At 44.0% G+C, this 144179-nt stretch overlaps 1 pseudogene; it reads right to left on the minus strand.

The window, feature by feature from the left end:
- Positions 1-36209: 36209 nt before the first annotated feature.
- LOC126959084 (ankyrin repeat and SOCS box protein 9-like) lies at positions 36210-37079 on the minus strand (annotated as a pseudogene).
- Between the last annotated feature and the right edge of the window lie 107100 nt (positions 37080-144179).

The following is a 144179-nucleotide window of genomic DNA, read 5'->3' on the forward strand; positions in this document are numbered from 1 at the left end:
AAAAAAATAGCAAACGCTCAAGGTCGCTCAAGGTGTTCAGAAAGAGTCTCTATTCTGTGCAACCAGATAGGATTCTTGTTCAAACAATGTAAATCTAATCTACGAGAATTTAGGAGAAAACAATAATTTAAACATCCTTTCTCGGCCGGGCATGGTGGCTCACACCTGCAATCCCAGCACTTTGGGAGGCCAAGGGGGCAGATCACTTGAGGTCAGGAGTTTGAGACCAGCCTGGGCAACATGATGAAACCCCATCTCTGCGAAAAATACAAAAATTAACTGGGTGTGGTGGCAGGCACCTATAATCCCAGCTACTTGGGAGACTGAGGCAGGAAAAGAGCTTGAACCTGGCCTGGGTGACAGAGTAAGACTCTGTTCCCCCTTCCAAAAAATAAATAAATAAATAAATAAAATCTTTTCGTGAAAACAAAAGCTTTGTTAAACAAATATCTGAAATTAAAACCAATGTTTGTAGTTTCTGAAATACGGTTTTGTTATCTTGATAAATTTCAGGTGAAGGCCGGGCACAGTGACTCATGGCTGTAATCCCAGCACTTTGGGAGGCTAAGGCAAGTGGATTATCTGAGGTCAGGAGTTTGAGACCAGCCTGGCCAACATAGTGAAACCCTGTCTCTACTAAAAGTACAAAAAATTAGGCTGGGCATGGTGGCTCATGCCTATAATCCCAGCACTTTGGGAGGCCAAGGTGGGTGGGTCGCCTGAGATCAGAAGTTCGAGACCAGCCTGGCCGACATGGCAAAACCCTGTCTCCACTACAAATACAAAATTAGCTGGGCATGGTGGCAGGTGCCTGTAATCCCAGCTACTCAGGAGGCTGAGGCAGAAGAATTGCTTGAACCAGGAGGCGGAGGTAGCATAATCCGTCTGAAAAAAAAAAAAATTAGCCAGGTGTTGTGGCATGTGCCTGTAATCCCAACTACAACTATTTGGAAGGCTGAAGCAGGAGAATTGCTTGAATCTGGGAGGTGGAGGTTGCAGTGAGCCGAGACCATGCCACTGCCCGCTAGCTGGGCAGAGTGAGACTCCATCTCAAAATAATAAATAAATAAATTTCATATGAAACAGAACCTTAACATCTTACTACTTTGCACTTGCATCAGTACTTACATCACTGGTGTTTAGAAAGACAGTATTTATTTGGACACTCATTTTGTTATATAAGCATTGATAGCAACAAAACTAACATTTTTTTCTTGTTCCTATGTTTTGCAAAACAGTTCTTAGTTTCACACAGCAGATAAGGTCTACCATATATAAGGTGCTGTGGATAATGCTCTGAAAAACCAATTACCCATATGAACTGAACTTTTTTGTATGCATTCTATATTTCTGGAGTCATTAAGGACAAAATGCATATGTATAAACTTAACTCACAGGCTTTTGCCAAGGCAATAGCTATAGGAAACCGAGTATTGTGTTGCTGGGCTTAGAAAAGGATACCTGAAAGTTTGGTGCTTCGGCATGCCAAGTACTTTGAACTGAAGGACAATGGAAGGGCCTCAGAAGCAAAGTTTCTCTCAGACCTTCTCTTGCCCTCCTGTCTTCCTCTCCCACTTCTCCCCTAAAACAGGCCATAGAAACTAGAATTCCTTTTCCCCACGGCAGGTCACAGAAGCTAGAAATACTACTCTAGGATTCTCCTGCCTCTCTATTTAGGAACTGGCCATAAACAAATTCTCTGACCTATCTTGTTTGATAGTAGTAGATCATAAGACCCTTGTTCCGCAGGGGGTCCTGCTGTATACCCAGGAGGAAAGAGTGCTGCACAGAGGCCAAGAAGAATCTGACCAGACAGGTCCTGGTTGGTTTCCCCTCCTCAGACTATCAGCACTAGCTCATGCCTGCTTTGGTATTTCTACACGGCTGTCCATTCTTCATGAACCCTAAGCATAAAAATGGATAGCTTTGCAGCCGGGCACGGTGGCTCACGCCTGTAATCCCAGCACTTTGGGAGGCCAAGGCGGGAGATCGAGACCATCCTGACTAACATGGTGAAACCCTGTCTCTACTAAAATACAAAAAAAAAAAAAAAAAAAAATAGCCAGGCGTGGTGGCATGCACCTGTAGTCCCAGCTACTCAGGAGGCTGAGGCAGGGGAATTGCTTGAACCTGGGAGGCAGAGGTTGCAGTGAGCCGAGATTGTGCTACTGCACTCCAGCCTGGCGACAGAGCAAGACTCCGTCTCAAAAAAATAAATAAATAAAAAATAAAGGATAGCTTTCCATGGGCCTTCGGGTCTTCATTTCTGAAGTCTCCCCTGTCATATAAAACTTTGATTAGATAAATTTGTTATGCTTTTCTCTTATTAACCTGTCTTTTGTCATAGGAGTGTTGCTGTGACCTTTACTATGGGTGAAGAAAGGTATCACATTTTTCTGCCCCTACACTTCCCACACTTAACTAAAATGCAACAAATGTTAGACACGATGTCCAAGGTGAAATTAAAGGATCGGCTAAAAGTGGTAATTTGGGAAGTCTGTTTAAGTGGGTAATTAGGGAATTCTGTTTAAGTTTGGTATTTGTTTTTTGTTTGTTTTGTTGTTGTTGTTGTTGTTTTTGTTGTTGTTGAGATAGGGTCTTGCTCTGTCACCCAGGCTGGAGTGCAGTGTCACAATCACAGTCCACTGCAGCCTCAACCTCTTGGGCTCAAGTTGTTCTCCTGCCTCAGCCTCCTTAGTAGCTAAGACTACAGGTACACACCACCATGCCTGGCTAATTTTTAATTTTTTTTTTTTTTTTTTTTTTGAGATGGCCTCTCAATCCGTCCCCCAGGCTGGAGTGCAGTGGAGCAATCTCAGCTCACTGCAAGCTCTGCCCCCAGGTTCACGTCATTCTCCTGCCTCAGCCTCCCGAGTAGCTGGGACTACAGGCGCCCGCCACCACACCTGGCTAATTTTTTGTATTTTTAGTACAGACGGGGTTTCACCGTGTTAGCCAGGATGGTCTCGATCTCCTGACCTCGTGATCCGCCCGCCTTGGCCTCCTAAAGTGCTAGGATTATAGGCATGAGCCACCGAGCCCAGCATTTTTTTAGTTTTTATAGAGACAGGGTCTCCCTATTTTGTCCTGGCTGGTCTCAAACTCCTAGGCTCAAATGATCTACTCACCACTGCCTCCCAAAGTGCTGGGATTATAGTCATGAGCCACTGCACCCAGCTAGTTTGGAATCTTAACCATTTGCTGAACTAGTTTATCCTTCCTTCCTCCTCCCCCACGACCCCAACCATGCCTCAGTTGTTTTTTGTTTTTTTGTGTTTTTTTTTTTTTTTTTTTTTTTTTTTTTTGAGACAGAGTCTTGCTCTGTCGCCCAGGCTGGAGTGCAGTGGCCGGGTCTCAGCTCACTGCAAGCTCCGCCTCCCGGGTTTACGCCATTCTCTTGCCTCAGCCTCCCAAGTAGCTGGGACTACAGGCACCTGCCACCTCGCCCGGCTAGTTTTTGTATTTTTTTTTTTTTAGTAGAGACGGGGTTTCACCGGGTTAGCCAGGATGGTCTCCATCTCCTGACCTCGTGATCCGCCCGTCTCGGCCTCCCAAAGTGCTGGGATTACAGGCTTGCGCCACCGCACCCGGCCTCATACCTCAGTTTTTTACCCTAAGAGTCAAAAATTCAAATATCTATAGAGGCCAGGAAGTTAACTTTAATGAGCAAAGAAGCTAGATTTGAGAAAAAAATAGAAACAGACACATTTTATGTGTCTAATAAACAGAGGCAACTCTTCATTTCTACTAAGAAATGGGCTCCCTCGGTTGGGTGCGGTGCCTTACGCCTGTAATCCCAACACTTTGGGAGGCCCAGGCGGTCGGATCACCTGAGGTTGGGAGTTTGATACCAGCCTGACCAACATGAAGAAACCCCATCTCTGCTAAAAATGCAAAATTAGCTGGGCCTGGTGGTGCGTGCCTGTAATATCCCAGCTACTCCGGAGGCTGAGACAGGAGAATCGCTTGAACTCAGGAGGCAGAGGTTGCAATGAGCCGAGATCACACCATTGCACTCCAGCCTGGGCTACAAGAGTGAAACTCTGTCTCAAAAAGAAAAACAAAGCTGGGGGGAGTCCCTCTCATTATTCTTGAAAGATGCTTTTGTCTTGTTTTCTCTCTTTTGGTACTTGGAAATACTTTACTCCAAGAAAAATATTAGTGTAGACTCAATATAAATGACACTTCATACTTAGTGTCAATGGGGAAGCAATAGGGAATGGCAAAGGCTATGGCAAAGTGGACGGCTCATGTACCATCTAAAGTAGCACCAGGCACCTACTGATAGGGTAGCCATATCTTGTTCTTTTCTTCTTTTTAGATGGAATCTCATTCTGTCACCCAGGCTGGAGTACAGTGGTGTAATCTTGGCTCACTGCAACCTCTGCCTCCTGGGTTCAAGCGGTTCTCCTGCCTCAGGCTCCCGAGTAGCTAGGATTACAGGTGTGCACCACCACACCTAGCTAATTTTTGTACTTTTAGTAGAGACAGGTTTCACCATGTTGGCCAGGCTGGTCTCGAACTCCTGACCTCAGGTGATCTGCCCGTCTTGGCCTTGCAAAGTGCTGGGATTACAGGCGTGAGCCACCGCGCCCAGCTGCCATATCTTGTTCTTTAAGATAAGCTGAAGTCTCTGATTTGTATGTATATTCAGATTTTAAAATGCAGCTTCAAATTTTACAAAACAAATGTCAAAAAGAGCCCAAGAAAATAGTTTCGTGGGCTTGACTCAACCTGTAGGTCACCAGTTTAAGATCTCAAATCTACTCATGTAGGCACCCTGCTGTGAAGTGCTGGGAACACAAAGATTAAAAAATCTTTAAATATAAAATAAGAAGTTTATGGACTAGAGAATTAAACATGACTACCCACACTTAACTATTTGTGTGCTCTAACAGGAGAAATTACCAAGTGGTCTGGGAGCCCAGGAGAGACCAAATCAGATGCAGGTGCATGAGCAGGAAGGTAGGGCAGGGAAGGATTCCAAAAGGAAAGGATAGTAGAACTGTCTTGCTGGTTAAGCCAAGCAAGCAGAAATGGTGAAGGAAGGTGGTCCAGGCTTGGTTATCAGCACAGGCTAAGATGTGGAGCCACAAGCAGCCTGAGTCTTTTGGAAAAGAAGCTAAGGTAGGATGCTAGAAGCAAAGGTGTCTTAAGCTCAGGAGGTCAGTGGAGAGAAGTCCTTGTGAGGCATCTCCAAGGTGCCTACATGAATAGAAGAGAGAAGACTGAGGAGTGAAGACAACTCAAAAGAACATCAAGGCCAGTTGCCTTGGTCTGCATTTCTTAGACACATTCTCGTGGTCTGGTGCAGCATACAAACTCACTTCAGCATCTACCAGAAATCAGGCTTAATTTCAAAGAAACCAGGAAGTAAAAATTTCCATCAAAATAGATGATTTAACCCTTAGCATTTGACAATACCTGTCTCCTGGCTTCCCACTATCTGATTCATTATTATGTCTGTGGAAAGGGTGGGCCAGCAAGGTGAAACTGAATGCAAGCTGACTCTTTGAGTGGAATGGCTGGTCTCTTAATCTTGACACAGATGCAGATCTAAAATATAAACCAATGCGTCCCTAGTACAGCAAGGGAAAAAGACTCCCCTTCCTCCCTTCCTTTCAGCATTTATTTGAGAAAACTCGTAGAGGAAAATTCTTTCTCTATCCCTTTGAGAGGTATGTAAATCTTTTTAAAAGCTAAATAAGCCTCTTGCCAGCTTTACAACCCAGAAATGTCTTACTCAATGACCTGGGAGCTGTCTCTTTGAAATGTAATCACCACAGAAGGCAGCGTCCCTACTTAACAGTTTCTGTGGGCGAGCAGGAGTCTTAACTACAGTAGGTGCCCTTACTTCAAGGTGCAAACCTAATTCCTGTTATAAAAATGTAAGTTTATTTTTCCTCCAAATAAAACGAAGTAGCTAACACAGATTACCAGCTACCAATTACCATGTGCATTTTGCATGAACTAGGTGTGACAAATGGTGCTGCCAAGTCCTCTTACTTGGAGACCAGTTAACTATTTAATCTTGAGAACATGTATGGTAATGGAGTGTATCTGCTTAGGTATGTAAAAAGGTGAAACTTCTTTCTGTCCTTTGCAGTCTCTTTAGCTGATGTCCTGTGATGCACATCACATTTTAGCTTAATGTTTATTCTATCATAGAACTGTTTTTTCTTCTGCTTTTGTGGGTAGGTTTTTTTTTCTTCTTCTTATAGGTTGGCAGGAAGTTTTAAATTATACTTCCCCAATCTCTGCCACCAAGGTTGGCTAGGGTTGGGGCTTTCAGCTCAGAGGGAAGCATCTAAATGGCTGGATGACTAATACCTGATTCAAATGTGAGAAGTCAGTTCACAACAAAGGGATGTACTTCAGGGAAAGAGGCTTTCACACTCCTCTCAAGTGCTGCACTTAGAAGACGTCGTGTACTCCCAGTAGTAGTATATTTACAGAGGCAGTATATAGCACAATGGCTGCCTTAGGGCAGGCTCTTATCAGACTGCCTGGGTTTGGATGTGGATTCCACCATGCACACTAGCTGCGGCACCTCAGGCAATTACTTAACCTCCCAGAGCCTTAGTTTCTGTGTCTGTAAAATGGGGGATAAAGTGAAGGTACCTATCTTATGGCAGTGCTCGGCAGAATAGATGTCAATTAGTATCTTTCTGATGTTAATTAGTATTATTTAGCAACTTTATTTGAAGGTTTGTTACAGGCAGAGCCCAGCCGTAAACTAACATTTCAAGAAAAAGAAAAATAGGGCCTGGCGCGGTGGCTCACGCCTGTAATCCCAGCACTTTGGGAGACCGAGGCGGGCGGATCGCCTGAGGTCAGGAGTTCGAGACCAGCCTGGCCAACATGGTGAAACCCCATCTCTACTAAATATACAAAAAAATTAGCCAGGTGTGGTGGCCGGCGCCTGTAGTCCCAGCTACTCGGGAGGCTGAGTCAGGAGAATCCACTGAATCCGGGAGACGGAGGTTGCAGTAAGCCCAGATCGCGCCACTGCACTCCAGCCTGGGCGACAGAGCGAGACTGTCTCAAAAACAAAACAAAAAAGAAAAGAAATATCAACAAGTATTTTTAAAAGGGTAGTGGATATGGCCTAGGGCATCATTACCCAAACTGTACTACACGTAATTACATGGTTCTATAGTTAACCGTCATCGCCTAGACTTCTTCCTGAGCTAGTTTAACAAGAAAAGCCAGAATTCTTATCAAAAGCAACAACTAATGCAAAAGCCCTGCCACAGAAAGGCTGAGACCGTGGCTTACACACCTGGAGGCACTCCCTTGATTTTTCTCATCCAGACAACATAACTGAACGGATTTTTGTAAGGTTATAACAGTAAATAAATATTGACATTGAACAGTCTGAAAGCCAGCCATATAACTTTTGCTTTCTGCTAAGCTCAATCGTGTACAACTGGCTTTGTTCCCGGCGCACTAAAACAGGATTCGGAGGCCATCTTGGAAACAAAAGGGCCCTGGGCGCCGGGGGGTGGAGGAGGCGGTATCCTGGCAACGGAGGCGCGCGCCCTGCCGCGCAGCCGCACTCTGCCGCGCCCAGTATCCCGCCGCGTCGGCGGGGCGGTGGAAAATTACTGCAGATTCCTCTTAAAGGCGCCCTAACATTTCCTGCCCCAAACCTGTGCGCTGGTCGGCCTGGGCTGCGGCTCCTGGGAAGCCAAAACGTGAAATGGGGTTGCCATCCTGTCTTCTTAGAGGAAATAAAATTCAGGTCGAAGACAGTTCCCAGGGTAGCAGTAGTCTCTAACTGGGCAAATAATGTCGGAGAATAGGCTTCCTCAAATTAAGGAAAAAAAAAAAACACACACAAAAACTAAAACCCTAAAATACTGACTCGGGCAAAAGAGAGCTACTCAATACGGGAACGGAACAAAAGAAATAACTTCACAAAGTCACACTAACTGTGTAACAGGTTTAAAAGATGAATGGGTCCTGAAGCAATGAAAACTCATTTTTGACAAATGGATGGACAAATTATAGCTTACTAAGAATGACCAGAAAACAGAAATAACTTATCTGAGAAGCTAAGCATGATCAGAAAACGTATCATCTCTTTATAAATCAGTTCTTACAGTAGAATAAATAATCCCTCTTCCTTAGTCCTCAAATAACTTGCGTTCAGATTAGTCACTTTTGTGATTTACAAGTCAAGCGGTAGTTTATTGCTGTCTCGCTTTTCCGACGGAAGAAATAAATAACAATGCCCTGGGTTTTTGCAACGTAAACATCCAGGATATATTCTACGGGACTCCATGGCTCTGAAATTAATCTTCTTACCAAGCAAAATTTACTGGGAGCCCTCCTTGAAATAACTGAATAAAAAGAAATATTGGTCTCCCGGAAGTAGAGTTCTTGACACATTAAATATCTCTTCAGTCCATTTCCAAAGATGAAAGATACAGCCCTTCACCGGGTGCCTTCTCTGATGGTTTGCTCGGTGGTAGATGTCTGTTTGCTGTAAACTGCTGTCAGGCATACCCGTGCACTCCTCCTGAACCCTGCTCTGATGGCTGGCATGACTGTGGCCATCAGGATGGCTTCTCATGAAATATAGAGGAGGTAGATGTTCCAGTCTTATCATGGCCTTGGCAAATTGATTTTTCGTTCCCGGATTGAACCATTTTCCCCATGCTTCTCAGCCATATTCAGCCACATTTATTGCACCTCCACCCCAACCTCCTTTTAACATATCCCTTTTTTCCCTAATGTAAATGCTCCTAAATTCCAGTCACCACTTCTTAGTAATTTCTGACGGACGTTTCATGTTTTTCAGAATGCGGAGCTGTGATATTTGAGTACTAAACAAATGTTTTGCATGAGTTTAGACACCTACAGACAGTGTTAGCTGATAATTTTCAAGTTTGGATGTTGAAGGGATGGCGACTTATCACAGGGAAAATTAATTGCGTGTAACGAAAATGTTGTCTTGTAGAACTGTCATCCACTTTGAAGCTTCAGGGGAATGCAATTTAATGTAATAGGAACTGTGCCTGTGAAACAAAAATATGTGCAGCTGCAGTTCGTGCCCACATTTTTGGTTTTGGTGCTCATTTACCAGTACTAAGAAACTGAAATCTGAAAATGCCTTCTTTCAGATCACCTGGTGGCTCTAACTTCTGCAAAAGTCGTGGAAAGCCTAGTGTATAATAATATGTAATGGCTGCCAAGCTAGGTCGGCGCAGAGGCCGGGTTGGATAGTATCACTCCCACCTTTCCTCTGCAGGGACGTGGCATTTTAAAGCCCAAACAGCTCTCCAGGGTTTCTAATGGCCTACAGCAGCCCCATCACCATACCTGGAGAGAATCTTCCTTTAACTAAGACGTACTGCAGAATAGAGACTTCAAGAAAATGCTGGTGGAAAGATACAGGGGGATTTGCCCTCTCAAATACAGTTCTGTTAAGTGGCTACACTCTAGTGTTTAAAATATAATAAAAGAGTTTTGAAGAAAGCAAAGTGTTTAAATATATGTAAAAGAGCAAGCAGAGTTGGAGGACTGGTTGTCTATTTAATAAAGATGATAAAATTGCATAGTTCATCTAAGGATTACAGGATCTGAGTGCAATAAGGCAGGGTTTGGAAATTTGGCCTTTGAGGTAAGGCTGCCAGATAAAATACATCAGTCAAATTTGAATTTTTGATAAACTGAATAATTTTTTTAATGTAAGTAGTATTTTTGAGACATACTATTTAAAAAGATAGTTTGTCGTTTGTGATTCAAATTTAACTGGGCAACTTGTGCTTTTATTTGCTAAATCTAGCAATCCTAGTTTAAGGGTCTGCACGCTTACAGAGGGAATATGTAATTAGGTTTCTACACCTGCATTAGAATGGCAAACACGAGAAAGCCTCCAGTTCAAGGTGCCAAGCCGACATGTGAATGTGACAAACACAGCATACAGGTGTGTTGCCCCTAATAAGTAACTTCAGGGATGGCCTTCAAGTGTAGCCCATCCAAATATTATGAGCACTTACTATTAACTTGTTCATTCATCCATTCATGCAACAATTATTTATTGAGTGCCTGCTATGTGCCAGGCATAATTTTTGGGAAGAGTAAGATAAACAAAGCAAAAATCCCTGTCTCTGAAGAGTCCTCATTTTTGTCTGGAGGACTAACATGTAAAATGATAATTGCCATAAAGGATAAGTGATCACACAGTTTGATTAGAGAGAGAGTAGAAACATCAAGTTAAGCTTATCTGAGATTGCTGAGGGGGCGGGGGACAGAGAAGCTTCAAAGAGGAAGTGACTTCCATGAGCTGGTCTCAAAGGAGTCTAAGCTGGCAGAGTTGGGAAGGACTTCAGTAAAGGGAATGGCATGAATAAAGGCTAGAAGTGGGTGAGGACATTGTGGATATTTAAAAAACAAAACAAGACAAAACCAACAAGCTACAAAAACATAGTGAAAAGTCAGCTGTAGCAGGAGCCACAGGAACGTTTGCTGGAGACGTCTGATAATATAGGCTAGGGTGAGATTGTAAAAGTGAGTCTGTAGAGCTCAAAGTCTGTGCACAAGCAGACTAGGATAAGGGTGGTGTGGTGAAAGAGATCAGTGATAGGAGACTTTTTCCATTAACTCTTTAAAAAATGTGTAGGGAGATTAAAGCTGACTTTAAAAAATGTGTATATGCACATGTGTATCACTTTGCAACAGAACCTAGGAACATAAAAATGAATACAGTATCAATCAATATCAATACCTTCTAGATATTCTTGGTTTTCCAACACATGGGATAAGTGCTGTAATATAATAGAAGTAAACACCGTGAAAAGTCTGGTAGTGTGAAAGGAGAAACTCCAGCCAGGCGCAAGGGCTCACGCCTGTAATCCCAGCACTTTGGGAGGCTGAGGCGGGTGGATCACGAGGTCAGGAAATCGAGACCATCCTGGCTAACATGGTGAAACCCCGTCTCTACTAAAAAAAAAAAAAATAGCAGGGCGTGGTGGCGGGCGCCTGTAGTCCCAGTTACTTGGGAGGCTGAAGCGGGAGAACGGCGTGAGCCTGGGGGGCGGAGGGTGCAGTGAGCCGAGATCGCGCCACTGCACTCCAGCCTGGGTGTCTGAGCAAGACTTTGCCTCAGAAAAAAAAAAGAAGAAGAAGAAAGGAGCAACTCCTGGAAGGAACAGAGAGGGCCAGCCAGAGTTTCCCAAAGGAAGAGATGCTAGATTTTTTTTAATTAAAAAATTTAACATTTATGCAAATCGTTATACATTTTCCCAACAATACAAAAGAGTATACAGTGAAAAGAAAATCTTTCCTCACCCAGACCCTTGACTGCCTATCAGAGACACCCTTCCCATTAATATAAACATCACTCCGGCCAGGCGTGGTGGCTCACGCCTGTAATCCCAGCACTTTGGGAGGCCGAAACGGGCAGATTACGAGGTAAGGCGATCGAGACCATCCTGGCTAACATGGTGAAACTCCGTCTCTACTAAAAATACAAAAAAAAAAAAAAAAAAAAAAAAAAAAAAAAATAGCAGGTGTGGTGGCGGGAGCCGGTAGTCCCAGCTACTTGGGAGGCTAGGCAGGAGAATGGCGTGAACCCGGGAGGTGGAGATTGCAGTGAGCTGAGGTCACGCCACTGCACTCCCAGCCTGGGCGACAGAGCGAGACTCCATCTCAAAGAAAAAATAAAGTAAAATAAAATAAAATCACTCCTTTCTCTCTTTTTTTTTTTTTTTTGAGACGGAGTCTGGCTCTGTCGTCCAGGCTGGAGTGCAGTGGCCGGATCTCAGCTCACTGCAAGCTCCGCCTCCTGGGTTTACGCCATTCTCCTGCCTCAGCCTCCCGAGTAGCTGGGACTACAGGCGCCCGCCACCTCGCCCGGCTAGTTTTTTGTATTTTTTAGTAGAGACGGGGTTTCACCGTGTCAGCCAGGATGGTCTCGATCTCCTGACCTCGTGATCCGCCCGTCTCGGCCTCCCAAAGTGCTGGGATTACAGGCTTGAGCCACCGCGCCCGGCCACCTTTCTCTTTTTTTTAGACAAATAGATGCTTTTTTTTTTTTTTTTTAAGATGGAGTTTCGCTCTTGTTGCCCAGGCTGGAGTGCAATGCCCTGATCTCGGCTCACTGCAACCTCTGCCTCCCAGGTTCAAGTGATTCTCCTGCCTCAGCGTCCCGAGTAGCTGGGATCACAGGCATGCGCAACCACACCCGACTAATTTTGTGTTTTTAGTAGTGACGGGGTTTCTCCATGTTGATCAGGCTGGTTTTGAGCTCCTGAACTCTGGTGATCCTCCCGCCTTGGCCTTCCAAACTTTTGGGATTACAGGTGTGAGCCACCACACTCGGCCTATTTTTTTTCCATTTAACAATGTATTTTAGAAATCAGTGCATATAGGCTGGGCGCAGTGGCTCACACCTATAATTCCAGCACTTTGGGAAGTCGAGGCGGGCAGATCACCTGAGGTCGGGAGTTCAAGACCAGCCTGGCCAACATGGCAAAACCCTGTCTCTACTTAAAATACAAAAATTAGCTGGGCATGGTGGAGACGAATCAGGAGGCAATTGGCCAAAGGAGAAGGAAGTACTGACGGTAGGCAGAAGGTGGATTAAGGAAGCAGAAGGATTGATAATTACCACCGTCTATTGAGAATTTATTATTTGTGCCAGGCATTTTACTAAGCACTACATACTGTCCAGCATTCATCCAATCCTTGGAACAAATAAAGAAATATTTGCAATTTACAAGGTAGGAAACTGAAGCTCAGAAATATTAACCTGTCCAATGTTACACAGTTTGGAAAGGACAGAAATGGACTCCAACTCTGGCTCCTCTGACTCCCAAGTCCCAGTTCTTTTTTCTTTTTTTTTTTAATTGAGATGGAGTCTCTGTCGTCCAGGCTAGAGTGCAGTGGCGTGATTTCGGCTCACTGCAACCTACACCTCCCGGGTTCAAGCGATTCTCCTGCCTCAGCCTCCTAAGTAGGTGGGACTACAGGCGTGTGCCACCACGCCTGGCTAATTTTGTGTATTTTTAGTACAGACGGGGTTTCACCATGTTAGCTAGGATGGTCTTCCTGACCTCCTGATCCGCCTGCCTCAGCCTCCCAAAGTGCTGGGATTACAGGCATAAACCACTGTGCCCGGCTCAAGTCCCAGTTATTAACCACAGTTCCACAGGGCCTTGGAAGAACCAGGAGCAAGGCCTTAGGGCTATTTGATATGGGGGAGGAAGAGAAATTGGGGGGAGACTAGTAGTGATACATAGGCCTAGAGCCCTAACCCTGCTGGAATGTGTCCATGAGAAAATACGGTTAAAAATATAGGGGGAGGCCAGGGTTGGTGGCTCATGCCTATAATGCCAGCACTTTGGGAGGCTAAGGTGGTCAGATCACTTAAGGTCAGGAGTTTGAGACCAGCCTGACTAACATGGTGAAACCCTGTCTCTACCAAAAAAATAGAAAAATTAGCCAGGCATGGTGGCGAGCACCTGCAGTCCTAGCTACTAGGGAGGCTGAGGCAGGAGAATCCCTTGAACCCTGGGAGGTGGAAGCTTCAGGGATCTGAGATTGTACACTCCAGCCTGGGCGACAGAGGGAGACTCCATCTCAAAACGAACAAAGGGGTGCGGGTGGTGGTCAGAACTGATCGCCCAAGGAAAGAGCACTGCATTCTCTGGGATTGTTTTTAAGATGATTATGTACTGGCTTCTAATTGATATTTTCCCATTATTCATGTTTTTTGTTTTTTTTTTTTTTTTGAGAAGGAGTTTCACTCTTGTTGCCCAGGCTGGAGTACAGTGGCCCGATCTCGGCTCACGGCAACCTCTGCCTCCTAGGTTCAAGTGATTCTCCTGCCTCAGCCTCCCGAGTAGCTGGGATTACAGGCATGTGCCACCACGCCCAGATAATTTTGTATTTTTAGTAGAGATGGGGTTTCTCCATGTTGGTCAGGCTGGTCCTGAACTCCCAACCTCAGGTGATCCGCCTGCCTCGGCCCCCCAAAGTGCTGGGATTACAGGCACAAGCCACCGCGCCTGGCCTCATGCCTTTGTTTTATTCCTTTTTACTATTCCGTGTTCTCTAAATCATTTTGAGAGAGCAAAGGAATGACTGTGGCAAGCACAGTATAATTTTGGAATAACAGACTACTGAAGGTCAGGTGTGGTGGCTCACACTTGTAAATACCAGCACTTTGGGAGGCTGAGGCGGGTGGATCACAAGGTCAGGAGTTCGAGACCAGCCTGGCCAAGATGGTGAAACCCCGACTCTACTAAAAATACAAAAAAAAAAAAAAAAAAAAAAAAAAAAAAAAAAAAAAAAAGTAAATACCAGCCGGGCGTGGTGGCGGCCCACCTGTAAACCCCGACTCCCAGCTACTCGGTAATCCCAGCTACTCGGGAGGCTGAGACAGGAGAATTGCTTGAACCTGGGAGGCAGAGGTTGCAGTGAGCCGTGATTGTGCCACTGCACTCTAGCCTGGGCAACAGAGCAAGACTCTATCTCAAAAAAAAAAAAAAAAAAAAAAAGACTATTGAACTTGCCAGTTTAGCAGCAAAGACTCTGGGGTCTACAGTCTAGGACATGAGACAACCTATAGATTGCCTCTTTCATTTCTGGCAGGACTGAGTAAAGAGGCAAATTTACAAGACGTTTTCCTTTCATTGCTAGGCAGTAACTGTACCTAAGTAAAAGGATATTTTCAAAGGCCCTTGAGATTAAAAAAAACTTTTTTTCTTCTTCTTCTCCCTGTCTTCTTCCTCAGTCATATCAGTAGCAGATATGAAATTTCAGCTTTAAGGAGACAGGCTTCTAAGAGCTATAGCTTCCGCAAGCTGTTCAAAGTCAAGTGTTCCGGCCGGGCGCGGTGGCTCAAGCCTGTAATCCCAGCACTTTGGGAGGCCGAGACGGGCGGATCACGAGGTCGGGAGATCGAGACCATCCTGGCTAACACGGTGAAACCCCGTCTCTACTAAAAAAAATACAAAAAACTAGCCGGGCGAGGTGGTGGGCGCCTGTAGTCCCAGCTACTCGGGAGGCTGAGGCAGGAGAATGGCATAAACCCGGGAGGCGGAGCTTGCAGTGAGCTTCGATCCGGCCACTGCACTCCAGCCTGGGCGACAGAGCGAGACTCCGTCTCAAAAAAAAAAAACAAAAAAAAAAAACAAAAAAAAAACAAAGTCAAGTGTTCCTTAAAACAATTGAAATGTAAAATATTCATCATTATCTGCTTTGGGTATCAGCTATGAAATATAAATGACAAAACAAAAATATCTAGAGCTGTTTTGAAAGGATCACCATGAATCTCTGGTAACAGATTTTAATCTCAGATGCACAGTGCTGGTTTAGCTAAAAAAAAAAAATCTCATGTTTATTGTTGTGGTTCTTTTTTTTTTTTTTTTTTTTTTTTTTTTTGAGACGGAGTCTCGCTCTGTCGCCCAGGCTGGAGTGCAGTGGCCGGATCTCAGCTCACTGCAAGCTCCGCCTCCCGGGTTCACGCCATTCTCCTGCCTCAGCCTCCCGAGTAGCTGGGACTACAGGCGCCCACAACCGCGCCCGGCTAATTTTTTTTGTATTTTTAGTAGAGACGGGGTTTCACCGTGGTCTCGATCTCCTGACCTTGTGATCCGCCCGCCTCGGCCTCCCAAAGTGCTGGGATTACAGGCGTGAGCCACCGCGCCCGGCCTATTGTTGTGGTTCTATAGAATCAGACTACTTAGTAACTTTGCAAAGGTTTACTTGGAGACTTTCAATTGACCTCAAATACTGTAGTCCAAGAGATCAAACTCTGCCCTAGGATATTGTCACTATAAGGAAGCCTATTACAGCATAATTACTGCCATCTAAGTTTTTTTTTTTTTTTTGAGATGGAGTTTCACTCTTGTTGCCCAGGCTGGAGTACAACGGCATGATCTTGGCTCACTGCAACCTCCACCTTCAGGGTTCAAGCGATTCTCCTGCCTCAGCCTCCTGAGTAGCTGGGATTACAGGTGCCCACCACCACGCCAGGCTAATTTTTGTATTTTTAGTAGAGATGGGGTTTTGCCATGTTGGCCAGGCTGGTCTCGAACTCCTGACCTCCAGTGATATACCCCGCTCACCCTCCTAAAGTGCTAGGATTACAGTGTGAGCCACTGCGCTCGGCCTACGATAGTTCTTAAAGCCCCATATCCTTTTAATATTCTTAGCAAAGTGTTCTTCATTCTACTGGAATGTATTTTATTGCAAGTATAGTAAGTAGAAGGACTTCATTTAAAGAGAAACTAGGGTTAAAAATATAGGAGGTGGGCAGGCGTGGTGGTTCATGCTTGTATCCCAGCACTTTGGGAGGCTGAGGCGGGTGGATCATGAGATCAGGAGTTCAAGATCAGCCTGATCAACATGGTGAAACACCGTCTCTACTAAAATTACAAAAATTAGCCGAGCGTGGTGGCACACGCCTGTAATTCCAGCTACTCAGGAGGCTGAGGCAGGAAAATCACTTGAACCCTGGAGGTGGAGGTTGCAGTGAGCTGAGATAGAGCCATTTCACTCCAGTTGGGCAACAAGATTGAAACATTGTCTCAGGGAGAAGAAAAAAAAAAAAGTGGGGCACCGTGGCTCACAGCTGTAATCACAGCACTGGCAAGGTGAGGTGGGAGGATCACCTGAGGTCAGGAGTTCGGGACCAGCCTGGCCAATGCGAAAAAACCCCTCTACTAAAAATATAAAAAATAGCCGCACATGTTGGCGCGCGCCTGCAATCCAGGTACTCTGGGGGCCGAGGCAGGAGAATCGCTTGAACCCAGGGGGGTGGAGGTGGCAGTGAGCCAAGACAGCACCATTGTACTCCAGCCTGGGCAACAAGAGTAAATCTCTGTCTCAAAACAAACAAACAAACAACAAAAGCAAACGTTCATTTACACTTAAATAATCTTAGGGCAAAGTTTATATCCTTGCTCCTCATCAGAAAGAAAATTTTAGCAATTTCCTTTGCATCACATCTCTACATAGAAATGAACTAGTTAAAAAGGAAAACAGGGCCGGGCGCGGTGGCCCACGCCTGTAATCCCAGCACTTTGGGAGGCCGAGATGGGTGGATCATGAGGTCAGGAGATTGAGACCATCCTGGCTAACACGGTGAAACCCTGTCTCTACTAAAAAAATACAAAAAATTAGCCGGGCGTGGCGGTGGGCGCCTGTAGTCCCAGCTACTCGGGAGGCTGAGGCAGGAGAATGGCGTGAACCCGGGAGATAGAGCTTGCAGTGAGCTGAGATTGCGCCACTGCACTCCAGCCTGGGGGAAGAGCCAGAGGCCCCATTTCAAAAATAAAAAACAAAAAAAAAGGAAAACAGGTTTCCGTAGTATTAGCAGGTTGACGGTGATGGAGTCCTTTTAAATATTTAACTTGAAGTTAATGTCCATGTCCGGTATTTATTGGACACACATGCATATAACATCGAGAATATACAATTTACAATTAAAAAAAAAAAAAAAAACAAAAAAAACCCAGTATCAATTTAGAAGAGTGAGGGCAATTAAAGTTGAGCTAGGATTTGAGCTAGGCTGGGGAGGCAATACAATTAACAAATTTGGTTTGGAGAGTTAAAATATGTATCAAACAACCAAATACAATCAAATACAATAAAAAAAGTATCAACAGATTCACTGTAAATCTTATTTTACAGAAACTTGTACAAAACTTTTTGTATTAAAATGTTCATGCCAGCATTATTTACAGAAGCAAAAAACGAGCTGCATACAGCATCTTGGGCCAGTAGTCCCAGCTACTTGGGAAGCTGAGGCTGGAGGATTGCTTCAGCCCAGGAGTTTTAGGCTGGAGTGCACTATGATCTCACCTGGGCAACGCCTTGACTCAAACAAAACAAAACTCAAAACCTATTTAACAAATCTGGTGTCCAATAGGAGAACTGTTAATGGTTAACTATGGCATACTCATCTGCTGGAATACTGTGCAGACTCAAAGTCATGAAGATTCTTATTGCCATAAAAAAGTACATTATATGTAAATACAAAATGTAGGTTATAAAACTATGTCTAGTATTATTTTAAGACAAATACAGATGTACAGACGATTAGCTTAATAGTGGTTATTTCTTGGTAGTCACATTTTGGGTGATTTTCTTTGTATTTTTCATGTTTTCTGTTGAGCACAATTTGCTTCAGTAATATAATAGTAATTTCTAAATGTTAAGTAAACAAGGTAACAAATTGTACACCCAGTATAATCCCCCCAAAACAAACTTAAGCCTAGCCTAAGAACAAGTAACTACATTATTAGAGTATGGGTTCTTTTAAATTTGTTCTCTCTCTCTTTTTTTTTTTAACTAAAGTTCTTAGAATAAGGTATTTTAAAATTTAAAATACATTTTCTCCTTTTTAACAGGAAGCCTGTGTTAATGAAAGTCCGGAGACAACTTAAGACCTGAGGCTCTACTCTAAAGCTTGTGTTCCGGTATGCCAGTGGCATTTGCTGAAAAAGTTGTCCGAGATTTTATCTGAACCGTACGTACAAAAGGAGACAAAAAAGGAGGTAGTCACTGCAAAATATATGGACACAAATGGGGCAGGGTCCTTTGGAAGAAATGCTATGTAGGAAAGCTGCATTCTTTTCTCAGACTGAGGGGAAGGAGGGTTCCTGACCTTTCTAGGTTAAAGGATTCTTTAGAAACTCTGTCCACCGCTTCTTTGCCAAACGATGTAAGAGTCTGAAGTGAAGCCTCAGAGGGCATGGATACACAAAGGAGTGGCTAAAGAAAAATTCTCTTAAATCTCTGATTGGGTCAAAAATCCACCCTTAAGCCTTATAATAGAAGACTTGACCACGCCCTCCGCCGCCCCCCTTCACATTATACTATCAATAGTAATACAGTTTTGATCACAGCACAAGTGTTAAAAATCCCTACCAGCCTGAAGAAACCATAAGGGATCTCTTCATAAAGAAAATAATGTCTTTTCCCCAGCTGTCACTGTCGTGTGCCCTCGATTGGAAGCCTTATTACATTCAGGCTTTTTTTTTTTTTTTTTTTTTTTTTTTTTACATTAACCTCCCAAACCTTTGGGAGGCAAGTATTATTGTTTTAAAAAAGGAAGAAAAAGGTCATATTTCAGAGACATGCCAATGGCCTCACAATTTACTTAGCGAGCATGAGAGAATCCGAATCCTAAATGTAAGATGACACATTTATAAATAAAACCAAGGACAAATGTCTCCTTTATTCTAAATATACCATCACACTCTGAGTAGCTGGGGTTAACTACTTTTACCCACACTGGCTCGTTTGCATCTCAAACTCACGTAAAATAAAAACAGTGGTGAGAAATGAAAACGGACTCTGGGGCAACTGCCCCGGCAGAGCGTGAAAGGCTTGGTCTTTCAGCACTAGATTCAACGACATGAAGGGGAAGCTGTGGGCCTTGAGCACTTGACCATTGTGCTTTATTTCTTGCATTTTATAATACACAGCGACCGATGTCTACATTTTTATTTCCTGAAAAGGTGTCCAAGGTGGCTGATATAAATTAACAGAATTTCAGACTTTACCACATATTCAAGGTCCTAGGGCAGCTCCCGTCTACGGTCAAAAACAAAACAACAACAACAAAATTCCAACATTTGAACGGGGCGGAGAAGCTACTTTAAAACCCAGATAGAGATTTTTCTCCTTCGTTTGGAGTAAGGTAGGAAGGGTTTGTTTTAATGCTTTGCACAAAGGCGGGAAACGGTCATCAAAGCTCTTGCAAAGGGAAGAGCCAATGCATTAATTCGATCCAAGAGGACTCGCCTCGTTGGATTTGCAGCAACCTAATCTCTCGCTCAGGAAGAAAACGCCCCGAGGAAGAGTTTTCTGTCCTCCTCGTTTGCAAGGAGCAGCAAACGCTGGGACAAAAGAAACGGGCGCCGACTGGGAAGCACGCTGGCAGCTTTGCGGGACTGCGCCGTGGGACCCCCCGCAGGGCCTGGGTCTATGAACTCCGACCAGGCGGAGGGCGCGTCCGCTTGGCGCAGTTGTCCCCGCGCGAGCCCATATTTAGTCGAACGGCCCAAGGCTAAGCAAAACCACTTAATTTATCTCTCCGGGTCCCTCGAACGCGGGCCTTTAAGGGGCTCGCAGCCTCAGGGACGTCAGGCTGACCCCGCCCCCGGCCGCCGCCATCTTGTTGTTTTCCCCGATCCTTCCTGATCGGCCACGTGGCACGGCGCTGCGGAAGCGAAGGCACCGCCCCAACTTCCGGCAGGGCTGGTTCCAGCCGCCCGCTGGACGCAGACGCGCGGCTGCCCCCTGGTGGATGGCCTCGGGGCTCCGGCCGCACCCTGCCCCGCCTTCCTCCGCCATTTCATTCCCTGCCCACAGCACGTCCGCTCTCCGCTGCCAGCCTTGGCGCAAAAGCGTGCTCCGAGGGCGGGGCCGCTCCGGGCACCACCTCTAGTGTGGGAGCGTTTTTAGTCTGGTTCATCGAGGGCTAGAGGGTCATCTACATCTTTACACACATTTAATTATTAATTTTGTATTTTGTCTTATATTTTTGAGACGGGCTTACTCAGTCCCCCAGACTGGAGTGCAGTAGCCGGACCACAGCTTTCTGCAGCCTCGAGATCCCATGCTCAAGGGTTCCGCCCGCCTCAGCCTCCCAACCTGCTGGGATTACAGGCGTGAGCCACCGCCCCGGAACAACTTAATTTAAAAAGAACGCCATACGGTTGTCTGGAGGTGTTTTGGTATGCGGTGCTTGGTGCTTCCAGACTTTCACACAGGAGGCCCCAACCTTGGTTTTCAGACCTCCCTTCTGCCCGGAGCCCCAAGCCAGGCCAGGCCAGGGCGTTTCCCAGGCAGCGCGGGGTGGTGCTGGGGGCGGGGAGGGGGGGGACGACGAGCGCGGGGAGGGCACGGTGCGACCAGGGGAGATGGGGAGGCGCATGGGGCCGCGGTGCAGGTCCAGGGACCTGGTCAGCACCCTTTGCTAGTACTATTTCTTGGTTTTCTGGACGTTCCTTTCCCCTTGGAGCTGCTCTTGTGTCTCCCATTTCATCTCCAAACCAATTCTGGTTTCTTGAACGTTTGCCTTGAGCAAGGCGTGGGTTATCTTAGGTAATCCTCGTAGCAGCCTTTGACATAGAAGCTGTTTCTACTCACGCAGACTTTGACATAGAAGCTGTTTCTACTCACACTGGTGCTCAGAGGGAGTAATTCGCTCATGGGGTAGAGCTTGGTTGGAATCAAGGGCACCTAAGTTTCTACTGTAGACATTGAGGTTCTCGGCCCTCCAACAGTAGCATCTCCAATGTCAGGGAGCTTGTTGGAAATGTCACTGTTAGGCGTCTATCCCGGACCTTCTAAATGGGAAACGCTGAGGACGGTGGTGGATGGGGCCCGACAGGCTGTGATTACCAGGCAGCAAGGTGATTCCGAGGCACCCTGAAAACGCTTTCCCTCATAGCCCTTTTCAGGGTGAAGAAAGGGAGACTTGCCCTTAATGAGTGCTGATTCCATGGCATTTTGCATAATTCTGTGATGTAATCCTCCCGACCACTCTTTTATAGAAGAAACCGTAGCTCAAACTTTTCATGAATTTAGAGTGCCAATATTTATGTAAAATGATGGTATGTGCCATTTGCTTGCACCGTGTATGCATAAAATATCTCTGGAAGAATATCAAGGTGTTAACACAGTTTTACCTCCAGCAAGAGGAGGATATAGGTTGCTAGGGTGACTGAGTTGGGAATTTTTTTTTTTTTGGTAAGATTTAGTAGTTTACCGCCTGGCGCGGTGGCTCACGCTTGGAATTCCAGCACTTTGGGAGGCCAAGGCAGGCGGATCACGAGATCAAGAGATCGAGACCATCCTGGCCAACATGGTGAACTCCTGTCTCTACTAAATATACAAAAATTAGCTGGGCGTGCTGGCACGTGCCTGTAGTCCCAGCAACTCAGGAGGCTGAGGCAGGAGAATCGCTTGAGCCTGGGAGGTGGACATTGCAGTGAGCCGGGATGGCACCACTGCACTCCCGCCTGGGAGACAGAGCGAGACTCTGTCTCAAAAAAAAAAAAAAAAGTAACTTATGAATTTGGACCATGTGAATCTATTACTTGTTCCAAGTAAAACTGAATAGTTGAAAAGTACGCTGAGGCTAAGGGTAGTCGCTCAGGCCTGTAATCCCAGCACTTTGAGAGGCGGAAGTGGGAGGATCGCTTGAGTTCAGGAGTTTGATCAAGACCAACCTGGGCAACGTAGATCCCTATCTCTATTTTTAAAATATACCCTAAAGTCCGGGTGTGGTGGCTCACGCCTGTAAGGGCTGGGCACTGTGGCTGCCAGCACTTTGGAAGGCCGAGGCAGGCGGATTGCCAGAGGGCAGGAGTTTGAGACCAGCCTGGCTAAGTGAAACCCCGTCTCTATTAAAAAGAGAAATAAATAAATAAATAAATAAATAAATAAATAAAATAAAAATTAGCCTTGCATGGTTGCGCACGCCTGTAGTCTCAGCTACTCGGGAGGCTGGGGCAGGAGAACCACTTGAAGGCGGCAGGCAGAGGTTGCAGTGAGTCGAGATTGCGCCACTGCAGTGCAGCCTGGGCAACAGAGGGAGACTCTGTCTCAAAAAAAAAAAAGTGTCTACTTACCTACCTATATAAATACACACTAAGAACAGTATTAGCACTAAAACCAGAATTTGAATTGAGGTCTGACTGGCTCCAGATTCCATATCCTCTGTTGATTACACGTGAAAACCTGTTTTAAACATAAAGTGCTCTGCTGGGCACGGTTGGTCACGCCTGTAATCCCAGCACTTTGGGAGGCAGAGGCCAGTAGATCACTTGAGGTCAGGAATTCAAGACCAGTTTGGTCAATGTGGTGAAGCCCCACCTTTACTAAAAATACAAAAACTAGCTGGGTGTGGTGGGCGCATGTAATCTCAGCTACTTGGGAGGCTGAGGCAGGAGAATCGCTTAAACCCAGGAGGCAGAGGTTGCAGTGAGCCGAGATAGTGCTACTGCACTGCAGCCTGGGCAACAGAGAGAGACTCTGCCTCAAAAAAAAAAAAAAAAAAAAAAAAAAGCTCTATAAATTTCGGGTGTTGTTATTTATTTATTTATTTATTTTTGAGACGGAGTCTTGCCCTGTCGCCCAGGCTGGAGTGCAGTGGCGCAATCTCGGCTCACTGCAAGCTCCGCCTCCCAGGTTCACACCATTCTCCCGCCTCAGCCTCCCGAGTAGCTGGGACTACAGGCGCCCGCCACCTCGCCCTGCTAGTTTTTTGTATTTTTTAGTAGAGACGGGGTTTCACCGTTTTAGCCAGGGTGGTCTCGATCTCCTGACCTCGTGATCCGCCCGTCTTGGCCTCCCAAAGTGCTGGGATTACAGGCTTGAGCCACCACGCCCGGCCGGGTGTTGTTATTGATAAAATAAAATATTAAATTATTTCTTAGGACCAGGCACCATGGGTCATGCTTGTAATCCCTGCACTTTGGGAGACCAAGGCAGGAGGATCACTTGAGCTCAGGAGTTCTGAGACCAGCCTGGGCAACATAGCAAGACCTCATCTCTAAAAAAAAATAAATAAATAAAATGAAATAAATTATTTCTTAGAAATATAGTTCCTGTTGTAGACCTTTGAACAATGACCGTGTCTAGTGGTCTCTGCATAGCACATGATGTATAAAATTTTTCTTATTTTCATTACTAACAACAGCTACAAAATAACTATAAAGTAGGTCATAAATGTATGTAAATATGTATACATAGTGCTTTTTATTTTTATGTGGAATCTAAATCTGAAATATGTGAACAGGGTTGGGAGAGTGGTCATTTATTCTGCCACTTTTTAAGGGATATTGCAAAGGCAATTCAGGCTTTGTGACTTTGGACAGGTAACCTCTCAGCACTTCAGTTTGCTCCTTTGTAAACCAGATTTTTAAAAAGTGCTTGCCCCAGGCTGGGCTCGGTGGCTCACGCCTGTAATCCCAGCGCTTTGGGAGGCTGAAGCAGGTGGATCGCCTGAGTCCAGCAGTTCGAGACCAGCCTGGGCAACAAGGTGAAACGCCCTCTCTACTAAAATTACAAAAATTAGCCGGGTGTGGTACATGTGCCTGTAAATCCCAGCTACCCTGGGGATGCTGAGGCAGGAGGATTGCTTGAGCCTGGCAGGTCGAAGCTGTAGTGAGTCCAGATGGTGCCATTGAATTCCAGCCCGGGCAACAGAGTGAGACTTAGTCTCGATAAATACATAAGTAAACAAATGAATAAACAAATACGTAAAGTACTTGCCTGTAGGCTTGTTGTAAGGTTGCATTGTGTCAAGGTGTATACCTTACTTGGAACATTGCTTGGCACAGTCATTGTTAGATAAATAAAAAATCAAAAGAGATGTAGAAATAGAAGTTTGATGAGAGTTCACAGGAAAAAAAATATATTTTTTTTTCTTGAGGCGGAGTCTTACTCTGACTCTCAGGCTGGAGTGCAGTGGCACTATCTTGGCTCACTGCAACCTCTGCCTCCTAGGTTCGAGCGATTCCAGAGGAGAAAGATGTTAATATTTGTTTTGTACCTAGAACCTCATTGCTGGATGGGATTGTAAAGATCTGTGACTATTTTACACATTTGTTCTTTTTTTTTTTTTTTCTGAGACAGAGTCTTGGTTTATTGCCCATGCTGAAGTGCAGTGGCGTGATGTCGGCTCACTGCAATTCCGCCTCCCGGGTTCAAGTGATTCTCCTGCCTCAGCCTCCTGAGTAGCTGGGATTACAGATGCATGCCACCACGCCTGGCTAATTTTTGTATTTGTATAGAGACAAGGTTTCACTATATTGGTTAGGCTGGTCTCGAACTCTGACCTCAGGTGATCTACCCGCCTCAGCCTCCCAAAGTACTGGGATTACAGGTGTGAGACACCGCATGTGGCCTCCCATTTGTTCTTAGCAGTTATATTTGGTCCCTGAAATTAGGAAACTGACTCTATTGTGATCTTTTAAGAGCTACATTGTCCAGCTCCTGGGCCTCTACATCCTCGTGGAGTGAAGACTGACAATTTTCACTTAGGTCTGTGGAGCTACAGTGGTGTGCTGGAGTCAGCTCCTCAGAATGATGATGCACATTTCTTTCCAACTTTGGTTCCAATGACATCATGTTGGTAGCTTGAAATTGGCCATAGCAGGGGTATTTACACCACAGGAATAGGTAAACACTACATATTAAGACTTTTCCTCTTGGAGATGCCTTGTTAAATGTTTACCAACACACCACTGCCTATTACAAAACAGCAAAAGCCCCTCTGAGAGAAGGCCGGAGAATGTACCCAGCTCCTGCCAGGTTGTCCAGTGTTTCCTTGTCCCTGGACTCAAGAGTCTCTCAGTGGCCTTTGCTGAGATATTTCAACACCCTAGTCCCTTAAACTGTAAACAAGGGAGAGTCATGAGTTATTCCTGGGTGAGTCAGTTCAATATTGCACAAGCATTTCTGGGGGTAGTAGAGGGGAGGCAAGAGGGAAACTGGACAGGCTGGGGAGCTATCTAACTGCCCAAGACACTTGAATCCTAAACAAACAGGAACTAAGTGGGAGTTGGGAGGGACATAGTCTCTTCTGATGGGAACTGTCTGTGACTCATTCTGTTTCAGGAGTCAGAAACTCCAAAACTTGTGGGGGTGGGGAGGGGCGAGCAGTGTGGTTTTTAGAGAGGTGTGGAGTTATTATAGGAGGGACTCAGTTAAAATTCCTTCTCCCTGGCTCAGTGTGGTGACTCATACCAGTAATTCCAGCACTTTGGAAGGCAGAGGCAGGAGGTTCACTTGAGCCTAGAAATTCAAGACCAGTCTGGGCAATGTAGCAAGACCCCAACTCTATAAAAAATAAAAATAATTAGCCAGACATAGTGGTGCATGCCTGTAGTCCCAGCTACTTGGGAAGCTTAAAAATCTAGCTCCATTTAACCTGATAGATTTGGGGATGTGTGTGGTGGGCTGAATAATGGTCTCCCAATGACATCCTAATACATGGAAACTGAATGTTACTTTATGTAGCAAAAACAAAAACCAAAACACAGGCAGGGCAAAGTGGCTTGGTAATCCCAGGCCACCTTGGGATTATCTCATGGTAATCTCAGTGAGACTCTGTCTCAAAACAAACAAACAAACAAACAAAATCCACCCCAACAATGAGGGCTTTGCAGGTGTGCAGCTGTGTAAGTTAAATATCTTACTTTAAAAAAAATTTCATTTTAGGCCAGGCGTGGTGGCTCATGCCTGTAATTCCAGCACTTTGGAAGGCTGAGGCGGGCGGATCACCTGAGGTTGGGAGTTCAAGACCAGCCTGACCGACATGGAGAAACCCTGTCTCTACTAAAAATATAAAAAATTACCTGGGTGTGGTGGTGCATGCCTGTAATCCCAGCTACTCGGGAGGCTGAGGCAGGAGAATCACTAGAACCCAGGAGGCGGAGGTTGCAGTGAGCCAGGATTGCGCCATTGCACTCCAGCCTGGGCAACAAGAGCGAAACTATGTCTCAAAAAAAAAAAAAAAAAAAAAAAAAAAAAAAAAAAACAAAAAACCATATATTATTTTATTTTGAGATGGAGTCTTGCTTTGTCACCTAGGCCGAAGTGCAGTGACATGATCTCGGCTCACTAAGCCCAGCTTAATTTAAGGATCTTGATGCCAGGCACAATGGCTCATGCCTGTAATCCCAGCACTTTGGGAGGCTGAGGCAGGTGGATCACTTGAAGTCAGGAGTTTGAGGCCAGCCTGGCCAATATGGTGAAACCCCATCTCTACTAAAAATTCAAAAATTAGCTGGGCATGGTGGCACATGCCTGTGGTCCCAGCTACTTAGGAGGCTGAGGCAGGAGAATCACTTGAGCCTGGGAGGTGGTGGATGCAGTGAGCCAAGATTGCGCTACTGCACTCCAGCCTGGGAAACGACCGAGATCCATCTCAAAAAAAAAAAAAAAAAAAGTATCTTGAGATGGGGAGATGATGATTTTGGATGATCAGGGTGGGCCTTAAGTGTTATCACATGTATCTTCATCAGAGGGAGACAGAGGAAGGCTTGTCTACATACTCCAGAGAATTTCTGCCACATAGACTGGAGTGAAGCATCATCCATGAAACAAGGAACTCCAAGACTGCCACCAACACCAGAAGAAAAAGGCATGGAACAGAGGGTCTCCTCTGGAGGCTTCAGAAAGGGCATGGCCCGGGCCAGGCATGGTGACGCCTGTCTGTAATCCCAGCACTCTGGGAGGCCAAGGTGGGCGGATGACTTTGAGCTCACGAGTTAGTTCACCATGGGCAACATGGTAAAACCATACCTCTACTAAAAATACAAAAAAAAAGTTGGGTGTGGTGGCACATGCCTGTAGTCCCAGCTATTCTGGAGGCTGAGGTGGGAGGATTGCTTGAGCCTGGGAGGAGGAGGTTGCAGTGAGCCGAGATTGCGCACTGCACTCTAGCCTGGGTGACAAAGCCAGACCCTGTCTTGGGGGGCGGGAAAAAAAAGGACAAAAAAATGAGAAAACCTAGACAGAAAAGATGGAACAGCTCTTTCAACCTTACAGAGCTGGTATAGAGAAGCAGGATTTGAACACTGATCGCTAAGTAGAGAGATGACCAGGTAACCCCAACTGATAGGATTAGTAAGGATGTTTTCTGGAAAAGAGATCCTTATAAGGCATTCAGAAGAGCAAATGGAGTTTCTGGGGGAAATGCTGGGAAGGGCATTCCAGGCAGTGAGCTACTGCATGAGAAAGGGCAAAAACATGTCTGTGGGAGACAGCTGAGTGCAGCGGGGTGTGGCCTGTTGTTTGGTGTGACTGGAAGACAGGGGAGAAGGGCCAGAGACAAGGCAGAAAAGGACAGTAGGGGCCTGTGCCCCCAAACCTGGGGCAGGGACTTCTCTCAGCCCAGGTGCTCCAGGGTGCCCTTCAGCAGCCTGGAAGAAGGAGCTAGGAAACCTTGGAGGCTTGGCCACAGCATTGCATGGTGATGGTGCCATTGAGTAGGACCTCTGTCTTTCTGAATTTATCTTCCCAGCATTCCTGTGGCTTTCACGCCTTGGAGTTGGTTTGTCTGCCAGAAGGGAAGTTCTTGCAGCTGTCGGCTGTTAAATCCAAGGAATTGGCTGGGTGTGGTGGCTCACACCTGTAATCCCAGCATTTTGGGAGGCCGAGGCAGGTGAATCATGAGGTCAGGAGATCAAGACCATTCTGGCCAACATGGTGAAACCCTGTCTCTACTAAAAATACAAAAATTAGCTGGGTGTGGCGGCGTGCATGCCTGTGGTCCCAGCTACTCAGGAGGCTGAGACAGGAGAATTGCTTGAATCCGAGAGGCGGAGGCTGCAGTGAGCCAAGATCGCACCACTGCACTCCAGCCTGGGTGACAAAGCAAGACTCTGTCTCAAAAAAAAAAGAAAAAGAAAAAGAAAAAAAAAAAAAAAAAATCCAAGGATTTGTGCGAAGCTTCCAATTAGTCATCAACCATTTTCAACATTTATAAGATGAAAAAATGTTTAGAAGCTTATATATTGCAGTAAACCTAGGGAGGAACTGGGTTTTAGTGCATCTTCTATCTTGGAGGGCAGTAGGGCAAAGGAACATATTATAAATGGGAACAGACTAAGGCATCATCCTCACTAAATGAACAACTGGAGCTGGGTGCGGTGGCTCATGCCTGTAATCCCAGCACTTTGGGAGGCTGAGGCAGGCAGATCACCTGAGGTCAGGAGTTTGAGACCATCCTGGCCAACATATGAAACCCTGTCTCTACTAAAAATACAAAAATTAGCTGGGCGTGGTGGCAGGCGCCTATGGTCCCAGCTAAGGAGGCTGAGGCAGGAGAATCACTTGAACTTGGGAGGCATAGGTTGCAGTGAGCCAAGATCATGCCACTGCAGTGTAGACTGGGTGACAGAAGGAGACTCTGTCTGTCTCAAAAATAAATAAATAAAATAAATGAAAAAACAGACAAAAAAACTGGATTGCTTGAGCCTGGGAGGTCCAGGCTGCAGTGAGCCATGATCACACCATTGCACCCAAGCCTGAGCAACAGAGACCCTGTCTCAAAACAAAAACACAAATAAAAACAAAAACAAAAATACCAAAATACAACAAAAACTTCCCCCAAAACCCAAAAAATGAAAAAACTTCTTGATATGCTGGGTGAGGTGTCTCACACCTGTAACCTCAACACTTTGGGAGGGTGAGACAGGAGGATCACTTGAACCCAGGGGTTTGAGACTAGCATGGGCAATGTAGCAATATCCCCTCTCTACCAAAAATGAAAAAAAAAAAATTAGTTGGGTATGGGGGTGCACACCTGTAGCCCCAGCTACTTGGGAGGCTGAGGAGGGAGGATCACTTGAGCCCAGGAGGTCAGGACTGCAGTGAGCCATGTTTGCACCACTGCACTCCAGCCTGGGTGACAGAGCAAGATGCTATCTAAAAAAAAACCCCAAACCATAAAACAAACACAAAAGTTTTAGTGATGAAAAATCCCAGGCGGGGTGCGGTGGCTCAAGCAGGTAATCCCAGCACTGTGGGAGGCCGAGGCGGGCGGATCACGAGGTCAGGAGATCGAGACCATCTTGGCCAACATGGTGAAACCCCGTCTGTACTAAAAATACAAAAATACAAAAAAAAAAAAAAAAAAAAAAAAAAAAAAATTAGACGGGCGTGGTGGTGGGCACCTGTAGTCTCAGCTACTCAGGAGACTGAGGCAGGAGAATGGCATGGACCTGGGAGACAGAGCTTGCAGTGAGCCGAGATTGTGCCACCGCACTCCAACCTGGGTGAAAGTACGAGACTCCGTCTAAGAAAAAAAAAAAAGAAGAGAAAGGAAAAGAAAAAACCCAAACCCTGAAATATACAGAAGTAGAAAATAATGTAATGAACCTCCATGTACCCATCACCCAACTTTAACAGTTCTCAACTAATGGCCAATCTTGCTTAATCTATATTCACACCTGCTACTGTCCTTACTAGGTATTTCTTTTTTTTTGTTTATTTGTTTTTTGAGATGGAGTTTCGCTCTTGTTGCTCAGGCTGGAGTGCAATGGCACGATCTTGGCTCACTGCAAACTGTGCCTCCCAGGTTCAAGCGATTCTCCTGCCTCAGCTTCCCAAGTAACTGGGATTGCAGGCATGTGCCACCATGCCTGGCTAATTTTGTATTTTTAGTAAAGGTGGGGTTTCTCCATGTTGTCAGGCTGGTCTCGATGTCCTGACCTCAGGTGATCCACCTGCTTTGGCCTCCCAATATGTTGGGATTACAGGCATGAGCCACTGCCCCTGGTCTGGTATTTCTATTTTTATATGCCCCAATTATTTTTTATTTAGAAAAATTTGAAGCCAGCTGGGCGCGGTGGCTCACGCCTGTAATCCCAGCACTTTGGGAGGCCGAGGCGGGCGGATCGTGAGGTCAGGAGATCGAAACCATCCTGGCTAACATGGTGAAATACTGTCTCTACTAAAAATACAAAAAATTAGCCGGTGTGGTGATGGGCTCCTGTGGTCCCAACTACTGGGGAGGCTGAGGCAAGACAATGGTGTGAACCCGGAAGATGGAGCTTGCACTGAGCGGAGATCGTGCCACCGCACTCCAGCCTGGGCAACACTGGGAGACTCCGTCGCAAAAAAAAAAAAAAAAAAAGAAAGAAAAATTTGAAGCCTATTAAAACATTACAAGAGTCTTGGGCTGGGTGCAGTGGCTCACGCCTGTAATCCCAGCACTTTGGGAGGCTGAGACGGGTGGATCATGAGGTCAGGAGTTCAAGACCAGCCTGGTCAAGATGTGGAAACCCTGTCTCTACTAAAAATACAAAAATTAGCTGGGCATGGTGGCACACACCTGTAATCCCAGCAACTTGGGAGGCCGAGGCAGGAGAATTGCTTGAACGAGAGATTGCGCCACTATACTCCAACCTGGGCAACAGAGCAAGACTCCGTCTCAAAAACAAAAACAAAAACAAAGCATTACAAGACTCTCATCTGAGGCTGGGCATGGTTTCTCATGCCTGTAATCCCAGCACTTTGGGAGGCTGAGGTGGGTGCATCACTTGACGTCAGGAGTTTGAGACCAGCCTAACCAACATGTTGAAACCTTGTCTATACCAAAAATACAAAGTTAGCTGGGCATGTGGGAGGCTGAGGCAGGAGAATTGCTTGAACCTGGCAGGCAGAGGTTGTGATGAGCCGAGATCATGCCATCGCACTCCAGCCTGGGTAACAAGAGCGAAACTCCTTCTCAAAAAAAAAAAAAAAAAAAAAAAAAAAAAAAAAAAAAAGAGTCTCATCTGAGAGGCAATTTTATATCGCATAGATTCACCGGTTGTTAACATTTTGCCACAATTGCTTATCTTTCCAACCTTTCTCTTTCTCTTTACTTACCAGGACTGTTAGCTGCAGAGAAGCCCTAGTTAGGGGAACTAGAGTTTAGAGAGGTAAATAATTGCCCCAGGCTCTCACAGTTTATATTGGAAGGAACCGGGTTATGAAGCCAAGCCTGTGTATGTCTACTATTAGTACCTCTCCTGACCATGCTTTGACTGTTGAAACAGGGATGGACAAGAGAAATCTCTCTCAAAGTTAAGAACCATGCTTCGGGTGAGTGTGGTGGTGGGCAGATCTCTTGTGTCCAGGAGTTCGAGATCAGCCTAGCAAACATGGTGATACTTCATCTCTTCCAAAAAATAATTTAAAAAGAAAATTAGCCCCATGCCTGTAGTCCTAGCTACTCACAAGGCTGAGGTGGGAGGATTGCTTGCGTTCAGGAGGTGGAGGTTTCAGTGAGCCATGATTGTGCCACGGCACTCCAGCTTGGGTGATAGAGAGAGACCCTGTCTCAAAAACAAAAAACAAAAAGACAAAGAAATCCCTCCACCTCCACTGCTGTGCTTTGGAACAGCTGACCTACCAAGCCAAGCACCCCTCCTCCTACAACATCTGTTTTTTTTGAGACAGAGTTTTGCTCTTATTGTCCAGGCTGGAGTGCAATGACGCGATCTTAGCTCACTGCAACCTCCGCCTCCCGGATTCAAGCGATTCTCCCGCCTCAGCCTCCCGAGTAGCTGGGATTACAGGCATGCGCCACTATGCCCAGCTAATTTTTTGTACTTTTAGTAGAGATGGAGTTTCTCCACGTTGGTCAGGCTGGTCCAGACCAACTTTCTCACTCTCCCTCCCTCTTTTTTTCTTTTTTTTTTTTTTTGTTGAAATGGAGTCTCATTATCTGGTCTGGAACTCAGGTGATCTGCCCACCTTAGCCTCCCAAAGTACTGGGATTACAGGTGTGAGCCACCGTGCCCGGCTTCCTCCTCCAACATCTAAGCTGAAGGCTGTATGTGTGATGAGGTGTCATAAACGCTGGCACTCAAGTGTTTGGGCCAGCCCAGTTAAACAACCCATACAGTGCTTGGGGACTTTTGAAAGGAGCTCATCCCCTTCTCTGAGAGGGAGTTTGGTAGTGAGAGCAATTTGTTGAGAAGAGAACTCAGGCATATGCTTCTTATAATCCTGTTATCGGTCAGTTTTGGTTCATTTTGTGCTTCAATTCTCTTGAAACCTTCCCTTCTCTTCTCTCATACCCTGTCCTTTTTGTTTTGAGCTGGGTATCTCACTACGTTGCCCAGGCTGGTCACAAACTTGTAGGCTCAAGTGATCTTCCTGCCTCGGCCTCCTGGGTATCTGGGACTATAGCAGGTGCACGCCACTGTGCCGGGCTGAAACCATCCTTATTTCTATCCTGATCTCTGTCTCTCGTTAGATTTCTTTCTTTCTCTCTCTCTCTCTCTTTTTTTTTTTTGGTAGAAACAGGGTCTCACTATTTTGCCCAAGCTGGTCTCAAACTCCAGGAGGTGGAGAGTGCAGTGAGATAGTATCATGCTACTGCTCTCAAGCCTGGGTGACAGAGCAAGACCCTGTCTCAGTTAAAAAAACAAGGATATCTCAAAACCCCTCAAAATCAGCCTAAACATAAGCTCATGACTTTCCTTCCCCTCTACCCAAGCACAGTTGAAGGCCCCTCCCTCCTTTTAGCCTAGTGGGTGGCCCCACCTTCCATTTGCTGTCTCTGAACCAGGTGGTTGGGAGCTATCTCTGACACTTCCCTCTTCTGCACCACCCCCACTAGCTACTGAGTCCTGTACTTTCCTTTATCTCTTGACATGGACTCTCTTGTTTTTTTTTTTTTTTTAATTTTTTACTATAAAAATAAGGTAGGGTACATGTGCACAACATGCAGGTTTGTTACATATGTATACATGTGCCGTGCTGGTTTGCTGCACCCATTAAGTCGTCATTTCCATTAGGTGTATCTCCTAATGCTATCCCTCCCCCTCCCCCCAACCCCACAACAGGCCCCGGTGTGCGATGTTCCCCGCCCCGTGTCCAAGTGTTCTCATTGTTCAATTCCCACCTATGAGTGAGAACATGTGGTGTTTGGTTTTCTGTCCTTGTGATAGTTTGCTCAGAATGATGGTTTCCATCTTCATCCGACATAGACTGTCTTCTTAATCAGAACTTTAGTCAGGTTCCTCTGAGTTCTTTGCTTGACTAGTCCTGACCATGGACTTCCCTCTCTGTTCTTGTAGATTCGTTTAAGTAAGAATCTTGCTAAAACCCTAACCTATGATATCTGTCCATCCTCTATAATAATCCCAAGTCAGAAACCACATGTCCTTGATGTTTCCTCTTAGTAATTTTCCATCCAGTGACCCCCACCCTTCTCCTTGGTTATAAATCTCCCCTTGTCTTTGTTGAAGTCGGCGTTGAGTCCAATCTCTCGTACCCACTGCAAGACCCTGTGGTAGTGGTCCCTACGCCTATCACTGTGACTCCTTTTGGATAAATAAAATAAAATAAAAAATAAAATAAATAAATAAAAAATAAATAAAAGGTTACCACCTTTTAACAAATGTCATAAATAATAATGAATAATTTTTTTTTAGCATTTTTTTTTTTTTTTTTTGAGACAGAGTCTTGCTCTGTCTCCCAGGCTGGAGTGCAATGGCACGATCTTGGCTCACTGTAACCTCTGCCTCCTAGGCTCAAGTGATTCTTGTGCCTCAGTCTCCCAAGTAGCTGGGACTATAGGCATGCACCACCACGCCCAGCTAATTTTTGTATTTTTATTAATTTGTTTGTTTATCTATTTATTTATTTATTTTGAGATGGAGTTTTGCTCTTTTTGCCCAGGCTGGAGTGCAGTGGCATAGTCTCGGCTCATTGCAACCTCTGCCTCCCAGGTTCAAGTGATTCTCCTGCCTCAGCTTTCCGACTAGCTGGGATTACAGGCGTGTTCCACCACGCCTGGCTAATTTTGTATTTTTAGTAGAGACAGGGTTTTGCCATGTTGGCTGGGCTGGTCTCGAACTCCTGACCTCAGGTAATCCACCCTCCTCAGTCTCCCAAAGTGCTGGGATTATAGGCGTAAGCCACTGCACTCTGCCTAATTTTTTTATTTTTAGGAGAGATGGGGTTTCACCATGTTGTCTCAAACCCTGATCTCAAGTGATCTGCCTGCCTTGGCCTCCCAAAGTGTTGGGATTACCGGTGTGAGCCACCACGCCTCGCCTGTCTTTCTCTCTCTTTTTTTTTTTTGAGATGGAGTCTCGCTCTGTCACCCAGACTGGAGTGCAGTGGTGTGATCTCAGCTCACTGCAAGCTCCGCCTCCCGGGTTCAAGCAGTTCTCTGCCTCAGCTTCTGGAGTAGCTGGGACTACAGGCGCCCACCACCATGCCCAGCTAATTTTTTTGTATTTTTAGTAGAGATGGGGTTTCACCGTCTTGGCCAGGCTGGTCTTGAACCCCTGACCTCGTGATCCGCCTGACTCAGCCTTCCAAAGTGCTGCGATTACAGACGTGAGCCACCGCGGCAGGTCTTTTTTTTTTTTTTTTGAAAGAAGACCAAACTTCCCAACTTGAATAAGGCTCCTGACGGCATGCAAGGCCTGGCCTCTGCATGTCCCTCCAGCAGCAGGCCCTAGCCTGCTTCTGAGCCTTTGGCAAGCTCTTCCTGGGGACCCCAGTTTCCACCCCTCACCTACTGTCTATCTTCCTTGGATCTTTGCTCCTTCATCTTTTTCTCATCTGCTTCTCAGGGACACCTTCCTTTCCTACCATGGCTGCTTCTTCCCTTATGCTGTGGTATCTTGCTGGTGTGATTCTTTGTCCATTTTCCTACCTACCCTCTAAGGTCTGTGTGGGCAGGCACTGTGTCTTCCTTGGCTGAGCCTAGTATCCTAACTGCCTACTGTGGTGCCTGACATACATATTTGCTGAATGATACATATCTGCTGATATGATACAAATACATATTTGCTGAATGAAATAATGAGTAAAATCTGGTAACAGAAATAATACTTAGGTCTAAGAGGGACCAGTCTTTTTTTTTTGTAGTTGTTTAGCTACTTCATTTTGTTAAAAAGGGTGTCTTAATAACTAATTACTTAGTGCCATTACTGCCATCTAGTGGTGACTGATGTTATTATACTGCTGGGTCCATTCTCAATGATGTTACTGTACTGGCAGAGAAGGGAATCAATATATGCAAGATATCTGTTGGGTGTTTGCCTTGTTTCAGGTATTGTACCAGGAAGTTTACGGCAGTTCCTGCTGGTTGCACCAGCAAAGGGAGTGTAAGCTGCTTTCCCATTGTCACCATCTAAGGAGGAGACCTGAATTCAACACCAGGAGACCGGCTCTATTTTTTTTTTTTTTTTTTTTTTACATATATTTCTTTATTTTCATTCCCACATAGTAGAGATGGAACAAGGATAGTGATGCTGGGAAATCCTGCTTCAATCAAATCATCACATAGGTTAACATCAGAAAACCTGTATTTGAATCTGACTCCTGTATCCTTGAACTGAGAAATTGGACGTATTGACCCAGTTGCTGTGAGGGCTAAATTAGATGATGCAGAAAGTGCTTGGCATGCAGTAGATATGCAAAACAATAACTGTTATTTTAGACACTCTCCAAGCAGGAAAGAAAGTCTTCATGCCTTCCCCACTAATAATACAAACACATGCAGTGTGTTTAAACTCTGGCTTCAGAGTTTAACAAATACAAATCTAATCAAAAAATTAGTCAAACTCTATAAACAAGTTTATGACAAATGCAAATCTAATCGAAAAAACTAATCAAACTCTATAAACCCAACTTGATTTTAAAATTCTAGTGGCTATAACACTCAATAATGTTTTCATGTTGTTTGTGAATCCATTCCATTGATGCATTTAAAGATGTAGAATAAACCATTTCAGAACCTCTGGGAGGACCAGTTTGGTTATCTTATGATGCTGCTGGATTCCAAAGCACTTCCGAATTCTACGGCGGCATAACTGCATCAAAGAAGAGGGACTTCCCTCTCCAAGAAAGCTGGACCAAAGGGCTCTCTGGAGGCACCAGCTCCACAGGATATTTGCCTTCAGCATTCTTGGCCTGGGTGTCTGCTCCAAAATCCATGAGCAGGAAAGCCAGCTCTTCACTGGCTGTCCTGGCCACTGCATGAAGTGGGGAATCCTGACCTCTCCCTTGGTTCATGTCTGCTCCTGACTCCAGAAGCTTCTTTACACAGGCTATCTGCTGGTTTTCACAAGCCAAATAGAGTGGAGTGCCCAGGTGGCTGATATTATGGTCAATGTTGCCCCCATAAGCTGTAAGAGAGTCAACACACTCCACGTGGCCTCTCCTAGAAGCTTTATGGATGGGGGATGCCAGATCACTCTCAGGTTGAATGCTGGCTCCATGCTGCAGAAGCAAATTCACACAATCCCAGCTGTGGCTAACACAAACATTAAACAGTGGAATGTGCCAGTCTGTTGTCACACCAATCACCTGAGCTCCATGCTTTAATAAAATCTTTACAGAAGAGGGATGACCTCTGAGACGGCCTTCATGGAGTGGGGAAACATGATCTGCCGTGATGATGTTCACAAGCCACCCCTGGCTGATGAGGGTCCTCAGAGACAGCTGATGTCTGTAGATTGCAGTTTCAGGCATAGGAGACCAATCAGACACAGTGAATTTGAAAGAAGCCTGGTGTCAGGAGAGTCTCTTGGCCCCGTGGGCTTGCTCCCATCCGTGCCCCCTTGTTCGCCATCCATGGGGCTTCTCCTAAGCAAGCAAGCTCTGCGCTCACTTCAGTTGCTCAGCAAAGTCCAAACTCCATGCTCCCCCTGCTCCTGAAAAAATTCCAGTTCTGTGGCTGGCTGAGCTGCACGCGTCCTGGTCAAGTGGTCTAACTGGCTGGAGGCCCACCAGAGGCCACCTATTTTTTTTCTTTTTTTAAAAGAGTCCCGCTCTGTCACAGTTGCCCAGAGCTTGAGTGCAGTGGCATGATCATAGCTCATGGTAACCTCGAACCCCCGGGCTCAAGTGGTTCTCCCCGCTCAGCCTCCCGAGTGGCTAGGACTACAGGTGTGCGCCACCATGCCTGCTTCATTTTTAATTTTTGTAGCTCTTGCTATATTGTCCAGGCTGGTCTCTAAATCCTGGGCTCAAGTAGTTGCAGAGGGCCAGAACAAAACGCTCCTTAATGGCAATAGACATATTTTGTTTTTTGAGACAGAGTCTTGCTCTATCCACCAGGCTGGAGTGCAGTGGCAGCATCTTGGCTTGCTGTAACTTCTGCCTCCCAGGTTCAAGTGATTCTCGTGCCTCAGCTTCCCCAGTATTTGGGATTACAGGCATGTGCCATGACTAATTTTTGTATTTTTAGTGGAGACTAAAATAAAACAATTTTGCAAAATTGTTGCAAAACTGGGCAACAATTTTGCCACGTTGCCCAGGCTGGTCTCAAACTCCTGACTTCAAGTGATCTGCCCATCTCTGGCTCCCAGAGTGCTGGGATTACAGGCATGAGTCACCATGCCCAGCTGACATATTTTGTAAACAAGGAGAAAAATAGGTGGCTCTTAAAATTTCAGTAAAATGTCCACATTCCTTCTTTTTTTTTTTTTTTTTTTTTTTGAGATGGAGTGTCACTCTGTCGCCCAGACTGGAGTGCAGTGGCACGATCTCGGCTCACTGCCAGCTCTGCCTCCTGGGTCCATGCCATTCTCCTGCCTCAGCCTCCCAAGTAGCTGGGACTACGGGCGCCCGCCACCGTGCCTGGCTAATTTTTTGTATTTTTAGTAGAGACGGGGTTTCACCGTGTTAGCCAGGATGGTCTTGATCTCCTGATCTCATAATCTGCCCACCTCGGCCTCCCAAAATGCTGGGATTACAGGTGTAAGCCACTGTGCCCAGCCTACATTCTTTCTTATACAACAACAGAGGACCAGTGAGTTCCTTCACTTTGAAGACCCCAGGAAACCTGGATACGCAGGATTTCTGTATGGCTTTTTTTTTTTTTTTTTGAGACGGGGTCGTGCTCTGTCACCCAGGCTGGAGTGCAGTGGTGCAATCTTGGCTCACTGCAACCTTTGCCTCTCGGGTTCAAGTGATTCTCTTGCCTCAGCCTCCCAAATAGCTGGGACTACAGGCATGTGCCACCACGTCCGGCTAACTTTTGCGTATTTAGTAGAGACGGGGTTTCACAATGTTGACTGGGCTGGTCTGGGACTCCTGACCTCAAGTGGTCTGCCCACCTCTGCCTCCCAAAGTGCTGGGATTACAGGTGTGAGCCACTGCGCCTGTCCTCTACCTGGCTTCTTATAGATGGTTTCTCTTGGTGTATGTTTCCTAGGCTTTTTGACTTTGTGGACTAGAAAACTCTGGTCTCCAAGTCCCTACAAAGTTCTGGATCTTCTATAGATTAGACATTTTAACAGCCTTCATAAAGTGCATTTGAGATCTAAGGTAAACATTCATTACCTGTACACCAACTACTTCAAAGGTTTTATGAAATAAGAATATACATAAAATGCATGAGACAGGTGTACTTTGCTTTATGTGTTTGTGACAAGTTCACACAAGTAAATTTTTAAAATTTTGCTGAGGAGATAAATTTGGCAATTTTTTTTTTTTTTTTTTTTTTTGAGATGGAGTCTCACTCTGTCACCCAGGCTAGAATGCAGTGGTGTGATCTCTGCTCACCGCAATTTCTGCCTCCCGGGTTTAAGCAATTCTCCTGCCTCAGCCTCCTCAGTAGCTGGGATTACAGGCGCATGGCACCAAGCTCAGCTAATTTTGTTTTGTATTTTTAGTAGAGACAGGGTTTCATTATGTTGGCCAGGCTGCTCTGGAACTCCTGACCCCAAGTGACCCATCTGCCTTGGCCTCCCAAAGTGTTGGGATTACAGGCATGCCCCACCACTCCCCGCCAGGCAATTTTTTTTTACCAAGAGTAAATTCAAAGGAGCCTGAGCATGAGTTTTAACAGGTAAGTCTGGTAGAAGATCAGGGAGCATGCCATAAGTGGCATGTACAGTGTACTCTATTATAAAGAGGAATGGTTTTAAACCTTTTTTTTGAGACAGGGTCTCCCTCTGTCATCCAGGTTGGAGTGCAGTGGCATGATTTTGGCTCACTGCAACCTCCACCTCCCAGGCTCAAACAATCTTCCCATCTCAGCCTCCAGAGTAGCTGGGACTACAGGTCATGCTACCATGCCCAGCTAATTTTTTATAGAGAAGGGGTTTCACCATGTTGCCCAGGCTGGTCTCAAACTCCTGACCTCGAGTCATCTGCCCACCTCAGCCTCTCAAAGTGATGGGATTACAGCGGTGATCCACCAGGTCCAGCGGTTTTAAACTTGAACTTACATCTGTGCTTGTTAAAGCACAGATTCCTAAGCTCCATCGCCAGAGATTCTGATTCAGTAGGGCTGGGGGCAGGACTGATAATTTTTTTTTTTTTTTTTGAGACAGAATTTTGCTCTGTCGCCCAGGCTGGAGTGCAGTGGCACGATCTCGGCTCACTGCAACCTTCATCTCCTGGGCTCAAGAAATTCTCCTGCCTCAGCCTCAAGTAGCTGGGATTACAGGCATGTGCCACCATGGCTGGCTAATTTTTGTATTTTTAGTAGAGACAGTGTTTCACCATATTGGCAAGGCTGGCCTTGAACTCCTGACCTTGGGTAATCCATCTGTCTTGGCCTCCCAAAGTGCTGGGATTACAGGTGTGAGCCACTGCACCTGGCGAGAATGTGTTTCTAACAAGCTCCTGGGGGATGTGAATGCTGCCGGCTCAGGGATGACATTTGGAGAACCATCAGAGCAATGAATTATGCCCTGACTTACAGTACCCTGTGTCCTGCTTTCTGTTTTTTTCTGGAGGGGTAAAAATTGATGTAGCCTCCTTATTACTTGTTCCCCCTTTGAAAGAAAGCAGGAGAGAAGGATTTCTTTTCTGCTTTAGTCTCTATGCCTCATGTCTTTTTTGTCGTTGTTAAAAAACAAATAGAGACGGAGTCTCCCCATGTTGTCCAGGCTGGTCTTGAACTCCTGGGCTCAGGAGATCCTCCTGCCTCTGCCTCCCAAGGTGTTGGGATTACAGGCATGAGCCACTGTGCCCGGCAGTATGCCTCATGTTTTATCCAGTATGATTAAAAAAAGTGGGCAGTGGTCAGTGTAAGAGGCAATAGTGAGTCCCCTTTCGCCTATGGATCTGTGTCTGGTTCCTCTTCGCGTTTTGGAAGACTTAATAAATGTCCACTATGGCCGGGTGAGAGATCTCAGACTGCCACAGGCCTGAGTGGTTGTATTTTGGAGATGTCTATGGCTGGCCTGTGTAGGTATGTGCATTTGCGACCTGTGGTGGAGGCTGTCATCACCCTGCCAGGGTTGTGGCACCTGTCTCCTCTCCGTCTGGCCTTCTACCTGGCTCCCTCCAATCCAGTTTCCAAATGGAAGCCAGAGTCCACCTAAAACACAGGATAGGAGGTCTGTGTGCTACATACATCTTTAGTTGCTCTTGCTTCTTAGAGAATAAAATCTCTTTTCTTTAGCAGGGTACATGAGGTCTTTATATCTGGCTTCTGTTCACTTCGTCTTCTCTCTGGTTCTGCTTTTTTGGTTTTCCACATCCTGAACTTACTGCCTATAATGTCCTCATGTCATTTATTTGCCTACTTAATTTCCTTTTGTCTTTCTTAGTCCACAGATAAGTCTTTACATAAATCTCTGTGTGATTCTGGCACACATACTTTTATTGAATGATTGAACAAATGCATGAATGAATAAATAAGTACACAGGAAATTGATTTTTAAAAAATTGTTGTAAAACACATATAACTTACAACTGGCCATCTTAACAACTTTTTTTTTTTTTTTTTAACTTTTTTGGGTTTTTTTGAGATAGAGTTTCGCTCTTGTTGCCCAGGTAGGAGTGCAATGGCATGATCTCGGCTCACTGCAACCTCCGCCTCCTTGGTGCAAGTGATTCTCCTGCCTCAGCCTCCCGAGTAGCTGGGATTACAGGCATGTGCCACCATGCCTGGCTAATTTTGTATTTTTAGTAGAGACGGGGTTTCTCTATCTTGGTCAGGCTGATGTGAAACTCCCGACCTCAGGTGATCCACCTGCCTTGGCCTCTCAAATTGCTGGGATTACAGGCATGAGTCACCTTGCCCGGCATCTTTTTTTTGTTTTGTTTTGTTTTTTTTGAGACAGAGTCTTGCCTCTGCCTCTTGGGTTCAAGTGATACTCCTGCTTCAGCCACCTGAGTAGCTGGAATTACAAGTGTGCACCACCATGCCCAGCTAATTTTTGTATTTTTAGTAGAGACAGGGTTTCACCATGTTGGCCAGGCTGGTCTCAAACTCCTCACTTGGCAATCACCACTACCATCCATCTCCAGAACTTCTTGGTCACTCAAACAGAAAGTCTGTACCCATGTAAACAACAACTCCAAATTCCCCTCTGCTTTCAGTTTCTGGCAATCACCATTCTACTTTTTGTCTCTATGAATTTGACTACTCTAGGTATGTCTCAGTCTGTTTTCTGTTGCTGATAACAGAATACCTGAAACTGGGTAATTGATAAAGTAAAGGACTTTATTTCTTATAGTTATGGAGGCTGACAAGTCGAAGGTTGAGGGGCCACATCTGGTGAGAGCCTTCTTGCTGGTGGGGAGTCCCTGTAGAGTCTGGAGGTGGTGCAGGGCGTCACATGGCAAGGGGCTGAGTGGTTGAGTGTGTGCTGGCCTAGGTCTCTCTTCTTCTTTTTTTTTTTTTTCCCAAGATGGAGTCTTGCTCTTATCACCCAGGCTGGGGTGCAATGGCACGATCTTGGCTCACCGCAACCTCCACCTCCTGGATTCAAGTGATTCTCATGTCTCAGCCTCCTGAGTAGCTGGGATTACAGGCGTGTGCCACCACACCCAACTAATTTTTGTATTTTTAGTAGACACAAGGTTTTGCCATGTTGGGGAGGCTGGTCTTGAACTCCCGACATCGAGTGATCCGCCTGTCTTGGCCTCCCAAAGTGCTGGGATTACAAGTGTGAACCACTGCGCCCAGTCTGGTGTGCTATTTTCTGTATGTTCTTTGTATCTTTCACATTTTGTGCCAGGTGCTATGTATTTCCTATTTTAAATAATGTTGAAGAGAATGCAAATAACCTGTCTGGTGGGAGAGGTGATTAATTTTTTCCCAATCTTACACGGAGAGGGATGCTTTGTGGCCTAGAAATAAATGTTAAATCAGTAAGAAAAACCCTAAATTAAGTTAAACTTGGCTGGTTAATTTTCTTGACTCTCAAGAAAGATTAACCATCAGTCTGATTCTTTGACTGCTCCAAGGATTTTTAAATAACTGTATATATATATAAAAATATATTTTTTTTGAGACAAAGTTTCGTTCTTGTTGCCCAGGCTGTAGTGCAATGGAATGATCTTGGCTGGCTGCAACCTCCACCTCCTGGGTTCAAGTGATTCTCCTGCCTCAGCCTCCTGAGTAGCTGGGATTACAGGCGCCTGCCACACCTGGCTAATTTTTGTATTTTTAGTAGAGACAGGGTTTCACCATGTTGGCCAGGCTGGTCTTGAACTCCTGACCTCAGGTGATCCACCTGCCTCGGCCTCCCAAAGTGCTGGGATTATAGGCGTGAGCCACCAGGTCCGGCAAATAACTGTATCTTATTCACAATGTAATGATTAGATATTTTTAGTATTCAGAAATTGACCTGAAAATGCCCCATCCAAATGCATTTAAGGGCAAAATCTCATTTTCATACAGTTTCTCTTAGCAGCTGCTCAAGTGCAAGCTTCAGAGTTTCTATTTCTTCTAAACTGTCTATAGCAGCAAGGAAAAGCCCTTTAAGATGAATTTGATAGGCCAGGTGTGGTAGCTCATGCCTGTAATTCCAGCACTTTGGGAGGCCGAGGTGGGTGGATCACCTGAGGTCAGGAGTTTGAGACCAGCCTGGCCAACATGGAGAAACCCCGACTTTACTAAAAATACAAAAATTAGCTGGGTGTGGTGGAAGGCACCTGTAGTCCCAGCTACTCAGAAGGCTGAGGCAGGAGAATTGCTTGAGCCTGGGAGGCAGACGTTGCAGTGAGCCAACATTACACTATTGCACTCCAACCTGGGGACAAGAGCGAGACTTTGTCTCACAAAAAAAAAAAAAAAAAAAAAAAAAAAAAAAAAAAAAAAAAAAGACGAGATTGATAGCTTTGTCCTAATAAATGCTTATGTCTGGATCCAAAAGGGACAGTGTCTCCAGCTCAGGGGGTGATGATAGGCCTTCCTGCAGAGTAGATGTTTATTGATTGCTAAAGCATCTATTTGAGTTAATCACTATCATTTTTATCATAGTCTCACTGGTGGCTGAGCAATGTAAGAATATCTGCTCAGGCCGGGCACGGTGGCTCAGGCCTGTAATCCCAGCACTTTGGGAGGCCGAGGCGGGCGGATCACAAGGTCAGGAGATCGAGACCACGGTGAAACCCCGTCTCTACTAAAAATACAAAAAATTAGCCGGGCTCGGTGGCGGGCGCCTGTAGTCCCAGCTACTCAGGAGGCTGAGCCAGGAGAATGGCGTGAACCCGGGAGGTGGAGCTTGCAGTGAGCCGAGATCGCGCCACTGCACTCCAGCCTGGGCGACAGAGCGAGACTCCATCTCAAAAAAAAAAAAAAAAAAAAAAAAAAAAAAAAAAAAGAATATCTGCTCATCTTTGAGCTGGATTTCATTCTGTATTAGTTCATTCTCACATTGCTCTAAAGAACTATCTGACAGTGGATAATTTATAAAGAATGGCGGTTTGGCCTGTAATCCTGAGAGGTGAAGCCAGCTGGACTTCTGTGTCGGGCAGGGACTTGGAGAACTGTCTTACAAGAGGATTGTAAAATGCACCTATCAGTGCTCTGTAAAGACGCACCAAACAGCGCTCTGTGGCTAGCTACAGATTTGAAAAATGGACCAATCAGCACTCTGTAAAGTGGACCAATCAGCAGGACATGAGCAGGGACAAATAAGGGAATAAAAGTTGGCCACCCCAACCAGCAGCGGCAACCCGCTCTAGTTTTTTTCCATGCTGTGGAGGTTTTGTTCTTTTGCTCTTCACAATAAATCTTGCTGCTGCTCACTCTTTGGGTCCGTGTGGCCTTTAAGAGCTGTAACACTCACTGCGGAAGTCTGCGGCTCCATTCTTGAAGTCATCAAGACCACGAACCCACCAGAAGGAACCAACTCGGGACACAATCCCAGCACTTTGGGAGGCTGAGGCAGGCGGATCACAAGGTCAGGAGATTGAGACCATCCTGGCCAACATGGTGAAACCCCATCTTTACTGAAAATACAAAAATTAACTGCACGTGGTGGTGCATGCCTGTAATCCCAGCTACTTGGGAGGCTGAGGCAGAGAATCCCTTAAACCAAGGAGTTAGAGGTTGCAGTGAGCTGAGATTGCACCACAGCACTCTAGCCTGGAGACAGAGTGAGACTCCATCTCAAAAAAAAAAAAAAAAAAAAAAAAAAAAAAAAAAAAGAAAAGAGGTTTAATTGACTCACAGTTCCATAGGTTGTACAGGAGGTGTGACTGGGGAGGCCTCAGGAAACTTACAATCATAGGGGAAGGTTGAAGGGGAAGCAAGCATATCTTCACAGGGCAGTAGGAGGGAGAGTGAGTGAAGGGAGAAGTGCTACACACTTTCTTTCTTTCTTTTCTTTTTTTTTTTTTTTTTGAGACGCAGTCTCTGTTGCCCAGGCTGGAGTTCAGTGGCCTCCCGAGTAGCTGGGACTACAGGCGCCCACCACCACGCCTGCTAATTTTTTGTATTTTTTTTAGTAGAGACGGAGTTTCACCGTGTTAGCCAGGATGGTCTCGATCTCCTGACCTCGTGGTCTGCCTGCCTTGGCCTCCCAAAGTGCTGGGATTACAGGCGTGAGCCACGGTGCCCAGTGACACACACTTTCAAACAACCAGATCTCATGAAAACTCACTATCACGAGAACAGCAAAAAGGAAATCCGCCCCCATGATCTAATCATCTCCCACCAGGTCCATCTCTCAACATTGGGAATTACAATTCAACGTGAGATTTGGTGGGGACACAGAGCCAAACCATATCACACCCCATTTGAAGCTATGAGATTATAAAATGGTCCTTCTCCTATCACTCTGATGACTGTAAATTCATGCTGGCACATCCACACCACGGCAGGTAGGTGAGTGAATCCTATGTGCTTTGGACGTTTGTGACAAATAACTTTTCTGTTTCAAATATTCCGATTTAATAAAAAGGTAACATACTCATTATGTTCCTGTTTCCCGAAAGACACTGCTTGGGAATTCTGTTCTATCATCAATGGAGCTGTGATGACTGTGGATGTCACTGGTAGTGGCCGACATTTCTGCAGCTCCTTCTCAGTTACTCCTCATCATCCTCAACACAAACTCCTCACCAAGTACGATGGTTTTCAGGATCTGATCCCTGTCTCATCTCTGTTCTCATTTCTTCACGCGTCCACATCTTCATAGTAACGTCTCCAACTTCCTAATGACTCTTAAGTTTTCTGAGCACATTGTAATTTTCCTTACTTCTGGCCTTACCTTTTTATTTTCCTCAACTGTTAGGATGTTCTTCCCTGTCCCACATTGCCTGGTCAACTATTTCTCAGAACCCAGCTTAGGTGTGACTCCTTCCTGGGGGTAGGGGACCTTTCGTGGTAGGTCAGAGCAGGTGTCCCTCTAAGGCTTTCATGCTTCCTTGTGATGGCCATTTTGGTGGCTCCTTCTACCCACTGCATTATAATTGCTTTCTTATATTTGCTGGATTGCAAACTCCTCTGGGCAGTGATTCTCAAACTCCTCTAGTGAGCATCAGTATCCAGGGGCTTGTTAAAGCCCAGAGTGCTGAGCCCCACTCCAGAGCTTCTGATTCAGTAGGTGTGGGGTGGAGCCTGAGAACTTCATTTCTCAAAAAGTTCCCAGTTGATGCTAATGGTGCTGGTCTGGGGACCACACTGTGAGAACGCTGCTCTAGGGCAATAACGGGGCTTTCTCTCTTGGTTTCCATGTTCCTAGCATCCAGACCACCTTGGTATAGAGCTGATAGTCAAATGGTGTTTGTTAGTGTTGAATGAATGAGCATAAAGGGGGTTATGTTGGGTACTGAATACCCCAGGTGTTCCCATCACATGTGGAAGAGAAATCTGAACAATTTCAGAGAATTGATGATGAAGATGGTGGGGGAGGTGGTAGTGCCTGGGTAGTGCCTGGCACTTGGGAAAAACTCAGGAAGTACATGAAATCGGAGGAGGAAGGAGTGTGAATAAGGTGGGAGATTCAGGGAGAAGTGAGGAGGCAGCAGGGGTGAGAAGCAGACCCTTCCAGGCACCTTAAATTAGGGGTTTAACACATTCATTTTGCAACTTTTTAAATTTTTTAATGTCAACTTTTTAAGGCTGCAAACTTTTCTCTAAGGGATATTTTTGTGATAAGCCAGTGATCTCCGAATGTAGTTATTTTGCTGTGGTTCCGTGCTAAATATTTTGAAATTTCTATTATGATTTCTTCTTTGATCCATGCGTTATCTAGAAATGTATTTGAAACTTCCAGTCATATGGGTCTTTTTCGTGCTATCTTTGTGTAATTGTTAACTGCATTGTGGTCAGAGTATGAAGTCTGCATAATGTCAATTGTTTGACATTTTCTTTGAGCAGACGTTACTGGTCTAGCATGGGGTTGCTTTTTGTAAAGGTTCTCTGTGTTCTTGAAAACAGTGTGCATTTTCCGCTTGTAGGCTATTGTGTTCCACAGGTGTCTAATGGGCAAGTTTGCTAATGGTACTATCTTTATTATCTTTATTCTTATAAGCCTTACTGTATTCTTTTTTTTTTTTGTTTTTTTGAGGCAGGGTTTTTTTATTCAGGCTGGAGTGCAGTGGCAGGATTACGGCTCACTGCAGTCTTGACCTCCCCAGCTCACGTGATCCTCCCACCTCAGGCTTCCAAGTAGCTGGGACTACAGAGGCACACCACTACACCTAGGTAATTTTTTTATTTTTTGTAAAGACAGAGTTTCACCATGTTGCTCAGGCTGGTTTTGAACTCCTGGGCTCAGGTGATCCTTCTTCCTTGGCCTCCCAAAGTGCTGGGATTACAGGGATGATTCATTGTGCCCAGGCTGAGTCTTAATATATTCTCACTCTTTCTTTGTCAGCTCTATCGATCCATTACCGGAAAAGGAGTGTTAGAATCTCCCATTATGATGGTGGATTTATCAAGTTATCCTTGCAGCTATGTTAATTTTTGCTTTATGTACGTTAAAACTTAGACTCATTTCTTTCTGATGAGTAGAGTCTTTTCTTATGTTGTTTCCTTGTCATTGCTAGTAATTCTCTTTGTCTTACAGCCTGTTTTGTTTGATGATGTAGCAATATAAACTTTCTTTTAGTTAATATTAACCTGGTATAATATTCTCAATCTTGACACCCTTGACTTTTCTGTGTGTCTATGTCTTCCTTCCCTCCCCTCCACTCCTTTCTTTCTTTTTTTTTTTTTGAGATGGTGTCTCACTTTGTCACCTAGGCTGGAGTGCTGTGGTGCGATCTCAGCTCTCTGCAGCCTCCGCCTCTTGGGTTCAAGCCATTTTCCTGCCTTAGCCTACTGAGTAGCTGGGATCACAGGCATGTGCCACCACGTCTAGCTAATTTTTGTATTTTTAGTAAGGATGGGGTTTCACCACGTTGGCCAGGCTGATATCGAACTCCTGGCCTCAAGTGATCTGCCTGCCTCGGCCTTCCAAAGTGCTGGGATTACAGGCATGAGTCACAGTGCCTGGCTTTTCTTTTTCTCTCTCTCTTTCTTTGTCTCTCTCTCTCTCTGTGTTTGTGGCCTCTCTTTAAAATAGCAGCTATATCTAACTTTAAAAAAATCCAGTCTGAAAAATCTTTGCTTTTTAATTTGAAAGTTTTTCCCTTTAAGTTTACTGCAATTATTGATCTATTTGGATTTATTTTCTACTACCTTATTATATCTATTGTATTTCTTCTGCTTTTTCTGTTTGCTCTCTTTCCCACCACCACCTACCTCTTGGATGACTAATGGTTTTGTTTTTCCTCTTCTTCTAGTTTTTTCTTCCTAAAATAACTATTCTATGTCTCTATAAGAATATCTGTTCTTCTGGTGGTTACCTTAGTTATTCTGAGGTACATACTAAATACAATTTAAGATTAATGAATTTCTAAGTTCTTTCAGATAGAAAGACTGTAGGATGTTTCAGATCAGCATCTTCAAATTGGAGTATTTTTGTGTGTACATTCTGCAAGGTGTATCTGGATTTGTTTTAAGGAAATACATTTCCAAATCTTTTTTTTTTTTGAGACAGAGTCTTGCTCTGTCACCCAGGGTGTAGTGCAGTGGTGTGATCTTGGCTCACTGCAACCTCCACCTCCTGGGTTCAAGTGGTTCTGTTGCCTCAGCCTCCCGAGTAGCTGGGATTACAGGCGTGCGCCACCACACCTGGCTAATTTTTTTGTATTTTTAGTAGAGACGGGGTTTTGCCATGTTGGCCAAGCTGGTCTCGAACTCCTGGCTTTATGTGAATTACCTGCCTCAGCTTCCCAAAGTGCTGGGATTACAGATGTGAGCCACCGCACCCGGCCTACTGTTACTTTTCTTTATTATCAGGTTGCTTATTTACTTCTCAGGGCTAGCTAGGTGCCTGGAATTTCCTTTGAAAGAGTTCTACATTTTCCTTATGTCTATATTTGGTGGGGGGGGGGGCGGGTGCTGCAGGCCTCTCAGAGGGGTCTCTGCTCTGTCGCAGAATGTGGGAGGTCAAAATTTAATAACCAAAACTCAGGTTAGTCGCTCGCCCTTTGCAGAGTCCAATTAACAAGAGTGAGGTTTGCTATAAAGAAAGTGATTTATCCCAAAACTAGCTTAGGGGAAGAAGCACAGGCATCCCACTTTTTTTGTGTGTGTGTGTGTGACAGAGTCTCGCTCTGTCGCCCAGGCTAGAGTATAGTGGCATGATCTCGGCTCACTGCAATGTCCACCTCCCAGGCTCAAGTGATTCTCCTGCCTCAGCCTCCTGAGTAGCTGGGATTACAGGCACATGCCACCACGCCCAGCTAATTGTTGCATTTTTAGTAGAGACAGGGTTTCACCATATTGGCCAAGCTGGTCTCAAACTCCTGACCTCAGGTGATCTGCTTGCCTAGGCCTCCCAAAGTGCTGAGATTACAGGTGTGAGCCACCGTGCCCTGTGGGCATCCCACCTTTTTTTTTTTTGAGATGGAGTTCCGTTCTTGTTGCTCAGGCTGGAGTGCAATGGCACGACCTCGGCTCATTGCACCCTCTGCCTCCCGGGTTCAAGCGATTCTCCTGCCTCAGCCTCCTGAGTAGCTGGGATTACAGGCATGTGCCACCGCGCCCGGCTAATTTTTGTATTTTTAGTAGAGACGGGGTTTCTCTATGTTGGTCAGGCTGGTCGTGAACTCCCGACCTCCGGTGATCCACCTGCTTTGGCCTCCCAAAGTGTGAACCACAGCGCCTGGCCCGGCATCTCACTTTTCCAAACGTACCACTTTGCGTTTGGAGCAGAAAGCAGGCACTTTTATTTATTATTTCTATTTACATTTATTTAATTATTTTTCTTTACTTAAAGACCAGTGGGATAGTTTGAAAGTGGGCACTTTTAGGGCTGGGCGCAGTGGTTCACACCTGTAATCCCAGCACTTTGGGAGGCCGAAGCAGGTGGATCACTGGAGGTTAGGAGTTCACGACCAGCCTGACCAACATGGAGAAACCCCGTCTCTACTAAAAATACAAAAATTAGCCGGGCGTGGTGGCACATGCCTGTAATCCCAGCTACTTGGGAGGCTGAGGCAGGAGAATCACTTGAACCTGAGAGGCAGAGGGTGCGGTGAGCCGAGATTGTGCCATTGCACTCCAGCCTGAGCAACAAGAATGAAGCTCTATCTCAAAAAAAAAAAAAAAAAAAAAAAAAAAAAAAAAAGAAAGAAAGTGGGCACTTTTAAAAGGCAGGTTTCGAGGAAGTGAGCAAGACGGGAAGTCTGCATGTTAGCTTGGTGCCTCATCTACTGGGCAGTCGAGCGGGTGACTGCTGGTACCTTCATGGGTAGACTAGGCCCCAGGTGGGAGAGAGTAGTGGGCATGTTTTTCTACTGCTATCTCTTGACACCACCCTCTGGAGGGTTAGATTTCTGAGGCAACCTCCTGGTGGGTGAGAGTTCTATAGTGGGCATGCTTTGGCCTTTAAACCAATTGTTAACTCTTGAGGAGAGGTCTATCTTGGAGTACATGATTAGATGAACTTGCCTTATAGGGAGTGTCCAGTGAAGCAGGGGTAAAAGACTATATTTGCATTTCTTTTTTGTTTTTTTGAGAGGGAGTTTCGTGCTTGATGCCCAGGCTAGAGTGCAATGGTGCAATCTCGGCTCACAGCAATCTCCGCCTCCCGAGTTCAAGCGATTCTCCTTCCTCAGCCTCCTGAGTAGCTGGGATTACAGGCACGTGCCACCACGCCTGGCTAATTTTTTGTATTTTTAGTAGAGATGGAGTTTCACCATTTTGGTCAGGCTGATCTAGAACTCCCGACCTCAGGTGTTCCACCTGCCTACCTCAGCCTCCCAAAGGGCTGGGATTATAGGCATGAGCCACTGCACCTGGCCTATATTTGCATTTCTAAAGGGCTAAGTGGGAAGTGGGGAACTAGGGGAATGAGAAAAGAAGGAAGAGAAACAAATAAACTATCTCTTAGAAAAATGAAGGTCACTTGGTTACAATTCCTCACTCAAATCAGAGGTTAAGAGTTCATGTGTCACCAGGAGCTTGTCACCAGGAGCTTGTCACCAACAAGCTGGATTCTTGGCTTCCAGAATCAAGCCACTTCTACCGACTTTGGCTGATAGATGCAGAAGCGCTTGTTCTTCTAACAAAGGCTTGTGGACATAAAGAAAGCTCAGTGTCACTTTCCAGACAACCCAAAGAAATATTTATTCCTGGCTCTGAGCAGGTGGCAGAAGTGGAAGAAGTTGAGATGTGGCTGTGAGTCCTGACTTCATTGCTGTCCAGTGGAGAGAATCTGAGCAGTCTAAACCTGAGGTTTCACCAGTGTGAAATGGGGCTAATTATATAGACATATGGTTTTTCAGAACTTTTGTTTTACTGGGTTGAAATCAAAGCTGGCCGGGCGCGGTGGCTCAAGTTTTGACAAATCAGAACTTTTGTTTTATATGCTGGGTTGAAATCAAGGAGCTGCTGGGTCTGTTCCTGCTACTTGTGGTTGGGTGGGGGAACAGAGGATAGAGAAGAAACTGTTCATCTCAGGTTGGAATGTGCCAGGTCTTCAGCCATCCAGTGGCTTTTTTAGAAAACATTTTTATTTATTGTTGAGACAGAGTCTTGCTCTGTTGCCCAGGTTAGAGTGAAGTGGTGCAATCTCGGCTCACTGCAGCCTCCGCCTCCCGGGTTCAAGCAATTCTCATTCTTCAACTTCCCGAGTAGCTGGGATTACAGGCATGTGCCACCACAGCCAGCTAATTTTTTTTTTTTTTGAAGTGGAGTCTCACTCTGTTGTCCAGGCTGGAGTGCAGTAGCGTGACCTCGACTCACTGCAACCTCCACCTCCTGGGTTCAAGGGATTCTCCTGCCTTAGCCTCCCAAGTAGCTAGGACTACAGGCATGTGCCACCATGCCTGCTAATTTTTGTATTTTTAGTAGAGACAGGGTTTCACCATGTTGGTCAGGCTGGTCTCCAACTCCTGAGCTCAGGTGATCCACCCATCTCGGCCTCCCAAAGGGCTGGGATTACAGTTGTGAGCCACTGTCCCTGGCCTTTTTTGTATTTTTAGTAGAGATGGGGTTTCGCCATGTTGGCTAGGCTGGTCTTGAACCCCCAACGTCAGGTGATCCATCCACCTCGGCCTCCCAAACTGCTGGGATTGCAAGCATGAGCCACCAAGCCTGGCACATCCAGTGGCTTTTGATGGCTGAAGTACAAGTCGCACCGCCTCTCTGAATTGCACCAGGCCTACAATTCACCAGATTTGCCAGGCTGGGTGGAAGAATATGTAAACCGACTCAATTCACAGCCTCTCTTAACAGTTCAATCAAAATTGCATCTAATTGAGGCTCATTCATAAACCTCATTGATGTAAACAACTGCAAATGTGGAGGAGCCCTCCACAAAGCTTGATAATTACTTCACGATGAAAACTCAACTGTCAGAACATCACTGTTGCTATGACAACTATGAGAGAAGCTGGTTGCCCACGGTTACCCATGTTACCAGATGTCACTGGTGCTTGAGTGTTAGCTTCAAATGAGCCTCAGGAGCATAATGAGGAAAGGCAATGAGAACAGTATAAATAGGTTTGAATAAGAGAATTTTTTTTTTTCTTAAACCCCAATAGATTCAGGAAGTGTCTATCTCATTACAGGACAATCGAGTTATATCTTGGAACCAGGGAGTCCTAAAATGACCTATCCTCTAAAAGGCCTTTCTTTCTCTTTTTAAAATTATTTGTTAAATTTTTAATAAGTAATACACATATGTGCTTCAAGCTTTAAAAAATGCAAAAGGCAGCCAGATGTAGCAGCTCACACCTGTAAACCCAATGCTTTGGGAGGCTGAGGCAGAAGGATCACTTGAGGCCAGGAGTTCAAGACTAGCCTGGGCAACCTAGTGAGATCCTGTCTCTACAAAACTAAAAAAAAATTACTCTCTGATGCTTCAAGCAACATCTCTGAAGAGTTGTGTGGTGTGAATTGGTTTGTATATGTTAGTATGTATATGTATTCACACATACACTCAGGATACCGTTGGCCTAATTATCATTAGGGCCACAGGTAAACCTTATGAAAAATGTTCTCATGCTGAATTGTAATTTTCTTTTACCTGTAAAGTAAAATTTAGATCAATCCCATGTCTGTGTTTATTTTGAATATCATAGATATGCTCTAAATTTAAAGAGGCAATGCTATTGGGATTATGTGGGTTCTAACTCATTTTAACAAGGGTACTGTCAGGTCTCTAAGCCCAAGCCAAGCCATCATAACCCCTGTGACCTGCATATATATGTCCAGATGGCCTGAAGCAACTGAAGAACCACAAAAGAAGTGAAATAGTCAGTTCCTGCCTTAACTGATGACATTCCACCATTGTGATTTGTTCCTGCTCCACCCTAACTGATCAATTGACCTTATGACATTCCTTCTCCTGGACTGAGTCTCAGGAGCTCCCCACCAAGCACCTTGTGACCCCTGCCCCTGCCCACAAGAGAAAAACCCCCTTTAACTGTAATTTTCCACTACCTACCCAAATCCTATAAAACTGCCCTACCCCTATCTCCCTTTGCTGACTCCTTTTTCAGACTCAGTCAGCCAACACCCAGATGATTAAAAGGCTTTATTGCTCACACAAAGCCTGTTTGGTGGTCTCTTCACAACGATGTGCCTAACAGGTACCTGACCTGCATAAGGTAACTTGAGGCCAGGCGTGGTGGCTCATGCCTATAATCTCAGCAGTTTGGGAGGCCGAGGCAGGCAGATCACCTGAGGTTGGTAGTTTGAGACCAGCCTGACCAACATGGAGAAACCCCATCTCTACTAAAAATAAAAAAAATTAGCCAAGTGTGGTGGTGCATGCCTGTAATCCCACCTACTCAGGAGGCTGAGACAGGAGAATCACTTGAACCCCAGCTGAGATCACACCATTGCACTCCAGCCTGGGCAACAAGAGTGAAACTCCATCTCAAAAAAAAAAATGACTTAATATTATGTTTCTTAGGACTATACTAATATTCTTCTCACAAAAGATCTATAAAATATTGTAGCTGAAAAATATTTTGTATCAAAATGTTTGGAAGTCGGGAGAGGTGGCTCACGCCTGTAATCCCAGCACTTTGGGAGGCCGAGGCGGGCATATCACAAGGTCAGGAGATCAAGACCATCCTGGCTAACAAAGTAAAACCCCGTCTCTACTAAAAATAGAAAAAATTAGCCTGGTGTGGTGGCGGGCGCCTGTAGTCCCAGCTACTTGGGATGCTGAGGCAGGAGAATGGCATGAACCCGGGAGGCAGAGCTTGCAGTGAGTGGAGATCGTGCCACTGCAGTCCAGCCTGGGCGACAGAGCCAGACTCCATCTCAAAACAAACAAACAAACAAACAAACAAAAAAAAACCAGCCTGACCAACATGGAGAAACCCCATCTCTACCAAAAATACAAAATTAGCCAGGCATGGTGGCACATGCCTGTAATCCCAGCTACTCAGGAGGCTGAGGCAGGAGATTACTTGAACTCGGGAGGTGGAGGTTGTGGTGAGCCGAGATGACGCCATTGCACCATTGCACTCCAGCCTGGGCAATAAGAGGGAGACTCCACCTCAAAAGAAAAAAAGAAAAAAAAAAAAAAAGAAGCTACTCCTTAACCTGTATTGATATTCACTTGAATTATTATTTTCTAAAATTAAGAGCCCTATGACTACCTGTAAATCTTTTTTTTTTTTTTTTTTTTTTTTTTTGAGACGGAGTCTCGCTCTGTCGCCCAGGCTGGAGTGCAGTGGCGCGATCTCGGCTCACTGCAAGCTCCGCCTCCCGGGTTCACGCCATTCTCCTGCCTCAGCCTCCCGAGTAGCTGGGACTACAGGCGCCCACAACCGCGCCCGGCTAATTTTTTGTATTTTTAGTAGAGACGGGGTTTCACCGTGGTCTCGATCTCCTGACCTTGTGATCCGCCCGCCTCGGCCTCCCAAAGCGCTGGGATTACAGGCGTGAGCCACCGCGCCCGGCGACTACCTGTAAATCTTTACACATATCATTTAAATCTTTGTATTATTATTATTGATTTACAGCTTAATTACTATTTTTTCTTTACAGGGATGCCATTGATGTGCAAGCTTTTATGTTTTTCAGAAAAGGGTATGTTTGGATAAAAGTAAAAAAAAAAAGTAAAATCTTTCACTGTGAAAAAAAAAATTACAAGGGTGTAGTGGCACATGTCTCTAGTGCCAACACCTGGGGAGGCTGAGGTGGGAGGATCACTGGAACCCAGCAGTTTGAGGCTGCAGTGAGCCATGATCATGCCACTGCACTCCAGCCTGGGTGACAGAGTGAGACGCTGTCTCAAAAAACAAAACAAAACAAAACAAAAGAACCCAAAAAAAACCCCCCAAAAAAGCCAAAGCCAAAGGTATATGGGGAAGTTCTTTTCTCCATCTTTACCCCACCCCAGATACGCCCACTTCGTATCTTGCCCCAAAGATATTTTTGTGCCTGTACGAATCAATATAAATTATATTTTTCCTCTTCTTTTTGCATAAAACAACATATACACAGAAGAACAAATATTATTATTATATTTATTTATTTATTTTTGTCGAGACGGTGTCTCGCTCTGTTGCTAGGCTGGACTGCAGTGGTGTGATGTCAACTCCTGGGTTCAAGCGATTCTTGTACCTCAGCCTCCTGAGTAGCTGGGGTTACAGGCGTGCACCACCACACCTGGCTAATTTTTGTATTGTCAGTAGAGACGGGGTTTCACCATGTTGGCCAAGATGGTCTCGATCTCCTGACCTCGTGATCTGCCCACCTCGGCTTCCCAAAATGCTGGGACTGCAGGTGTGAGCCACCGTGCCTGGCCTATTTTTGTTTTTATTTATTTACATTTTTGAGACAGAATCTTGCTCTGTTGCCCAGGCTGGAGTGCAGTGGCGTTATCTCAGCTCACTGCAACCTCCACCTCCCAGGTTCAAGCGATTCTCCTGCCTCAGCCTCCTGAGTAACCTCCTATGTGCCACCATATCGAGCTAATTTTTGTATTTTTAGTAGAGACGGGGTTTCACCATGTTGGCCAGGCTGGTCTCAAACTCCTGACCTCAGGTGATCTGCCTGCCTCGGCCTCCCAAAGTTCGGGGATTACAGTTGTGCACCACCTCACCTGACCAAAAGAATAATATATTATATATATTGTTCTGCACATTGCTTTTTAAAAAAATCTTAATGTATTTTGAAATGATCTTATATCAATCCATAGCTTCCTCAACTTTTTTTTTTTTTTTTTTTTTTTTTTTGAGATGGAGTTTTGCTGTGGCTCCCAGCCTAGAGTGCAGTGGTGTGATCTAAGCTCACCGTAACCTCTGCATCCCAGGTTCAAGTGATTCTCCTGCCTCAGGCTCCCAAGTAGCTGGGACTACAGGCATGTGCCACCATGCCTGGCTAATTTTTGCATTTTTAGTAGAGAGGGGTTTGCCATGTTGGCCAGGCTGGTCTCAAACTCCTGACCTCAGGTGATCTACCCGCCTCCGTCTCCCAAAATGCTGGGACAACAGGCATGAGCCACCGCACCTGGCTGCTTCCTCAACTTTTTACAGTGCAAAGTATACTGTAATTTGAATTTATCGAATTTATTCAACCAGTCTCAATTGATGGACATTTAGGTTGTTTCCAGGACTTTACAATCGCAAAGAAGGCTGCAATGATTAGCCTTACGTTAATGTCATTTTGCATGTGTGAGTTGTCTGTAGAATAATTTCAAGACATAGAATTGCTGGGTCAAAGGGTATGTGGATTTGTAATTTTAAATTGCCCTCCATAGATTTTTTACTGATTTTCATTCCCACCAGAAATGTCTGTGAGTCAGTTTCTCCACAGCCTCAGAGTGTTTTGTAAAACTTTTAGGTTTTTGCCAATCTAGAAGGTGGGAAATGGTATCTCGGTGGAGTTAAAATCTGCATTTTTCTTGTTATATACTTAATTTTATTGAACAGTCTAGTCATATGCTTTGCTTCTTTCTCTACTGGGTTGTTGACCTGTTTTCTTAGGTGGAGCTCTTAATATATTAGCAAGATTAGCTATTTGTGATATGAATTTCAATTTTTTTTCTTCCAATTTGTCTTTTACCTTTGACTTTGACAGTATAGCAGAATGGATTGGAGTACAGGCTCTGAAGCTAGGCCCTCTGGTTCAAATTCCAATTGGCCAGTAGGCTGTGTGATGTTGGAAATTTACTCTCTATATTTTATTTTCCTCATCTATAATAGAATGGGTATAATCATAAGGCTTTGGTGAGGATTAAATGCATAATATATTTGAAGTGTTTGTAACAGTGCTCTACGTAGAACGAAATGGCCTGTAATCCCAGCACTTTGGGAGATCAAGGTGGGAGGATTGCTTGAGGCCAGGAATTCAAGACCAATCTGGGCAACATAGCAAGACCTCGGCTCTATTGAACACAACAAAACAAAACAAAACAAAACAAAACAAAACAAAACATAGTAAGCCCTATATTTGACACCAATATCAATTCTTATTTAAATTATTAATACTTTTATAATTCCTGGATTTTGTGTTATACTTAGAAATGCTTTAAGAAACTTTCCTGGCTGGGCGTGGTGGTTCACACCTGTAATCCCAGCACTTTAGGAGGCCGAGGCGGGTGGATCACCTGAGGTCAGGAGTTCTAGACCAGCCAGGCCAACATGGTGAAACCCTGTCTCTACTAAAAATACAAAAATTAGCCAGGCATGGTGGTGGGCGCCTGTAGTCCCAGCTACTTGGGAGGCTGAGGTAGGACAATTGCTTGAATCCGGGAGGTGGTAGTTGCAGTGAGCTGAGATGGTGCCACTGCACTCCAGCCTGGGCAACAGAGCGAGATTTTGTTTCAGAAAAAAAAAAAAAAAAAAAAAACTTTTCTTATGCCCTCCTTGGCACTGCCCCTGATTCTTTTCACATACTGGGAAGTAGTGTACCAAGTAGCTATGGGGGCTTGTGTGTGTGTGTGTGTGTGTGTGTGTGTGTGTGTTTTTCTGAGACGGAGTTTCACTCTTGTTGCCCAGGCTGGAGTGCAATGGTATGATCTTGGCTCACCGCAACCTCTGCCTCCAGGGTTTGAGTGATTCTCCTGCCTCAGCATCCTGAGTAGCTGGGATTACAGGCATGCGCCACCACGCCTGACTAATTTTGTATTTTTAGTAGAGACAGATTTTCTTCCTGTTTGTCAGGCTTGTCTGGAACTCTCGACCTCAGGGGATTCACCCACCTGGGCCTCCCGAAGTGCTAGGATTACAGGCACGAGCCAGCCACCATGCCCAGCCTAGTTTTTTTTTTTTTTTTTAAAGTGTTTAAAATATTTTTTGCTTTTGAATTTTTTTTTCTTTTTCAACTTTTATTTTAGAATTGAGGTTATGTGAAGGTCTGTTACAAAGGCATATTGCGTGATGCTAGTTTTGGGATGTGATTGGGCCTGTCAGTCAGGTAGTGAACATAGTAGCCAATAGGTGGTTTTTCAACCCTTGCCACCCTCCCTCCTTTCACTCTCTAGTAGACCCCAGTGTCTGTTTTTTCTGTCTTTATGTCCATGTGTGTTCTATATTTAGCTCTCACTTATAAGTAAGATGTGGTATTTGGTTTTCTCTTCCTGCATTAATTTGCAGCCTCCAGCTGCATCCATGTTGTTGCAGAGGACATGATTTCATTCTTTTTTATGGCTGTAAGAGGACTAGCTCTTTTTTTTTTTTTTTTTTTTTTTGCGGTGGAGTCTCACTCTGTTGCCCAGGCTGAAGTGCAATGGTGAGATCTCAGCTCACTGCAACCTCTGCCTCCTGGGTTCAAGCAATTCTCCTGCCTCAGCCTCCTGAGTAGCTGGGATTACAGGAGCGCACCACCACACCTGGCTGATTTTTTTTTTGTATTTTTAGTAGAGACGGGGTTTCACCACGTTGATCAGGCTGGTCTCAATCTCCTGACCTCAGGTGATTCTTTGGGAGGCCCGCCTCAGCCTCCCAAAGTGCTGGGATTACAGGTATGAGCCATAGCGCCCGGCCGAGGGCTAGTTCTTGAGTCAGACTTATTTCAATAGCAGCTCTGGACACTTACTAGCCAAGTGACTGTGAGGAAGTCATTTCACTTCCCTAAATGAGGATTAAAATGACACTGTTTCATAAGGTGGCAGTGGGAATTGGGACTGTGACTGGCACATGGTGATTGTGAATGAAAAGTACATGGTGATAACTGCTTGTGTGTGTGTGTGTGTGTGTGTGTGTGTGTGTGTGCATGTGCAGGGTATCAGCCACACTTCAGGGCATTTACTTTTTGCTTCTTTGTCTTTCCAGTAGTTTGTGAGTTCCTGAAGATCAGGGACTAGGTCTTGTTTTGTATCCCCAGAGAGATCTGTACAGAAGGACCTCAACGAGTGCTGTTGTGTAGGGAAGCAAGTTCAAGGCACTTTAGGGATTAGTTTAGATAATCCTTGGCAGTTCAAAAAGGTGAAAACCAAGGCAAAAATGACTTGCCCACAGTCACAGAGTTAGAATGGAAGTTGGAGATTTTTCCATCCAAGGCTTGTTCTACCACCATGCAAGGCAGAAGCTGGGTGGAGGAGGGAAACCTGCCACCCTGGATGCTGTGTTGGCCCCAGGCCAGAAAGAATGGTGTTCAGGGTTCCGTCATAGCAGGTATCTCTTCCAATCACTGTACAACGAGGTCTCTCATTCCAACTTCTGAAACATCATTCATTTTCCTTGTTTGTGAAAGACCCATAGAAACAAAAAAAAAGTATAAATTGAAAGTTGAGCCGGGTGCGGTGGCTCACGTCTGTAATTCCAGCACTGTTGGGAGGCCAAGGTGGGAGGATGACCTGAGGTCAGGAGTTCGAGACCAGCCTGACCAACATGGGGAAACCCTGTCTCTATTAAAAATACAAAAAGTTAGCCGGGTGTGGTGGCGCATGTCTGTAATCCCAGCTACTCGGGAGGCTGAGGCAGGAGAATCACTTGAACCCAGGATGCAGAGGTTGCGGCAAGCAGAGATCGCACCACTGCACTCCAGCCTGGGCAACAAGAGCGAAACTCCATCTCAAAAAAAAAAAAAAAAAAAAAAAAAAAAAAAAAAAGAAAGTTGAATCAGATTTAATATTTCTGGGCCTTGGTTATTCCATTTCTAAAATAGGAGCAGTTATTCTTTATTCCCTTGTTCATTGAACAAAACATTTGTAGAGCCTCTGTGGCCTCAGTCTGGCACTATGGCGGACACTGTGGCTGCAAAGATGAGCAGAGTGAGAGCTCTCCACGCAGAGAGCTCAGAGAACTGCAGAGCGGCCACCTCATGATCCATAAACAGCGGCTCACTCTTCCGATTGCCCGGGCTTCACAGTGTGGACACTGAGCTTTGGAGAACACAAAGCGAGAGGCTGTTTGTTTGGCTTGGGGAAGAATTAACTCAACATCAAAGAAGATGTGACGTTTGAGCTGCCTTTTGAAGGATAACTAAATATACCTAGTTTATTGTCTTGACTGCTGTTTGTAGCTCTATTTGGACTGATGATGCACTTTATGTGACAGGCTTTGTTGGGAGCAGATGCAGAGATTATTCAGAAACTCAGGGCTTTATACTTTTTTTTTTTTTTTTGAGATGGAATCTCACTCTGTCGCCCAGGCTGGAGTGCAGTGGTGTGATCTCGGCTCACTACAACCTCTGCTTCCCGGGCTCAAGTGATTTTTCTGCCTCAGCCTCCCGAGTAGCTGGGATTACAGGAGCCTGCCACCTTGCCCAGCTAATTTTTGTATTTTCAGAAGAGACGGATTTTAGTAGAGACCATGTTGGCCAGGCTGGTCTCGAACTCCTGACCTCAGGTGATCTGCCGGCCTTGGCATCTCATATACTTCTTTGATGTGATGATGCATCCTCTAGTCAAGGTCTTACAATCCTTTCCTCAATTTTTGACCCCCGTGAGAGGATGTACTACTTAGCAAGTAAAAGTACAGGACTGTCAAGTGTAGTGGCTCATACCTATAGCCCCAGCACTTTGAGAGGCTGAAGTGGGAGGGTGAGCCCAAGAGTTCAAGACCAGCCCAGGCAACATAGTGGGACCTCATCTCTGCAAAAAAGGAAAAAATCAGCTGGGCGTGGTGGCGTATACCTGTAGTCCCAGCTACTTGGAAGGACTGCTTGAGCCTGGAAGGTCAAGGCTTCAGTGAGCCGTGTGTGTACCACTGGACTCCAGCCTGATTGACAGAGCATGACCCTGTCTTGAAAAAACAAAACAAAACAAACAAAACAAAACAAAACAAAACGGGACTTCAAGCCAGGTGTGGTGTCATATGCCTGTAATTCCAGCTACTAGAGTGTGAAGTAGGAGGATCACTTGAAGCCAGGAGTTCAAGGCCAACATGTGCAACATAGTGAGACCCTGTCTCTAAAACAGAAACAAAAACAAAACAGACTCCAATTAATTGGAGCTTCGAGTAAATAATATTGTAACAGATAAATCTAAGGTAGCTATCTCCATCTTGCTTCTAATCCCAAAAGCTACCTGCCTTTGCTCATTCCTGCACATAGGCCGAGATAATCATGAAAATAATTTATAGTTTAGGCTGGGCGTGGTGGCTAATGCCTGTAATTCCAGCACTTTGGGAGGCCAAGGTGGGTGGATCACCTGAGGTCAGGAGTTCTAGACCAGGCTGGCCAACATGGTGAAACCATGTCTCAACTAAAAATACAAAAATTAGCCAGGCGTGGTGGCAGCCACCTGTAATTCCAGCTACTCAGGGGGCTGAGGCAGGAGAATTGCTTGAACCTGGGAGGTGGAGGTTACAGTGAGCTGAGATTGCGTCACTGCACTCCAGCTTGGGAGTGAGATTTTGTCTCAAAAAAAAAAGAAAGTTTACAGTTTAGATATGATGACTATTTCTCTCTTTTCTTTTTCTTTCGTTCTTTCTTTCTTTTTTTTTTTTTTTTTTTTTGAGACAAAGTCTCGCTCTATCCCACGCTGAAGTGCAGTGGTGCAATCTTGACTCACTGCAACCCTCACCTCCTAGGTTCAAGCGACTCTTGTGCCTCAGCTTCCTGAGTTGCTGGGATTACAGACATGTGCCACCACTCCCAGATGCCTTGCTAATTTGTGTATTTTTAGTAGAGACAGGGTTTCGCCTTGTTGGCTGGGCTGGTCTCGAACTCCTGACTGCAAGTGATCTACCTGCCTTGGCCTCCCAAAATACTGGGATTACAGGTACTAGCCACCGCACTGGGCCACTATTTCTTTTTTGAAACAGATCCCTGAGGGGACAAGGAAACATGCATACAAGTAACGATGTTATGTTAAAGATTTATAGGCACAAGGTGGCCTGGTCTGTGTCATCTGGCAAGTAGTTCACCGTGAACAAGGAGTTCTGCAAACTTCTTGGACTCCTGGTGATGCCCACATATCTGTGGTCACCAGTTTCTCCTGACCTTACCCCACAATATAAAAAGAAACTTGAGGCTGGGTATAGTGGCTCACACCTATAAACTCAGTAGTTTAGGAGACCAAGTAGGGAGGACTGCTTGAGCCCAAGAGTTCAAAACTAGCCTGGGCAACATAGTGAGACCACGTCTTGACAAAAAAAAAAATTAAAAAATTAGCTGGGCATAGTGGTGCACACCTGTAGTCTCAGCTACCTGTGAGGCTGAGGTGGGAGTATCACTTGAGCCTAGGAAGTTGAGACTACAGTGAGCACTGGTCACGACACTGTACTTCAGCCTGGGTGACAGAGTGAGATTCTGTTTTTTTTTTTTTTTTTTTTTTAAAGAAGTTTGCGGCCAGGCGCGGTGGCTCATACCTGTAATCCCAGCACTTTGGAAGGCCAAGGTGGGAATTCGAAACCAGCCTGGCTAACGTGGTCAAACCCTGTACAAAAAATTAGCCCAGTGTGGTGGTGTGCGCCTGTAATTCCAGTGACTGGGGAGGCTGAGGCTGAATAATCACTTGAATCCAGGAGGCAGAGGTCTCAGTGAACTGAGATGGAACCCAACACTGCACCTGGCCAACATTCAGTTTTTTAATACCAAACATAAGCCCCCCAACTTTTTAGACCTTCAGAAAGAAGGTCTAAAGCTGGATGATATTCTATTAACTTTGTGTGGAATGTTTATATTGTCATCCACCTTTTGGAGAATGGCTTCTACCCATTTATAACCCTGGGAGACCTGATTTGCTACAAAATCCAAGATTTTTTCCAATTTATAGATTAGCATTAAATTCCATACAACTGGTGTCCAACTACCAAAAAGAGTAGGCCCCCAGAAACCCTATTAAAATCTTCCCTCATTGGAAACTAGCTTATCTTTATCTATTCTAAGGTTGGTGCTAATTTTTATTATTGACCATTTTGACCTCTGATTGTGGGAACTATTATGGAGACTTTTATGGAGCTATTCAAAAAGCAAGAATGAGCCAGGCCAAATATCAAGATCTGAACTAGTAAAAAGGCAGAATGAGGCTGGGCATGGTGGCGCGTGCCTGTAATCCCAGCTACTCGGGAGGCTGCGGCAGGAGAATCACTTGAACCCAGGAGGTGGAGGTTGCCGTGAACTGAGATTGTGCCACTGCACTCCAGCCTGGGTGACAGAGTGAAACTGTTTCTCAAAAAAAAAAAAAAAAAAAAAAAAAAAGGATTAAGGAGATGCTCCACAGACCCAATATAGGCCCTCAGGGGTTTTAAAAGAGGGCCACCTGGTTGTGTTTGAGCAACATCACTTAAATTTCTTCACCCACAAATCTGCATAGCTTCTGAACAAGGACCAGTGGGAAATCCACTTTTTTTTGTGGCCCCTTTATTACTGTAAGGGTGTACAGTAAATCTTCACTTAACATCATTGGTAGGTTGTTGGAAACTGCAACTTTAAGCAAAATGACTCTAAGAAAACCAGTTTTTTTCTCATCAACATTATATGAAATGAGGCTGAACAAAATGACATTATTGGAGTATCTGCTGTACATTGCATTTTGCTTAAACTTGCAGTTTCCAAGAACCTATCAGCAATGTTAAGTGAGGACTTAGTGTATTAACACATTTAGTAAAAAAGGATCCCACTGGATTTAATCCAGTAACATTATATAAGCAGTTACTTGTACACACACAAGTACAATTAATTGTACACACATATAAGTACAAGTTCCCAGATCTTGAGTTTGTGATGCCTGGAAGCACAATATACCTTTTGCAGGCATCACTCAGGCAGGTTTTCTATATTTAGTAATTATTAGGTTATTAATTGGAAAAGTTAGACTGTTGTTTGTAGCGAGTGCAGGAAAGCGATTAGCAATGATGTTTACAATATCAAGGATAGCTTTCTGCTCTTCTTTTAACATTTTAAGGTGACTCTCATTGAGAACACAGAGAGGCATTAGTGTTAATGGAGTTGTTTTCTGATTTTTTGCCATTAGCCCATAAACCCAACAATTGCTCTGGTTTTGTGCTAGGGCATTAACTTGAGCTAAAGCTTGATTATGGCCCTATAGATTTTCCTGGAGAAAAAAGGAAAAGATTAGGATAGGAGGAAATGAGGAAAAAATAAAAAGGCATAAGTCTTTCATGATGGCAGAGAAGTTTTGCTCCACAATTTTGGGAAAGCTTTCCACGTCTAGTATGCTGTCTGCTTCTGGGGAGAAATTTCTCTTGTTGCCTTTACCTTAAACTTGCCAACCAGTGTACAGTTCCAAGAATCTGAGCGGGCCCTTTTGAGCTGTGACATAACATTCAAGGCCCTGAAGCTTCACTGCATTGTGGGTGGTGAGAAGAAATTTGTACGGTTCCTTCCAACAAGGTTCAAGGGCAGTCTTCCTCTGATGTCATTTCCAGATGACCCAATCTCCAGATTCTAGACTTTGAAAGGTTTGATTGTCCTCAGTTGATGGGTCAGTAACAATTGCTTTACCTGCTGAAAATACACTTGGGCATAATGCATTAAAGCCTTGCAATATTTAGTCATATGAAAGTTAAGGAGAGCAGGAGATGCATAAAGTTCTATTATTAGGGGTATGGGCCTTCTAGGGACTACTTTATAAGGGGTCAACTTATGTTTTCCAGTGGGAATGGATCTGATTGCCATTAAAGCTAATGGTAATATCTTTGGCCAAGGTAATCGATTTGACTCAGTTAACTTTGACAGTTTAAGAAGTCATTTGTTCTTTCAACTTTTCCAGGAGGCTGAGTGATAGGGACAATGGGAGTGTGTCTGTAACACTTATTTAACTGCTTTATAACTTGCCCAGTAAAACGAGGTCTCCTATTGCTACAGACTTCTCCAGGGATGCCCTGTAGAGAAAACAGATTTTCTAATAATATTTTAGCTACTGTCACAACATGACTTTCCTACATGGAAAAGCCTCTACCCAACCTGAAAACATACAGCTATGACAGGAACATACTCATACCCCACTGAGGGTGGCAACTGAATGAAGTCTATCTATAAATATTCAAATGGTCCATTAGGTGGTAGAAATATACCCCCTGAAGTTTTGATTGTTTTCCCAGGACTATGAGTTTGATAAACCAAACATTGGTTATAAACCAATGTTTTAGCAATTTTAGAATAGTCACTCCACCCGTACCTTTTAATAATTTGGAACATTTTTTCTTTTTTGGAGACAGAGTCTCTCTCGGTCACCCAGGCTGGCATGCGGTGGCGCTATCTTGGCTCACTGCAGCCTCCGCCTCCCAGGTTCCAGTGGTTCTCCTGCCTCAGCCTCCTGAGTAGCTGGGACTTCAGGCATGTGCCATTGTGCCTGGCTAATTTTTGTATTTTTAGTAGAGGTGGGGTTTCACCTTGTTGACCAGGCTGGTCTTGAATTCCTGACCTCAGGTAATCTACCCTCCTCAGCCTCCCAAAGTGCTGGGACTACAGGCATGAGCCACAGTGCCTGGCCTGGAACATTTTTTCTGTTCCATGATGAGTTATGAAGTGCAGAGCTTTTAACAATGGTAGCTTTAAAGACTCAGGTAGGACTAGGTGGCCATCCAGGCCCTCTGTGAGACTGTGCTTAACATTGAATTTATATACTCTTATTTATTTATTTTTGAGAAGGAGTCTCGCTCTGTTGCCCAGGCTACAGTGCAATGATGCAATCTCAGCTTACTGCAACCTCCGTCTCCTGGGTTCAAGTGATCCTCCTGCCACAGCCTCCAAAGTAGCTGGGATTACAGGCAGGTGCCACCATGCTCAGCTAAGTTTTGTATATACTTTTAGATATCAATTTTGTTTTTCCAAATTAGGCGCATTACACTGTTTATAAAATAGGTCATCAAAAGGGAGTAGTTGACTCGGATTAATCTTATGGAGTTCATCCAAATTGCATATGCCAACAGTTTCAGCACTAACTGATTTAGCATTAACATCTGCTAGGGCAGTCCCTTGGTATTCAGTTTAGTTTTACAGGTATGGGCTTCAATCTTAATAATGGCAATCTGTGACAGTAACAGGATAGCAGAAAAAAATTCATCTAGTTGGAGTCCATTTTTGATGGGGCTCCCACTAGAAGTGAGAAATCTTTATTTCCTTAACATGCAAAAAATCACACATTACTCAAGAAAGATATACATTATCTGTATAAATATTTACCGACTTGTCATTAGCTATATAACAAGCTTGGATGAGAGTAAAATCTCCTTAGGTTGAGCTGCCTTAAATTGAGGAAGAGTTCCCTTCTCCAGTAACTCGTTTTGGGTAGGAATGGCATATCTTACCTATTATTTTCCTTCCAAATTTTTGGCATAGGACCCATCAACAAAAAGTATTAACTCAGGATTATCCAACAGAGTAAACGTGAGGGGTTGCTTTACTTTCTTGTTTTTTCTTTTCTTCTCCCCCACCTCCCTCTTTTTTTGCTGTTGCAAAAAGTTTTATTTCTATTTGGTCCAAGGCATGGAGAGGGCTCCAGGGTGGTTAAAAAGCTGCCCAGTGACTGGAGGGAGAGGCTCAGGCAGAAGCCCTGATGCTTTGAGGGGGCCCTTCTGGAGTTGCTGGGTTCAGTAGGCTCCTAGATGTGCTTAAGGTTGAGCCTTTCAAAGAGACACTGGTCCAGTCGGCCCGGGGGCCAGACAGCCTGCAGAGGTTGGTCGGGTGGTTGCCCATCTTTTTAATGAGTTTCACCTCCTCGTCTATGAAGAGGCTCTTTAGGAAGTCACAGAGATGGGGGTCTGTGTAGGCAGAACCCCAGGCATGAAGATCCAAAAGGGCCTGGATCAGGTTCTTTTCCAGGACTGTGGTGGCCTCCATGGTGTCCAGGGTTTTACTCCACTCATCTTTAAAAATATTTTTAGCTGGGAATGGTGGCTCACCTATAATCCCAGCACCTTGGGAGGCTGAGGCGGGCAGATCATGAGGTTAGGAGATCGAGACCATCCTGGCTAACATGATGAAACACCATCTGTACTAAAAATACAAAAAAATTAGCTGGGCGTGGTGGCAGGTGCCTGTAGTCCTAGATACTTGGGAGGCTGAGGCAGGAGAATGGCGTGAACCCGGAAGATGGAGCTTGCAGTGAGCCGAGATTGCACCACTGCACTCCAGCCTGGGTGAGAGAGAGAGACTCCGTCTCAAAACAAAACAAAACAAAACAAAACAAAATAAAAAAACAGTGTTTGGATGGACCAGACCCAGACTCCCTCTCTTCCAGCCTCTGACTCCTCTCCAATCTCCCCTCCACTTGCAACCTCCGGACCATTGTCAGAGTGCAGTGACGCAATCTGGGCTCACTGCAACCTCTGCCCTCTGCGTTCAAGTGATTCTTGTGCCTCAGTGTCCTGAGTAGCTGGGATTACAGGTGCATGCCACCATGCCTGGCTAATTTTTGTATTTTTAGTAGAGACAGGATTTCACCATGTTGGCCAAGCTGATCTCGAACTCCTGACCTGAAGTGATCCGCCTGCCTCGGCCTCCCAAAGTGTTGAGATTACTGGTGTGAGCCACCACGCCCAGCCAAAACACTGTTGAAGCAAGAGACAGATCCGCAGTACTGCAGAATGCACTGCCCACTATTACTTTTTTGAGACAGAGTCTCTCTCTGTCACCCAGGCTGGAGTGCAGTGGTACAATCTCAGCTCACTGCAACCTCTGCTTCCTGAGTTCAGGTGATTTTCCTGCCTCAGCTTCCTGAGTAGCTGGGATTACAGGTGCATGCCATCATACCTGGCTAATTTTTGTATTTTTAGTAGAGACAGGGTTTCGCCATGTTGGCCAGGCTGGTCTTGAACTCCTGACCTCGAGTGACTCTCCCACCTTGGCCTCCCAATGTGCTGGGATTACAGGAGTGAGCCACTGCGCCCAGCCAACTTCTGATACTACACTCACACAACTGTGATCTTCACCATTGTCAGGCAGAGGTAAATGAATAGCAGGGCTAAGCAGGTTGCAGCATTTTAGATGGAGAGAAGAAAGGAGACAAATTTCATAAGACCTTAGTCTACTTGGTGAAAAATGCTGAGTTTGGTTGGAATTTAATAGACTTTCCACACCATGTGGGACTTGCAAATTAAGTTTATTTCCTAAAACCAGCTCATATGAAGCTTCTACCACTAGGCTTCTGCTGCTACTGCTTTTAAACAATTCGGATATGCCTTAGCTACTGGGTCTAATTACAGGTTATAATAGGCAGTGGGCCTGTTTCCTCCCGTGTTTTTGGGTAAGAACTCCTAATGCCTGACGTTAGGTTTAGAAATGAACAAGGTAAAAGATTTAGCCTAATTTGAAAGTCATAAAGCTGGGGGGTGCTGTAAGGCCAATTTGATGGTGAAAAGTTGCTCATGACTGTCTTCTCAAGGTAATGGCTCTGGGACTGTGTTTCTAGTGAGCTCATACAGCGGTGAAGACATCACAGGAAAATTCAGGGTCCAGGATCTGCAATATCCTGCAAGTGTAAGAAAACCTCTTAATTGTCTTTTGGTTGCAGGCTGAGAAAAACTTTGAAGGGTTGAGAGAGAAATCCCTTCAGCAGTCAAGTCATATCCCAAATAGTAAATCAATCTCTCTCTCTCTCTCTCTCTCTCTCTCTCTCTCTATTTTTGAGGTGGAGTCTTCCTCTGTCACCCAGGCTGGAGGGCTGGAGTGCTGGGATTACAGGCGTGAGCCACTACACCCAGCCCTGAATAGTAAACTTTTTCTCCTGATGTAAAACTAAAGTTTTTCCATCACAGCTTTGTGACCTATATGTGTGAGTTGCTGTAAAGTAGACAGAGTCAATTTCAGAGCACTTTTTTTTCCTCATTCAACACCTTTGGTGTCAGAGCACTTTTTTTTTTTTTTGCTCTGTCGCCCAGGGTGGAGTGCAGTAGTGCAATTTCAGTCAGCTCACTGCAACCTCCACCTCCTGAGAATCAAGTGATTCTCCTGCCTCAGCCTCCTGAGCAGCTGGGACTATAGGCGGGAGCCACCATGACTGGCTTATTTTTGTATTTTTAGTAGAGAGAAGGTTTCACCGTGTTGGCCAAGCTGGTCTCAGACTCCTGACCTCAAGTGATCCGCCCGCCTTGGCCTCCCAAAGTGCTAGGATTATAGGCGTGAGCCACCATGCCTGGCCCAGAGCACTCTTCAGTGGGAGAGCATAACATGCCATCTACATACTGAATAAGAATAGGATTTCGACCAGGCGGAGTGGCTCCTGTCTGTAATCCCAGCACTTCAGGAAGCTAAGGTGGGTGAATTGCTTGAGCTCAGCAGTTAAAGACCAGCCTGGGCTACATGGCAAAACCTCATCTCTATTAAAAAATATACATTTAGGCCGGGCGCGGTGGCTCAAGCCTGTAATCCCAGCACTTTGGGAGGCCGAGACGGGCGGATCACGAGGTCCGGAGATCGAGACCATCCTGGCTAACGTGGTGAAACCTCATCTCTACTAAAAAATACAAAAAACTAGCCGGGCGAGGTGGCGGGCGCCTGTAGTTCCACCTACTCGGGAGGCTGAGGCAGGAGAATGGCGTGAACCCGGGAGGCGGAGCTTGCAGTGAGCTGAGATCCGGCCACTGCACTCCAGCCTGGGCGACAGAGCGAGACTCTGCCTCGGAAAAAAAAAAAAAAAAAAAAAATATATATATATATATATATGTGTGTGTGTGTGTGTGTGTATATATATATACACATTTAATAAAGAAAAATAGAAAGGAAAAAAGAATAGGATTTCAAGGAAACTGTAGGCTTATTAATTCCTGATTCAATGCCTGGGAAAAATACAAATAGGCTTCAGTAAACCTCTGTGGCATTTTAGTCCAGGGATACTGCTGGCTTTTCCAAATAAAAACAAACAAATACTGACTGTCTTTATAAACTGGAATGCTAAAGAAGGCTGAGCAGAAGTCTGTTACTATGAACCACTTTGAATCAGAGGGTAAATTAGATAATAAAGTTTTAGAATTTGGAACCACAGAAAGCCTTGATATTGCAGTTTTATTAACTGCCCATAAATCTTGAACGAATCTCCAACCTCATCCATTTGGTTTTGTTTTTTTGTTTTTTTTTTGAGATGGAGTCTCACTCAGTCACCCAGGCCGGAGTGCAGTGGCGTGATCTTGGCTCACTGCAACCTCTGCCTCTCGGGTTCAAGCAATTCTCCTGCTTCAGCCTCCCTAGTACCTGGCAGTACAGGTGTGTGCCACCACATCCTGTTAACTTTTGTATTTTCGGTAGAGACGGGGTTTCATTATGTTGGCCAGGCTGGTCTTGAACTCCTGGCCTCAAGTGGTCTGCTCGCCTTGGCCTCCCAAAGTGCTGGTACTACAGGCATGAGCCACTGCCCCCCGCCCCCCCTTTTTTTTTTTTTTTTAAACTGGTAGGATTGGAGTGTTTCAAGGACTGGTACACAGAACTGTAAATACTTGTATAATTAAATCTTGTGCAATTGGTGAGAGCCCTTGAATTGCTTCTGGTATTAGTGAATTGGGGTAATTTAGGTAAATGTTTAGAATGAGCCATTTGCACTTTTATAGGTTCCACCTTTTTAGTCCTTCCTATATCATTTGAGAAAGAGGCCCATAAACATTCACGTGTTTAGAAATGTCAGCGGTGTTACAGGGTTGAAAGTTGATCTAATCAGTTTCTGCCTGTAGAGAGACCAGTTCTGGTTCAGGAGAGTCAGGAAACTCTAAGATTAAGTTTTTCTCTGAGGAGATATTGATATACCCTTTCAGCATTGAAAGTAAGTCTCAATCTAGCAAGTATACTGGAGTAGAATCATGGTAAAAAGGTATGTTTTTCTGAAAATGGCCCCAAAGTCGATTGGATGGATTCAGATTAGGGAATCTCTTCAAGTTGGTTGAAAATCCCCACCACAGAAATGACCTTTTCAATCTGCAGGATTTGTTGGCATATTAAAGTGGGGTTTATGGATGAGTTGGTTCTGATATCCACCAAGATTGCACAAGATTCTTCATTTTTTTTTTTTTTTTTTTTCAAGACGGAGTCTCGCTCTGTTGCCCAGGCTGGAGTGCAGTGGCCAGATCTCGGCTCACCATAACCTCCGCCTCCCGGGTTCAAGTGATTCTCCTGCCTCAACCTCCCGAGCAGCTGGGACTACAGTTGTGCAGCACCACACGCAGGTAATTTTTTTGTAGTTTTAGTAGAGACGGGGTTTCACCATATTGGCCAGGCCAGTCTCAAACTCCTGACCTTGTGATCCACCCACCTCGCCCTCCTAAAGTGCTGAGATTACAGGTGTGAGCCAGATGCCTGGCAAGATTCTTCATTAAAAAAAAAATTATTGTTTTTTTGAGACAGGGTCTCGCTCCATCACCCAGGCTGGAATGCAAGGGCACAATCTCAGCTCACTACAATTTCTGTCTCCTGGGCTCAAGAGATGCTACCACCTTAGCCTCACCAATACCTAGGACTACAGGCACACACCACCATGCCTGGCTAATTTTTGTATTATTATTATTATTTTGGTAGAGATGGGATTTTGCCTTATTGCCCAGTCTGGTTTCAAACTCATGGGCTCAGGCTCTCTGCCCACCTTGGCTTCCGAAAGTGCTGGGACTACAGGTGTGAGCCACCATGATCTGCCTCTCCATTTGTTTATTTATTTTAACTCTTGTTTCTCCATATTTATTTAAGCATTTTACAAAATTGAAGAATCTCTCGGAGCCTCATTCATGTTGACTACCATCACAAGAACTAAAATATCTTGTGCTCTCATTGTAGATGAAATAGACTGTATTAGTCCGTTTTCATGCTGCTGATAAATACATACACGAGACTGGGATGAAAAAGAGGTTTAATGGATTTACAGTACTGCATGGCTGAGGAGGCCTCACAACCGTGGCAGAAGGCAAAGGGGAGCAAGTCATGGATGGCGGCAGGCAAAAGGAGAGAACTTGTGCAGGGGAACTCCTCTTTATAAAACCATCAGATCTGGTGAGATTATTCACTATTACAAGAATAGCACAGGAAAGACTTGCCCTCATGATTCAACTACCTCCCACTGGGTCCCTCCCACAACATGTGGGAATTCAAGATGAGATTTGTGTGGGGACACAGCCAAACCATATCACATATCACAAAGGGAGGAGGCTTATTGGTGGACTGACATAAAAGTGGGCAATCTTTTTTCCAGTTTTTCCAACGTAAGGAAGGCTTTAGTAAACCCCTGTGGCATTCCCTTATGGTTTGTAATGAAGGTAGACACCTTAGAGTACATAATTTCTTGTTTTAGGACCTCTTGGTTGTGATTTAAAAACGAGAAGATCCTTTCGGTCTGAGCCCCCGTAACTTTTGTAATTGGAGAGATATAAGCTTATTAGCCTTTTGGTTTTATTTCTTACACTAGAGTCATCTCAAAATGTTCAGTTAAGGCCACCAATTCAACCATATCTGTAACTTCCATCCTGGTTTATTATTTTTTTTTATTAAACTGTTAAGTTCAGAATGGAGTCCATTTATAAAGACAGGTTAATGCCATTTCAGTCCCTGCAGGAAATACTCCTTGCTGTACTTTCAGCCCAGAATGTTTCACAATGTTTCTAAGCGAGTTCTTTCATCTGAAACCGGTTCATCCTGTTTTTGTCTATAGGATTGTATGATGGACCAATCAACTTTTTTTTTTGGTGGAAAAATCTTAGGAATTGAACTTAAAAGGTTGTTGCAATTCTTCTAGTTCCTTTTCACCCTTCTCATGAGGAGGTTTTGGGGGAGTCTTTAATATTCTCCTCAGGTCTGTTGCATTGTGCTGCCACCAGCCATTTTCAAGCTTTGTCAGGCCCCAATTTTATGTGAATAAGTTGGTAAAGGTCAGGGAGTCGTGAATTGTAAGCTCCTAGGAGGATTCTAAATCCCTCAGTAAATTTCTGAGGATATTTCTGTGGCCTAGGGAAGTCTTTTACAATGGCTTTTAGCTCCGTTTTAAGCCATGGAGTGAAGATGGTTACAGCAGGAAGACATCTGTCTAACTTCTTTTTTTCATCATCTTCATGGTAAAAGGGTAATGAAGCAAAAAGGTCCACTCTGTTGTCCAGGCTGGAGTGCAGTGGCGCAATCACGGCTCACAGTAGCTTTGGTCTCTCAGGCTCAAGTGATCCTTCCATTTCAGCCTCCTGAGTAGCTGGGAGTACAGGCGTGTGCCACCATACCTGGCTATTAAAAAAAAAAATTTTTTTTTTTTTGGCCGGGTGTGGTGGTTCATGCCTATAATCCCAGCACTTTGGGAGGCCGAGGTGGATGGATCGCCTGAAGTCAGGAGTTCAAGACCAGTCTCGCCAACATGGTGAAACCCTGTCTCTACTAAAAATACAAATATTAGCCAGGCATGGTGGCACATGCCTGTAATCCCAGCTACTCAGGAGGCTGAGACAGGAGAACTGCTTGAACCTGGGATGTGGAGGTTGCAGTGAGCCAAGATTGCACCACTGCACTCTAGCCTGGATGACAAAGCAAGACCTTGTCTCAGAAAAGTGAGACAGTATCTCACTATGTTGCCTAGGCTGGTCTCGAACTCCTGGGCTCAAGCGATCCTCCCATCTCACCCTCCCAAAGTGCTGGGATTATAGGCGTGAGCCACCACACCTGGTCAGGAAGCAATTTTTTTTTTTTTTTTTTTTTGAGATGGAGTCTCGCTGTGTCGCCCAGGCTGGAGTGCAGTGGCCGGATCTCAGCTCACTGCAAGCTCCGCCTCCCGGGTTCACGCCATTCTCCTGCCTCAGCCTCCCGAGTAGCTGGGACTACAGGCGCCCGCCACCTCGCCCGGCTAGTTTTTTGTATTTTTAGTAGAGACGGGGTTTCACCATGTTAGCTAGGATGGTCTCGATCGCCTGATCTCGTGATCCACCTGTCTCGGCCTCCCAAAGTGCTGGGATTACAGGCTTGAGCCACCGCGCCCGGCCAGGAAGCAATTTTAAATTCATTTAGCCTTTTAGATGCCTCCACATGCCAATTAAAGCATACATCCTGGAGAAAGGGAGAGCATCAAGATAAGTAGCTAATGCGTGTGGAGCTTAATACGTAAGTGATGGGTTGATAGGTGCAGCAATCCATCATGGCACACGTTTACCTATGTAACAAAGCTGCACATCCTGCACATGTATCTCGGAATTTAAAATTAAAAAAAAGAATACATCCTATTGCTTTTGCAGGATTTTTGATTCTCTTAAAAAATATGCCTTGCAAATAAACAATTTTATCCAAATCAAAACTTCCCCATTGTTAATTCTAAATTGTCTCTAGTAAGGTTAACCAATTTTTCTGAAAATGCACATGTGCTGGGCCCATAATTTTATAATAAAATTATCTGGAGTCCTAGAAGGTGGAGTCCCAGACTCCTTGGATTGAGATGAACTCGTTATCAGAAAAGCACTAAGGCCTGAGTCCTCAAACTGAATCTAATCCAGTTAATTATCAAATTCAATCTGATCTTGGGCTCAGATCAGTCTAAATATTGCTCAAATCAACTTAACTCAAAGCACAATTTAGTGGAACTTGGAATTTAAGAGAAAAGCCACCCATCAGCCCGGCACAGTGGCTCACACCTGGAATCCCAGCACTTTGGGAGGCTGAGGCGGGTGGATAACTTGAGGTCAGGATTTCGAGACCAGCCTGGCCGACATGGTGAAACCCCATCTCTACTAAATATACAAAAATTAGCTGGGTGTGGTGGCACACACCTGTAATTCCAACTACTCAGGAGGCTGAGGCAGGATAATCGCTTGAACCTGGGAGGCTGAGGTTGCAGTGAGCCGAGATCGTGTCACTGCACTCCAGCCTGGGCAACAGGGTGAGACCCTGTCTCAAAAGGAAAAAAAAAAAAAAGGGAAAGCCACTCACGGCCTCCAGTTACCAACAAGAGGGCAGTGAACACAGTTGGATTCGTGGGTTCCTGAACTGGTCACCTGGTGTGCTGGAGTTTTACTTTACATCTTCACTTCTGACACTGAATATTAGAAGAAAAACTTGAGGCAAATTAAATTAACAAAGTTTAATTGAGCCAGAAAGAAAAAAAATGATTTGGGCAGCCCCCAGAACTAGACAGATTTAGAGGACTCCAGGGCGACTGCATGATCAGATAAGATTTATGGACAAAAAAAGGAAAGTGACATACAGAAAATGGAAGTGAGCACAGGAACCACTGGATTGATTACAGCTTGATTTCTGACTTTCTTGAACAGTTTGGACAGTTGACCGTCTGTGATTGGTTGAAGCGTAGCTGCTGTGCTTCACTGGGACTGAGCTATTGTTACAGAAGCCTACTCTAAGATTGGGTTTTCAGTTTGTCTCTGTACTAAGTTAGGTTTAGTTTTTATTTATTTATTTTTGAGACAGAGTCTTACTTTGTCCCCCAGGCTGCAGTGCAGTGGCGTGATCTCAGCTCACTGCAACCTCCGCCTCCTGGGTTCAAGTGATTCTCCTGCCTCAGCCTCCCGAGTAGCTGGGATCACAGGCATGCACCACCACGCCCAGCTAAAGTTTTTGTATTTTTAGTGGAGACAGCGTTTCACCCTGTTGGCCAGGCTGGTCTTGAATTCCTGACCTCAGGGATCAGCCTGTCTCCGCCTCCCAAAGTGCTAGGATTACAGGCATGAGCCACCATGCCCGGTCCTAACCTTTTCTATTCTCAGACTTTTCAGTGATGAGCACGCATTACATTTATATTGGTAGAAAACAGACATTGTTAGGGCAGAGGGTGAGGATATGAAAATGCAGAGACTATGCCAGGTGTGGTGGCTGAAGCCTGTAATCTCAACACTTCGGGAGGTCGAGGCGGGTGGATCACTTGAGGTCAGGAGTTGGAGACCACCCTGGCCAACATGGCGAAACTCCATCTCTACTAAAAATAAAAAAATTCAAGACCAGCCTGGCCAACATGGCGAAACTCCTTCTCTACTAAAAATACAAAACAAACAAACAAACAAAAAAACAAACAAAAAACCCACAAAAAATTAGCTGGATGTGGTGGCATGCACCTGTAATCTCAGCTACTCAGGAGGCTGAGGCACGAGAATTTCTTGAACCCAGCAGGTGGAGGTTGCAATGAGCTGAGATCACGCCACCACGCTCCAGCCTGGGTGATGGAGTGAGACTGTCTCAAAAAAAAAAAAAAAAAAAAAGAAGACTGAGAAGACGAAGGTCACTCAGAGTCTGGCTGATGTGGGCTGGAGAGTGACTGTGTGTTTTGAGGACAGAGGTCCCCTTAGCTTAGTTATCAGGACTGAAGACTGAAACCACCTGTGTCAACATGACCAGTATTTATTCCAGAACATTCTTGCCTGAGGAGATAAAACTGTAAACCAATAAATACCTCACTGCTTCCTCTGGAAATTCTTGAAAACCTTTTTAAACAAGATGTTGCTTATTTGGCCATGTAGCCCCCTTCTCAGGGCAGTTGGATGCTCACCTGGGAAGAAAGTTTACTTGCCAAACAACTGCATCCTAATCAAGACTTGCTTTATGGCTCTTGCCCCACTGTGGCCCCTCATCCTAAATTAGAACATCACGAACTTTGCCCAATTCTAGTCAGTTCCCCACATTCAAAGGCCTACATTAAACCACTTGAATTTTTTTTTTTTTTTTTTTTGAGACAGAGTCTTGCTTTGTCGCCCAGGCTGCAGTGCAGTGGCACAATCTTGGCTCACTGCAACCTCCATCTCCCAGATTCAAGCAATTCTCCTGCCTCAGCCTCCCAAGGAGTTGGGATTACAGGCATGCACCACCCCCGGCTAATTTTTGTATTTTTAGTAGAGACGAGGTTTCACCATGGTGGCTAGGCTGGTCTCGAACTCCTGACCTCAGGTGATCCACCCACCTTGGCCTCCCAAAGTGCTAGGATTACAGGTGTGAGCCACCACGCCTGGCCAAACCACTTAAATTTGAACACTGAAACCCAATAGGTATCTGTCACTTGTCTCCCCGTTCTGAGACACTCCTATGGCCTGGTCAGGGTTAATTTGGTATCCCTGACAGCAGTTTGGTAAAAAAAAATCATGACTTTGTTTGATGCATGGGTTATTCCTGTGGTCTTTCCGGGAAGTTGGCAGTCAACAGCACATATATGTTTGAATGTGTGTCTTTTTACTTGTGTGAGTGTCTGTGAATTTGTGGGAGGAGGTATGTGCACATGTGTGCTTGCTGGCTAGAAGTCAGGCTGGAGAGGTAGAGTATGATTTGTGAAGGGTCTCCAGTGTCAACCTAGGGAATCTGAATTTGTTTCTATAGGTAATGGAGATTCTTAGAGGCTTTAACAGAGAGATGATGACATGTTCAGGTCAGAGTTTTGAAAAAATATCTGTGATCTTGTCTTGGGAGAATTCTCAGGGCCATAGATGAAGTGGATGAGATTGTCCATCAACAATGTGGTGGGTTAAAGATGACTGCACATTCTTTGCCACATTCTTTGCCACTTTCCTATCAAGCATGGAGTTGGCTGGGCTTGGTGGCTCATACCTGTAATCCTAGCACTTTGTGGGACTGAGGCAGGAGGACTGCTTGAGTTGAGGAGTTGGAGACCAGTAACTCATACTTCCTATGGGTAACATAGGGAGACCCTGTCTTTATAAAAAAAATAGAAAAATTAGCTGGTCATGGTGGCCCATACCCATAGTCCCAGCTGCTCAGGAGATTGAGGTGACAGGATTGCTTGAACTTGGGAGGATGAGGCTGCAGTGAGTCAGATTGTGCCACTGCGTTCCAACAGAGCAAGACCCCATCTCTAAATAAATAAATAAGAAATGGAGTTTATCCTGTCCCCCTTTATATTTGTGCTAGGCTGGAACTTGTTTTGACCAACAGAACATAATGGAAGTGACACTGTAATTCCTAAGGCTAGGCCTTGGAGATTGGCAGCTCTGCTTTCCTCTTTGGAATACCTCCTTTTAGAAGCCAGCTGCTAGATAAAAAGTGTGCGACCACCATGTTGTGAGGAAGCCCAAGCTAGCCACATGAAGAGAATGGCCACAGGGAAAAGCACAGAGGCACTTCACAAATGGGTGAAGCCTTCTTGAAAATTCCACTCCAACCTAGCCACTGGCTTATGCTGCTGAGTGAATGACCCCAGCCAATGCCGCATGGAGCAAGCCTCCCATCTGAACCTTCTGTAAATTTCTGACTCACAGAATCTTGAGCAAGCAACATTGTTGTTTTAAGCCACTGAGTTATAGGGTAGTTTGTTATCCAAGTAATAGACCACTGAACCGAACAGCTAACATTTCTTGCTTATTCAGTCTACATTAAGGGGTAGGCCTCTCCTCCTCTCCTTCTTAATCCTAGAGGTAGAATTATTAATTATTATTATTCCCATTTTACAAGTGGAAGCACTGAAGGTGAGGGAAAAAGTGTCAGGGACAAGAAGGATGGAACTAAAGGAAATGTGGATGTCAGGCGAGAGGACTCAGGTAAGAATGTAGAGAGGAGAGAAGGTGCTGGAGAAGCCCTTGGTCTGGGCTTCATTTGGAGGATCTGATTCTCAGAGAGGGATGCAGACTCTGGATTGGGGCTGGCTCCTGGCTTTAAGTGTTTCTTGCCTCCTTCCTTCAGACTCTCCAACCAATGAACATCCAGGTAGACCTACCTGCCCTTCCACCCCCACTCTCCAGTTAGAATTTCTAAGTAAAACCTGGGTTTGGGGTGAAGTCTTATTTACTTTTTTTGGAGGGGAGAAGTAGGTAGCGGGAGAGCAAGACTCTTCCTGATCTATAAAATTAATTGACTCAAAATATTTGCCTTCTTGGGTTTCAGCAGCTTGGAGAAATTCACTCCTTAATGAGGAATTTCACCAGCTATGAATTGATATGCAAATCTATGCAAATAACACACAACTCTTCCTGGGCCTCTTGAGACAGGTTTTTGTTTTTAATAGGATTACTTCACTGGGCCAATTCAATTATGTAGAAAAAGCCTTCTGCAAATGGGATTTTCATATTAATAAGAGCTGCCATGGATTGAGTATCAGGCACTTGATGTGTCTATTTATAAGCCTCCCATTGCAAAACCAAGCAAAGCTCCAGATGGGCAAACTGCGGACGGCACCTTGTAGCTGGAACTCAGGTTTGCCTACAAAGCCAAGAAATACAAAAACCATGATCTTAAAGAATGCTTCACTTCTACCATTAGGTGAGGTACTTTACCCTAAGAGCCACATTCAAGTGCTAAAATATCAACATTTCTGAATTTCAACTGTAGGAAGCACAAGGTACATGATAAGGGATTTTTAAAGCATTTTTTCTGATTATGAAATAACTATTGACAGGCAGATGGGAATGGAAGTTAAGTGTGCACTTTTTTTTTTTTTTTGAGACAAGGTCTCATTCTGTCACTCAGGCTGGAGTGCAGTTGTGTGATCTCGGCTCACAACAACCTCTACCTCCAGGTTCAAGCAATTCTGCCACCTCAACCTCCCCAGTAGCTGGGAGTACAGGCATGCTCCACTACACGCCCAGCTAATTTTTGTATTTTTTGGTAGAGATAGGGTCATATCATGTTGGCCAGGCTGGTCTTGAACTCCTGATCTGGAGTGATCCGCTAGCCTCGGCCACCAAAGTGCTGGGATTACAGGTGAGAGGCACCACGCCGGACCAAGTGTGCACATTCTTGAAGCCCAGGTCCCCCACTTCCCAACTGTGAGAAGGAGGATTAGTGGCACTCACCTCTCTCAGTTTCCCCATCTGTAGCCTGGAGATAATGGTAATACCAATTTACAGGGTAGATGTAAGGATTAACTGAGTTTATTCTGTAAAGCACTTGATGCCTAGCAGTAAGGAACTTCCCAGTCAATGTTAGTATGTGCCCAATATAAGCACAGCCCGTAATTAAGAAGTAGGAATTTTGCCTCACCTCCTTTAGGTTGGAATACTACAGAATTTATTTGGAGCTCTTTTGCACAGGAGGAGACTTTCCTTTTTTTTTTTTTTTTTTTTTTTTTGAGGTGGAACCCAGCTCTATTGCGCAGGCTGGAGTGCAGTGGTACGATCTCAGTTCACTGCAACCTCTGCCTCCTGGGTTCAAGTGATTCTCCTGCCTCAGCCTCCTGAGTAGCTGGGATTATAGGCACATGCCACAACGCCTGGCTAATTTTTGTATTTTTAGTAGAGATGGGGTTTCACCATGTTGGCCTACCTGGTCTCAAACTCCTGACCTCAGGTGGTCCATGCACCTCAGCCTACCAAAGTGCTGGGATTATAGGCGTGAGCCACCACGACTGGCCAACAGGAGACTTTTCTCTGTTGTTAATTCATTTATTCAATCATTTATTTCTACCAGTCAGGATTCATGGATGTTTATTTTGTACTTTGGGCTATAATTTAATACTTTTTTTTTTTCCTCAAATTCTTCCAGTGTTGGCCATTGGGAAATCTTTCAGTTGGTTCCTTTGATACTCCCATTGCTGTGAATTTTTTTTTTTTTTAACACTTTCTTACTTTCTGTTGATGCTCCAAACTTATTTGTGTTTTTTCTCTCCCAGTTTTAGAATCAACCATTTCTCTGGTTCTTTGGAGAATGGTGTTAGAAATCAAGATCCAAGATCTGGGCATTAGGTGTGCTCATTGCTAGTGGAATGTGGTTGCTTCTAGGCTGTCTCAGCTGACTGAACAAGAAGATTCATGTATATTTACTAACTTGTGATACATATGTATCTCTGTTTCTATATGTAATCACTGTATCTATATTAAGCAAAACATGAGTTTATGCTTAAGTCACCAATTCTAATCCATCACCATATGGATCATTCTAGCCGCTTGCCCTCGGTTATCTCTAGCCTCCAACCCCAAGAATAAGAAACCTGACTCCCATGATCTCTTGTCCATTTACTTATTTAATTCCAATATACATGTATATCTGTATTAGAATTGTTAACCTGTATCTCCACCTCATCCAGTTTTTAACAGTTGGTAATTATCATCATTTTAAATTCTGCTACATATAAACTTTCTAACTTTGAATAATATACTTCGATATTTATTTCAGATTCCATTGTTACTTGGTAGTGATCTCTTTGTTTTGTAAAAAAGGATATCAGCACCTTTTCTCATCTCATCTCCCTTCCACCATCTAATTTCTGTCAGTTGTACATTCATTTTTAAGTTATCAAGGATTAATATTTAAATTATTCTCTGTAGCCAAAATTAGGTCTTTGGGCTATATCAGTAGGTTGATTACAAGAGAGTTAAATTAAAAAACAGCATTTATACTGCTAGGACTATATAAAGACTGCCCATTAAAAAATCTGGCTGTGTGTAAGATTACATTTCTTTCTATATAATTCCAGAATGTATTTTTCAGTTTTTAATTTAGTTTTTATTATTGTAGCTGTAAGCCTTTCTCAAATGTCAGTAACCATTGGTTGTCCATTCCTATTTAAGAATGAAGACCAGACTGGGCATGGTGGCTCATGCCTCTAATACCAGCATTTTGGGAAGCTGAGGTGGGAGGATTGCCTAAGCCCCGGCATTCGAGACCAGCCTGGGCAAAATGGTGAGACCTCGTCTCTACAAAAAAATGAAAAAATTAGTAGGGCATGGTGGCACATACCTGTGGTCTCAGCTACTTGAGAGGCTGAGGTGGGAGAATCGCTTAAGCCCAGAAGATTGAGGCGGCAGTGAGCTGTGTGTTGTATTTATACCACTGCACTCCAGCCTGGGTGACAGAGTGAAACCCTATCCACCACCTCCCCCTGCCAAAAAACAATGATAGACCAGACATAACAATAATTAATAAGTATTCACCTAACAGTAGAGCCCTCAAAATACATGAAGTAACACTGGACAGAATTGAATAAAATAACAGACAATTTGGAAACAATAGTTAGAGTCTTCAGTACTCACTTTCAATGACGAATAGACAACTAGACAGGAGAGCAACAAGAAAATTAAACAACACTATAAACCAACTAGACCTAACAGATATTTGTAGAATATTCCACCCATTTATAACAAAATACACATTTTTCTTAAGTGCACATACAATATTCTGTTTTTAGAACATTCTTGATGCTAAACAGTATGTTAAGCCATAAAACAAGTCTCAATAAATTTAAAGGATTGAAAACATACAAAGTATGTTCTCCAACCACAATGAGAATAAAATTAGAAATAAGTAACAACAAAAATTAGAAAATTAACAAATATGTGCAAATTAAATAACACACTCAACTAACCAATGTGCCAAAAAAGAATTTTGAGGAAAGTTTAAAAATATTTTGAGATAAACACAAAAACACTATGTATATATTTTTTTATTATACTTTAAGTTTTAGGGCACATGTGCACAACGTGCAGGTTTGTTACATAGGTATACATGTGCCATGTTGGTTTGCTGCACCCATTAACTCGTCATTTACATTAGGTATTTCTCCTAATGCTCTCCCTCCCCCATCCCCCTACTCCACGACAGACCCCGGTGTGTGATGTTCCCCACCCTGTGTCCAAGTGTTCTCATTGTTCAATTCCCACCTATGAGTGAGAACATGCAGTGTTTGGTTTTCTGTCCTTGTGGTAGTTTGCTCAGAATGATGGTTTCCAGCTTCATCCATGTCACTACAAAGGACATGAACTCATCCTTTTTTATGGCTGTGTACTATTCCATGGTGTATATGTGCCACATTTTCTCAATCCAATCAATCATTGATGGACATTTGGGTTGGTTCCAAGTCTTTGCTATTGTGAATAGTGCCACAATAAACATACGTGTGCATGTGTCTTTATAGTAGCATGATTTATAATCCTTTGGGTATGTACCCAGTAATGGGATCACTGGGTCAAATGGTATTTCTAGTTATAGATCCTTGAGGAATTGTCACACTGTCTTCCACAATGGTTGAACTAGTTTATACTCCCACCAACAGTGTAAAAGCTTTCCTATTTCTCCACCTCCTCTCCAGCATCTGTTGTTTCCTGACTTTTTAATGATTGCCATTCTAACTGGTGTGAGATGGTATCTCATTGTGGTTTTGATTTGCATTTCTCTGATGACCAGTGATGAGCATTTTTTCATGAAAAAACACAATATATTATGCCAAAACTTGCAGGATACAGGTAAAGTAGTACTTAGAGGGAAATTTATAGCTACACACACCTATATTGAAAAATAAGTAGGCTGGGCTTGGTGGCTCACGCCTGTAATCCCAGCACTTTGGGAGGCTGAGGCGGGTGGATCACGAGGTCAGGAGATTGAGACCGTCCTGGCTAACACAGTGAAACCCCGTCTCTACTAAAAAATACAAAAAAATTAGCCTGGTGTGGTGGTGGGCACCTGTAGTCCCAGCTACTCGGGAGGCTGAGGCAGGAGAATGTTGTGAACCCAGGAGGTGGGGCTTGCAGTGAGCCGAGATCTCGCCACTGCCCTCCAGCCTGGGCCACAGAGCAAAGACTCCGTTTCAAAAAAAAAAAAAAAAAAAAAAAAAAAAAAAAGAAAAAGAAGAAATATTTCAAATTAAGAACCTAATCTTTGATCTTAAGAAACTAGAAAAAGAAGAGAAAACTAAGTCTGAAGCAAGTAAGGAAGGAACTAATGAAGATTAGAGTGGGCCAGGTGCAGTGGCTCATGCCCAAGAGTTCGACACCTGTCTGGGCAACATGTCAAAACTCCATCTGCAAAAAAAAAAACAAAAAAATTGGCTGGGCACGGTGGCTCACGCCTGTAATCCCAGCACTTTGGGAGGCCGAGGCGGACGAATCACGAGGTCAGGAGATCGAGACCATCCTGGCTGACACGGTGAAACCCTGTCTCTAATGAAAAAAAAAAAATACAAAAAATTAGCCAGGCGCGGTGGCAGGCACCCATAGTCCCAGCTACTCGGGAGGCTGAGGCAGGAGAATGGCGTGAACCGGAGAGGTGGAGCTTGCAGTGAGCCGAGATCGAGCCAACGCACTCTAGCCTGGGTGACAGAGCGAGACTCCGTCTCAAAAAAAAAAAAAAAAAAAAACCCCCAAAAATTAGCCAGCTATGGTGGCACATGCCTGTAGTCCTAGCTACTTGGAAGGCTGAGGTGGGAGAATCACTTGAGACTGGGAGGCTGCAGTGAGCTATGATCATGCCACTGCACTCCAGCCTGGGTGACAGATGGAAACCCTGTCTCAAAAAAAAAAAAAAAAAAAAAAAAAAAAAAAAAAAAAAAAAAATTAGAGTAGAAAGAAATTAATAGAAAAACAGTAGAGAAAATAATCAACCAAAAATTAATTCTTTGAAAAGATCAGCAAAATTCACGTACCTATAGCTGGACTGATGAACAAAAAAAAAAAAAAAAAAAAAAAAAAAAAACAAATTACAAATTATGAGAATTGAGAATGAAAGAGAAGGCATTATTTTTAACTTTATTTTTTATTTTTTAATTATACTTTAAGTTCTAGGGTACATGTGCACAACGTGCAGGTTTGTTACATATGTATACATGTGCCATTTTGGTGTGCTGCACCCATTAACTCATCATTTACATTAGGTATATCTCCTAAAGCTATCTCTCCCCCCCCCCACCCCACTACGGCGATTCCTCAAGGATCTAGAACTAGAAATACCATTTGACCCAGCCATCCCATTACTGGGTATATACGCAAAGGATTATAACTCATGCTGCTATAAAGACACATGCACCCATATGTTTATTGCAGCACCATTCATATTATTATTTATTTCAATTATTCTTATTATTATAAGAAATACTTGAAATACAGTTGTTTATAGTATTCCAACAAATTAGATGAAATGGAAAATTTCTGGAAAGACAAAAACTACTAAAACTGACTCAAGAAGAAATAGAAAATCTTAACAAATCTATAACAAGTGATGACTTTAAATTAATCATAATAAAAAACTTTTTTCAAAGGGAATCCCAAGCCCAGATGGCTTCACTGTTGAACTTTACCAGACACTTTAGGGAAGTATTAACTTCCTTAGGAAGTTGTCATTTGGAGACTCTTCTGAAAAATAGAAGCAGGGAAATGTCCCCACTCTTTCTATGGGATCAGCATTATCCTGATTCTAAAACTAGACAGACATCCCAAGAAAAGAAAACTATAGACCAATATCCATTAAGAACACAGACACAATTCTCAACAAAATACTATCAACATAAATCCAGCAACATATGGAAAGGATCATAATCCATGGCCAAGCGGTATTTTGCTAGGCATGCAAGGATGAGTCAACACAGAAAAATAAATCAATGTAAAACAACATACGGCTGGGTACGGTGGCTCATGCCTGTAATCCCTCCACTTTGGGAGGCCAAGGTGGGTGGATCACGAGGTCAGGAGATTGAGGCCATCCTGGCTAACACAGTGAAACCCCGTCTCTACTAAAAATACAAAAAAAAAAAAAAAAAAAAAAATTAGCTGGACATGGTGGCATGCATCTATAGTCCCAGCTACTCGGGAGGCTGAGGCAGGAGAATGGAGTGAACCCAGGAGACGGACCTTGCAGTGAACCGAGATTGCACCACTGCACTCTAGCCTGGCTGACAGAGTGAGATTCCGTTTCAAAAAAATAAATAAATAAATTTCTTCAGTGGAACTTGGTTCTCAAAGACAGTTAATTTCTCTCTCCTTAAAGAAAGCCAATTAAAATAATAAGAGAAATACAAAAGAATATAAGCACAAAACAAAAATGAAAGTAAATTAGAGACCATCAAGAGATGTCAGATGGCTAGGTTTGGGGCTCACACTTGTAATCCCAGCACTTTGGGAGGCCGAGGCGGGTGGGTCCTGCCTCAGCCTCCCGAGTAGCTGAGACTACAGGCGCCCGCCACCACGCCCAGCTAATGTTTTGTATTTTTAGTAGAGATGGGGTTTCACCGTGTTAGCCAGGATGGTCTTGATCTCCTGACCTCGTGATGCACCCGCCTTGGCCTCCCAAAGTGCTGGGATTGCAGGCATGAGCCACTGCACCCAGCCCGAAGTTTATTTTCCTAAGATAATAAGTGATACTTCAGAGTATACTCTCTTTTTTCTCCAAGTAGAGGGTTACTGGGTTCTGGTTCTGGTAAAAAATCTTGTCACTTTTATCCTGGAGAAGTAAAGTGATTTGTCAGGAATCCAAACATAACAGCCATGGTAATCTGAGAGAATTTACAATAACAGCTGTGAGAGAGTGAATCCTTAGAGCTAAATTTGACTTTTCCTCCATTTTATAGGAAAGGAAATTGCATTTCAGAGATAAGAAGGGTTCATGGTCACAAAACAAGTTGATAACAGTCCTGGGAGGAACATTCCTGTTTCCCAACCTGTGCTCCTTGCACTGTATACCGTCATCACCGAGCACTCTTTCTCACATGCACTCGTGTGCTACGTGGCATCTGTTACAGTGGTGAAGGGCATTGCAGGTATTAGGAGCATGGGCTCTGTGGTAAAGTAGATCTGGCCTGACATGTAGCTATGTGACATTGGTCAAGTTGAAGATTTTTTCATTTCAATGTCTTCATGTAAAAACAGGGACTGCTGTATTTTGAATGTTTCCCCTCCAAAATTCAGGTGTTGAAACTTAATGGCCAATAAAGTGATAGTATCAAGAGGTGGGGCTTTTAAGAGGTGAACAGGCCATGAGCGCTCCTCTCTTACAAATGGGATTAGTGTGCTTTTATAAAAGGGTTCACACATTATTCAGTTCAGTCACCCTTTTGCTTTCCACCCTATGAAGACACAGCCTTCCTCTCTGGATGTTGCAGCAACGAGGCATCATATGGGAAGGGGAAACCACGCCCTTCACTAGACACTTCCTCCAGCACCTTGATCCTGGATTTTCAGCTTCTGGAGCTGTGAGAAATAAATTTGTGTTCTTTACAAATTACCATATGGTATTTTGTGATGGCAACACAAGTGGACTAAGACAGGGACAGTAAGAGTACGCATCATATAGGCTTGTGATATAAATGCTTTTCACAGAACTTCGTGCAAGGCAATTGTCCTACAGGTATTGGCAATTATGAATTGCTATCCAAGACTAGAAACTTACTGGGCCTGGATGACTCAGATAAGTCAAGAGTCATCTAGGTCAGTCTTCTAGCCAGTGCTTCAATCCATCTACTTTGTCTCCATCAAGAGACTGACTGTTTTCTTCTTTTTTTGAGATGGAGTCTTGCTCTGTTGCCCAGGCTGGAATGCAGCAGTGCTATCTTGGTTCACTGCAAGCTCTGCCTCCCGGGTTCACGCCATTCTTCTGCCTCCACCTCCTGAGTAGCTGGGACTACAGGCGCCCGCCACAATGCCTGGCTAAATTTTTTGTATTTTTAGTAGAGAGGGGTTTCACCGTGCTAGCAGGTTGGTCTTGATCTCCTGACCTTGTGATCCGCCCGCCTGGGTCTCCCAAAGTGCTGGGATTACAGGCGTGAGCCACCGTGCCTGGCCGACTGTTTTCTTTTGAACACCTGCCATGACAGGAGCACTCACGACCATCTGAGGCAGCCTATTCAATTTAAATGGTTTTCAAGCTTATTTTCTTTCATTATCAACTTTTAAATACGACTATTACAAAAATTAGGATAATACAGAAAAGTGGAAGGTAGAAAACTTAATGCTTGTCATCCACTTGTCAGGAACAACACTTTGGTGCCTCTTGTCCAGTATTTACAAGACAGTCGTTTTTTCCACAGTCATGTGGTGTGATATATAAGAGTTTATAGGAACACTTTTTTTGCTCACTATATAAAACTTGGGAAATACAGGGAATGTAAATTCTCCAGCTTCCTTCAGCCCAGAGAGAGCTCTGCTTATATGTTAGTGAGGTGGCAGGGCAGCCAAGTGCAGTGGTTAAAAGGGTGTATTTAAGGTCAGACAACCCTGAGGGACCATGGGAAAATTTCTCAAATCTCTCTTTAAATCTCAGCTTTCTCATTTTTTAATGGCTTCTGTTTTTTCTTTGAAAGTGAGGTGAAATTCAGATAGCATATAATTAGCACCTTTAAAGAGTGTAATTCAGTGGCAGCTAGAGTATTTGCAATGTTGTGCAAACACCACCCTCTAACGCTTTTTCAACACCCAAAGGAAACACCTCATAACCATTAAGTAATCACTCCCACTTCCCCTTTCTCCCATCCTCTAGTAATTACTAATCTGCTTTTTGTGCCTATGGATTTGCTCACTCTGGAAATATCATAAAAGAAATCATACAATATGTGAGTTTTTGTGCCTGGCTTCTTTTACTCAGCATAATGTTTTCAAGGTTCATTTGTGCTGTAGTATATATCAGTTATTAGATCCTTTTTTTTTTGAGACGGAGTTTCACTCTTGTCCCCCAGGCTGGAGTGCAATGGCGCGATCTTGGCTCACTGCAACCTCCGCCTCTGGGATTCAAGCGATTTTTCTGCCTCAGCCTCCCGAGTAGCTGGGATTACAGGCCCATGCCACCACGCTGGTGAGGCCAGGCTGGTCTCCAACTCCTGACCTCAAGTGATCTGCCTTCCTCAGCCTCCCAAAGTGCTAGGACTACAGGTGTGAGCCATCTCTCCCAGCCAGATCATTTTTTTCACAGCTGAATAATAGTCCATTGTACAGATATACCACCATTTGTCTATCTATTCATCTACTGATGGACATTTGGGTTGTAGTTGTTTGGCTCATAGTTTTTGTGTCCTATTTAAGAAATTCCTGGCTAACCCAAAGTCACAAAGATTTTCTATGTTTTCTTGAAGAAGTTTTCTATTTTGAACTCTTAAGGTTTATAATCAGTTTCTAGTTCAATTTTATGTGTAGTGTGAGATAAATGTGAGATGCTCTTTGTGGCAACATGGCTGCAGCTGGAGGATATTATTGAGGTGTTGAGGTTCATTATCATTATTTTTTTTTAACTTTTAGGTTCAGGGGTACCTGTGCAGGTTTGTTATGTAGGTAAATTGTGTGTCACAGAGAAGGTTCATTATTTTATTTTATTTATTTTTGAGACAGAGTTTTGCTCTTGTTGCCCACACTGGAGTACAGTGGTGCTATCTAGGCTCACTACAACCTCTGCCTCCAGGGTTCAAGCAATTCTCCTGCCTCAGCCTCCCGAGTAGCTGGGATTACAGGCGTGAGCCATCACGCCCGGCTAATTTTTTGTATTTTTAGTAGAGACGGGGTTTCTCCATGTTGGCCAGGCTGGTCTAGAACTCCTGACCTTGTGATCCGCCTACCTCAGCCTACCAGAGTGCTGGGGTTACACATGTGAGCCATGGCACCCAGCCTAAAACATTATTATTATCATTATTATTATTATTTTTTGAGACGGAGTCTCACTCTGTCACCCAGGCTGGAGTGCAGTGGTGTGATCTCGGCTCACTGCAAGCTCCGCCTCCCGGGTTCACGCCATTCTCCCGCCTCAGCCTCCGAGTAGCTGGGACTACAGGCGCCCGCCACCGCGCCCGGCTAGTTTTTTGTATTTTTAGTAGAGACAGGGTTTCACCATGTTAGCCAGGATGGTCTCGATCTCCTGACCTCGTGATCCACCCGCCTTGGCCTCCCAAAGTGCTGGGATTACAGGCTTGAGCCACCGCGCCCGGCCTAAAACATTATTTTTAAGAACTGAGTTGCTAGTATTTGTAATTGTTGGGGAGAAATTAATCACCAGTAGCAAAGATTATCTGTCATCAAGGTTCATTTTACAATTATTTATCTAAGACCTTATTTCCTCCTGTGTTCACTTTGCTTAAAAATAAATACATGCAGTATATTTTCATTATATACAAATTGCAAATAAAAATATTCTGAGGATACTGATAACAATAATAGTTGACATTTACTGGGGGCTTACGTGCCAGGCAGCATGCAAGCATTTTCAAAGAATTAGTTCATTTAACCTTAATAATGGCCCTAGGAGGTAGATGTTAGGATAACTTTCAGTAGGAACTTGGTGGAAATTCTAGGCCACCCCACTCAGTCCTGTGGGTCTGGAGCCTTAGCTGCTCTAATGTAATGCAGTGTTCAACTCTGCATCAGTCTGCCCTGGGAATATTACAGATTTTATAATATTCTCTCTCTTGTCATCTACTAAAGAAAGCCACCTAGTGAAAAAGTCTTAAAAAGACTTTTACTTTGTTACTAAATGCTATCTACAGTCTTTGCAATTCTGAGTATTTGATCTTTGTTTCTAGACATGAGATATGAAAACAAGTGCCAAGATATCTAGACAAGCCCAACTCCGATGTGTCACAAGACACTTGGGACTTGCAAAAAAGGAAGCTTGGAGAATAAACATGATTGGGTGACGCAGCTATCTTTAGCTTTAATTTGGGACAATTATGCAGGGTCATCCCAGCCCCAGAACTAATTCTCCATGGAATTAGCAGAGGCCTTCACTGAGACTGTGTTGCAGTTCAAATTCTTCCTCTGCCCAACCCCACAGGTGTTAATTCCAAGAGCCCTCCCCAGTAAACCTCTGCATGCAAATATCTGTCTCAGAGCCTGCTTCCCAGGGCACCTTACCTGAAATAGTGACTATCAGCCAGAGTATCCCCTGTCTTCTTCTTCCTCTGTGTGTGTGTGTGTGTGTGTGTGTGACGAAGTTTCACTTTTGTTGCCCAATGGCGCCATCTTGGCTCACTGCAACCTCTGCCTCCCGGGTTCAAGCGATTCTCCTGCCTCAGCCTCCCGAGTAGCTGGGATTACAGGCATGTGCCATGACGCCCAGCTAATTTTGTATTTTTAGTAGAGACAAGGTTTCACCATGTTGGTCAGGCTGGTCTCAAACTCCTGACCTCAGGTGATCCACCTGCCTTAGCCTCCCAAAGGGCAGGGATTACAGGCATGAGTCACCGCATCCAGCCCCCCATCTTCTTCTAAATTTCTCTCAAGATCATAAAAGGTCATAATGACCAAAACTGGTCTCATGCCCTAATAATGTAAAAAATTACCGCCGTTCAGCCAGGTGCGGTGGCTCACACCTGTAATCCCAGCACTTTGGGAGGCCAAGTCAGGTGAATAATGAGGTCAGGAGATCGAGACCATCCTGGCTAACATGGTGAAACCCCGTCTCTACTAAAAATACAAAAAATTAGCCCGGCGTGGTGGCAGGCACCTGTAGCCCCAGCTACTCTGGAGGCTGAGGCAGGAGAATGGCGTGAACCTGGGAGGCGGAGTTTGCAGTGAGCCGAGACTGCACCACTGCACTCCAGCCTGGGCGACAGAGAGATACTCTGTCTCAAAAAAAAAGAAAAAAAAAATTACCTCCATTCAACTGATGAGACTACAGCTAATATCATGTTTAATGGTGAAAACTGCATGCTTTCTCCCTGAAATCAAAAACAAAACAAGGATGTTTGCCCTTGCCACTTCTATTCACCATTATACTGGAGTTGACAGTCAGTTCAAGAAGGCAAAAAAGGGAAATAAAAAGGCACGCAAATAGAAAAAGAAGAAATAAAACTGACTTTATTTGTACACATATTCATCTATTCAGAAAATCCTAAGATATCAACAAAAATGCACTGAAACTGAGTAAGTTTAACAAGGTTCTAACATCTGAGATCAATATAAAAGACTCTTTTTTTTCTCTTGAGACAGAATCTCGCTCTGTCACCTGGGTTGGAGTGCAATGGCATGATCACTGCTCTCTGCAGTCTTGATCTCCCAGGCTCCAGCGATCCTCCCACCTCAACCTCCCCAGTAGCTGGGACTACAGGGACATGTCACCACATCCACCCAATTGTTTTGTTTAAGCTTTTGTAGAGACAGTGTCTCCCTGTGTTGCCCAAGCTGGTCTCAAACTCCTGGGCTCAGGCAATCCCCCCCACCTCGGCCTCCCAAAGGATTTTTATATACTAGCAATGAACAGCTGGAAATCAAATGTGTAAAAACATTTATAATAGCATCACCAAACATGAAATGTTTAGAGAAAATTTAACAAACTATGTGCAAGACAAGTACACTGAAAACTACAAAACATGGCTGAAGTAAATTTTAAAAGACTTAGAAAAATGAAGAGATATCTTTTGTTTACATATCAAATGGCTCAGTATTATTTATATACATTTCTCCCCAAAATGCTATATAGAAATTCAATCAAAATCCCAGGAGGTTTTTTTTTTTTTAATTGATAAACTGATTGTAAAATATAAATAGAGGCCAGGTGCAGTGGCTCACGCCTGTAATCCTAGCACTTTGGGAGGCCGAGGTGAGCAGATCACCTGAGGTCACGAGTTCGAGACCAGCCTGACCAACATGGAGAAACCCTGTCTCTACTACAAAAACAAAATTAGCCAGGCATGGAGGCACATGCCTGTAATCCCAGCTACTCAGGAGGCTGGGGCAGGAGAATTGCTTGAACCTGGGAGGCGGAGGTTGTGGTGAGCTGAGATCGCACCATTGCACTCCACCCTGGGCAACAAGAGCAAAAACTCTGTCTCAATATACATATATATGCAAATGACCTATAATAGCCAAAACAATTTTTAAAGGATCAACAAAATTAGAAGACTTACACTAATTTCAAGATTTATGCTAAAGTTACAGCAATCAAGACAGTAGTATTGGAAAAAGTATAGACATATATCAATAAATGGTGCTGAGATAGCTGGCCACTCATATGCAGTAGAATGAAACTGGGCCTTAACTTTTCATCACATGCAAGACGCATTAAAGATTTAAATGTAAGATGTCAAACAAAGACTCCTAGAAGAAAACCTAGGAAACACCATTCTGGACATCAGCCTTGGGAAAGAATTTATGACTAAGTCCTCAAAAGCAATTGCAACAGAAACAAATATTGACAAGTGGGATCTAATTAAACTGAAGAGCTTCTGCACAGCAAAAGAAACTGTCGGCAGAATGAACAGAAAACATACAGACCTACAGAATGGGGGAAAATATTCACAAACTATGCATCTGACAAAGGTTTATATCCAGAATCTATACGGAATTTAAACTATTGAACAAGTGAAAAACAATAACACCATTTAAAAATGGGCAAAAGCGGGTGACCACGGTGGTTCATGCCTATAATCCTAGCACTTTGGGAGGCTGAGGCAGGTGGATCACTGGAAGTCGGGAGTTCAAGACCAGCCTGACCAACATGGAGAAACCCTGTCTCCACTAAAAATACAAAAAATTAGCCAGGCGTGGTGGCACATGCCTGTAATCCCAGCTACTCAGGAGGCTGAAGTAGGAGAATCGCTTGAACCTGGGAGGCAGAGGTTGTGGTGAGCAAAGATTGCACCATTGCACTCCAACCTGGGTAGCAAGAGCGAAACTCTGTCTCAATAACAATAAAAATTAAAAATGGGCAAAAGAGGCCAGGCACACTGGCTCACGCCTGTAATCCCAGCACTTCGGGAGGCCAAGGAATGTGGATCACCTAAGGTCGGGAGTTCAAGACCAGCCTGACCAACATGGAGAAACCCTGTCTCTACTAAAAATACAAAATTAGCCGGGTGTGCTGGAGCATGCCTGTAATGCCAGCTACTCGGGAGGCTGAGACAGGAGAACTGCTTGAACCCAGGAGCTGGAGGTTGCAGTGAGCCAAGATCACACCTTTGCACTCCAGCCTGGGCAACAAGAGTAAAACTCGGTTTCAGGAACAAAAAAGGGGCGGAGGGAGGCAAAAGAAGCCGGGCATGGTGGCAGGCACCTGTAATCCCACCAATTTAGGAGGCTGGGGCAGGAGAATTGCATGAACTGCGAAAGCAGAGGTTGCAGTGAGCCGAGATCGCACCACTCCACTCCAGCCTGCCTGACAGAGAGAAACTCTGTCTCAAAAATAAATACATAAATAAATATATAAATATAAAAATGGGCAAAAGACATGAACAGACACTTCTCAAAAGAAGATATACAAGTGTCCAAGAAACATATGAAAAAATGTTCCACATCACTAATCATCATAGAAATGCAAATCAAAACCACAATGAAATACCATCTCACACCAGTCATAATGCCCATTGTTAAAAAACCACAGATGCTGATGAGGCTGCAGAGAAAGGGAGCACTTATACACTGTTGGTGGTAATGTAAATTAGTTCAACCACTGTGGAAATCAGTTTGGAGATTTCTCAAAGAACTTAAAATACAACTATCATTTGACCCAGCAATCCTGTTACTGGTATATATCTAAAAGAAAATAAATTGTTCGGCCGGGCGTGGTGGCTCAAGCCTGTAATCCCAGCACTTTGGGAGGCCGAGACAGGCGGATCACGAGGTCAGGAGATCGAGACCATCCTGGCTAACACAATGAAACCCCGTCTCCACTAAAAATACAAAAAAATTAGCCGGGCGTGGTGGCGGCGCCTGTAGTCCCAGCTACTCGGGAGGCTGAGGCAGGAGAATGGCGGGAACCCGGGAGGCGGAGCTTGCAGTGAGCCGAGATCGCGCCACTGCACTCCAGCCTGGGCGACAGAGCGAGACTCCGCCTCAAAAAAAAAAAAAAAAAAAAAAAGAAAATAAATTGTTCTACCAAAAAGACACAGACACTCACATGTTCATCACAGCACTATTCACAATAGCAAAGACATAGAATCAATCTAGATGTCTATCAGCAGTGGACTGGATAAAGAAACTGGTGGCCGGGTGCGGTGGCTCACACCTATAATCTTACCACTTTGGGAGGCTGAGGCAGGCAGATCACCTGAGGTCAGGAGTTCAAGACCAGCCTGACCAATGGAGCGAGATTCCATCTCAAAAAAAAAAAAGTTTTAAAATTTAATTAAAAATTTAAATTATGAAAATATTCAAACATACACAATGATAGAGAATAATTAGAGGAACCCTCATATATCCTTTACCCAGAATCAATAATTATCAATTTTTCCCATAAAACATGTATTCCTCTTTTCATTTTACTTTCAAAATGAAATTCAAGTAATTATGCCATTTTGCCTTCATATATTTTAGTATGCATCTCTAACAAATTTGGTATCATCTAGTAGCCAGTCTACAATAAAATTTCTTTTATTGTCCAAAAAGTGTCTTATTTAAAAAGGTTTGTTTAAATTAGGATGCAAACAAGGTTAACACATTTGTTTGTCATCTCTTAATTCTGTTAAAAACTCAATCAATTTCCCACCCCACCCTCTCTTTCACTACTATTGTCATGTTGCAAAAACTGGGTCGATTGTCCTACAGAATAGCCCACATTTTGGATGTGTTAGTTTGATTCCTTGTGCTGTCATTTAACTATTCCTATGTCTCTTGCATTTTATTTTACAATTATTTATCTTTAAATTTTTTTTTAAAAACTACTTTGTTGAGATATGACTGACATATAAGAAGCTGCACATATTTAATGTATACATCTCGATGAGTTTCAGGAAAGTATACACTAGAGAAACCATCTCTACCATCAAAATTTAAAGGCTTTTCTAGTTGAAGTACATAATATGGTTCTGGTGAAAAATTAAAACAATTTAAAGAGCTACAATTGGTAATGTGGAAAGACATTACCAAGTCTGCCATAATCCCATCCCTAGAGATAATCATTTTTAATTGTCTGGCGTACATTCAACCAGACTTTTTTCTTCACTCAGTAAGAAAATCACTTCTCAAGTTATTTAGCAATGAAATTGGTCATTGTGTGATTCCTTATTGCAACTCTGTTTTCCTGGAGATTATTCAGAAATTCTTTGTACAGTGTCTCAATCCTATAAGAATTTTAGCCATTGTTTGAAAGTGCTGGGGCAAGACCACATAGTTACTGTTTTAAGTTAATCGAACATGGGAGATTTGTTATGCATTGCAGGGTGAAGAATGTAGCAATGGGTAAGGAGTAGATACAGAATGAGAAAAGTTGAGTGAAGCATGAAGGACCAAGCCTTACCTTGAACTCTAGAATCTATCAGATAGGACATGATTTAATAAGATTAATTTGATGCCCAGCAGAGGCAGAAAAGACCCATTAATCCAGTATTTAAATAACAAGAAGAGTTTTGTCAAACTGTCTGTCTCTGTGGAGTTTCTAAACCTCCCATTCTCCTGTCCCACTCTAGGAGTGGGCTATGGGTAGGATGCATACTATGATCTCTCTTAGTGTCTACCAACTGGAAATCTTTTTAAAAATCAGATAATTCTATTGTTCATTACTTCCTTTGCTCAAGTTGAAGCATTACACAAATTCTTTTATAACACATTTCAATTTTTAAATTCTTTACATGTACATATATACAATTTTTATTTTTATTTTTAAAATTTATTTTTCTGTATTTTGTTTCATTTTTAGTTCTTAATTTTGACTTTTCTTTCCATTGGTTTTAATATATCTTTGAATATTTCTTTCTAAAAGCAATGTGAAGGATATGTTTTCTCATCCTTGGACATTTGAGAATACCTTTCTGTTGCCTTTACACATGAAAAATCTTTTGAGTAGATTTAAAAATATTTGATTATAACATTTCTGCTCAAAATTTAATAGATAGTGCTACAACATCTTTTGGGACTTACTGCTGCACGAACGTTGAACACGTGCAAATTTTATTCCTTTATAAGTGACTTCTTTATTCTCCTAGGATTTATGCAGGAGCTTTTTTGGTTTGTTTCTTTTTTGTCTTTTGAATTATTTTCTGAGATACATTTAGACATGTGATCTAAATACTTCCTGTGTGCCCCTCCACTGTGCTGTGGGCTGTGGGGATTTTTTTATAGACTGAATCAATGGACTCCTATGGCTTTGAGCTTCTGGTTCACGAAGGCACTGGCAGAAGATCAAGGACAGAAAATAGAGTGAGGTCAGGCCTTCCACAACTCTCTCTCTGGGTGCTGATACCTTGTCCTCCTCTTGCCTCTTCAGGCCTATGGGTGATAGTGGCTTTAAATGTTTGGCTGATTCTGTCTGGATCCCCTTTTATCGATAATTCCAGGAACTTGGTGAGTACTATTAAATTTCAATTTAGATGATTTCTATTGACCTATCTTCAAGGTCACTGATTATTTCTTCTGTTGTGTCCAAACTACTCTTAAGCTATTCAGTGTTTTTTGCCTTGTTTTGCAATTTCATATATTGTATTTTTCAATTCTAGATTTCCATTTGGTTGCTTGTTTTAGATTTTCCATTTCTTTAGTAATGATTTAATTTGTTTATCTGTTATGACCATATTGTCCTTTAAGTCTATGAAGATTTTTAAAAAATTTATTTTAAATCTATTCTTTTTGAGACAGAGTCTCACTCTGTCCCCCAGGCTGGAGTGCAGTGGCACAATCTCGGCTCACTGCAACCTCTGCCCCCCAGGTTCAAGTTATTCTCCTGCCTCAGCCACCTGAGTATCTGGGATTACAGGAGTGTGCTACTACGGCTGGCTAATTTTTGTTTTCTTAGAACACACAGGGTTTCATCATGTTGGCCAGGTTGGTCTTGAACTCTTGACCTCAGGTGATCCTCCTGCCTTGGCCTCCAAAGTGCTGCGATTATAGGTGTGAGCCATTGCTCCTGGCCTGAAGATATTTATAACAGACATTTTAAAGTTTTTGTCTGATAATTCCAACTTCTGGGTCATTTTGAGACTGGTTTCTATTTACTTATTTTTCTTTTACATGGGTCTCCTTTTCCTTTGTCATCACTTATCTAGTAACTTTTAAATTGTATACTGGACATTGTGGGAGATGTGCTGAAGAGCATCATCAAGAAAACATCAAGTATGCTTTCTACCTTGAGGAATGTTAAGCACTGTTCTTGAAGGTAGTTTAATTACTTTACATCACCTTCGTTTTGTTGGAGGCATAATTTTGTGCCTTGTTAGCGCAGGTCTACTATGGTTTTATCTTTACTCCTAAAGTGAATATCTTAGTTCTGGGAGGTGGTCTTTGCTTCTAAAATGTTGTCTTTCTAAATTATAGATGACCTGAACAAATGGAAACATGTCCCATGCTCACTGATGGGTAGAATCAATGTGAAAATGGCCATACTGCCAAAAGCAATCTACAAATTCAATGCAATTTCCATCAAAATACCACCGTAATCTTCACAGAACTAGAAAAACCAATCCTAAAATTCATATGGAACCCAAAAAGAGCCTGCATAGCCAAAATAAGACTAAGCAAAAAGAACAAATCTGGAAGCATCACATTATCTGGCTTCAAACTATACTACAAGGCGATAGTCACCAAAATAGCATGGTACTGGTATAAAAATAGGGACATAGACCAATGGAACAGCATAGAGAACCCAGAAATAAACCCAAATACTTACAGCCAACTGATCTTTGACAAAGCAAACAAAAACATAAAGTGGATAAACAACACTCTGTTCAACAAATGGTGCTGGGATAATTGGCAAGTCACATGCAGGGGAATAAAACAGGATCCTCATCTCTCACTTTATATAAAAAGCAAGTCAAGATGGGTCAAGGACTTAAACCTAAGACCTGAAACTAAAAATTCTAGAAGATAACATCAGAAAAAACCCTTCTAGACATTGGCTTAGGCAAAGATTTCCTGACCGAGAATCCAAAAGCAAATGCAATACAAACAAAACATTCTTATGTTTTTGCATCTATGCAAAGGCATAAGAATGATACAATAAACTTTGGGACTCAGAGGGAAAGGGTGGGAAGAAGTTGAGGGATAAAAGACTACAAATTGGGTTCAGTGTATACTGCTTGGGTGATGGGTGCACCAAAATCTCACAAATCACCACTAAAGAACTTATTCATGTTACCAAATACCACCTGTTCCCCAAAAACCTATGGAAATTAAAAACAAAACAAAACAAAACAAATAAACAAACAAAACCACTGGGTGTGGTAGCTCATGCCTGTAATCCTAGCACTTACATGCCTGTAATCGGAGGCCGAGGTGGATGGATCACTTGAGGTTAGGAGTTTGAGACCAGCCTGGCCAACTTGGTGAAACCCTGTCTCTACTAAAAATACAAAAAATTAGCTGGGCATGGTGGCATGCACCTGTAGTCCCAGCTTCTCAGGAGGCTGAGGCATGAGAATTGCTTGAACCCAGGAGGTGGAGGTTGTAGTAAGCCGAGATCACACCATTGCACTCCAGCCTGGGTGACAGAGTGAGACCCTGTCTACAAAAAAACAAAAATAAAAACAAACAAACAAACAAAAAACCAAGCAAACAAATATTTGGCAGAATAATTTAGAAAATTAAAAAAAAAAAAAAAAGAGTGATCTTTCTGGAATTTTAATGGAAGGCCTGTATTTTTTTTTGCCAAGTTTCTTTAACTTGAGTGACTTGATCTCTAAACTCTGTCTTCCCTGTAGTGGGCATGTGCTGAAATCTCAGGTCAGCTCTCTTTTTCTTCCAGGTGTTTTGAACCTTGGGCTCTTTGTAGTTTTGATCTGCACACATGCAGTTCGGGGGTCAGCCAACAACACAAGGGGCGATTATATGGAGATGTTAAATTACTCCCCTTCCTGACTTCTTCCATTCTGTAGAATTATGTGAATCTTCCATTAAATAACCAGTTGCTTGGGCAAGTCCCTTTTGACTCCACAGACCAATACAACTACAGGCTCTCTGCTTGACTCTATCTGCCTTGCTAGATGAACTAGGGCATGTCCTGAGGGCAAGAGCCATTTGTGTGTTTGTTGGCCTCACTTGGTGTGATTCACTTTTTTTTCAATGTCAAGTCCCCTTCTTTTTCTGCCTACTGTTGATCATTCTCCAGTGTCTTTAAACAGCTGTATTTTGTATTTTGCTCATAGTTTATAATTGTGATCATCAGGAGGAATAGTCTGATGTAAGTGGCTTTGCTATTACTAAGCCATTATTACTATTTATTTATTTATTTATTTTATTTTTTGAGTTGGAGTCTCACTCTGTCCTTAGTTCAGTGGCACAATCTTAGCTCACTGCAACCTTCGCCTCCTGGGTTCAAGCGATTCTCCTCTCAGCCTCTGGAGTAATTGGGATTATAGGCATGCGCCACCATGCCCAACTAATTTTTTGTATTTTTAGCAGAGATGGGGTTTTGCTATGTTGGCCAGGCTAGTCTCGAACTCCTGAGCACAAGTGATCCACTCGCTTTGGCCTCCCTAAGTCCTGGGATTACAGGCGTGAGCCACTGCACCAGCCCATTATTACTATTTTTTGCTTATATTTGTGAAATATGCTGATATGGTTTGGGTGTCCCCACCCAAATCTCATGTTGAATTGTTGGAGTGTTGGAGATGGGGTGTGGTGGGAGGTGACTGGATTATGGGGGCAGATATCCCCCTTTGGTGCTGCTTTTGTGGTGGTGTTTTGTTCTCATGAGATCTGCTTGTTTAAAAGTATGTAGCACTCCCCCACTCTCTCTCTTCCTCCTGCTCCAGCGACGTAAGACATGCCTGCTTCCCCTTTGCCTTCTGCCATGATTGTGAGTTTCCTGAGGCCTCCCCAGCCATACTTTTTGTACAGCCTGCAGAACTGTGACTCAATTAAACCTCTTTTCTTTATAAATTATGGAGTCTCAGGTATTTAGAGCAGTGCAAGAATGGACTAATACATGTCTTCTCGTACTCTTGCCCCCTACAGCCTATTCTCACTCTAGTAGCCAGAGTAATTCTATTAGACTATGAAGTCTGATAATCTATTCTTTTCCTTATAATCCACCACTGACTACTGGTCTCCCTTAGAATCCTAAATCTTTGTGTCCTAGTCAGTTTGAGCTGCTGTAACAAATACGCCACAGACTAGGTGGCATAGACAACAAACATTTATTTCTCACAGTTCTGGAGCCTCGAAGTCCAAGAGCAAGGAGCCAGCAGATCTGATGTCTGCTGAGGGCCTGTGCCCTGCTTTGCAAATGGCTGTCTTCTCATTGTATCCTCACATGGTGGAGAACAGGGTGAAAGAGGCCAGGAAGCTCTCATGTCTCTTCTTAGAAAGGCACTAATCCCATCACTAGGGCTCCACCCTGATGGCCTAATCTTCTCCCAAAGGCCCCACTTTCTAATACTATCACTTTAGGGGTTAAGATTTCAATATGTGAATTTCGGAGGGGACACAAACTTTCAGTCCATAACACCTTGCAATCAGCTACACTGCCTTCCAGTGTATCCCTCACCCTCACTCTACCTATTTTCTCTCTTATTATTTTTCATTTTAATTACTCTGTTCTTGTCAGACTGACCTTCTTGCTATTCTTTGCACTTGCATGAAGGCCTTTTCTCTTTCTGTTCTCTCTTCCTGGAACAGGCTTTCCTCACCCTATTTTAAATTGTAAATCACTTACGATCTGTTTCCATCTTCCCTGATTGACTTTATCTCCACAGTGTTTATAACCAACTTGTTAATTAACTGTCTTTCCTCATAAGGATGTAAGTTCCATGAAGGCAGGGATTTTTTTGTTGTTGTGATTTTATAACTTTATTTGATGTACTTGATGATCAATGGTTAGTTGTCATCCACGTTAGACTATCAGTAGGTATCTGAAAGTGGTAATAGGTATAGGTAACTGAAGTATAGAGCTTGTTTGGTGAATCTTCATTCTGATTATGTTTTCTGGACAACTGCACATGGATACAGCATAGGACATTGCTTATTCCTTTAGCCCAGACAGTTTTGTTGAGCCTGGTATCGATGCACACTTCTGGAGCCCCATCACCTTCATGGCAAATTTGCAGACGCTTTTGAGTGTCCTCGGGAGCATGCTTCTTGAAACCCCCTCCCTGGATGTGCCTGGGAATGTTGATGGTGTATCCTCGGGTTCTCACTCATTTGAGGGCCCTTCTTGCTGTCTTTGCAGGAGCCATTCTGCCTGGCCCGAGTTGGTAGTAGGCAGGGATTTTTGTTTGTTTTGTTTGCATCTGTATTCTCAGGGCCTGGAACAGATGAATGTTGAATGAATCAGGGCATCTTTCTCCACAGGGACTCACATTGGCTCAGCTCTTTAGTACTGAAAACATGTGTCCCAGTCATATGGGACAGCTCCCAGCCACATTGTGAAACAGGCATATTTTGTCTTAGGCTATTTTACTTCATTTCTGTAGTCTTTCCTAAAGCTCCCTCCCTTGCAGCGCTAATCTCCTGGGACACCATACTGTGGAATTTACTAAAGTGTCAGTGAATTTGGTGTCTGTGGCGTTTGAGTTATTTTTACCAGAAATAATCTCAGGAGGCCAGACGTGTTGGCTCATGCCTGTAATTTTAGCACTTTGGAAGGCCGAGGTGGGTGAATCACTTGAGGTCAGGAGTTTGAGACCAACGTGGCCAACATGGTAAAACCCCATGTCTACTAAAAATTCAAAAATTAGCTGGGTGTGCTGGTGGGTGCCTGTAATCACAGCTACTTGGGAGGCTGAGGCAGGAGAATTGCTTGAACCTGGGAGGAGGAGGTTGCAGTGAGCCAAGATCGCACCACTGCACTCCAGCCTAGTCGACAGAGCAATACTCCATCTCAAAAAAAAAAAAAAAAAAAAAAAAAAAAAATAACGTTAGGAAAACATGGTACCTTTCAAATTTGTTACTATTACATAGCATACGCCAGCGTTCTAGTGTTTCTAAAGTTAATAGGACAGAGATAAGAAAAAAAGAGGATATTGGTTTAATCATCATTTACATAATGCATTTTATGAGCCCACATAAATTATGCATTGTTGACCTTTAAATTAATTTAGGCTTAATGAGATGGTTTCATCATGTTTAAAGACAGAGCGTAATCATTTTCTTACGTTCATTATCATTTTCTAAGCTTACTTATGCTTTGTCCACCCTCAAGTCCCAAGTGTATTGTCTTATTATTAAAACTTGTTAAACCTGTTTTCTGCTGCATTCTACTGGTCAAGGACTAACAAAGCCCAGATTCAACACTGACCCACCTCTTGATTAGAAGAATGGTGAAGAATTTTGGGGTTCTGTTCAAAAACCTCCACGGTTCCCTAGGTGATAGTGTACCTCCATGGTTAGGAGATCAGGGTGTGAACTCAAACTGCTTGGGTTCACATCTCACTTCTGTTTTTACTGGTCATGTGATCTCAAGCAAGTTCATTGTTGTAGAAACGATTGCTGCACACCAATCTCCATTTCTGTTTCTCTTCTTCCTGGGGATACCAATAGACTATTTCTCTACCCCTTACACCTAGGTGGGGCCAACAGACTAAGCTGGCAGGCTCTGAGCAGAAGTGCCACATGTCACCTCTGGCTGAGGTGGGTAAGAGCTCTGGATTTTCTTAGTCTCTTCTCCCTTACCTGGAGCTAGAAGCAGGGTATCCAGTAGCAGACACAGGTGCAGGCAGTGGAGGAGTCACAATATTGAAGGGGCCTGGGTCCCTGAATGACCCTAGAGTGAGTCCTTTCTCTCATGCTCCTGCCACCAGGATATGGGGGAGATGTAAACTTTGACTGTGTTGAGCCATGAGGTTTTGGGGGTTGTTTGTTACAGTAGTTAGCCTATGCTGACTAGTACATTATCTAACCTCTCTGAACCTGTTTTGTTATCTGTAAAGTGGGGGTATTAGCTGTGGCTACATTTAAGTGCTCCACAAGTTAAGTGAAATAATTTGAAGCACGGTGCCCAGTAAGTAACTCAACGAGTGTTAGCTATTGTTAGTAAGTGAATGTGAATGCCAGTTAGAAGAGAGTGGCAGGCTTGTTTCAGTAATAGTAGGGCTGTCATTATTATCATCACCGTTGCTGGAATGGCACCTGCTATAAACTGAGCACCTGCTTGGGCCAGACTCTGTCCTAGGGATGCTACACTTTCGTTCCTTTTAGTCCTCTGAGGCAGGTATTATTAACCTTGAGGAGGAGCTGAGAGCCCTGGAGCCAAGAACTCCTGCTGAAGCTGTCTCAAGTCACACTGGGCTCTCCAACTTCAGAGTCTGACTCCTTTTATTGCGGCGATGATACCCTTGCATTTTTGGGAAGCGTGACTTAAAAAAAAAGTCTCATCCATAGGTTTTCCCTTCTTGCTGGGGAAGTGCTGTGTCTTTTTTTTTTTAATTTGATATTTTACCTTATTTTTTTTTTTATTATTTTTACAGATGGGATCTCACTCTATCGCCCAGGCTGGAATGCAGTGATGTGATCATAGCTCACTGCAACCTCCAACTCCTGGGTCTGTGTCTTCCTTTTTGAGACTTTCTCTACTTCAAGCTGTAAGGATCTGCTTTTATAACTTAAATCTTTTGGCTTACAGCTTGGTCCCAAGTGTGGAAGGCTCCAGCTTCCTTCTCCGCCCCAGGATCCTATTGCTTCTTTGTTCTGTTTGAACTCTGCAGACTCTAAGTGAAGTGAGTCGGTGGAAAACCTGGCTGGATCTCAAGAACACAGCCTGCATCTGAGTCCCTTGAATCTCCCCGCAGCTTAAGGCCTCCTGTGAGCAGAGTGGATAATGTAAAGCCCACTCAAAGACACTAATAACTAGAAGTGGGATTGTAACTCCAAAGTGGCTTTTTTTTTCTTCCCCCTGTGTAACTTGCTGGAAGCATTTAATATTTATTTCTTTGTGGAATAAGAAAAGATTTGTTTGTAATTCCATGAGAATTAGAAAGGCTTGTCTCAACTTCTGAGTTGGTACTTGACATTCAGATACTACATTTACTAGAGGAAGCAGTTTTGCTAGATTAATGAATGATTGATTTTTCTTCACAATTTCGTGTTAATTTGCTCCCTCTTTGAGATGTCAATTTTGGTTTTAGCAACATAGCCCACCCCATAGATAAGCAGATCTGGGAGTGTGGATTCAGTTGTTAGCATCATGGGGCAGGGGTCCCTGGACTGCATGTGCCTTTATATTAATTGACCAGACTTGCAGTTAGATTAATTCTACTTGCGGTTGTTTAAATTGTACCCACTTGCACCTTACTTGTTGAGTCAAGATAGCAGGGTTTATATAAACAAGAGTTTGTAATATATTTGGCTTATCCTGCTCCTTGTCTGGCTCTGATAAAATTTTAAACATTCATTTTTCTTTCTTTCTGTCTCCCAAGTCGTTTCTCTCTAAAAGGCAAGACGTTAGACTAAAACCAAGTTCTATACTTAAGATTATCTTTGAAATATTTACGGATATGCTCAGGAAACAAAGTCTTGCTCATTCTATGCTAGAACAATGGGTAAGCTTTGCTTTCTTGTAGAGAAGAAAATGTTTTCTTCAATAAGGCGTTGAAAACTATTTTTGTACTTGAAAAATCATGTTATTAGAGACCGAAAAGACCCATATTTTGTGGCTGTTTAAGAAAGCTACACAAGATGGCGCCAGAGAGCCGGAGTGGAGACGGATGCGCGCCCCGCGCGAAAACCTCGGCGTGAAAGGGGCGCCCAGGGCTGCCGTCGCGTGTACCGGTTCTGCGGCGAGCCAGCTGAGCAGGGGCGCTTTGTCCATCCTCACAGCTTCGGCTCTCTCCGGGCAGTCTTTTCACCAGCTTAGCACAGACTTTCCGCCCGGCACCTTCCTCGGGTCCTCGGGGTATCTGGAGCGGCCTTGGAGGAGCCGCTGGAGAAGGAAGGGTGAGAAAGCAGCGGCGGAAGCGGAGGCTCCCTCGGGCCGCCTCTGAAGCAGGGCGCCCAGCCGAGCCTCTGAGGAAAGCGCGCGGGGGACGCAGATGGGTCTCGGCCTCCCAGGACCGCGGGAAGGGAGAGGCGGAGGGCGAGGGGAAGCGGCACTCCCGCCCCGACTACTGCCATTCGCCAGCGGTCCACCGCTGCTGGCGTTCTTCTTTGATTCCCAAGAGTTCTCAATGAAAGAATGGAGAAAGTGGCTTAAAAAATTGTGGTGGAATACGCATAACAGAAAATTCACCATCTTAACTAGTTCGGTGGCATGGAGTGCACTCAGCCGTTGCGTATATGGGCGAGTGTCGCCGCTATCCATTTCCAGAACGCTTCATCAAAGGGGACGAAACTCCGCGTCCATGAAATGATAACTCCCGCTCCCCTCTCCCGGCCCTGGCAGCCAGCGTGCTCGTTCTGTCTCGAGGAATCTAACCATTCTCCGTAAGCCACAGAAGCGGAACGCCACAGTCCCATTTGTCCTTTTGTGATGGGCTGACTTCACTTAGCATCGTGGCCTCAAGGCTCATTCCTGCTGTAGCCTGTGCCAGAATTGCCTTCCTTTTAATAAGCCTGAATCATATTCCTGTGTGTGTGTGTGTGTGTGTATCACCACGTTTTGCCACTTTTACATATAGACCACGTTTTTTCTTTCTTTTTTAAAAAAATTATTTTTTATTTCAATAGTTTTTGGGGTACAGGTGGCGTTCGGTTGTGTGGATACATTCTTTTTTTTTTTTTTTGTAAGAGTCTTGCTTTGTCGCCCAGGCTAGAGTTGTAGTGGCGGGATCTTGGCTAACTGCAATCTTCCCCTCCTGAGTTCAAGCGATCCTCTTGCCTCAGCCTCCTGAGTAGCTGGGACTACAAGCACCCGCCACCACGCCCGGCTAATTTTTGTATTTTTAGTAGAGACGGGGTTTCACCACGTTGGCCAGGCTGGTCTTGAACTCCTGACCTCAGGTGATCCGCCTGCCTTGGCCTCCCAAAGTGCTAGGATTACAGGAAGGAGCCACCTCACCCAGCCATGTGGATAGATTCTTCAGCCTTGATTTCTGAAATTTTAGTGCACCTGTTACTCAAGCAGTGTATGCTGTACCCAATGTGTAGTCTTTTATCCCTTACCCCCACACCCAGCCTTCCCCTGCAAGTCCCCAGAGTCTATTATATCACTCTAACGCCTTTACCTACTTATAGCTTACCTCCCACTTACAAGTGAGAACATACGGTATTTGATTTTCCATTCCTGAGTTACTTCACTTCGAATAATGGCCTCCAGCTCCATCCAAGTTGCCGCAGAAGACATTATTTCGTTCCTTTTTATGGCTGAGTAGTGTTCCATGGTGTATATATGCCACATTTGCTTTATCCGCTTGCTTAGACCACATTTGAAAAATCCGTTCATCTGTTTAAGGATAGTTGGGTTGCTTCCACCTTTTGGCTATTTCAAAAACGATTGAAATAAAAAATAAACATATTTTCTAAAAAACATAAATATTTAAAAATTAATAAAAATTAATTATTTTAGGCATATACTCAGAAGTGGAATTTATGTTTAATTTTTTGAGGAACCACTGTACTTTTTCCCATAGCAGTACACAAGGGTTTTAATTTTGCCAGATGCTTGTTGACATTTTTAATTTTCTGATTAAAAAGAATTAGAGCCATCCTAATGGGTATGAAGTGATTGTGGTTTTGCTGTGCATTTCCTGGAGAAATTGGTATTTATTTGTTTATTGTTTAGGCCACAGAGTCCTTCCCTAGTCAGGAGCCTGTGCTGCGTGGTCCAGTGTGGTTAGGAGCGTGGCATCTGGTGTGTGACAGACCTGAGGGAGAGTGCCAGTTCCCTGGTGGACTCTTAGTGATACCAGTGAGTCACAGCTGCCCTAAATCTCAATGTCTTTACCTGTCAGTTGGGGTTCATAGTAACTCCTTCCTCCCGGGTGGATTGGAGGAAGACATGAACTAAGGCATATAAAGCTCTCAGCACAGTTCCCGGCGCACAGTAAATACTCAAAAATGGTATCCGTGTATACAGAAGCTCAATGCAGGAATCAGTGACCCAAGGAGGTGTGTAGGTCCATGTGGCTGCAGAGGGCCTTCTAACTCCCTTTGCCAACATCTTCCCTCCCCACCACAACCCCATTACTGACATCGTGTCCCCATATGAGGCATCTTTAGCAAAGAGGTGCTCACCGTGAGCCCTGCACTCAGTGGTTTCTTGAGTTCCTCTTAGTGCTGGAGTCTGGGACTGTCATTGGAAGCTACTAAGCCGATTCCCAAGAGTCTTAGTTGGAACAGATCAGTGTCACCTAGCATCATCCTGGGCCCTTGGGACCATACAAGGCTCCTGGCCCACATTCCTCCCTCTGGACAATAACACCTGTGCAGGGTTCCTGCCCCAGGTTTGGTTAGGAACAGACTGAGCAGGACACCTGAATGATATCCAAAGATTTGATCTGCTTAGGGCAGCTTCCGCTGAGAAAGACTCCTCCCTGGGGCAAGCAGAGGCTGCCGGCTGCAGGAATAGGAGCTGGTGAGCTTGATAAAGAGGCCAAGTGTTAATCATTACTAGACACATGGTAGGATGCTTGGGGGAAATGGGTCGTCTTGGACTTCATTACATGTGTTCACCCTTTGCAATTTGAACAGAGCAGGAAATATTTTTGAAATAGAGTGCAACAGGTTCACTGAGGAGTCAGGAAGCTTGGGAGGAGAGAGAGCCTGGGGCAGGCCATGGGTCCGTTTTTTCTTTCAAGCTGGTGATAACTTTGTAGGATGATTGGTTTTTGGGTCTCCGCCAGGTGGTTTCTGTTTACTGTGCAGGAACAATTGGTAAAGGAAGAGATGGTATCTCCACTAAGCAATTAGAGAGCAACAGAAACAGTCTTGGAGAGGCTTGAGCTGGAGGGGGGGCCGGGCTGATGGGGCTGAGAGCAGAGAGGCAAAGGGGAGAGCTGGCCAGGAGGAAGGGCAGAGGCCAGGGCTGAGCTGGTGAGATTTCACGCGGCACTGGGAGCTTCTTGAAGTGGGCATGCTGCAAAGAAATTCTTCCTAGGGGAAAAGAGTTGCAAGAGAAGGTTCTTCAACCATTCAGAGGGCTTGAGGAGTCGGGGGGCCTGGGAGACCCCCTTCTGGCATGCAGTAACTATTTATTGAGCCTGTGAATTTGATTTGCTTTTTATTCTTTTTTTTTTTTTTTTTTTTTTTTTTTTGACTGAGTCTGGCTCTGTCGCCCAGGCTGGAGTGCAGTGGCCGGATCTCAGCTCACTGCAAGCTCGGCCTCCCGGGTTTACGCCATTCTCCTGCCTCAGCCTCCGGAGTAGCTGGGACCACAGGCGCCCGCCACCTCGCCCGGCTAGTTTTTTGTATTTTTTAGTAGAGATGGGGTTTCACCGTGTTAGCCAGGATGGTCTCGATCTCCTGAGCTTGTGATCCGCCCGTCTCAGCCTCCCAAAGTGCTGGGATTACAGGCTTGAGCCACCGTGCCCGGCTTGCTTTTTATTCTTAAAGGCCCTTTGGTGAAGAAGCCAGACTGGACTCAAGTGGGGGAGAGAGAGGATACAGGCAAGGCTGGTCGGGGAGTACAGCCTGGAGGAGGTGATGTGTGAGCTGGGTCCTGAGGGGTGCATAGGAATTTAGCTAGATGAACCATGAAGCAAGGGCAGAGGTGAATGGGAGCTGGGTGGTCAAGGCCTAGGCAGAGGAAGCAATACATGCAAAGGCCCCAAGGTGAGCAATGACGTGGGAGAGTCTGAGAATCTCCTGATGCTCACATGGCTGGAACATAAGGTCTCCCATAGTGGTTGTGTAGTCCTAAGTTGAAGTTGAAGAGGGAAGCAGGGGCCAAGTCATGCTGAGCCTCTTGTGCCTTGTAAGCCTTGCCAGGGAGTTAGGATCTTATCCTGAAGACAATAGGATCCACTGGAGGGAGGGTTTGAAGCAGGGAGTAACGTGGTAAGAGATGACTTTTCAAGAGATGACTCTATGGAGAATGGGTGGGCGAGGCAAAACTCAGGCAGGCGCCAGGACTGCCCTCCTCAAGACCAGGCTGGCTCTCTTCCAGAGTGCAGATGGAGGTCAGAGCTAAGATGATGGAACTATGAAGGAGTGGAACGTGCCCTTTTCCGCTGCCCAGCTCCAGAGGGTATCGCCCTTAGAACTGCATAGTGCACATCTCATTACATCCTGCTGCACCTCTGAGTGAACAGATTGAAGAGGACCAAGAGGTGGTTTGATTGAAATCAAAGATGACTTGCAGGTTTCTGGCTTGGTACCTTGGAGATTAGGAGATGTTGGTGCCATTCACTGAGTCAGAGAACACAGGAAGTCAGCAGGTTTGGGAGGCCATGACTGGCAGGAACTGGGAAAGCAGAGGGGAAGCAGGGCCTGGGTGTCAGCACAAAGCCCTCGAGAGTGGGGACCCTCTGCTGTCTGTTTGCCTCACAGCGCCTGGCTCCAGCTGGGCACGAGGCAGCCTCTTCTGACTCCCTCAGGGGTTGATCCAGGCTCTTCGAGGCAGTTTGGGTTAGGGTTGAGAATGGGGATGGTTTGGGGGTCAAAAGCTAGTGGTGAGAAAAGTGAATGCCACAGGCTGGCCACTGTGGCTCATGTCTATAATCCCAGCACTTTGGGAGGCTGAGGAGGGAGGATTGCTTGAGCCCAGTAGTTCAAGACCAGCCCGGGCAACACAGCAAGACCCCGTCTTCACAAAAAATAATAATAAAAAAAAATTAGCAGGGTATGGTGGTGCACACTTGAATTTCCAGCTACTAAAGAGGCTGAGGCAGGAGGAGCTCTTGAGCCTAGGAGTTTGAGACTGAAATGAGCTATGATTATACCACTGCACTCCAGCCTGGGTTAGACCCTGTCTCTTATAAACAAAAACAATAGAGTGTTATAGAGTGAGACCCTGTCTCTTATAAACAAAAACAAAAAGAGCGAACACCACAAAAAGAGCCTCAAAGGACACCCTATGTTGTCCCCATGATGACCTGAAACAAACAGAGAACCCATGAAGGTAGCTTGTCATTACAGGGTTACCACCCTTCTAGAACAAACATACAAAAGGAACGCCCCAAACACCTGGGTTGTAGAATTGACTTCAAACCAAATGCAATCAACCTGACTTTACTTGTAACCAGGGATCCTGGAAGACTCCAGGATGAGCCTGAAGTCTGGCTTATCAGTCAGGGAGATGCTTAACCCCACATTTGCAGCAGGGTCTACTGCTCACTGCTCTGCAGAGAACATTAAAGGCATTCACAAAAGAGATATCAGAGATTTTGTTGGTTGTAAACCTAAAAGATGAATTTTTCTGTTATATTTTATGAGTATGGGTTTTAAAACATACATAACACTGGGCTACCCCCTCCAGTACCCATGGATTTAAGGTGATCATTTGTGATGTTAAACTCAGCCCGAAGGAGACCTCCAGTGTCGCAGGGTGACTCAACATATGCAACGGACAGAGGCAGTTACCATTTTTTTCCCCCATAGATGGCAGACAGATTTTGCTGTTCGCTTTGTGCTTCTGAGCCCACAGATGGGATCCTCTGTGTGCAACTTGCGTGGGATCCCAAGCAGATAAGAGGTGCCGTGGTTGCCAACAGCATCTAAAGACCCCAAGAGTTATTAATAGAACAGATACAATTAAGATGTGGATTTTGAAGGCTCAGTATCTCCAAGGGACCACTTTCGCAGGCAGGGAGGAGACGGTATCAACAAAAGCATAGTTTATTAGAGCTGGATAAAGCCTTTGAAACCACTTGTCCCTGCAAACCACAGATTGTTAAAACTGGACAAAACCTTTGGGATCATTTGCCCCGGTCTGTTAGATTTATAGATTGGCCACCAAGGCCTGATCATATTTGAGGCTTTATTCAAGGTTATCCAGAGGCCTCTAACACTTAAAAATAATTTTTTAATTTACAAAAGCAAAGTTTCTTTTGTTAAGTAGGGCGATTAAATGAAACACATGCCTCCATTTGTGGCCTAATAATAACCCAGAAGTTTTCTTCTGCCCTAAATTAGGAAACCTCATTAACGAACAGGGCTTTTAAGAAACCACAAGCGCGGTCTGCTTTTCCCCTGCTTAGAAGGACAGCAGCAATTACAGCTTGTGGCTCAGGCAGTGGTTTTCTGTGCCTTCTCTGTGTTTGTGAGAGACTGAAGTCATTAATGAGACGCTAATGATCCAGCTTCCAAACTTAACTGGAGTTCACTGTGCCTTTCCTGGAACGGGTAAAGAGGCCTCTACTTTTTGCTTCCTTACCTGTGATGGTGAATTCAGGCCAACCCTGGAGCAAGGAAGGGGCAGATTTGCAAAAGCTGGGCAGACTAAACCTCAACCACTTTGGCAAAATGTTTTCTCCAAGGAATCTGTGCTCAGTAAGGGGACCCAACCCCAGACAATGGACAATGCATTTGCTATCCTTTGGAAACCTGGTTCTCCCTCCATTGGAAAGTTGGTCTTTTTGTTCCTTCTGTCAGGGAATGTGTGACCTGAAAAAGATCTGCTCAGTCACATTCAGTTCACCTGGCTTGGCCTCAGAGTTGGAACATTCTTCCCTTTGTCATTGTGGACATTCGTCTTGAAACAAAGGGCTGACTTTCCTTCATGCATGAGCAATGTCTTTTATTTTCGTGTCTTGATAGAAGGTGTGCAACACATATAAAACCTCTAGCTTGTGTTCAATTGTGGCGCCTTGGCAGGTGCTCAGTTGCCTGAGTTTGAGTTCCCCCAGAAGCAAATCCTGTAGGGATTTGAGGAAATGAGACAAGGGAGGGCAGGCAGCCAGTAAAGGGGTGTTACCGAGCTCACTCCCACCATGGGCAGCTGGAGGTTGATTCTGCAGGGATGGCGGGATGTGCTAGAGAATTGTCCCACCCAGTGGCAAAGGACAAATACTGTATGATTCCACTTACATTGGGATCTGAAGGTAGTAAAATTCATAGAGACAGAAAGTCAAATAGTGGTTGCCCAGGGCTGGTGGGAGAGAAAAATGCGGAGTTATTGTTTAATAGGTATAGAGTTCAGTTTTACAAGATAAAAAGGGCAGGGTGTGGTGGCTCACACCTGTGATCCCAGCACTTTGGGAAGCCAAGGCAGATAGATCACTTGAGGTCAGAGATTCGAGACCAGCCTGGCCAACATGATGAAACCCGGTCTCCACTAAAAATACAAAAATTAGCCAGGCATGATGGTGAAAACCTGTAATTCCAGCTATTCAGGAGGTTGAGGCAGGGGAACCGCCTGAACCCAGGAGGTGGAGGTTGCAGTGAGCAGAGATCACGCCATTGTACTCTAGCCTGGGCCACAGAGTGAGACTCCATCTCAAAACAGAAAAGCAAGCAAACCAAAAGATAAAGAGTTCTGGAGATGGATGATGGTGATGGCAACACAATACTGCAAATCTATTTAATACTACTGAGGCGTACCCTTAAAAATAGTTAAGATGGTAAATTTTATGTTGTGGTTTTTTTTTCTTTTGAACTACAATTAAAAAAACACAGTTGAAAAAAAAGAAGAAAGACACACTCGTCCTGCCCCTCCAGGGCAGGAAGCTCAGAGGAGAGTGGTGTCTCACAGTTCACCTCGGGCCCCAGTGAACATCCATGACTTGCGTGTTGAGAGATGCTGTTCTAGAATGTGAGAGCCACAGACCTGGCCGAGGTGGTGGCTGCCTTTCCCTGGTGTCTTGCCTCATCAGCGGGGCTCTGTGTCTCACCACTGCTCCCTCCTTGTTTGCCCTTCCCTCTGTTTTTGGTCTTTTTCCTAATCAGTAACAATAACATATATATTTTACATATAATGATACATATTGCAATTACACATAGGGACATATCTATTATATTAAATGTAATGATAACAACTGTCTTAGGCTGGGCTCCCTCAGAAACTGACCTTGAGATAGGGTTTGAGTGCAAATAGATTATTTGGGAGGCAGTCTCGGGGAACGTCGAGGAGGGGGAAGGCTAGACAGGGAAAGGAAGGAAGCCAACAGGGCAGGTTGAAGAGCCAGTTGTCACTGTGGGCACCTGGGATGTAGTACCACGGAGGACCTCAAGGAGACTGCATTAAACACACTACAAAGTTCCTTCCCCTAGATGAAAAGAAGCTGGATTCTTTGTCACCAGCTGCTATCCTTCATTGGTTGAGGGCTGCTCCTAGCATCTTCCTGCCCGCAAGGCCGGGGCAGGCTCCTCGTGCCCAGTAAGAGTCGCTGGCGTGTGCATGAATGGCGGGTGCTGGGGACCTGGGGTGCTCAGGGCAGCCATAACTGGAGTTGGAGCCTCTGCTGTGTGCTTGGCGCTTCACATGCATTTGCTGGCCTGCCTCTAATTTCAGGGATTTTGCAGAGGAGGAAAGAAGAGAGTCATAAGCAGCTTGCCTAAGGCTGCACAGCTTGTTGGGTGGCCTGTCCACTCCAGAGCCTAAACCATTTTGCTGCTGCTTGCTTCGAGGTATCCTGTCTGGCCCCTGGTTCACTGCAGCTGGCCCTCATGGCCCTGGCCTTGGGACATCTCTCATGACCTGCTCTCTCCTGGGGAGCTCCAGTTTCTCTCACCTAGTCACCAAAGGGCTGTGTGTTAGACACCACGGGAACACAGAACAGGGGTCACTATGAAGCCCACTTCTCTGAGGACGTGCCTGGGGATCAGAGAGGTTGAGAGGGCTGCCCAAAGACCCACAGTGGGAGAGTGATGGAGTGACTCCTAGGTCATTCGATTCCCTCAGCAGTGTGTTTTCACTGTGTTGGAGTTTGGTGAAACGGGCATATACCGCTGGGTGAGCATAAACTGGTGACATCTCAATGGTGGATAGTGTGGTTAATATCAATCAAAATGACAAAAGCTCATGGCCATACACCCAGCAATTCCACTTCTGAGAGTTCATCATGCTGATACACTTGCATGCGTATGAAATGGTTTATATATCTAGTGGCTCTCTGCAGCTTTGTTTTGCTGGTAAAATACCGAAAATAACCTAAATGACCACTGGTAGGAAACTGGCTAAAAACAGTGTGGGCCACCCATGCAACGAAATGCCACGCAGCCATAAAGAAGATGAGGAGGCTCACTGTGCGTTAATTTATTAGGAGAAAAAAACCACCAAAACCCAAGGATGCAGTGTGCTGAAGTTGTGTAAAGAAAGAAAATGTGTGTGTTTGATTGTTGCTGCCTGTCTGTGATAAGACACCCAAGAAATTGGCAATGCTGGTTGACTCTGGGAGGGGACTATGATGCTGGGGCCAGGGGAGGAAAGGAGACTTTTCTGACTGCCTTCTAATATCTTTTGAATGCCAAATCTTAAATCTATATATCTCAAAAAGAAATAAAACTAAAATATCTTAAGTTTCATGAGTTCTTTTTGTTTTTTGCATTTCACTCTGAAATCCCAATGTCCTCATCTGTGAAATGATGAAAATAATATTTATTTCAGAGAGTGGTGGCTGTGATGCCTATTCCTTTAGAGCACTTACCACCACCCTTATACACTTACTTTTAAGAGCAGCTGATTGGTCTGTCTCCACTGCTCGAGGGAAAGCACCATGAGGGCAGGACCTGTGTATCACTTGCTCACCACTGTCTCTGGGCCTGTGTCTGCTAGGTGCTAAACCAAAAATGTGTTTTTGAATAAGTGAATGACAGCACTTTGTTAATGGGAATATGCTCTTTATGTCTTTGCTATTATTATTCATAGGATCAAACTGCACGAGGCAGCGGTGCCTAGAAGCTCAGAGGACCCACTCCAGCCAGACAGTCTAGGTTCAAATCTCAGCTCTGCCACTTAGCTGTTTGACCAGGGGCAGGTCACCTAACTTCTCTGTGCTCCAATTTTCTCATTAGCAATTGAGAATAGTGAAAGTACCTACCATATAGGGTTTTTGTGAGGATCAAAAGAGTCTGTACATATACAGCCCTTAAAACAGTACTTGGCTCTCTATCCGTGTGATGTATTGCTGTTTCCCATGACTTTGATACTTTTTCCATTATCATTATTCATCTTTATGATTCTGGCAAAACTTCTTTCAGAATTTGGGAAGACCCTTAGATAATAGTAGAAATACTTCTTTGCTGGTTCCCCCTACCTGTTTTGTTTTTTTTTAGAGATAGGGTCTTGCTCTCTTGTCCAGGCTGGAATGCAGTGGCACAATCATAGCTCACTATAACTTTGAACTCTGGGCTTAAAGGATCCTCTTGCTTCAGTCTCCCAAGTAGCTAGGACTACAGGTGCATGCCACCATGCTCAGTCTATTTCTATTTCATGCCACTTCATTTCTATTTTCTGTACATCTCTTTCTCTCTTTCTCTCTTTCTCTCTTTCTCTCTTTCTCTCTTTCTTTCTTTTTTTTCTTTTTCTTTCTTTCTTTCTTTCTTTCTTTCTTTCTTTCTTTCTTTCTTTCTTTCTTTCTTTCTTTCTTTCTTTCTTTCTTTCTTTCTTTCTTTCTTTCTTTCCCTCCTTCTTTCCTTTCTTTTTTCTTTTCTTTTCTTTCTTTCTGTAAATCTTCTTTTACCATGTGACAGCACTGGGGTCTCTCTGAACCTGTTCTGATTCTAGGGCTGCCCAGTTTGTGAATCATTCTTTCCTCAGTGAAACCCTGTTAGATTTGTCTACAGGCTTTCTTTTAACAGGTGGTGGCAGAAGTGGGATCCAAAGTAGAGCTTCTTGTAACCCCCAGAAGCACTGAGTGACCAAGTGTGATACCAGCTGGACTCATTGTGTTCATTGCTCTCTTGCAGCACCTGGGGGTCATGGGTAAGTTCTCTCTTGGAGTCTGAAGCGCCACAGATTTATGTTTAGAGCTATCTAAGTTTGAGCAAAATTTTAAGTCTGAGCAGGATTCAGACGTCATAACAAACTGGATTAGGTCCAGAATCAGATTCAATGAAATAATTAACTGGTTTGGATCCAGTTAGAGGCCTCAGATGGCTGGGCCAGCCAGAAATTGGCAGTAAATGGTAATACTACAGGGGGTGTGAACTTTGGCTTTTGGAGATTTGCAGGGATTTTTGTGTTCTATTCCCTTTGTTTCTTTTTCTTGTGCACTTAGGTAGGGAAAAAATTACTGGCTAAATTGATCAAGGGAATCTGAAAGCCAAAGCCAAGATTCAAGGTAAAAATGGGATCCTTACTTTCCGAAGAATTGAGTATTCTACCTTCTGGCTATGCCTACCCATACATATATAAGTACTGTAAGTACTTATACTTACAGAAATGGCAAAATCTGGCCGGGCGCGGTGGCTCAAGCCTGTAATTCCAGCACTTTGGGAGGCCGAGGCGGGTGGATCACGAGGTCAGGAGATCGAGACTATCCTGGCTAACATGGTGAAACCCCATCTCTACTAAAAATACAAAAAACTAGCCGGGCATGGTGGTGGGCGCCTGTAGTCTCAGCTACTTGGGAGGCTGAGGCGGGAGAATGGCGTGAACCCGGGAGGCGGAGCTTGCAGTGAGCCGAGATCACGCCACTGCACTCCAGCCTGGGAGACACAGCGAGACTCTGTCTCAAAAAAAAAAAAAAAAAAAAAAAAAAAAAAAGAAGAAATGGCAAAATCTTACTAAAAGTAATTAGAATTACAGTGAAATGTTCCAAATGAACAATAGTGCACTTTGAGAAGTGCATTTAAAAATGAGGGGCCCTGAATTAGTCTCATCCATGGATGCCTATTGATGTGCAGAAACTTCTAAAAAGATTTCAATGTTTTTACTCCCTCTTTTAAAATAACTTTTTAAAACAATTTATTTAAAAATTTTTTTCGTAGAGATGGGCATCTTGCTTTGTTGCCCAGGCTGGTCTTGAACTCCTGGACTCAAGTGATTCTCCTGCCTCTGCCTCCCAAAGTGCTAAAATTACAGGTGTGAGCCACCATGTCTGGCCCTTAAAAAGACAAGGCAAATAAAAAGCTTAAGTGCCTAATTGATAAGAAAAATTGAATCTGTTAACCTTTTGGCTTAGTTACTATCCCACCCCTTTTCAAATGTGAAAAGAAAGGTCTCCAGGATAAAGGGTTTATAAAAGATAGGCCCTCAGGGAAAGTAGGCTTGCATCCTTTTCAGATCTGTACATGCTGAAACCAGGCATAGAGAATATTTTCTTTAATGAGAATACTCATTAAAGAATAGATGCTGGGCATCGTGGCTCATCCTCTAATCCCAACACTTTGGGAGGCCAAGGCAGGCAGATCACAAGGTCAGGAGATCGAGACCATCCTGGCCAACATGGTGAAGCCCTGTCTCTACTAAAATACAAGCTGGGTGTGGTGGTGCGTGCCTGTAGTCCTAGCTACTCAGGAGGCTGAGGCAAGGGAATCACTTGATCCCTGGAGGCGGAGGTTGCAGTGCGCCAAGATTATGACACTGCACTCCAGCCTGGCAACAGAGCAAGACTCTGTCTAAAAAAAAAAAAAAAAAAAAAAAAAAAAAAAAAAAAAAAAAAAAAATTATAGTAATAAAGAACTTGAACTAAATCCATCTCCAAGATATTAATATACCTTTCTGACATTTAGCTGGCTATCCTGAAACCCTTTTATAAAAGAAATTTACATCTATAAAGGAAATCTCCATTTGTAAGGCTGTCTGGACACCAGAAACTCTTACCATTGTTTTAAATTTACATAACAAGCCTTACCTTTGCTTAAGGTGTTTTCTAGCCTTCTTGTCTTAACTAGATTTTTATTTACATCTTTCTACTTGATTTGAGCAAATGATGATTCAGTATTTAGGCCTGAAGTTTCAGCTCTGTGCTTTTGAGATACAAATTTTCTGTCTTGTTTGACCTAATAGTCATCTTTTTAGAAGGCAAATTGTTGCCTATCTATCAATTGCTTAGGGCAATAAAACACGCAATTAAAAGAGTTGTAGTCTGAATGGGGATAAACCTATTTAAAAGCTAGTAAATAATAATAATTTTTAATGAATGCTATAAGATCTGCTTCTGTCTGTGTCTGTATGTCTTTACAAGTTATGTGTGATATTTGGTAAATAAAGGTAGTTTCTGTCAGGTCTCTGAACCCAAATGAAGCCATCATATGCCCTGTGACCTGCATGTATACATCCAGATGGCCTGAAGCAACTGAAGATCCACAAAAGAAGTGAAAATAGCCTTAACTGATGACATTCCACCATTGTGATTTGTTTCTGCCCCACCCTAACTAATAGGATATATTCTCCTCCGCCCTTAAGAAGGTGCTTTGTAATATTCTCCCTTGTCCTTGAGAATGTACTTTGTACGCCTATCCCAAACCTGTAAGAACTAACGATAATCCCACCATCCTTTGCTGACTCCTTTTTCAGACTCAGACTGCCTGCACCCAGGTGAAATAAATAGCCTTGTTGCTCACACAAAGCCTGTTTGGTTGACTTTGTTCACATGGACGTGCGTGACAGTTTCAAAATTGTTGATAAAATAAAATAGGAATGGCTTTGAAATTGTCAGTTATATATAATGCAGACATTTTTGCCTGGGTTTACTGGTCAGATGGGTTTATGCTATGTCTATTATATGTTTTACAGTGAAGAAACTACTTCTGTAGTATTTTTGATACTTGCTTAATTTGAAAGTCTCCTTATGTTTTTGGTTTTGAGTCTCTGGATTCTGGGGTCTGGATATGTGGCCATGGTGAGGCCTGGGGCCATGTTCTCAGCACCTAGACCACCAGCTGCAAGGCAAAGTCAAACCCCATAACGGCCTTCCTCCTGGGCCTAGCTCTGCCTCCTGACTATTCTGGGAGAGGTTCAATCCTTTAGGCATCATCTTCACAGCTGCTTTCTGTCCTGAGCTCTACATCTTCTGTGTAAATTCAGAACCCAGATGAGCCCTGCCCTTCATAGCCGTCCTGGGTGCCACATGGCTACTTTGGACCCAGGGTGATTGAGGAAGACATTAGGGAAAGAGGGTACTTGTGTCATAGTTTCAAATTCTTCTAAGTAATTTAAAATCTTAAAGTCATGTTATGTTATATTAAGTAGTAATCATAAAATGTCTGACTCATTTGTAAGTTAAAATATGGAAACATTAGTTATTAAACATGAGTTTAAGTTTATATACTTTTGCATCTTATTTTTATGTAGTGTTTAAAGCTAGACCTGTTAATAAACAAAATCTCGAGGAAACATCTTTCTAAAAAAATTATAAAATGGTTTTCATCTACAAATACTGACATAAAGCAGTATAAAATTACTTCCTAGGGCCTTCACTAGAAATTAAGGTTACAAGAGATAAAATTATGGTTAATATTGGCCAGACATGGTGGCTCACACCTGTAATCTCAGCACTTTGGGAGGCTAAGGTGGGTGTATCTCTTGAGGCCAGGTGTTCAAGACCAGCCTGGGCAACATGGCGAAACCCCATCTCTACTAAAAATACAAAAATTAGCCAGGCATGGTGACGCATGCCTGTAATCCCAGCTACTACAGAGGCTACTACTTCAGAGGCTAAGGCACAAGAATTGCTTGAACCTGGGAGGCAGAAGTTGCAGTGAGCTGAGATTGCACCACTGCACTCCAGCCTGGGTGCCAAAGTAAGTCTTGAAAAAAAATTGTAGTTAATATATGTAATTAAAAATACTAGAGGCTCTATGCAGTGGCTCATGCCTGTAATCCTAGCACTTTGAGAGGCTGATGTGGGTGGATCATCTGAGGTCAGGAGTTTAAGACCAGCCTGGCCAACATGGTGAAACCCAATCTCTACTAAAAATATAAAAATTAGCTGGGGATGGTGGTGTGTGCCTAGTAGTGCGCAGCTACTTGGGAGGCAGAGGCAGGATAATTGCTTGAACCTGGGAGGCAGACGTTGCAATAAGCCGAGATGGCACCACTGTACTCCAGTATGGGCAATAGAGCAAGACTCCATCTCTTTTTTTTTTGAGACAGAGTTTCACTCTTGTTGCCCAGGCTGGAGTGCAGTGGCGTGATCTCAGCTCACTGCAAGCTCTGCCTCCCAGGTTCAAGTGATTCTCCTGCCTCAGGCTCCTGAGTAGCAGGGATTACAGGCATCTGCCACCAAGCCCGGCTAATTTTTTGTATTTTTAATAGAGATGGGGTTTCACCACACTGGGCAGGCTGTTCTCAAACTCCTGACCTCAGATGATCCACCCGCCTTGGCCTCCCAAAGTGCTGGAATTACAGGCATGAGCCACTGTGCCCAGCCTGACTCTGTCTCAAAAAAAGAAAGAAAAGAAAAGAAAAGAAAAGAAAAAAACCCACTACTAGATATAAGAGAAACAATTCTGTATGCAGAGTACATAGACAAAAGCAAAATATGCTTTTGGTGAGGAAAATTGTAAAGGTATAAAAATGTGTGGTTGGGCCCAGTGCATTGGCTTATACTTGTAATTCCAGCACTTTGGGAGGCCAAGGTAGGAGGACTGCTTGAGCTCAAGAGTTTGAGACCAGCCTGGGCAACACAGTGAGACTATTCTCTACTAAAGAAAAAAAAAAATAGATGCTTGTTGAGAAAAAAATAGCTTTTTCTAGTTTAGAAGTTACTTAAAGGGTGCTTCAAATTGGAGTAATTAAAAAATATAGATAAAACTAAATAAATATAGAAAATTGGGAAGAAAGGATTTAAAAAATCTGAGGAGATTATAAAAGTTTTTGGGCATTTTCTGGTTGAATTTGTTTATAAGGTTTTGTTAAAATTAGGTTTAGTATAAATAATAGAGTAACGTAAAATTAAAATTTGGTTTTCTGGCCGGGCGCGGTGGCTCACGCCTGTAATCCCAGCACTTTGGGAGGCCGAGGCGGGCGGATCACAAGGTCAGGAGATCGAGACTATCCTGGCTAACAGGGTGAAACCCCGTCTCTACTAAAAATACAAAAAATTAGCCAGGCGAGGTGGCGGGCGCCTGTAGTCCCAGCTACTCGGGAGGCTGAGGCAGGAGAATGGCGTGAACCCGGGAGGCGGAGCTTGCAGTGATCCGAGATCGCGCCACTGCACTCCAGCCTGGGCGACAGAGCGAGACTCCGTCTCAAAAAAAAATAAAATAAAATAAAATAAAATAAAATTTGGTTTTCTCTTTGAACAAAAATTTCATGTCATATTACTAAGTGACAGTACAATACTATTGTTCACCTTCTGAGTAAACTACAAAAATAAATAAAGGGGAGAGAGGGAGGGACAGATTCTTTCCCATGTTGTCTTTCTCAGGTCTGTTGATTGGAACACTGAATCTCCTATCAAGAATAAAGATTTTTGCTTGTTAAAACCTTTTAATTTTCATTTTGGCTAAATGAATAAGTATTACTATACTGTGACCTATGATTCTATTTCGGTCAAGTGTTTTAAACCTTTGATATATTTGACAGCTTCCCAAAATCAAATTTCAGATTCAAATTAGGTCTTTTTCAGAACTCAAAACTAATTTAGGGATGCTACAGAGGGTCCCTGTAGGGTCCAAAAGAGAGATAATACAGTCTTATCTGATATGTTAAATTACATGGGAAGCATTGTCAAACAAGAAATGATGTTTAACTTTTTTCAGGTTATATTTCTATGAATATGTTATTAATATATATTCCAAAATTATATGAGATTCCCCAAATTTTGATATGTCTGAGTATATGTTATCAGTCATAATTATGGTTATTATGTTAAATTATTTCAGGCTACAGAAATAACCAAGTCTCCTTGTTATTTGTGTCTTTATGACCACTTAAAGTTGTTTTTGGAGTTAATTGCTCGATTCTGACGCAGTTTCTGAAAACTCTTCACAAGCAGGCAAAATCCTGGACTACTGTGTCTTCAAGGAGGTTTGTGGAAAGGGTAGGAAGGACCCTGCCAAGTACTCTTGAACACTGCATTCCGATAACTTTAGGATTATATTATTTGGATGGGGATGATTTCCCAGAAGTCTAATTAAGAGACTGACTATTATAAAACTGCTAACCCAAGCAGGACAAGAATTAATTGAATACCAAGAAAATATTTCACCAGATTTTCATGCTAAATCAGCCAGTACTGAAATTGTTTAGATATGCAATTTGAATGAACTCTATTACCTATGTCAAATTACTATATAACTCATCTCATCAACAGTGCTATATACCTGAATTAGAGAAACAAAATTGGTATTTAAAAGCATGTAAGTTCAGTGTTAAGTGTGAACTCACGGAGAGCCTGGACAGCTGTCTGGTCCTTTCTGAATTCTTAAAACTTCCATTACTAAAAGCTCTGCACTCCATGATTCATTATGGAAGAAATAAAATAATCCAAAATAAAAATATATGTGCATATATATTGGTATGGTGATTGTTCTAAATTACTAACACGGTTTATGAACAATGTTTGGTTTGCCAAACCCATAATATTAGGAGGACAATCAAAACTTCAAGTACATTCTGTTACCTGATGGGGCCCATTTGAATATTATAGAGGGATTTCTTCTTTTTTTTTTTTTTTTGAGATGGAGTCTCGCTCAGTCACCCAGGCTGGAGCGCAGTGTCACGATCTCGGCTCACTGCAAGCTCCGCCTCCCACGTTCACACCGTTCTCCTGCCTCAGCCTCCTGAGTAGCTGGGACTACAGGGGCCCGCCACCGTGCCCAGCTAATTTTTTGTATTTTTAGTAGAGATGGGGTTTCACTGTGGTCTTGATCTCCTGACCTTGTGATCCGCCCGCCTTGGCCTCCCAAAGTGCTGGGATTACAGGCTTGAGCCACCGCACCTGGCCAGGGATTTCATTCAATGGTAGTTTTCAGTGTGTGTTTTCTTGTGATATAGAAACTTTTTAGCCAGGCGCAGTGGCTCACACCTGTAATCCCAGCACTTTGGGAGGCCAAGGAGGCCAGATCACTTGAGTTCAGGAGTTCAAGACCAGCCTGGCCAACAGGGTGAAACCCCATCTCCACTAAAAATACAAAAACTAGCCGGGCATGGTGTTGCACGCCTGTAATCCCAGCTACTTGATAGGCTGAGACAGGAAAATCACTTGAACCCAAGAGACGGAGGTCACAGTGAGCCAAGATTGCACCATCGCGCTCCCACCTGGGTGAGAGTAAGACTCCATCTCAAAAAAAAAAAAAAAAAAGGCTATTAGGCTATTAGGAGATACTTGTTTCTTTATAAGTTGTAAAACAGTTAAATATGGTATTAGAGATACAACAGCTTTAGGTAAAACTAATTGAATCATCTGTATTGCCTTGGTAAAAAGTATTGCACATTGACAACAATCAGATCCATTTCCTAGTGGAAAACATAAGTTGACCCCATGTGAAATAGTCACTGGAAGGCATCTGCTCCTAATAATGGAACCTCATGTGTCTTCTCTTACTAAACTCTCTGATACGACTAAATTCTGCAGAGCTTCAGTGCATTATGCCAAAGTGTATTTTCACCAGGTAAAGAGAACTTTTCATGATCTACTAACTAGGTTAAGAGGAGTGGATCAATGTTCTGTTTCTGACTGATTTTGAAGCAACAAAGGCACCAATAAAATTTCTCCCCCATTTTGGTCCTTCGTTGATCATGAGGACAATCAAACCCTTCATGATCTAGAACATGAATATTGGACCTTCTGAAAACAATATCAGAGAAAGAATGCCCTTGCCACTTGCACTGCAGCAAAACTTCAGGACCTTGAAATGTGTGTTCATAATCTCACCACTTAGAAGGCATCTCTCCCCCAACTCATGGAACTGTCCACCAGTTGGAGACCTTAGGGTAAAGCTAAGGAAGAGACCAGGGAAGTTGCTTCTGAGAAGCAGACAGCATGACAGATGTGGATAGCTTTCCCAAGATCATGGATCATGAATTCTTTGCTATCATGAGACCCTCATCTCTTGCTTTTTTCCTTATCTCTCATGCCTCTGTGAACAATAGAACTGAAAAAGGGGTCTCTTGTGTGTTGTCATGGGGTATACTTTTTTTGCGGAGGATTTTGCAGCCAGCCTTATACAATCAAAACTTCAAGCATATGCCTTGATAAATGGAAGATGAAGGGCCAAAATGGGGGAGAAATTTTAATGGTGCCTTTGTTGCTTCAAAATCAGTTAGAAACAGATCATTGATTCACTCCTCTTAATCTACATCATAGGTTAAAGAGAACATGCTCCTGGGTGGATATCATTTGTTAGATTTCTTTTTCTGTGGTTTGGAGTAAATGAGGCAATAATGAAAACTTTATCTATCAAGTGCCTGTGGCTCCAGCTACTTCAGAGGCTGAGGTGGGAGGATGGTTTGAGCTGGGAAAGTGGAGGTTGCAGTGAGCCAAGGTCGCACCACTGCACTCCAGCCTGGGTGACAGAGTGAGACCCTGTCTCAAAAAAAAAAAAAAAAAAAAAAAAAAAGGAAATTATCCATCATAATAAGCTCATAGAAGATTGTACTGCAAAGCCTATGGTTACACAACAGACTTTAAGATATCTGCTAGAGTTGTGCTAGATAATGGAATTGCTCTAGATTACTTACTGGCTAAACAGAGAAGCATCTGTGCAGTTGCTGACACTTATTGTCGCACATGGAGGAACGCATCAGGTATTATAGAGACTCACTTGTAGGGGATTCATGAATTGATTGCTTGGTTGAAATGAGTAGATTCTATCTCATTCTTTGATCTATTTGATTTTAGTTGGTTTGGTTCATGGGGACCCTGGCTAGGGCCCGTACTCCAAACTCTTGATATTATCCTCTGGATAGTCATAATAGTAGTCTCTCAAGTTTTAAATGTTTTCATGCAGCCATCTGTAAAATATCAAATGGTCTCTCTTCTACTGGAACAACAAAAACTCAAAGAAATGGGCCAGGCACGGTGGCTTACGCCAGTAATTCCAGCACTTTGGGAGGCTGAGGCAGGCAGATCACCTGAGGTCAGGAGTTCGAGACCAGCCTGGCCAACACGGTGAAACCCCGTCTCTACTGAAAATACATGCACACACACACACACATACACACACAATTAGTCGGGCATGGTGGTGCACACTCGTAGTCCCAGCTAGTCGGGAGGCTGAGGCATGAGAATCACTCGAACCCAGGAGGCGGAGGTTGCAGTAAGCTGAGATCGTACCACTGCACTCCAGTCTGGGTGACAGAGCAAGACTCTGTCTCAAAAAAAAAAACAAAAAAAAACAAAAAAACAAAACCAACTCAAAGAAATGTGTGACCGTGAGGGCACCATAAGCTATAAATGACATGCTAAGACTGGAAACCCAAAATGATGGTAACTGAGAGTGGTGTGAAAACCCTAAGTTTTGACCACAGTCTCACTTCAGTGACAACCTGACCAAAAGGAGGAATTTTTAAACACAATTTTGGGAGTCCATTGTTTTGGACTGAACTTGTGCATTAGGCCCCAATAGACCAGACCAAACAGAGTCTCATGCTAAATGTGACATAATCAAATGGAAACTTTAAGGAAGCAGATAGATCCCAAAACAGACTGGGTTTTGCTTCTCTCCTGAAAGCAGGAGATTCCAGCATAACAAGGTCCCCTCTACTCTAACCCTTACAAAAAAGTAACCTGAAGTCCTTGTTTCCACTTTACAAAACCCACCATTTAATATTTCCCAGTTGTACTTGAGATCACATTTATGACGGTGGCAGAGTGATGTCAGTGCCTCAAGTTTTGATCAGCCTTTCAAGTTTGACCAAAGGAGGAGAGTTTTTTTTTGTTGTGTTTGAGATGGAGTCTCACTCTGTCACTCAGGCTGGAGTGCAGTGGCGTGATCGCAGTTCACTGCAACCTCTGCCCTCCTGGTTCAAACGATTCTCCTGCCTCAGCCTCCCAAGTAGCTGGGATTACAGGTGCGTGCCAGCACACTCCACTAATTTTTGTGTTTTTAGTAGAGATGGGATTTCACCACGTTGGCCAGGTCGCAAACTTCCGACCTCAGGTGATCCGCCCACCTCGGTCCCCCAAAGTGCTGGGATTACAGGTGTGCACCTCCATGCCTGGCCATAAGCAGAGAATTGTTAAATTAAGTTTAGCCTAAGGTTGCCTCCTATATATTTTAAGTTTGGTTTAAAGGCTTCTCTATACATAGTGAATTGTAACCTAACTGGATATGTAAACAGGCTGTAATCTATTCTTGTACCAATCACTGAGTTGCAACCAATCAAAGGCAGCTAGCTCTTCAAACTGTGCTCAAATAAGGCAAATGCTAAGCTGTAATTGATCCAGCTGTCTCTGTACTTCACTTCCATTTTCTGTATATTAATATCCTTTTTCTGTTCATAAATCTTCTTTGACCACATGACAGCATCAGAGTCTCTTTGAACCTATTCTGGTTTGGGGGCTGCCTGATTTTGGAATCATTCTTTGCTCAATTAAACTCTGTTAAATTTAATTTGTCTGTAGGTTTTCTTTTGACAGTTCTTTCCTTCCTCAACACCTGGAGTCTTCATACAGCCTATGAGTCACTTGGAGAAACCACTCCGCTCCTTGCTGACCTTTCCTGTGAAGCTCGCTTTTCTTCCTGTCTTCCCCGCAGGCGCAGCTTGATTGGGGGTTGGTTAGTCACAGTACCAGTTGTCAGTGGCCATGGGAGGTGAAGGCAGGAGGCCTGGAGAGCAGGGGCATGCCCTCAAAACCCTCTGCTCCCTGTCTGAGCTGTTGGGAAGAGATTTTTTGCTGCAAGCTTACTGATTATTATTGCTGAAAATTGTGGTTTGAGTGTCCTGGATGGAGTCGCACACAGGAGATGGACAATTGGGGCCTGAGCTGTTCAGGGTAGCTTCAGCTTCGCAGGGAGTTGGATCTGCAGGGAACTCAGCCAACCCCGATTAAAGTGCACTGAGTGGATGACTTGGAGGAAGTTTTCTCAGCATCCCATCTGCATTCTGATGGGAGCACTCCACCCAGTGCTCTCAGCCCCTCTCTGCCACGTCAGGGTATGCAGCAGCTGCCTGTTGCCCTCGCTCTCCTGAGCCCCCTTCACCTCAGGTGCATGCAATGCAGCCACCCAGCTTTGGGCGATACTGGGAAAGTTCTTTGGCCATTGGGAGGCTGAGTGCTGATGCAAAATGGCTCTTTAGTGCCAGGCTTTCTCTAAAAAGTAATCTGTGCCCATCTGATGTTTCTCCTTGAGAAAGCCCTGACTACCTTGGGTTGGCCCATTGGAGCTTGAACAGGTGGCCGTCACAGGCAAATCCAGAAGACGACAGGAGCCCGGGACCCCAGTGCCTGGGCTTGGAGGCACAAGTTAATCTGCCTTCTCAGGACTCTCTAGGCACATTGGCTTTCATCTTGTTTCCCGACACATGATAACATCTTATCACAGTAAAATGAAACCTCGGTGTTCATTTCTGCCCTTACCCCCATGTGACTTAGCCATACGGAAACAGCAGTTAAGAAAATCACCTCTGTGTTTCAAAAACTGGAGACAGGGCAGTGAGTCGGCGGCAGCCTGAAGGGAAGAGCAGAAACCCAACCTCTTCAAATTTTAGGATTTAGCTCCATATCTGCTGGATCCTGGGGGCAGGTTGGAGAAAGGGCTGGCATATCTGATGGTGGCTGCTTTCCTTTCTTTGAAACCTCCATATCCCAAGGGTTGTGAAAAATAAACAAAAAAAAATTCCACAACTTGATCCTTCCTTCCTTCCTTCCTTCCTTCCTTCCTTCCTTCCTTCCTTCCTTCCTTCCTTCCTTCCTTCCTTCCTTTCTTTCTTTCTTTCTTTCTTTCTTTCTTTCTTTCTTTCTTTCTTTCTTTCTTTCTTTCTTTCTTTCTTTCTTTCTTTCTTTCTTTCTTTCTTTCTTTCTTTCTTTCTTTCTTTCTTCCTTCCTTCCTTCCTTCCTTCCTTCCTTCTCTCTCTCTCTCTCTCTCTCTTTCTTTCTTTCTTTCTTTCTTTCTTTCTTTCTTTCTTTCTTTCTTTTCTTTGAAATCTCCATATCCCAAGGGTTGTGAAAAATAAAGAAAAAAAAAATTCCACAACTTGATCTTTCATCTTTTCTTTTCCTTTTCTTTTCTTTTCTTTTCTTTTCTTTTCTTTTCTTTTCTTTTCTTTTCTTTTCTTTCTGTGATGGAGTCTTGCTCTTGTCGCCCAGGCTGGAGTGCAATCGCACCATCTTGACTCACTGCAACCTCCACCTTCCAGGTTCAAGCAATTCTCCTGCCTCAGCCTCCCATGTAGCTGGGATTACAGGCATGCACCACCACGCCCAGCTAATTTTTTGTACTTTTAGTAGAGATAGGGTTTCACCATGTTGGCCAGGTTGTTCTCAAACTCCTGACCTCAGGTAATCCACCTGCCTTGGCCTCCCAAAGTGCTGGGATTGTAGGTGTGAGTCACCTTGTCCGGTTCTGTCTTTTCAAAATATATTACAAAATCCAAGCAACCAATCAAACAAAAACTACCTCCAATCTCCTCCCTCCACACCTCACCTTCTAAAAGCAAAGTATGAAATACAAGCCATGGGTAGATTGCAGGCTGTCCCTGGCTTGCTGATGTGTTTTGTTTGGCCCACATAGTTTTTAAAAATTTTTTATTTATTTTTATTTTTATTTTTTTTTGAGCCAACATTTAAACATTGGGAGATTTCAAATACCAATCCGGAAAATGTAGAATCCCTGACCATACTTGGGGTGCAAAACTGGTTGGAGCTATGCAGTTGCATGGGGATAATCATCTTAGCTGGTCTCTAACCCCTGTGGGCATCTGAGTTTGCCATCTCTATGTCAAAGATCTTGCAACCAGCTGTCCTCACAGTATTTTTCTGGATTAAGCTTTCCATAGCAATGGGGTACTGCTCTAATGTTCTTGGATTCTTCTCCAGATTTGTTCATCCACTCAACTTCCTTGACTGATTTTTATTAGCCCTTTTTTTGTGTTCATGTTAAATCTATCAAGTAACCTACCATTTGAGTCTCTCTTCTGAGATCTTGGCTTAAAGCATTTTCTATTTAAGTTATGTGACTTCACACATTTATGAATGTTCTGATGTTAATGGCTTTGAAAAAGGGAGAAAGTGTAAGATTGCACACTGCAGCATTTTTCTTTGATTTGTAATTGAAGTTTCAGATTTGTTCTGTAGCCTTGGGCTATATCATCTTAGTAGTTTTTTTCAAAGAATTTGTCTATTTCATCTAAGTTGTTATATTTACTGGCATAAAGTCACTCATAATGTTACTAAATTATCCTGTTGTCTTTAGGATCTGTAGTGATGTTCCCTCTCTCATTTCTGATATTGTAATTTGTGTCTTCTCTCTTTTTAAAGTGTTCAGTCTAATTTGATATTTCTTAACATGTCTATTCTTTGGACTGTCTGCACTATCTCAGATTCTCTTAATTGCCTTCTTTCTTTCTAAAGGCACCTACCACTTCCTGGACAATGTTATAGCCACCACTGGGGGCCGACGGTCACCTGCCTTGTGAATGCTGGGTCCTCTTCTTCCCTGCTGCCGTGCCGGTGGCCAATGAGCTGTATGCCTGGAGTTTCTGGTTCTTCCTGCCATTTCTGGACCTGAATAAGCAGAAGCATAACTGTAGGTGTGGTCTGACATTTGTAAGCTCAGGGGAGGTTCACCCTGTGGAGTGCACACTGACTAGTGGGAAACAGAAGACAGTGAGCTGGCCAGGACTGGGACCAGGGTGAGGTGAGTGAGGCAGCAAAAGCTCGCAGGTGAGGAGACATGCATTGTCAGGATCACATCTGTGTCCCAGGCATCTCTAGGTTATACCTCTGCTCTGGAGCTGGCAGATGAGCTCCCCTCCCTGTGCTCCCATGGACTGTCTGAGAGCCGGTCTGAGTCCTCATGTGTGGAGTGAATCCTCTTACCTGGTAACCTGTTGTGTCTTTGTGTGAATTGTTATGGATCAGAGGTAACACTCTGGATAGCTGTCCCTCCTTCCGTGAGTCCTTTCCTCTTCTCCTCACCCTTAAATTCAGGGGCAGTATCTTCCAAATAAAGTGCAAACACCTTAATCTTTACCTCAGGCTCTGTTTTCTTTTCTTTTTCTTTCTTTCTTTTTTTTTTTTTTTTCTTTGAGACAAGGTCTTGCTCTGTTGCCCGGGCTGGAGTGCAGTGGCACAATCATGGCTCACTGTAGCCTCAACCTCCCAAGTTTCAGGTGATCCTCTCACCTCCGCCTCCCAGGTAGCTGGGACTATACGCATGCCACCACCCAGCTAAGTTTTCTATTTTTTTATAGAACCATGGGGTCTCTTCATTTTACCCAGGCTGGTCTCGAACTCCTGGGCTCAAGTAATCCACCCATCTAAGCCTCCCAAAGTGCTGGGATTATAGGCGTGAGCCACCGTGCCCAGCCTCATGCTCTGTTTTTCAGAAAACTTGGGCTAAAACAGTATGAACAACTAAAAACAAAACACTAAATGAATTTGGCAGTTACTTTTTAATGAGGTCCTGTAATAGGCAAAAACTCATCTAATTCTGATCTTTTGATGGAAAAGCAGAGGCCATTACTTGGATGTTCACAGGTTGAATTCTATATATTTTCTTTGATCTCTCTCTCTCTTTCTCTCTGTTTAATTGAGTGATCATTTAAGAATTAGGTGCTTTATTTATTTATTTATTTATTTTTTTGAGACGGAGTCTCGCTCTGTCGCCCAAACTGGAGTGCAGTGGCCGGATCTCGGCTCACTGCAAGCTCTGCCTTTCGGGTTTACGCCATTCTCCTGCCTCAGCCCCCCAAGTAGCTGGGACTACAGGTGCCCGCCACCTCGCCCGGCTATGTTTTTGGTATTTTTTAGTAGAGACAGGGTTTCACTGGGTTAGCCAGGATGGTCTCGAGCTCCTGACCTTGTGATCCACCTGTCTCGGCTTCCCAAAGTGCTGGGATTACAGGCTTGAGCCACCGCGCCCGGCCGAATTAGGCGCTTTCATGTAAAAAATCCAGATTTTTGACTTCTTTTGAAACACTGGAAAATCTGGAGATACAGGCCAACGGTCAGTTGGAGCTGGGCATTGGCCGCCCCCTTTGATGGGATGGGAGAGCACAGGTCAGCTGGTTGCAGTCCCAGCACTCCACAGTGACATGGAAGGGCTCCTATACATGGCCCCCGTCCTTATTTATAGCATAGACCTGGGCCCTTGCAGGCATTTGAGTTTGACATCTCCATAGTAAAGAGAAATTCAACTCCAAGTCTTGTTGGGATAGGAATTACTTCGCAGAAGGCATATGTAAACGGTGACTAATGGCTTAAGAGATTGCCGAATCATCTGGCCCAATTAGAATTGGTCTTTGATTGATGGTGGGAGTCAGACAACATTAGACGGAGCGCATCCCAAGCTTCTGCATCTGCAGGGAAGATTCTCCCTAACAAAGTGACCAGTGCTTTTGAGAGCTCGTGGATCTTGAGAGAGAGGGAGCTATTGGCTCAGTATCAGTAGCACTGTGAGGAAATTTGTCAACAGAGACTCTGTTTTATGTGTGTGTCTGTGTGTGTGTATATATATATTTCAATTATATATATGTTTGAGTTATATATATTAGAACATATAGTCTATATAATATATAGTATATGTAGTATGTATAACATAACATATATTATGTATAACATTGTATATGTAGTATATATAGTATATAATATAATATTTTATATAACACAATATATAGCATGTACAATATATGACATACATATATATATGTGTATATATATATTTTTTTGAGATCAAGTCTCGCTCTGTCGCCCAGGCTGGAGTGCAGAGGCGAGATCTAGGCTTGCTGCAAGCTCCACCTCCTGGGTTCACGCCATTCTCCTCCCTCAGCCACCCAAGTAGCTGGGACTACAGGCGCCTGCCACCACGCCTGGCTAATTTTTTTTTTTTTTGTATTTTTAGCAGAGACGGGGTTTCACCGTGTTAACCAGGATGGTCTCGATCTTCTGACCCCATGATCTGCCTGCCTCGGCCTCCCAAAGTGCTGGGATTACACTGTGAGCCACTGCGCCGGGCCTATGACATATATTTTTATATGTAATAGTATTGGGTGAGTCTGTGGTATCTCAGAGTGTAGGACATTGAGCCGTTGGTTCCTGGTTGCTGGTGGCTCAGCGGTAAACTGCTGGCCAATAAGATGATGCTTATTTCAGGATGTGCTACACATTCCTTCTCTTTGTCAGTATCCCCTCGTTTTCTTCCTCTTCTTGGTTTCAATCACTAGGACTAGTCAGAGTGATGACTCCAGCTGTTTTCAACTCCCACCTTGGCTCTGCCTGATCTAGAAGCAACCCAGCTGAGTTGTAGAGAAGCAGCGTGTGAAAACAAACAGATTATTCTGCCCTTCTTTCTTCTCAATGACTGACCCCACCCCTTTACAGTTGAATCGTCCTTGAATATTTTCAAAGTGCTCTACATCTTTCATCTCATTAGATCTCTCTAATAGACCTGCCTTTCATCTCATTAGATCCGTCTAATAGACCTGTGAGTTAGAGCAGGCAACTTCAATTTAAGACGGAAAGTGAGGCACAGCAAGGCTGAGTGATGCATCCTCCCCTGCTCAGCAAGGCAGTAGAAGAGCAGGGATTTGGCCCCAGGTCTCCAGTGTTTTTACTACTTGACTCTCACCCTGTTATTGAGGACATTAACTAGCTTTAATTCTTCAGCTAGGACGGGTAAAAGCAGTGCTTTCAAAACTATGGGATGCAGCCCAATAGTGAAATCAATTTAATGAGTGCAACCAGTTTTTACAAATAAAATAGAACAGACTGGATAATATCAAAGCACATTGCACATAAAGATAAGTATCACTTAGTAAAACTTTTCATGTGATTGTGCTGCTAGTTTTGTTTCCCAGGCTTTGGCTGTTGCTTGGTCTGGAACAGATTCACATGCCTTTAGGCTTGACTTTTGGATGCTGTGAGCCTTATCAGTTGCTTCCACCTGAGTTTTAGGGAGATTTGATTTCAGTGACAGATTGTTGGAAAGTGTTGTTCTTGCACACCTGCTAATCCAAGGCAGAAATGTGCCTCACAGATGTGATAGGAGCGCCAAAGTGCTTACAATACTGGGCTTGAAAAAAAAGAACCCCCTTTCCCCCAAAACCCACTGGATATCCCCGCCTAGAAAAGCTAGAACCAAAAAGATCATAAGCAGCTATTAGCATAATGGTAACATGTGATTTTAAAGAAAGAGTAATATTTTTATCCTTTGCTCTGAGCATTTGACAAATAAACCCACAGACCAGAGAGTTGCTGCCAGGGGTCAAGGAAAACGTGGACAAGCCTGTGCTGGGCAGAAACTCGGTCCTGGAAGAGGGCAAGAGCAGATATAGTTCGAGGAGTGAAGGTGACTCTTAGGGCTGAGAAGCAGGACAGAGTCAGCCCTAAAAAAGGCTGCCTCATAACCTGGGGAGTCATTAAGGGGTGGAGTTATGTAGGGAAAGTCAGGACCAATGACCCATACCATGGAGGAGGGGAGGGTAGAGAGGATCTCTTCCCAGTAGCCGCTGCCTAGCAGGCTTACAGGCAGTTTCCATTGAGTATCTGGACACATGGTTATGAGTATGAATGCTTAAGTCGTCAATTTACATTGTGTCATTGAGAAAAACCAATAAATGGAAGCCAATCGATCAAGAAAGATGGTTCATAAATAATAAAAATACTTTTAACATGGAGTGCCCCTTCTAATTGATTGCCTGTTTGGCTAACTTTTCTTGAAAATGTCCAGTGGGAGAATCACAGACACATAAATCATACTGAGTTGAAGAGAGAATATTCTTTTAAAGATGTAGGTTTTGTCTGTGATTTTTACTACATATGTCAAAATTTTTTCCCCTGTTGAACCATATCTCTGAAATGACAATGGAAAATATTATGATTTACAAATATTCACTTTACATAAAACTTTTTCAACTGATAATCTAAAAAAACAGTGATAATGAAGTCGATAACTGGTGAAATGAGGATTGATTGCATGTAGAAGTAAAAGATAAGTAAAGTAGAGGAAGAGATGTAAAATGACTCGGGACCTGAAGGGGTGGCCTGCCCCTCCACACCTGTGGGCGTTTCTCGTTAGGTGGAACGAGAGACTTGAGAAAAGAAATCAGACACAGAGACAAAGTATAGAGAAAGAAAAAGTGGGCCCAGGGGACCGGTGCTCAGTATACAGAGGACCCACGCCGGCACCGGTCTCTATTCCCTTAGTATTTATTGATAAGTATCTTTACCATCTTAAAGAAAAGGAAGTGGCAGGATAATAGGATCATTATAGGGAGAAAGTCAGCAGTTAGACATATGAATAAAGGTCTCTGTGACGTGAATAAGTTTAAGGAAAAGTGCTGTGCCTTGATATGCATATGTAAACATCTCCATAAGCCTTTTTAGTGCATCAAGAGCAGCATTGCGCTAGCAAGTCCCACCTTTCGCCCTAAGGCGGTTTTCTCCTTTCTCAGTAAACAGAACATACAATTGGGTTTTATACCAAGATGTTCCATTGCCCAGGGACGGGCAGGAGACAGATGCTTTTCTCTATCTCAACTGCCAACAACCGCCAAGAGGCCTTCTTTCCTCTGGTACTGGTCCTCCTCAGCACAGACCCTTCACAGGTGTCAGGCTGGGGGACGATCAGGTCTTTCCCTTCCCACGAGGCCATATTTCAGACTATCACATGGGGAGAAACCTTGGACAATACTTAGCTTTCCTAGGCGGAGGTCCCTGCGACCTTTGGCAGTGTGCGTGTCCCTGGGTACTTGAGATTAAGAGAATGGTGATGACTTTTAACCAGCAAACTGCCTTCAGGCACTTGTTTAACAAAGCACACCCTGCACAGTCCAAAATCCTTTAAACCTTGAGTCACCATAGCACATGTCTCTTGCAAGGACAAGGTTGGGGGTAGGGTCACAGATTAACAGCATCTCAAATACAGAACAAAATGGAGTCTCTGATGTCTGCTTCTTTCTATATAGACACAGTAACAGTCTGATCTTTCTTTCTTTTCCCCACAGGGACCTATGAAGATGTCGGGCTGGGGGTGGGCAGACAGGCACAGGCAGGTGACACAGACAGAAAGAGAAAGAGCATTTCCTAGTGGCCTCAACTTTTGCCTTTGGTTCTCTTGGAAACTTTTCTCCCTCCAGCACTGACCTCCTGTAGTCCAAACCCTGTGGTTCCCAGGAAACTTGATTCCTCCTCATGTGATATGACTTATTAAGCCTGGATTCATTTAAAATAAACACTTTATATTTCTATACACATAAAAACATGGAAAAATACAAGTAAAATATGCAAATAATAAATATATGAAGTATTATAAATGTATAGATATAAAAATAAATGTATGTATAAAATATAAATATGTATGTAAAATATTAACATATAAATTATATATAAAACATACATATATGTGGCCAGGCACGGTGGCCCATGCCTGTAAACCCAGCACGTTGGGAGGCTGAGGGGGCAGATCACCTGAGGTTGGGAGTTTGAGACCAGCCTGACCAACATGGAGAAACCCCGTCTCTATTAAAAACAAAAAATTAGCCGGGCGTGTTGGTGCATGCCTGCAATCCCAGCTACTAGGGAGGCTGAAGCAGGAGAATCACTTGAACCCAGGAGGCGGAGTTGTGGTGAGCCAAGATCGCGCCATTGCACTCCAGCCTGGGCAACAAGAGCAAAACTGTGCCTCATATATGTATATATACATATATGTATATCTCTGTATCTATCATCTATCTCTCTCTCTCTCTGTCTATCTATCTGTCTATCCTCTGCAGATCCCACAGCAGCTGAAGGCTCTTACCAAAAGGACACTAGAGGTGTTGCTGGTCACGTAGGCACACATGGCCCATAACACAACCTTTCCCTTTCTTGGTTGTGTTTTCCTCCTGCTGTGGACCCTGTGGCTGGCTTCCCTTCCTGTTGCTACGTTGAGCCCTCTGGTGATGAAGGCTGATCAGGAGAAGGCCACAGTCACGGCTGGACTGGGAGAGGGCTGGGCAGATTGTGGGGATGGAGCTTTTGAGTCCAAAGCAATGGCAAACAAACAGCAAGGATTACTTTGTAATGGGCCACTCCAGAGAGGAGGAGAAACACCAGCCCACATGCTCCACTGGTCCAAAGGCGCATTAACCACTAACCCCACAACCACACCCTCTCACTCCTTGAATCTTAGAGTTACCATAGATGGGCACTGAGGGGCTGGAGCCTCTTGAAGACAGCCCAGTTTGACAGCTGGTGTTTGCCTCTTCGGGTTGTGCCAAGGACGGAAATATCTCCATGGAGATTTTCCCTTCTCTGCTTCCATGTTTTCCCAATGGTGACAAAGTTGCAATATGCCTTATTGATAAACTGTGAAGCGGAGATAAAAGATAACTATTATTATACCATTTAGGTCAAACGTTCAGTAAGGGACTCCCCCCCGACCCTCAGCCTCTCTCTGGCCAGCTGCATGATGAGAAGGAGCATGTCCTAAAAGACAAAGCCTCACATGAGTCTGTTCCATCAATGCTATAAAATCAGAGGTCCTGAGAGCCGAGTCTTGCTAATATGGGCTACTGACCAGTGGCCACTGGCACATAGGATAATTAAATTGAGCATCTGGTTAACTAAACTCTACAATAACCACTGGATGCATTTCAATGTTGTGTGTCTGGATTTCAGGAGCATCGGCCATTGGGTTGTAAATTGTATAGCAGTGTGGCCAGAAGTGTCCAAGCTGCGTAGACCTTCTTAGGGGGACATCCAATGGTAACTTAAACAATTTTTTTCGGCCAGGCGCGGTGGCTCACACCTGTAATCCCAGCACTTTGGGAAGCTGAGGCAGGTGGATCATGAGGTCAGGAGTTCAAAGCCAGCCTGGCCAAGATGGTGAATCCCCATCTGTACTAAAAGTACAAAAAATTAGCTGGGCATGGTGGCGGGCACCTGTAATCCCAGCTACTCCGGAGGCTGAGGCAGAAAACTGCTTGAACCCAGCAGGCGGAGGTTGCAGTGAGCTGAGATGGCACCACTGCATTCCAGCCTGGGCGACAGAGTGAGACTCTGTCTCAAAAAAAAAAAAAAAAAATTTTTTTTTGTTTTTTTCTAGGGTAGGGAGTTTTGGGACAGCAATCAGGTTGGAAGGATTTTGTTCTGACGCTGTATTCATGCTGGCCTTAGTAAGACTGAGAAAGTCTCAGTTTCCCCATGTCAAAAAAAGGTGGTAGTGATAGTGGGTTGATGTAGACTAGGGGAATGTGTGACTAAAGTACCTCCACCCGCTCTTGCTGTTGCCAGCAGAGTCAGCCACACTGTAATTTAGGAGACAGCCTAATATTCAGACTAGAAGTGGGCAAATCCCATGATGAGTTTGAAGAGAGGATTATGCACTGCATTCTTTATTTCAAAAAACAGTTCTGTCTCAAAGTTTTCTGTCTTTGCTGCCCTCTTTCTTACTACTTTCTTTTAGATATGTGCCTTCATGTTGCCAGCATTGTCCAGCTTCCTGAATTTTCACCAGAATCTGACTGATGGCATTTTTCTGATTCATTGTCTTTACACAAGAACAATATTGATGGACAGAGCGTGACCTTCAGCCCGCTTCTGTGACCATCCTGTGTCCTCAGACACCACTCAGACATTGACATTGACCCTCAGAATCCTTTGCAATTAAGCTCTTTGACCATTATATTGGGTTTATAATCTGTATTCATACCAAGAGAGTTTATTCTTGCCTGAGGCACTTTTAGTTTGAAAAATTCTTATCAGGCCCGACTTTCTCATTTGTAGTTGAGGAAAATGATTCTCAGGGAAGTTAAGTGAATTTATCTCAGAAACACAGCCATTTAGGAGGACTTTTTTTACATTAATATGTGAAATTATGTGAAAATGTGCTCTGGCACCTTATTTATTCTCTCTTGCGTGGAACTGGATAAGAGGTGGCAAAGTGAGTGAGTGTTGTTTGCCCAACCAGCTTCCTTTCCCATTTTTGTTGTAATGTTTCCCAAAGGAAATATCTTTTCCCCAATGTGTGCTGGCTTTTGGGGCTTTCAATCAAAATGTCCTACCCACCTGGGCTGGAGGCTGAGGCAGAAAGTCCATCACTTTGAGGACCTTGAGTCATTTTTTTTTTTTTTTGTAGAGATGGGATTTCATCATGTTGCCAGGCTGGTATCCAACCCCTGAGCACAAGCAATCTGCCTGCCTTGGCCTCCCAAAGTGCTGGGATTACAGGCATGAGCCGCCCAGCTCGGCCCGTGGACCTTGAGTCCTGAGTAGGAGGAGGAAATGTTTGGGTTCCATATTTACATCAGCAGTGAGGCCCCAGTGAGCTGCCAATCAGCCCCAGCTCCCCAGACCCCTAAGGGTCTGGTGCCTGACTTTTCTTGGGCTGATGGTTCAGGTCTACATTGCATGCTGTAAGCCATCCTGTATTTTTCTTTTCTTTTTTTTTTTTTTTTTGAGACGGAGTCTCACTGTCGCCCAGGCTGGAGTGCAGTGGCTCGATCTCGGCTCACTGCAAGCTCCGCCTCCTGGGCCTACGCCATTCTCCTCCCTCAGCCTCCCAAGTAGCTGGGACCACAGGCCCCCGCCTCCGCGCCCGGCTAATTTTTTGTATTTTTAGTAGAGAGGGGGTTTCACCATGTTAGCCAGGATGGTCTCGATCTCCTGACCTTGTGATCCACCCGCCTCAGCCTCCCAAAGTGTTGGGATTACAGGCGTGAGCCACCGCGCCCGGCCCATCCTGTGTTTTTCTAATGGATTTCCACTTTGCTTAAGAGAGGCAATTTTGGTTGTTTGCATAATGGTTATCCTAAGTGATGGACTTTAGAAAATAAAATCATTGTCCTTGGGTTGTGCTTCATCACAGTGTTCAAAGAGAAGATGGCTGAGTGTGGGGATGGCCAGGTTCATGGTCTGTGTCATGCGTCCTCCAGAGGTGGTCCTGAATTGTGTAAGGATTCTCTTTCTCTAAAGACAATGCTCCATCCAGTACTCTAAGGCATTTAGCTAACATGGAGCCCCTGATGCATGAAAAATGCTTAAGTTAATTTTCTTAACATCTGCCCTTGACTTTCTCAGATTGATAAGCCATTCCCTACTGTACAATTCCTTTTGCTAAATTCAAATTTTTTGCTTTTATTTTGTTTGCTTCCAACCTTTTCTGGTCAGTTTGCTTAGGTAACTCAATCACTTATGGGTGAAAGCCTTCATTTGCTTGCTCAGAAGGCTTGGAATAAGCAGAGAGAAGAATGAATCCAGGAACGGTTTGTGACAGATATTAGACCTCTGAGCTGTGCTATTCTGACATTGTTCTGAACAATACAAATGTGGCTGAGTGGTCCAGCTGCAGCAGAATCTAATCCTAACCTGCCAGAGAGTGGATTAATGACTCAGAAAGTAGTCTGAGTCTGACAACATAAGGAAAAGCTTCTTGCCTGTGTTCCTGGATGATTTTGTCCGTTATTCGCTCCTGTCAGTGGTCCTAAAGTCATTTGGATAATGTGCACATGGTATCTGCTCAAAATAACTCTGGGTTATTTTGAAGAAGGAAGGAGTTACAGAGAGGACTTCACTCTCTCACCCCAATATGGAGAACCTTAGAAGCCACCTTGACTCCTCTCTCATCTTCTTCTCTAACATGAAGGGTAGACTGAAGGCAGGGCTGGCTCCTATCACCAAGTTCCATTGGCCAGGAGGCCTCAATGAGTCCTGGAGGCCCCAGGCTGCTACTTTGGAGGGGTCCGACAAAAAAATGAGTGGCAAGATAAGTCACTAGGAATTTGTGAAGGTAGTGGCATTTGGGCATCTGTAGAATTCAGACCTACCCATAAGGACAGTAGCGGTGTTCCCTCCATAAGGTGGGAAAAGTTATTCCAGACAGAGATGGATGCCATGTAGTTATGCTATTACTTAGTGGTACTGTTTTATGTTGTCCTGTATAATTTTCTGTATCCTTCATAAGATTATTCACATTTTGAAAGTATGTTGTGTTAGTTTGTTTTGTGTTGCTATAAAGGAATACCTGAGGCTTGGTAATTTGTAAAGAAAAAGAGGTTTCTTTGGTTCATGGTTCTGCAGACTATACAATAAGTGCGGTTCCAGTATCTGCTTTTGGTGGGGCCTCAGGAAGTTTACAATCATGGTAGAAGGTGAAGGGGGAGCAGCATGTCACATGAGAGAGGAAGCAAGAGAGAAGCCAGGGTCTTTAAACAACCAACTCTTGTATGAACTCGTTACTGCAAAGAGAGCACCAAGTCATTCATGAGGGATCCACCCCCATGACCCAAACACCTCCTACCAGGCTCCACCTCCAACACTGGGTATCACATTTCAACATGAAATTAGGTGGAAATAAACATAGAAACCAGATAATTCTACCCCTGGCTCCCAAATCTCATGTCCTTCTCACATTGCAAAATACAATCATCCCTTCTCAAGAGCCTCCAACTCTTAACTCATTCCTGCATCAAATCAATCAAGCCCAAAGTCCAAATTCTCATCTGAGATTCAAGGCAAGTTCCTTCCACCTATAAGCCTGTAAGACCAAAAACAAGTTATTTACTTCCAAGACACAGTGGCAGTACAGGCATTGGGTAAACATTCCCATTCCAAAAGGGAGAAATTGGCCAAAAGAAAGGGGTAACAGGATTCACACAAGTCTGAACTCCAGCAGGGCAGGCATTAAACCTTAAAGCTCCAAAATAATCCTTGACTCAATGTTTTGCGTCCTAGTATGATGGGTGGGCTCCCAAGACCTTGAACAGCTCTGTCCCTGTGAATTTTCCATGCTGAGGTTGCAAGCTGCCTGTGGCTCTACCATTCTGGGGTCTGGAGGGTGGCACTTCCATTCCCACAGCTCCACTAGGCAGTGCCCTGGTGGGGACTCTGTGTGGGAACTCCAACTTCATATTTTCTCTTGGGACTGCCCAAGTGGAGTCTCTCTCTGGGGGCTCCACCCCTGAGGCAGGCTTCTGCATGGTTACCCAGGCTTTCCGATACACCTGAAATCTAGGGGAAGCTGCCAAGCCTCCTTTGCTCTTGTATTTTGTGCACCTACAGGCTTAGCAACACATAGAAACTGCCCAGGCTTATGGCTTGCACCCTCTAAAGTGGCAGCCCAAGTTTTAACTGATGCCCTTAGAGCTCTGGTTGGAGCTGGAGCAGCTAGAATATGTGGAGCTGTGTCCTAAAGTTTAGCAGGGCAGCAGGCTCCAGCCTGGCTCCTCAAACCATTCCATTCTCCTGGACCTCTGGGCTTGTGATGAGAGGGACTATTCCAGAGATTTCTGAAATACCTTGAAGGCCTTTTCCCCATTTTCTTGGCCATTAGCACCTGGCTGCCTTTTAGTCATTCTAATCTCTTCAGTAAGTGGTCGCTCCACATCCCTTTTGAATTCCTCCACTGAAAGTGCTGTTTCCTTCTCTATCACATGGCTTGTGATATTTTTCACACTTTTATATTCTGCTTCCATTTTAATGGTATATTCTAAGTTTAAGTCATTTCTTTGTTCCTGTATTTGATATTGGCTGTTAGAAGCAGCCATGCTATATCTTGAATGCTTTGCTGCTTAGGAATTACTTCCACCAGATACCCGAAGTCATCACTCTTAAGTTCAACTTTCCACAACTCCCCAGGACATGGACACAATACAGTCAAGCTCTTTGCTAGGGGATAATAAGGGTGACCTTTAATCCAGTTCCCAATAAATTCCTCATTTCCATCTGAGACTTCATCAGCCTGGCCTTCACTGTCTGTATTTCTATCAGCATTTTGATCACAACTACTTAACCAGTCTCTAATAAGTTCCAAACCTTTCCTCATCTTCTTATCTTTTTCTGAGAGCTCCAAACTCATCTAACCTCTGCCCAAGGTTGCTTCCACATTTTCAGGTATCTTTATAGCAATGCCCCACTTTTTGGTACCAATAAGGGAGAGCAGGGATGTTACATAATGAGAGAGGAAACAAGAGCGATACCAGGCTCTTTAAACAACCAGCTCTTGCATGAACTCATTACCATGGGAGGTAACCAAGCCATTCATGAGTGATCCACCCCCATGACCCAAACACCTCCTGTAAGACTTCACCTCCAACATTGGGGATCACATTTCAACATGAGACTGGAAGGGGACAAACATCCAAACTATATCACAGGGGTCTTAGAGTGAATCTTTCTCAGTGTCTTTTAGCACAGTAATGGATATGTAGAATGTGCTAGATTAAAACATGCACATTGATTGGCTGGGTTCTATTCCCATGGTGAAATGTCCTTCCCTCTGCTTACAGCTAAACTTAACTTTGACCTGCTGGGGTCAAACTGCAGCCAGGGATTGATTGGTTTTCACTCCACCAACTTTATATGATGGGCCAGGAGCATCTGGCTATTATAAACCAATGTAGATCCTGCTTCTTTTCCCCAGGAGCCTCTGAGCAGCTGTCAGGCGCTGCTGACTCCAAGTCAATTTCTGGGCTTCAGATTTATTGGGTGAGTCATTGGCAACCTCTGAGTAATTCCCAGTGAGCCAGTCACCTGGAACACAATTTTTGAATGAAAAGTTCATATATTGTTTGGAAAGAATATGGCAATTATGGTTAAAGAGTCAGAGAGGAGGAAATGGTAGAGGTTGGCATGTGGGGTGGTGGCACATGAAATGGAAATCTTTCCAGTTAAGTGGAAGAGCAAAATTCAGCACATAAATATTTCACTTTGATGTTCATCTAAGATCAAGCTACAACACAGAGTTCTCTGATTCCTGGGATGAGCTACCAGTTGGTGTACTTTCTAGTGTAGATACATTTGATTTAGAAGAAGGAAGATAGAAATGAGTCCAAACTGTCACTCTGAAGAGTTGTAGGCAGGTGGTCAGATCTGAACCTTCCTAAAATCACCTTTGCAATGGACACTGTTGGCCTTCTTTAGGACTTGGAATGCAAGAATTTCACTTATTAGAGATTCATTTTTTAAGCATTTCCCTCTCTTGTAAGCCTCAGCTGATGAAACAGAAGGAAAAGTTGTTATCAGGGCTTAGTGCCTTAAAGTAAATTAACTTATGAGATACCATTATTCCTTGGCAGGGCAGGGAGATGGTGGAAAGTGGAGGGAATGGAGGGAAATAAACATTTATTAAGGTCTTATGATGTACCATGCACTGTGCCAGGAACAGTACCCATATATTTCATTGAATCCTCACAACTGTGTGACAAATTTTTTTGGCCTCAGATTCTGAGGGTTGGTTGATTAATGATACTTCATTGTTGGTCAGTGCAATGTCCCTCTCTTGCTTCACTTATTTTTATACCCTTTTATCTTATTCTCCAAGTTCATTCTCCAGTCTTACTAACAGTAACCATTCTAATATGTTTGATGTATGTTCTTTTATTCGTGTTGTTTTGTGTGTTTGTATTTTAAATTTACATGAATGGCGTGGTAGCTTTCATCCTGTTTTCATTCTTTTTTCACTCACTACTGTTTAAAAAACTTTTTATCATGCAAGAATTTCAAACATTTTCAAAAGTCAAA

Source organism: Macaca thibetana, chromosome 7 (genome assembly GCF_024542745.1).
Source record: "Macaca thibetana thibetana isolate TM-01 chromosome 7, ASM2454274v1, whole genome shotgun sequence".
NCBI lineage: Eukaryota > Metazoa > Chordata > Mammalia > Primates > Cercopithecidae > Macaca > Macaca thibetana.